Raw genomic sequence first — 144179 nt, 5'->3', positions numbered from 1 at the left:
TAACCTATGGTTAATAACAAATATATTTGGTTTCCACATATGATTATTAACTAATGCACCTGATACTTTTAGTTTTGATTTTACATCAGTCGTTAGTTAGTTTTTAATATATGAGTTCCAAATATTCAATCGTCAGTTTAAAGAAAAAAAAAGCCCAATTTCAATATCTAGAGTCAAGTTTTTTTATGCCAAAAAAAATATATCATGCCTGATTAGCAAAACCGAAAAAACCACATCCAAAACCAAACCGAACCCAGAAACCGAAAAAACCAAAATCGAACGGTTTTAAAAAATCATAAAACCGAAAGTTTGGTTTTCGGTTCGGTTTTGGTCAAAAACCGCACCGAAGCGCACCACGCACACCCCTAGCTTAAAGCCTTAAACTGAAGAAACAATATATTTACTTGAAATAGATATTGGATCAAACTTGGTTATATTTTGTTAAGAATAATACGGTATTCTTACAACTGTCTTGCTGTTTTTCATTCTTGCACGTAGAGGGCGTACGAATAAAGTGGCAAACGGGTCAGACTTTCCTATAATGTCTTTATTTGTCAATTCTTTTGCTTCTATAAGCTTTACTTCTAATATTCCAGCAGGCTTCAACTCCAAGTCACTGAATCAAACATATTAAAATAAATATTTCCCATGAATAATTATAATGAGCTAGTTTTAGTATTTTTCGCAGAGACGTGTAATGTACCTATAGTCCCCTGCTAATATGGGTATGACGATTCGAACGGGCCATGTGATTGAATCCTCAACTGCATCCTTGATTGTTTCCTATATAAAGTGAATTATATTAGTATTATTTTCAGTAACAATCCACAAATAATTTTTAAAATGACAAAGTAGTACATTAGTGCAAACGAGCCAAGTTGAGCTTTTTCGAGCTTAAGCCGAGCCCGAGCCTCAAATAAAGCCCGTTTAACTATCGAGCCCGAGCTTGAGCCTTGTATGAGAGCCTCATTTAACTATCGAGCCTTCTGTATATTTTAAGGTTTTTTTTCTTTTGGACTTGTATGTATTAATTTACATTGCACAACCGAGCTCGAGCTGAGTTTTGGCTCGTTTAAGGTACTACATAAGTGTTAGGTATTAAATAGTAGATGGACTAAAGTGTAATTGTCTAATAGTTTAGGGTTATAACATGTAATAGGTTAATATACATATACGGTATCTGTGAATGTAAATGGTATCGATGATTTGAGACTAAAGTCTTCTTCTTTTCTGTACTTCTTCCTCATTATCGATCATACACTTGATTACCAAATTGATACGTAACAATAAGCTTGAGCCGAGCTAAGGCTTATTTAAGGTTTTTCTCAAAATACATAAAAACAATTAAATACGTATATAAATTAATTAATAAATAATAAACGAGACGAGCCGGAGCTAGAAGAAAGTCAGAATCAACTCACGAGCCGAGCTCGATCTTTAGAAAAGGAGATCAAACCGAGCTGAGCTCAATCTCAAGCTCTCCTAAGTCAAAACGAGTTGAGTATGGACCTAGTCGAGCTCGGGTTGGGCTTGTTTACACCCTACAAAGTAGGGGACAGTCTTAGGCTATGTGTAGTGGAGGGGCTACAAAATGGGGCGTTTTGCGCCATGTGGCGCCCAGTCAGCAAATGGTAGGTTTTTGTTTTTGGGGTGTAATGGTGTTGTAACCCCTATATATATGTGTGTATATATATAACACATTTGAATATAATAATAATAATAATAATAATAATAAAAGAAAAGGAAGAAAGGGTGACATCTGCTTCCCTAAAACGAGTTGAGTATGGACCTAGTCGAGCTCGGGTTGGGCTTGTTTACACCCTACAAAGTAGGGGACAGTCTTAGGCTATGTGTAGTGGAGGGGCTACAAAATGGGGCGTTTTGCGCCATGTGGCGCCCAGTCAGCAAATGGTAGGTTTTTGTTTTTGGGGTGTAATGGTATTGTAACCCCTATATATATGTGTGTATATATATAACACATTTGAATATAATAATAATAATAAAAGAAAAGGAAGAAAGGGTGACATCTGCTTCCCTAAAACGAGTTGAGTATGGACCTAGTCGAGCTCGGGTTGGGCTTGTTTACACCCTACAAAGTAGGGGACAGTCTTAGGCTATGTGTAGTGGAGGGGCTACAAAATGGGGCGTTTTGCGCCATGTGGCGCCCAGTCAGCAAATGGTAGGTTTTTGTTTTTGGGGTGTAATGGTGTTGTAACCCCTATATATATGTGTGTATATATATAACACATTTGAATATAATAATAATAAAAGAAAAGGAAGAAAGGGTGACATCTGCTTCCCCCCCCCCCCACCACCACCACCACCACCACCACCACAAATCGCCCATTTGTAACCCAGGGGGTGGTGTTGTCGCCCCTTTATCGCCCCTAAACCATCAAATTTGTCGCCCATTACATATTGCCTTATAGACTAAGATAAATATCATCAACATTATGTAAAGATGTCCATGGGTAAATTGGTAATTTAGTATGAAAATTACCACATGTTAGGTATCAGGTCAAAACGGGCTCAGGCCAAAGCACAAGAATTTGCAGGGGAAAAGAGGAAAAAGAAAATAGATCAAACCTCTATGGCTTCAGATACTCCAGGAAGTGCTGATAAATCTCCACCGATAACTTTTAGCGTAAAATCCAGTTGTTTCTGTGCATGAAAAACATACAAAATAGTTGAACCAAAACTATAGTTACAAAACTTGTAATATATTTAAGTGACAAAAATAAGAATGAAAGTCATGTCACACCTTTTCTCTCAATGAAAATAAAACTGCACCAAAACAAGGAAACTCATCAACTAATGGTTTGAAAATGAGTCTGAAAAGGCCGGTAAACGCGATATTTTTTACCTGTTGCAAGAATCATAAGTAAAAAAAATATACCAACAAACATTTTCTGTTATATCAAATATTATAACAAAATTAATATTTTTTACCTGTATAGGTAAAGCCACACCAACTTTGGTGACTATATCCAAAATAACATTAGGATTTCCATCCCATTGCACCTCTAATTCCATCGTAATTTCTCCAGGATCGCCTTTATCTACTGATATTCCTACATCACAAAAAAAACACACAAAATAAAATATATCGTTAACAACAGTATTTCCGTAACCTTTATAATATTCAAACTTAACATTAATCTCGTAATTTAAATAATATTAAATTAATAAATCGTTAATATTCCGTTAAAATATAATATTCCATTCAAAAGGGGATGGCGGAGCAGCTTGTTGCCCGCCTACCTGCCTCTCTATTGTAATCGGTTCCTTTTATTTTAGCTTAAGCTGTTGTTAAGTAAAAAAAAAAACTTAAGTTTTCAAAATATAATATTATAATATCAAACTTCATAAAATATAATATCACATTAATATAAAAAGTTTATATAAAAGTATTGAAGTAACATATGAGTAAAGAATATTAGAATAAATCAAATTGATTAACAGTTGCACCGCTATATTTTATCTGTTACTACTATAGTTTTCTCACTATTTTGTGTATTAGTAGTTTACTCTTATCTGGATACTATACTATATGTTACATGTTACGTGTGGGATCTTACTGGGTACGTTTGTTTGTCAGTGATTAACAACAGGACAAACCTGTAAATTGTGGAGCCACGGTACCAAGGGTTAACTTTGAAAAGTTCATAGAAGACAAAACCATCGGTTTGTATTGCTCGAGTATCGGCTCCACAGTGCTTCGTATTAGATCCGATGCTGCCTATGCTAGCATCCAAACAAAACTATAAAAGTTTAAAAATTTTAATAAAAAAAAAATATTTTTATAAACAAAGTGATCAAGTACCTCATCAACATATGGCCAAATCTTGTTCATTATGTGATTAAGCCAATTTAACTGCAGTTCATAACGTAAACTTGTTAGTCATCAAAACCGATTATTATACATTTATACGAAACATGTTTACTAATTAATAAACAAAATGTAACTTAACTTTTGCCTCTTTGAAAAAACAACCCACGGCGGGTAATACTCTCCGGGAAGAAGCTTTCTTGAATCCGCCACCGTCATCCTTGCAAACGCTGCGATCGTTGCAGCCTATAATAAACAATAAACATTTTAAAACAAAATATAAAATGAAACACACATACCTCATTGCATGCAACATTAATACATGCAACATTACATGCAAGATTCCATGCAAACTATTTAAAAAATAAAATCTTTTACGTGACGCGTTAACGTGTAAATACCAGATCAATACGAATAGCTGTTCGGAGGATCTGGTAACGCGCTAGAGACACCATGAAACCGATGCCGAATGCGACACCGAACAAGAGACCACCAAGGAATCCCATTTGTAATTGTATTTTAACACAACCCAAATGAAAATGATTATTACTCTTTTATCCGTCATTGAATATAATAGTTTTTATTGGTTCAGGCATTTCGTCGAACAGGTTGCAGCATGGAATCAAATTTGTTTCTTTTCGTGTAGGGAATGAAAGACAAAGATGATTACTTGAAATAGATATTATTGGAATCAAATTTGTTCTTCTTTTTATAAATAATATTATAGGTCCGTAAACGAATCAAACGAAGCCATGCTCGTGTCGTTTATTTAACTTTAACTTTAACTGAACACGAACACGAACACGAGCACATGAAACCTAGATGAACAGTTAATAAACGTAAACGAACATAACCGTACAAACGTAAATGAACATAATTGACCAAACATAAACGAGCATACGTAAGTCCAGCTATTACCAATTTTTTTAACTCTATAAAACATTGAATCAAGCTGAGCTTAAATGAGCCCAAACTCGAGACTAAAGTAAACCTATTTAATAACACGTGTTCGAGGTTCGTTTATTAAGCTCGAGCCAGCTCGCAAGTTAAACGAACCTCTTATTTATATATGTTTTTTTTTTAATTTATGTAATACATTTTTACAATATGTAAATAATAATTTATATTGTGTTATATATAAAAAATATATATTAGAATGCATATAAACTAATTAATAAATAATAAATGAGTCAAGCTCTAGCTTGAAAAAGCTACTCATGAGCCGAGCTTTGGAAAAACAACTCGAAAAAGCCGAGCGAAGCCTAACTGTATCAGGCTAGTCTCTACTTGTTTACACGTCTTTTAGTAAATATGTATATGGAGTTACTTAGTACAATGTAAAAATGGCAAAGCATTTTGTTTTAATATTAGTATTTACAATTAATGGCTGTACACTTCTTTGGTGATTGTAATTTAAAAAAAATATATATATACTAATCTTTAGTTATAGGTCTACAAAAAAAATGTAGTTTTGCACTCTTTTAATTTTAATTTAACCTAGCGGTGCACAAATCAGGTTTTTCAAATACCCGGGTTGGAGTATGACACCGGGTTCAGGCTTGACCGAGTATTGGAAAATCGGGTATTTGCAAAACCCGGGTTGGGTTCGGGTTCGGGTCCAGGTATTGTCTCTAAAAACCACCCTATGTATCGGGTTCGGGTCAGTTATAGAACCAGGTATTCTAAAATTGGGTATTTGAATACCCTATTTTCGGGTATTGAAATCACCTTATTTTCGGGTTTTTGGGGCTTTTTTCCAGGTTTTTTCCGGGTATATATTGGATTTTTTTAAAAAGTTGCACTTTTGGGTATTTTAAGGTATTTTCGGGTATACATCGGGTATTTGAAATACACGGTTTCGAGTATTGGAAAACCTGGTTCCAGGTCGAACAGGTTCGGGTTTTCAGTTATTACCGGGTACAAATCGAGTCTGATTCGGGTTCGGGTTTTAGTACCGAAATGCATACCCTCTCTGTACCCTACGGGTAGGGTCAGGTATGGGTTCAGATATTAAAAACCCGGATATATAAAATACCAGTTCCGGGTTTTTATTCGGGTTCGTTTCTGGATTCGGGTTTTTTTTCACCTCTAAGTTATACGATAATTTGGGCTACAAGCCTACAACTTAGTACATTTGTTTGGACTTTGCATTGGTCAAAAGCAACTTGTTCTTGTTGGGCATTTATATACAACTTACAAGTACTCTTCGGAATTGGGCCAGACAAATGGATCAAATTTGGTCTTGTGTTTATTTATGGGCCTAACGTGTTGATGTTGATTGTTTTGTTATCATTTAATCCTTTTAGTACAAACGAGTGTGACAATCGCATGATAGTTGAGGTAACACTTATGTTGGTCGAGAGTTCCTTTCTAACTTAATGCATAGAGTAATATGACGGTGATCTCCCGATGGTTGAAACCGAACCCCGTACGAGTAACAGGACCATGACAATGAGCCCATTGGACGACGAGCGGTTTTTAAGATGATGGGACACAAGATCTTGTACGATAGAATGAACTGTTTTTGTCATTCTAAAACAAGCGTCAAACTCAGAGTGGAAAGAATGCAACTTTTAACTTTATGTATTTAGTATTTTCCAGAAAATGTCAATGAGTTAGAGACCTAAGCGATTGTCGCTAAAGTTGCTATAACCTGAAAGATTGGACCACGAAGCAACATGACTATACATTTGTTTGGGTCAGTAAAGTAAGGACCATGTTTATTCTTCTATGGCGGAGTTCCGACAACAGGCAACGTGTACGATATGATGTACAGGAAACATAAGCAAAGTAAGTCGTGTATTTTTTAAAAAGACGTATCGTTAGGCGAACGTAACATCTTAACATCACGCAGATTTTAATCTTCAAACAATACGCAAAAACCAAATTTAATTGAATTGGCGATTAAACTCCGAAAGTTAACAATGAACAAACAACAAATTAATGATAAGTATATCTTAAGATTGCCAAGTGAGATCTAAAAGCATAAAATTAAATTATTAACATATGTTGTTACCCCTCATATATGTCGTTTTTCTTAATAAAAAAATCAATCCATATTTATTTTGTGACAAATGGTGTACTTATGGATACGAACAAGAAGATAGACATATTTGTAACAAGACAATCAATGTGAGTACATGTCAAAAACATGTGAGTACATGTCAAAAACATGAGACAGTGTTTTTTGTCTTATGATATTAATTTGTATACTAAGATTATCTACTAATCATCCTAGATTTGATAGGGATTAATTATAGGATTGGTGAATATAAAAAAGACAAATCAATGAAATTGGCTTTGTTGAAATGGACCGGCCTCTCCATTTATTGAAAACTAGACACTAACACAGACTGTTGATAATGGTTTGGTTTCAGTTTTTAGCGGTTTTATTTCGGTTGTCGATGATAAAAACCCGTTACTAATGGTTTAATTTAAAACCATCGAAACCAGATCGCAAACATTGCTACGTAAAATGATAATTTTTTAACTACAAAAACTATAGTAATATCATACTCAAACCAAAGAGAATAAAATTTTTGTTTTTATAGTAACATTTAGAAAAAAATATATATATTAACGTATGAAAGAATTATTACCGCTTAAATGTCATGGGTGAAAATTGGGTTAAGTATGAAACTAAAAAGAATATATGATTAAAAGTTAAAAACCAATGTTGTAAGTATTATTTAAATATACAAAAGTTATTAAAATTGATGTGGGCAAGATTGTAACTATGTTTAAAAAATTCGTTGGATATGTTTGTTAATCTGTAAAGGGAGAACTTTAAAGAATAATAACAAAGTTTCAAGTTTTTTCAGTTAAGTCACTCATATATTATTTTGTCTCAGTTAAGTAATTAAACTTTCAATTTCGTCTCAATTAGGTTACTAAACTTTCAATGCGTCTAAATTTGGTCACAATTTCCAGTTTTGTCTTAATTTGGTCACTCCATCTTCAATGATCATTTTTACCTTCATATTATAGGTTCATAAATAACTAAAACGTCATTAAAACCAACATTTTGTTACATTTTTCATTAGTAAATATGTCATTTGAGTTATATAATAGTGGTTCCCTTCGTTTTAGAACACACTGAAAGTTGAGTGACATAATTGAGACAAATTAAAAGTTGAGCAATCTAATTGAGACAAAAGAAAATATGAGTAACTTAATTGAAACAAATTATAGTGTATTCCCATTTGAAAATTATACTTAATCTCAAGGTATATTGATTTGCCCTTATTTCATGTATTATATATAATATAGATATAAATAAATAATAAAATTAATCAATAAAAAACGTATGTACAACTTTATATCGAAGTTTGATACGTCATCGTGGAAAGAAAATATAAATAGCTTGTTGAAAGATAATGAGTTGCAGACATTAAAAAAACGTTGTGATGATGTGTCAATGTTTTTTTTTATTCGGTAAGTTTACAGTGTTTTGGAGGCGTTCCACCACAGAGGCAATACACCTTCTAAGAAGATTAATGGAAAAGTATAGGGAGAAGAAGCGTGATCTACACATGGTGTTTATTGACCTAGAAAAGGCCTACGACAGTGTGCCACGACAGGTGCTCTGGGAGTGCTTGGAGGGTAGAAGAGTGCCCAAGAAATACATAGAGATAATTATGGATATGTATACCAGGAGTGAAACAAGTGTCCATGCGCCAGTGGGGGATACTGATTTCTTTCCTGTAGAGGTAGGTCTTCACCAGGGTCAGCGTTGAGCCCGTTTCTTTTTGCAGTAGTCTTGGATGAGTTGTCAAAGTCGATTCAGGGGACTCTCCCGTGGTGCATGATGTTCGCAGACGATATTGTGTTACTTGCTGAGAAAAAACAAGATCTAAACATGAGGCTTGAGGAGTGGCGAACAACCTTAGAGACAAAAGGTTTAAAGATTAGCCGATCTAAGACGGAGTACCTCCACTGTGATTTTGGTGGGATAAACGACAATGAAGACGCACAGATCACAATTGAAGGGCAGGTGGTCCCGCAGGTAACGAAATTCAAGTATTTAGGATCATTTGTACAGAGCGATGGGGAATTAGACAGTGATGTCACCCACCGAGTTCAGGTAGGATGGTGTACATGGAAAGTAGCCACAGGTATATTGTGCGACAAGAGTTTCCCGGCTAAACTAAAGGGAAAATTCTATAGGGTGGCAGTTAGACCTGCAATGCTATATGGAACAGAGTGTTGGGCCATCAAGAAGGCACAAGTGCGGAAGATGGAGGTAGCAGAAATGAGAATGCTACGTTGGATGTGTGGGCACACAAGGCTAGACCGAATAAGAAACGTTGTGTTTCGCGAGAGATTAGGGGTGGCGAACATAGCAGACAAGATAAGAGAGTGGAGATTGAGATGGTTTGGACATGTAAAGAGAAGACAGACGACGAATCCTGTTAGATCCGTAGAAAACATTACTATAGAGGGGAGGAGGGGTAGAAGACGACCGAAATTGACTTGGGATGAGAGGATTAGGCATGATTTGATAGACCTAAACCTCTCCGAGGACATGGTTGAGGATAGGAATTCGTGGAGAAGTAGAATTAAAGTTAAGGATTTTTAGAGAGAATTGAATACCTTAGGGCTTAGACTTAACTTATTTAGGTCCCATACCATAATGGTATTTCCCTTAAATATATTATTATTATTATTATTATTATTATTATTATTATTATTATTATTATTATAATTATTATTAGCTTTTATATAGCTGTTAAACTGTGATCTTATTATTAATATTATTATAATTAGTAGTAGTTTGTATATAACTGTTAAACTTTGATTTCCTTTATTTTGCTTCATACACATGTACTTAGAGCCGAGGGTCTCTCTGGAAGCCACCTCTTCATTCCTTTGGATGGAGGTACGGTGTGCCTACATCCCACCCTCCCCAGACCCTACTTATAGCTTTGCTGTCGGTGGAATTTACTGGGTATGATTGATTGATTGATTGATTGATTGATTTACAGTGTTTCGGAATCTCTTTATTATCATAGATACTCTTATAATCCATCATACCTAAATTAGATTATATACGAATCTAATAGAGAAGTTAACGTACAAGCTAAAGCTATAAGAGCACAAACCAAGAAAAACCGTATTGACAATTGTTACCTACTAAACCTATAAACATACGATAACTTGATGGCTAGAGTTTCAATTTTAGAAGGAAATAAAACATCCATTTCAACCTTCTTTTTTATTTTTATTTTTTATAGATACATCTCAACTTAAAAAAAAAAAACTATTGTGACAAAACAGATTCTCAAATTTCATTAAAATAACTTTTATTTAGCGTGCTTGTCAACTTACCTATCAGTTCACAACAAAACCGTTAGACCAGTTGTTGTAGATTAATGTCAGGGGCGTTAACCACCTCCAGGTCAAGCACCCACCATAACGTTACTCCATCAACTCCTATCATTGTTAACCTTTTACCGGCAACTCTGGCGCAGTGTTTAAGCGTTTATTCTCCTTCACATCGGACCAGCTAACGTCGGTGGCGTTATACCACAAAGTTTAGCCTTACAAAACTTAAAGAGGGAGCGTTAAAAGAGGGGAGAGGAGTGTGAGCCTCAAAGGGCGCTACCATGTTAACGGGCTCAAGGTCTCCTTTTGTGAGGCCAACCTATTTTCCAACCAATCAATTTTTAATATGTAAAAACTAATAACAATTGTGTTGTTACTTAAACAATTACATGCTTAGTGAGAGTTCACATGTTTACGTGAAGTGACATGGGTGTTTTCATTTTTAGTTAAACGGCTACAGATCTTAAATATATATAAACGAAACCTCGCTATATTCTCTCAAGTCAACAAATTGTTTTATTTGTAAATGGAGACTTCTCATGCATTTGACCCGAATTCACGGTATGAGTCATACCAAACCCAGATAGCCTTTAAACGAGTTATAACATCTCATTAAAATAAAACTTAATCTCACCAAATATTTGAAATGAAAATTTCATAAAATAGGAATGCACTAAAAATTAGTATCCGATTTTTTTATAAAAAAATATCATTTATAATTAAGAAATAATTTTATAGTAAAAAAATAAGCGGGTCATGGGTCTCACCAAATCCAAATAGTTTTTAAATCGAGTTATAATATCTCATTTATTTGTGAAACCTTTATTATCAAACCGTAAGTATACTATTAACTTCCTTACAATAAATAAAATTAAATTTGTAAAAATATATATACATATATTAGAAACAAATAATGTAAAACAACCTCTGTAATACGAGAGATAAAAACTAGTCTTCTTGTATCGTAACAAAATGAAATTTAAAAAAAAGATCTATATAAAAATCTGTTAAAAAAACATACAAAATCAATTTTATTTTATTATCGTGAATTTGTGATACGTCTAAGGTATGACACATGCCACCACTAAATTATATACGTCTATTATTGACTCATTCTATAAAAGGTGTTATAGAGGAGAAACACTATTTTTGTTTGTACAATATTTGTCGTGTAGATACTAGATAGTTGAATGTTTGTGTGCACAAAGATTTTGTCTTTGAGTTGAACACCAAAACCGTTGCTTCATGTGGACCAATGATTCTTTGGATTCAGACCCAACAATTCATATATAGATATAGGCCGGTGTGTTCCCATAACATCATAACTAATATAAATGATTAAATTCAATTCTTGATTCTAAAAGACAATATATAGATCATTGATCTAGTCTTTTTGTAAGATCATTTAAGACTTTAACTATTAGACGTTTTATGTTTGACGTTACGTATCATGTTCATCTAGAAGTTATGTTTAATTACGCGATTACGTCTTACATATGTTTTTTTACTGACTACGTGTGATGAACTTTTACGTAACCTGTGAAAGTTTTATAACCAAACTAAAATCATCGGGTTTTTTTAATATACAAATCATTCGGTTCTTCAGTTTTCAGTTTTAGTTAGGTTATAGTTGGTTTTTTTTTCCAATTCTACGTAGAGTGTAGACATTACAAAAATAATTTAAAAAATGAAAATAGTAATTTTAGGCTTGTAACAAACATATTAAAGTACCACATATATATTGAATTAAAAAAACAAAAATAGGCGCTTATTACGTGGAATAATACGAATACAACATTGCTATATTAGTAGAGCTAAAAATTCAACAAAATTTTTAATAAAAAAGGATAAAAGTTTAGTTCAAATCTTCATTTATCATCTTATTTATTTTCAAAGTTTAGTCCCAGTTTTCATCATCTTCATAATCTTCATCACCATTAATCGGTTTGGTTTGGTTTTTCCGGTTTTTTAAAATGGATAACCGAACCGAGACCGAAAATTTCTGGTTTTCAAAAAAACAAAACATTAACCATCGGTTAATGCTTCGGTTCGGTTTTTTTGGTTAATTCGGTTTCTGCTCGCCCCTAAATCAAACTACAATTTTTTTTCTTTTTAATTTAATTTAATTTCCAAGTTTTTTACTTATTAGAAAATACATATTAGCAAATAAACCAATAATTCACAAAAAAAAACAGCAAATATCAACTAATATTGGACATTTACCCAATATAACTCATTTTAAGCCCATTATACATCACCTAAAACCTATACTCTTAAGATCTAAAGCCTCTACCCATGCAAAATCATTAGTCGTTCACAAACAACCTCTTAATCCCTATTTCACATCTTCTACCCTTCGACTTTAACTCTAACAACCGTTGCCACTCCCTTCTTCCCATGACATCCGCTCGGCCGATGACATCCTAGCTTTTGTTAACCACTTCCAAATAGCTCTCTCGAAGTCCTGATCAGTCCTAAAAGCCTCGATTGGATGTCAGTTATTTAGATATGAAGTATGAATTAACTTCTATCAAAAATGCATTTTATTTTCTAATTCCTATTATGTGACCTGACTCAACTTAGACCCAACTTGGACAAGACTAAAAAATATTGAAAGATGCATTTACATCCTAAATATTTCTGGCATTCACGTATTTTTTTTCTTGATTTATGGTGATATAATTTACCTTTTTTTTTAATTTTTTTTCACATACTTCAAATCTTGAAATTGGTACAATGTGAATAGCATGCCGCCATGCCGTGTAAGTGTAAGAGTATTTAACATAAGGTAAATTTCATGCCATTACAAATTTGCATATTTCATGCCATTATTATTATTATTATTTTTTGTCATATGCACATCATGAGTCATGACACCATCCTCATGTCATTTATACGTATCTTATCACAAACGTGTGTTTATTAAGATTTGTTCGAATTCGTGACAACTTTCAACCTTTCATATCATAAAATAAACCCCTTTTAATTGAACAAATTGCCATTCAAATTGTATTCCTTAGCTAAGCATTTTATTAATAAAAAATCTTACCCTGTTTCTTAACTAGTCATTTAAATTTAAAGACTTCATATGTGTTATAACGGGTTATGACAAAAGAAGATATGAACATGCGATTCTTGATATTCTCAACGTATTATTATCAACAAACTAACCTTTTGATAACAACTGGCGTTGAACTCACACCCGTGCGAGCTTTGAGGCAAGGCGGGGTTTTGGCCGCCATTTAGGGCCCGCTATCGTGTCACAAAATTTTCAATTTTTTTTACGCAACACAGCACGCACAGCGCGCGCACACACATATAATACAATGTAAAACAATAACTAAAAACACTTTTTATAGTTTTTAAGCCCATACATTTTTATTAACCCAATAATAACAAACAAGGTGGACATATTTTGTTATTCATTCCAATGTGATGTAGTGGTAAACAATTTGGGTTTCTTAATGGAGACCCAAATTCAAACCCCGCTAACTACATTTTGGAGGGGATACGGGTGGCTCAATGAAGGAAAACTGAGATCTTTGTGATCTCCAGTTCGATCTTGAGGGCGTCCGCGTTTTACCACCAGTAGGCCGTCGGGTAGGTGAGTTTTCTCCGGAACAAGAGATAACATGGAGGCGCTTAAGGGCTCCGTGCGGCTGGTTGGGCCAGCTGGCGGTGGCTTTTTGCCAATGAGCCATCTCGTACGGAGTACCTAGACAATTCAGTTTGTTGGCCGTTCTAAAAAAAATACCAATTTTGTTTAACCCACAATACACATTTATAGATCGAACCTGACCCGTTTGTGTTTGAGAACTAGGAGAGTCTCTCGATTTTGTAGCTATGCTTTGTAAACTGTTTAACTTTGATTTGCATTCGTTTTTGCTACAATAACTTTGTTTAGTTTAGTGTTATCATAATTATCATCGATCTTTGGGGAAGAAAATTATATATAATGGTCCGTTTTTTAGTACTCACTTGAGACATCCGAAAGAAAAAGTCTTATCCAACACTCTAATACCGCTAAACTAAAGGCTCTTTGGTCAAACATAATGACGTTTAACATAAAACTAGCCTTATGTATTATTACAATTTTTGTCATTTATATTTATGTTACCGAAAACTACGATAAAATTATTAAGAATATACGTGATAAAGGTTCAATAGACAATGGTTAGGACTTAGGATAGTAATGCATTTCATTGTATGCAATACGAAACAGCATACATTCCACTTCTAGAATGTGCAACATACCCAACCCATTTATTAGCAAATATAGTTGACATTTTTAATCAGTCAAACATAATTAATTTAAACGTTACATTTAACAATTCTTTTAGTTGACACATTCTTAGTTTATTGTTTAGTGAATATTTAGAGGATTTGATTTCACACGTACCCTATAAACCTTCTAACCATCGTATAAACCCAATAAAATTCTAACATTGCACATATATACACTCTTCTTTAATAAATTTTAGTTATATATTTATTTTAAGAATGTTTAGAGGGTGATATATGAAAAATAAAAAATTTAAAGGAGACATAAATCATTTACTTTGTCTCTGGAGTACATGTATGACCCAAATGCTATATGGTGAGACTTTAACGTAATATCACGACTTTAAACTACAACACAAAACAAAGTTGAAAGAGAAAAATTTTAACATGATCTGACCCTCTAACTTAAGGTTTAAAGCCTAGCACCCCCCCACCCCCACCCCGCGGTTACAACGAGTCTACAAATGTGTATAAATTTTCTACAAGAGATAATGTTATGTGTAGTGGAAGGACTACAAAATGAAGTGTTTTGTGTCATATGACGTCCAGTCAGCAAAGATAGGGTTTTTGTTTTAGGGGTGTAATGGTGTTGTAACCTAATACATATATATATATCACACACACATAATAATATAATAATAATATTTCCAACAAACAAGCCGGCGACAAAAAGAAGTCGCCCAGCCCAATTTCGCCCATTTTGTCACCCCGGGGCGGTGTTCTCTCCCTAATCGTCCAATTTCAATTTCGCTCATGTTTATAGCCCTCTACACATTTATGACTTGGTTTGGTTCATGTATAACATGCACGTGACATTTATATGACTTTTTCTTACTATGATGCCGGTCAAAATAATTTTTCATTTACCTTTAGAAAAGAATCTTAATTGTTATTTTCAGTTACATTAGTTTTTTTTCCTACCCGTAGAATATTCATCTAGTTTATTTTAGTCATAAACAGATAAACATTTGTTACTGTTATATTTTAATATTCTATTTATGTTGTGAAAAAGAATAATCTGTATATTTAATTTTTAAAAAGTTGAGTTTTGTTTATCAGGGCACTATCACAATTCAAAGTCATCATTCATCACTCACAACTCACAACCTCTTTCATTTTTTACAATACAATTATACGGTCTTCACAGTTAGCAGCACCATCAAAGTGACGCCGCCACAACCATTGCCACGTCAATTGTGGCCCACCCCGAACAATTATTATAATTAGAGTTTATATTTTACTATGATCAAACTGACATTTATTTCAAATAAAACGTATTGTGTCGAAACTGTTTTTACCAACTTCAACTGATATGTCACGTTTTACCAAATTAAAAAACAAATTGATATCCTTGCGTAGTTGTGTTGTCACCTTCAAGAAACAATCTACGTATATTTATTAGCTCGAGCATGAATCTTTTCTACAAGATACATGAAAATGTTAAAATGTAAAAAATAATTTTATTTCTCAAAATATAAAAAGAAGTATATATACTATAGACATGTATATAGAAATAACTAAATCGGTTAGTTTGACTGATTGTTTTTCCACTTTGACTAATATCTTACAGCCGTATAACTTTGTAATTAAAGTGTTCCCAAAATAAAAAGGAATAAACATACCTGGTGACCTTGACACGTCTTTATGGTTCATCCAAATTTTAATTAAAATATTAAATAATCCGTTCATTCTTCTTTTCCTTTTCACATTCACACCAACTTTTAACACTTATTAAATAAAAACAGTAAGATATAAATAAAACAAAGACCTAAAACTTATATACACATATTGTTTTCTATAAAAATATATATAATTTTCTTTAAAAAAAAATCCAAACTTAGTAGTGTGTCGGGCCTGGGCCCTCGATCACCCGGCTCTCCCTTAGAGCCGGCCCTGGACCTACACAAAGTTAAAGGGTCCACAGTGCATACGGACCAGTGAATCTAGACCGCCCATGGAACTGTCATATCATCCTTCATGACTCCACTATATAAACCACCCTTACGCCGCTTGCAGGTGCTCCAAGTGACCATGGAGGACAAAAACTTTCATAAATATAAGCGATACTGTCATTTGTGATAATAAGGTACTTAAAAAATAATAACATAAAAGCATCTGTAGTGGACGAGAAGAGAGGGAGAATGGGGAGGAACAACCCCCAACCCCCTCACCCACCCCTTTGAGAAGTGATCGAGAAGAGGAGAATCTAGATATATTTATCGGCCAAACATGTGGGCCCATCTCATTATTATTAATTTTATATCTATCCCTCTCAATTACACCCATAAAATGCTATCCATCTTCTCACCTCAATCTCTCACACTATTACACCCTAAAATACAATTTATTTTCTTGCTTAATAGCGCCACGTGACACACTTCTCCCCCAGTTTTCCCCTACCATTACGCATGTTCTAAGCGATGTCTTATACTAGTAAATTACCTAAGCTGAAATTCATTATATTAAGAAAAAAAAACATTTTTTATTTATTCCAAAATTACCTAAGCTGAAATTCATCATTTGTTTTATGGATATATGACTTAATTCATATATCAACCTCTAGATATGACATTGAACTATAGATTGTGATTAAGACCCCCCATATGTTTGTGATTTGACTCTTCAAACCCTTTGACCAAAAAGCAAAAAACCCACTAACGGTACGCGTCTAAAACAGTTAGCAGAAGAAATAAGGCAAACTTAAGTCGGCCATTATTTTTCCATCCTCATTGACTCTAAATATCTATTTGCTTCCGGAATTTTTAGGTGGATTTGAGTGTTTACGTCGAGTTTTTCTTCTACTTTTTCATAACTTAACTAAAAACAAACTTTATATTTACATTTTAATGATATTTTAAAATAATAATTCGTCCCATCCATTATCTTTTTCTTCCACTTACAACGATACAAGGAAAGAATATTATTAAGTCATGCGAGAAATGAGAAGTAAACCCTAAATTTAATCATTATTTTAAGGAATGCAGCGGACAATCAAATTCTGTTGGAGCGACGATTTGGAAAGAAATTAGGTTTTGACTGATTAAGCGGTTGATACTTACCATGTGAAACTGGAATTTTCTATTAATTTGTTAACTGACCAATTACATGGATATATACAAGTCTTGTATAACTATTGAGCTAAAACCAGAAGATATAAAATATAACTTAAAATACAAAATTAACACAACATTATTCTCCAACAATATGAAACCTCTAAACTTCTTAAATTACAGTGACAAAGAGTCTCGGTATGAAAGTTTAGAAATAAAAGAGAACACATGTGTTAATCAAATAAGGTGAACGAAAACGGGGGACAAGAAGGATGGACTACAACTTCTCCTATCATATGCAACCTTGTCGAATAATGTTATATTACAATTATCTTTTGGTTTTAGCTCAATAATTACAATTCGGTGCTACGGTGTGTCATGGTCCTTGGATATAGGGTTCTCCATAAGACCGTTGTTAAGAAAATAAACCAATAAAGTTATATTACAATTTTGATCCTAGCTTTCCATAAGTTATATCTGAAGTCCCCAATGTTATATTGAATCTTCGTCTTGCCTTTTGTGTTAAGGTTTCATCAAATGAACATTATATCACTTTACTTAGAAGTTAGAACACAAATGAACTTATCATGTCAATGTGATTAACTCTCTTTCATTTTTAACAATCAAAACACTCATGGAACGATTAAGGAACCATCGATTAGTGGTTTGGTCACCTAGAATCGCGTAATAAGTTTTGTCTTGGTCTAATTTGCATTCGGACTAAGTTAACGAATTTAGTGAAAACCAGTCTAACATATTTTTGCTTTCAATTTGTAATTAAGTTGGAAAATTCTTGTTAAGTTGGAATATTCAAGGTGGAAGTTTCTATTCATATTATTCATATGTGGATGACTTTTCATTGATAATAGTTTCTATGCATTAGTCTTACCCTTTCTCATTGAGGAAGGTCTTTTTCCACATAAATCAAATATGGTAATTGGTTATACTAAATCAGTAACTAATAAGATATTGACCGTTTCTTTCACATGAAATGGTTAAGGAACCAATGATTAGTGGTTTGGTCACCTAGAAACGCGTATTAACAAATAACTATTCGGTTAAGTTGTAGCTAGTTCGAAGAAGTAAATTTGAGATTTACGAGTGTTTGTTTCAGTATATCTGGTCATGAGCTCCGGGTATAGCCTTGTGGTTATGTCTCTAAGGGTTCATTGATTGGTCGATAACTCGATATTATGAGTTCCATCAAATATGGATTCTATTGTTGTTTATTGGCTTCAAGTATTAGTTTGAGATACATCATCAATGAACAAATATTAATATCCTTTGTTTCCACTTTATCCTCATGGCTACACTTTGAGACACATTAATAGTTTAAATCCTTCGTAACTTAAAAAAAGTCAATGTTTAGAAGTTGAATGCTTCTTAGTTCAATGAAAACAGGAAATATATGATATCATCAATCATGATAAGTTAATAAACAAAATAATTAGTTATAAGCTTCACTTAGAGATCACAAAAGGCCATCGTTACCTTTAAACAAAAATAGAATAATGCATCCAAATTACAAGGTGTTCATTATTCAATCATTCAATGTTTTTTTTCCCTAAAACCCGTTAAATTATTCAAATGATTTTCAATGTATTAAAATTTGTTTATATCAAATTGATCCAGTTCCAATGGGGTCGCGTACGGAGTACCAGCGTTACTTAGTTGGTCGTTCAAAACAAATTGATCTAGTTGCAAAAGAACATGTAAGAACTATAGTTGTTTTCAAAATGAATCACCGAAAACCTTAAGAATACGACCGTTTTTGAGAGGTGTGCGAATGAACTTTTCGAAACAAACAACTTCCGCACGATTAAGAGTTAACCAATCCATCCCTACGATTACATCGAAACTACCCATTTGCATCGGAATGAGGTCAATTAAAAACTCGACTTTGTTAAGGACTATTACGCAATCCCTGACTACCGAGTCAATCATAATAGAATTTCCGTCGGCTACTTCTACGGAAAAAGGTCTAGACAACTTATCCCGAGGCTTATCAATAATATACGCAAAATCCAAAGATATGAAACTCTTATCGGCACCCGTATCGAACAAAACCGAAGCATGATGATTAACAATAAGAAACGTACCATTCACCACATCGCTAGAACTCTGAGCTTGATTCACATTCATCATAAATGCATGACCATTGGACCCTTGAGGGGTTTGAGCAACTTGGTTCAAAGGAGGAGCTTGAATAGCGGGAGCTTGAGTTGATGTCGATGGAGGAGCCATGAGCTAAGGCACAGGAGGTGCATGGGTTTGGGGTGCATAGGCTTGAGGTTGGTAGGTTTGCACTTGGTAGGCTTGTGCAGTGTAGTATGGTGCATGGTATACTTGGGCTTGTGGTGGATGGGTAACATAAGAAGGTACAGGCATGACATGGGCTTGGTTAGCATGGGTGAGTAATGAGCAGGCATTAAGGAAATGATTAGGGTCTCCGCAGTGGTAGCAAGCTCGGGTATTGGGAACACCGGGTTGTGCAGGGTTAGCAGCAGGTCTAGCAGTAGGGGGTGCAGACCGGGTTTGGACAACTTAAGAACCAGGCGGTGCACGACAAGTATCGGCAAGGTGGCCGTAACGGTTGCATCGAGTGCACAACCGACAACGGGATTGAACCGGGTGATGGCAGTTACACCTGGCACAAAGGGGATGTGGGCCAAAGTAAGCTTTCTTGTTTGGGCATTAGTGTAACACCCCGACCAAAGGCGGATTATACATCGGGGCGCCACATATTGTTTCATTACTCGTGACACTATTGGGTGTCAATATTTAATAAATATATTCATTCACGCACGCGCAACGTAAACACGAGATAACATAAATCATTATATTATAAGGCAAAATATTCGAACAACAATAACTTGTCTTGATACATTTTAATCTAGGTCCAAAAGTAAAAACGTCCTACGTGTCCACAAGCTCCAAATGTAGCTACAGCAAACCTGAACATGTGTTAAAATAAAACGTCAAACACTTGCGTGTTGGTGAGAAATCAAGTTTAATACAATACATAGATAACAATAAATCTGCGCGCAACATGTGTATGTCTGGTTTTCAACAAGGGTGTAATCCGATCGGGACCAACTCTAAGATTCATACTCATAGACTGCCAGTGCTCACAATTGAGCTCACAAACAAGAAAGACTGTGCAAGTGTAAACAAAAGAGAAAACCATAAACGATAGTTCTCCCGTGTTCATCTAATGGTACCATGAGAACTGCGGAATAGACCGACAAGACGGTTAATGATCCACACATACAAATAAACAGCCAAGTCTACGTCCTCAACACATGGGATACTGCGCGACTAAAGTTCATAAATAAGTTTAAGACTCTAAGTTTGTATGAACACATGAACATCCCAAAACATTAAAAATAAAAAGGGATTAGGTACGAGATTACTCACTTGATAAACGGTGCGGTGTAAGATAAAGCAAGAACCAACTCTAAACAAGCACAAGTTAACCTATAAATAAAATTATTGTTTTAATGATTTGATTTAAGTCTTGATTATAAGTTAGCATAATTAATAAGTAAATTATTATATATAATATATATATTACCGGAAAAGCAGGGCAGAACAGGATAGAAGACGAAGGCAAAGAGAGAGGAGACGGCAGAGGAAGAACAACGGCAAGGAGCAAAGGAAGAGAAAGATAATAAGTATTTGTGTGTGTAGTGTTAAGAAAATGGCATTATTATTTATAGGGAAACCCTAGGGAACACAATCCCTAGAAAAGGGGAAAAGATCTCCAAAAAGCAAAAGATTCCAAAAGCAAAAGATATCAAAAGATATGGCAGCTGCAGGGGGCAAAGGAAAAGCTGACAGGTAACAGTAAACAGGCATGGGAGGGTCAGATAAAGGTACAGGTCAAGCATGGAAAAAGCAGATCTCAAAAGATAATGTCAGTCACTTTTCCTGCCAACCAATGGGGTTGGTGCGCATGCTACGCCAAAAGTGGCTTTTCAGACATAAGACAGGTCAGGTCAACAACACAGGAGATAAGACATCACAAAAGTAAACGGCTGGATTAAACAGAAGAAGACTCAAAGGGTTTAGCGCGAGAAGGCTCGAGCGCACGCGCGAGGGCGAAGGCAGACAGAGAACCGTCCACAGCGCGCCGCGGGAAGAACTAAAATCCTTAGCGCGTCGCGGGAAGAACTACCATTCTTAGCGCGTTGCGAGAAGAACTACAATTCTTAGCGCGTCGCGGGAAGAACTTCCGTTCTTAGCGCGCTGCGAGAAGAACTACAATTCTTAGCGCGCTGCGAGAACAGTTCGCCTCGCGTATCGCAGGAACAACTGGTCTTCGCGCAGGCTTCCTTGTAAGGAGTCTGGCGCGTGGAGCTGCGCAGACAACCTTAGGCGGGAAGGAACAAAGGACAGTTAGGGGTTCAAGGCTTAAGGGCGGAACAACGACAAGAGAGAGAAAGAGGCGGGATGGCAACAAGAGGGAAAAGAAAGCGGAAAGAGAGAAGAAGAGGGACGGGACGGCGGGAAGGAAAAGAGAGGAAGAGGCGGGAAGGAAAATATATTATTATTATTAAAAGTAAAGTATAAGTATAAATATTAAATCATAAAAGAAAGAGATCGGATCGGAGAAACGGGTACCTGGGTCGGGTCGGATCGGGGCAGAAGTCACAGTCTCCCCTACTTTAAGAAATTTCGTCCCGAAATTTATCTCGAAGTAGGTTGCACAGAGAACAGGTGCGGGTACTTGATCTTCATTTGATCTTCCCTTTCCCATGTAAACTCGGCTCCGCGCTTGGACTCCCAGCGAACTTTCACGATAGGGATGCGACTGCGCTTGGTTTGCTTAACCTCGCGATCCATAATCTCAACACGCTTCTCAACGAAATGCATAGATTCATCAACTTGAACTTCATCAAGTGGAATGTGAAGGTTCTCGTCAGCTAAACACTTCTTGAGATTGGATACATGGAACGTTGGATGCACATTACTGAGCGCGGGCGGCAGGTCAAGTCTGTAGGCAACTTTTCCTATACGCGCGAGAATCTTGAATGGACCAACATAACGAGGAGCAAGCTTACCTTTCTTCCCAAAGCGGACAACACCTTTCCAAGGCGACACTTTGAGGAGAACAAGATCACCAACTTGAAATTCGAGAGGCTTTCGCCTGCGATCTGCGTAACTCTTCTGTCGGCTTCTGGCAGTCAGCAGATGATCACGGATCTTGGCGATTTTATCGGTTGTCTCTTGAACAAGTTCGGGTCCTGTGATTTGAGCTTCACCCACTTCGCTCCAACAAATCGGGGAGCGGCACTTACGACCGTAAAGTGCTTCAAATGGGGCCATACCAATACTGGAATGATAGCTGTTATTATAAGAGAACTCGATCAAAGGCAGGTGCGAATCCCAATTACCTCCAAAATCAAGAACACAAGATCGGAGCATATCCTCAAGAGTTTGAATAGTTCGCTCAGACTGACCGTCAGTCTGAGGATGATATGCCGTACTCATGTCCAAGCGAGTTCCTAGCGCATATTGGAGAGATTTCCAAAAGCGAGATATAAAACGGCCATCGCGATCGGATATGATGCTCAAAGGAGTACCATGGCGGCAGACAATTTCCTTGACATAAAGCTGCGCGAGTTGCTCAACACGGTAGTTTTCACGAATGGGCAGAAAGTGAGCAGACTTAGTCAAACGATCCACTATTACCCAAATGCTATCATGTTTGCTTGCTGTCAAAGGTAACTTGGTAATAAAGTCCATCGCTATACCTTCCCATTTCCACGTAGGAATTTCTGGTTGTTCGAGCAAACCAGATGGGCGTTGATGTTCAGCTTTTACCTTGGAACAAGTCAGGCATTTAGCTACGAACACAGCAATATCCTTTTTCATACCGGGCCACCAATAAGTGATGCGCAAATCTTTGTACATTTTATCAGCGCCGGGATGAATAGAATACCGAGATTTATGCGCTTCACTCAGGATATCAGCGCGAAGATTCTCATCAAAGGGAATCCAGATGCGATTGAGATAGCAGAGAATTCTACTCAGATTAGGGACAAAGTGCGCTTCCGCGCCACACGCTAACTCGGCGCGAAGGTTATCATTACTGATGGATGCGCGCTGCGCGTCGCGAATGCGTGATTCAAGATTGCTCTGAATCGGCGCAAAGTGAAGCTGCGTGCGCGGCAAGATACAGTTAAGCTGGCAGGGTTTGCGGCTGAGCGCATCGGCTACCACATTAGCCTTACCAGGATGATACCGGATCTCACAATCATAATCGCTGATGAGTTCGTTCCATCGGCGTTGCCTCATGTTGAGTTCCTTTTGATCAAAGATGTGCTGAAGGCTTTTATGGTCAGTGTAGAGGATACACTTAGTACCATAAAGGTAGTGTCTCCAGATCTTCAAGGCAAAAACCACTGCGCCTAGTTCGAGGTCGTGAGTTGTATAATTCTTTTCATGAACCTTGAGTTGCCTTGATGCGTAAGCGATAACCTTGCCTCGTTGCATAAGAACACAACCGAGACCTTGGTTGGATGCATCGCAATACACGACAAAATCATCATTACCCTCAGGTAACGCAAGGACAGGAGCTTCACACAACAAACGCTTGAGCGTTAGAAAGGCTTCTTCTTGCTTCGAGCCCCAAATATACGGTTTACCTTTGTGCGTTAGCGCTGTTAAAGGCAATGCGATCTTTGAGAAGTTCGAAATAAATCGCCGGTAGTAACCAGCTAAGCCCAAGAAGGAACGGATTTCGGTAGGAGTGGATGGCGTAATCCAGTTCTTGATTGCTTCAATTTTTGATGGGTCGACATGAATACCCATCTTGTTAACAACATGGCCAAGAAACTGTACTTCATCCGACCAAAATTCACACTTGGAGAGCTTGGCAAAGAGCTGCTCGGCTCTAAGCTTTTGCAAAACCAACCGAAGATGTTGCTCATGCTCGGCCTTGGTCTTATAATAAATCAGAACGTCATCGATAAACACAATCACGAATTTATCCAAGAAAGGCCTACACACCCGATTCATTAGATCCATGAAAACGGCGGGTGCGTTGGTTAAACCGAAGGACATGACCAAGAATTCAAAATGGCCATAACGAGTTCGAAAAGCAGTCTTCGGAACATCCTCATCGTGGATGCGCAACTGGTGATAGCCAGAGCGGAGATCAATCTTGGAGAAACAAGAGGCACCTTGGAGTTGATCAAAGAGGTCGTCAATACGCGGTAAGGGATACCGGTTCTTAATGGTGAGTTTGTTCAACTCGCGGTAATCGATACACATACGAAACGTACCATCTTTCTTTTTAACGAACAACACCGGAGCACCCCAGGGCGAAGAGCTAGGGCGAATGAATCCTTTAGCGGTCAACTCTTGAAGTTGGCTTGCCAATTCTTGCATCTCAGCGGGCGCAAGACGGTAAGGAGATTTAGCTACGGGGGAAGCACCAGGGACAAGATCAATACGGAACTCGACTTCACGAATGGGAGGGATACCAGGAAGATCATCAGGAAAAACTTCAGGGAAATCACGCACAACAGGGATATCGCGAAGCTTCTTTTCTTCAGCAGGTTTAACCACATGGGCTAAGAATGCAATACACCTTTTCCGCATGAGCCTTCGGGCTTCGGCGCAAGTCATAAGCTTAAGACCACTGGAGGGTTTCTCGCCGTAGATATGAAGATCACCATTTTCTCGAGGAATGCGAATCAACTTCTTGGCGCAAATAACTTCGGCGCGATTCTTCGAGAGCCAGTCCATACCAATAATAACATCAAAGCTTCCAAGAGGCATGGGGATGAGGTCGATCAGAAAATCGTTTTCGTTAAGGTTAAGCGTGCAATCCTTAATCACGGAGTTAATTAAAACAGTTTCGCCATTAGCCAATTCAACTGAAAAATTTTCTTTTAAATCGTTGCGCGGTCGCGCAAGCTTCTGCTCAAACGCGCGAGAAATAAAACTTCGATCGGCGCCAGTATCAAAAAGTACAGAAGCATAAAATCCGTTAAGCAAAAATGTACCATTAACTACGTCATTATTCGCTTGCGCTTGGTGCGCGGTTATGTTAAAAGCTCGTCCACGCATCACTTGGTTCGAAATCTGGTTCACCGGATTCGCTTGCGTAATCTGAACTTGTAGTCTCGGGCACGCGTTCCGGAAATGACTGGGATCACCGCAGTTAAAGCACGATCTGGGTCGGGGGTTTGGTAGATTGGTTGTGGGTTTTGCGGGTAGACTGGTGGTGTTGGCGCAATTGGATTGGCGGGAAGGACTCTACAGTTTTCTGCAAGGTGACCAGCGCGGCCACATCGGTTACAAAGTCGACATGGGACTTGAGGTGGGTGGTGGAGTCTACAGGTTGGGCAAAAGGGGTGGTTTCCTGTGTAGGGTTTCTTAGTTGGCGGGGCAGGGAGTGCGGGATTGGTTAGGGCATAGTTGTGGACTACAGGGGGAGTTGGGTAGGCTGACAGTGGGTTAGGCGCGTATACTAGAGGTTGGTAGGCGGGTTGCTGGACTATGGGCGGGCTGGTAAGCGCGTAGACTTGTCTGCGCCTACGTTTCTGGTTATGGTTTGAGGGTTCTGGTTTGGTTTCTGCGGGTTCAGGGACAGTTTTGGTGGGTTTGGTCTTCTCAGTTCCCCGCAGGAACAGGGTTTCTGCTCTGACATGGTTGTCGCTGAGCACAGCGGCCAATTCGATGGCGTCAGAGAGGGTAACTGGGTTTCTGGCCCATACAGAATCTTGAATTTCCATGGGGAGACCCCCAAGGAATTTCTCTATGGCTCGGCGGGAAGGGGTAACAAGGTGAGGGACAAGCAGGCTTAGTTCATGGAAGCGCGTCGCGTACTCGCGCGCTTCACCGCTGTATTGCTTAAGATTCCAAAATTCCTCCTCCAGGCGCTTAACTTCGTTGGGAGGGTAGAATTCTCGCGTCAGAATTTCCTTGAATTCCTCCCATGTCATGCTAGAAGCAGCTTCTGCGCCACGCGCATGAGCTACTCCATTCCACCATGTAAGCGCTCTAGATTCCAGGACACTGGAAGCATATAGGGTTAGTCTGTCTGAGGGGCATTGGGTGTGGAGGAAAGTGTTTTCTATTTTCTCAAGCCACTGGAGCATCACGGTGGCTCCTTCAAGACCTGTGAATTTCGGAGGGTTACCCGCATTAAAGGACTTAATGTTGTAACCGGAGGTATTGTTTTGGCTCAAAGCTTGGGCTATTGCGGCGGCCATTTCCTGGGAACGTTGCTGTCTACGCCTACGCGAGGCTTCTCTCCTCTGATGACGGCGAGATAGCGGAGGCATTCTATAAAAGTTTTAGTTTTGTTAATATCTTAGCGCAAAGTATAATCTTATAAAGCTTGGTTTCGCGGGGTTAGATACCATCAACAGTTAAAGTAAAACATGAATTTGAATGCAAACTTAATACAGATAACAAGTTCGAATCGAGAATCGACAATTCATGTATCACCATGACTTTCCGAATTCTCAATTTAAAATGACTAGTAAACGAGTATTGGAGATTGACGATTCATGTATCACCATGACTTTTCAATCTTCAATATAAAATATACAAGAAAATGAGTATTGGAGGTTGACAATTCATGTATCACCATGACTTTTCAAGTCTCCAACCTCAGAACATAATCGTAAATGGAATTTAAAAATCAACTATTCATGTATCACCATGACTTTTCGGATTTTCAATCCCAACAAACGAATATGTAAGTAAAATCAATAAAAATCGAAATTCAGCAAAAATCGAAATATCGCGAAATAAAATATAAAACCATACGCTGCGTCTGCGCAAGCATATTTATAAATAACGAGTAATTAACAATAAGCGCGCAAACATGAGATTTCTCTCATGCGCGAGAAGGGACTCTTAGGTATTCTAGGCCGTTACGTCTAACCACCTATCCTAAAGTCAACGAGCTCTGATACCAATCTGTAACACCCCGACCAAAGGCGGATTATACATCGGGGCGCCACATATTGTTTCATTACTCGTGACACTATTGGGTGTCAATATTTAATAAATATATTCATTCACGCACGCGCAACGTAAACACGAGATAACATAAATAATTATATTATAAGGCAAAATATTCGAACAACAATAACTTGTCTTGATACATTTTAATCTAGGTCCAAAAGTAAAAACGTCCTACGTGTCCACAAGCTCCAAATGTAGCTACAGCAAACCTGAACATGTGTTAAAATAAAACGTCAAACACTTGCGTGTTGGTGAGAAATCAAGTTTAATACAATACATAGATAACAATAAATCTGCGCGCAACATGTGTATGTCTGGTTTTCAACAAGGGTGTAATCCGATCGGGACCAACTCTAAGATTCATACTCATAGACTGCCAGTGCTCACAATTGAGCTCACAAACAAGAAAGACTGTGCAAGTGTAAACAAAAGAGAAAACCATAAACGATAGTTCTCCCGTGTTCATCTAATGGTACCATGAGAACTGCGGAATAGACCGACAAGACGGTTAATGATCCACACATACAAATAAACAGCCAAGTCTACGTCCTCAACACATGGGATACTGCGCGACTAAAGTTCATAAATAAGTTTAAGACTCTAAGTTTGTATGAACACATGAACATCCCAAAACATTAAAAATAAAAAGGGATTAGGTACGAGATTACTCACTTGATAAACGGTGCGGTGTAAGATAAAGCAAGAACCAACTCTAAACAAGCACAAGTTAACCTATAAATAAAATTATTGTTTTAATGATTTGATTTAAGTCTTGATTATAAGTTAGCATAATTAATAAGTAAATTATTATATATAATATATATATTACCGGAAAAGCAGGGCAGAACAGGATAGAAGACGAAGGCAAAGAGAGAGGAGACGGCAGAGGAAGAACAACGGCAAGGAGCAAAGGAAGAGAAAGATAATAAGTATTTGTGTGTGTAGTGTTAAGAAAATGGCATTATTATTTATAGGGAAACCCTAGGGAACACAATCCCTAGAAAAGGGGAAAAGATCTCCAAAAAGCAAAAGATTCCAAAAGCAAAAGATATCAAAAGATATGGCAGCTGCAGGGGGCAAAGGAAAAGCTGACAGGTAACAGTAAACAGGCATGGGAGGGTCAGATAAAGGTACAGGTCAAGCATGGAAAAAGCAGATCTCAAAAGATAATGTCAGTCACTTTTCCTGCCAACCAATGGGGTTGGTGCGCATGCTACGCCAAAAGTGGCTTTTCAGACATAAGACAGGTCAGGTCAACAACACAGGAGATAAGACATCACAAAAGTAAACGGCTGGATTAAACAGAAGAAGACTCAAAGGGTTTAGCGCGAGAAGGCTCGAGCGCACGCGCGAGGGCGAAGGCAGACAGAGAACCGTCCACAGCGCGCCGCGGGAAGAACTAAAATCCTTAGCGCGTCGCGGGAAGAACTACCATTCTTAGCGCGCTGCGAGAAGAACTACAATTCTTAGCGCTTCGCGGGAAGAACTTCCGTTCTTAGCGCGCTGCAAGAAGAACTACAATTCTTAGCGCGCTGCGAGAACAGTTCGCCTCGCGAATCGCAGGAACAACTGGTCTTCGCGCAGGCTTCCTTGTAAGGAGTCTGGCGCGTGGAGCTGCGCAGACAACCTTAGGCGGGAAGGAACAAAGGACAGTTAGGGGTTCAAGGCTTAAGGGCGGAACAACGACAAGAGAGAGAAAGAGGCGGGATGGCAACAAGAGGGAAAAGAAGGCGGAAAGAGAGAAGAAGAGGGACGGGACGGCGGGAAGGAAAAGAGAGGAAGAGGCGGGAAGGAAAATATATTATTATTATTATTAAAAGTAAAGTATAAGTATAAATATTAAATCATAAAAGAAAGAGATCGGATCGGAGAAACGGGTACCTGGGTCGGGTCGGATCGGGGCAGAAGTCACAATTAGGGTCATTTGGGGCTTGGTTGTTGGATTGGTTAACGGAGTAGTTTTGGTAGTTGGGCTTACGTTTTTGGTGGTTCTTGTTGAAGCGGTTGTTGTTGTTGGATGGTTTGGCCTCAGCTTTGGCATCGGTAGAGGAGTCGGTTTTTGTATTGTCGGGTGTGGGCTTGGAATCCTTGTGGGACAAGGCTCTATCCCGTACGTGACTATCAATGAGGGAGACAGCTAGGTCCATTGCCACACCGATGGTTAATGGGTTACGACTCATTACGGCATCACGGAAAGCGAGTGGGAGGCCGCGAATGTATTTCTGAATTCCGCGGGTCTCGGGAGTTACCAGATGCGGCACAATACGGCTTAATTCGCGAAATCAGCTAGAATAAGTGGAGTTATCGCCACCGATTTGCTTAAGATCCCAAAACTCCGCTTCCAACTTCTACAATTCATGTTCTGGGCAAAATTCTTTTTTCATCGCCTCCTTCAGTTCTTCCCAAGGCATAGCCACGGCCAAATCCGACCCCTGGTCGTTTCTCACGGTATTCCACCATACAACAGCTCGATCCATAAAGCAGCTTGAAGCAAATTTTGTCCGTTTGACATCCGGACATTCACAGTGGATAAATTTGTTCTCCATTTCTTCAAACCATGGAGCAAGGTGGTAGCATTTTCCTCCCCACGGAAGGACGGAGGTTGTTTGGTGGCTAAGAAGTTACGAAAATCATAGTTGTTGGGTGTTGCCGAAATGGCTGAACCATTAGAATTGAGGCTTTGGATTTGGGCGACAATTTCAGGCATAGCAGCAGCAAACTCTTTCGTGATTCTAGTAGCCAAACGGCGATCGCGCGAGCTAGATGAACGTTGATGGCGACGGTGATTTCTGAGTGACGACATTCTACGGAAAATAAGAGTAAAGATTTATGAGTTGGGGGATCATATGTGTAAATATTTATGGGGAAAAACAAAGTTAGTTGAAAACATTAAGTTTCTGTTAGGTTAATTTCACAAAAATATAACGAAATGCATCTCGGGACGTTGGCCTCCCATGAGCTTTCCATGGCAATTTGAATGGCCCAACAATAATTAACGAAAACACATGTGAGTTGGACAGCATGTGCGTTACTTGGCAATTTGGTTGTCCCAACTAATTAACGAATTATCGATGCAATATAGTTTTTCGGCCTGATGAGCGTCTTTGACCGACCAAACTAAATAACGAACTATCGAAATAAAATATGGGTAGTCGGAGTATCCGACAAAATACGAAACAAGTTAACAGATGGATAGTCGGGATTCCCGACTAACCACTTGAAATAACATAAAAACCATAATCGGAAGGCTACCAAATTTAAGCCACGAAATCACCGTGAATTCGGTTTAAAATATGTATATGGGAGTGCAACCTCTAGTGTGGTTACGGTTGATAGCTTAGGGTGTCGGTCATATGGCATTCATGGGTCTCGCTCGGGTCCATAGGGTTGAGTACTGTGGTCAGGTTATCACCCAGGTAAGGATTAGCGTCTTACCTTTGGTTCTCGGAACCGTTTTGTCAGTGCCCAACTCACAGTTTCTCTCCCATTTTCTTATGATAGGGACATGCCATATAACCTAACCCTAAGGAGAACGAGTGAAAACAACAGGTGGGAATTCTTAAGGAATTTCTCGCAATTAAAAAGCAATCTAATATTGATTTTAAATTTAAATAAAAATTTAAAGTTTTGAGGCATAGCCTCGGAGCAGTGCGTGTGTGCATGACAATAATATAATAAGAAGACTTATCAACTACGGGAAAGCAGTAACAATCAAATATAACACGTAAGGTAAGCAGATAAGCACGTATAGGGCTCCTAAACATGTGTCTAAGGCAATCTCTAACGACCTATCTTAAACCTTCGGCTCTGATACCAATCTGTCACACCCCAACCTACGGCGGAAATGCCGGGGCGTGGACTGATTGTCACAGCTCGTAAGGTTACTATCACGCAATTATTAAAATTCAAAAATCTATTTATTTAATTTAAATAACACCATGATTCGTTACAAAAAGAAATTCAAAGTAAAACAAAACATCAAATAATTCAAATGAAATTTTAAAGTCTCAAATAAACTCTTCTAGCATTAAGTCCTTAAACAATTCTTCTAAGTCCACACTTTACATCAAACGGTAGCCTGCATATGCGTGAAAATAATATAGTTTGTCAACACGAGATTGAGTGAGCAACACACCAGTTCAGTTTACATATATAATAAAATATGTAGCTGCAACGAGTCAAATGAGATTAACAAATCAACCAATGAGCAAATAAAATGAGATGTCGAAAAGCACAAAGCTAAATCGACTAGCGTATGATCATACTATTTTCTGAGATTATGCTGGACCTCTCCGAATACGGTTCACATTGAGCACATAAAAATATAGCAAGTATGGCATGAGATTAGTTAACACATAAGACAACAATTGCAGTTTTGTGCATAGATAAAGTGTGAAAATATAATAAGTTACGCATATGTCCCCAAAAGTGATAAAACAAGTAAAAAGGGGGAATGTGAAACTCACCTCAAAGATGAACGAGGATGGTTAAAGTAGCGAGAATGAAATAAGAGGATCACACGCGAACGTTAACGCCTAAGAGAGTAAATTATGTGATTAAAAATAAGGGTCTTAATTACGACGCTAGTTAAACGATAACCAATATTATATTTATTTAGGGATTTAATATTTAAACTATTACTTTGATTTAAGAAAATATAAAATACTATTTTTTTAGTTTTATAACTTAATTACTTGATTTATATATTTAATAGCACGTTAGTTTTTAAGTAAAAATCTTCTTTATATATTTATGTATCTTTATATAAGAAAACGTATCTTTATTTATATCCATACATATATATGAATATATATATATATGCATGAAAACGACTCTTAGAAATTATATGTGAACGAAAATGAATATTAAAAGGTCGGTTTTTAGTTAAACAACTTTGTTTAATCATTATTATTAATATTAAAATGGTTATTAATTAAAAAGCATGAAACAATTATTTTCCAAAAAAATCGGGGTGTGAAAGGATCGAACCCGCGACCTCCCACCCCTAATGTTCAAGTGTTGACCAGCTAGGCTACCCAGCCATATGCATCATATCTCGATTTCAAAACAATAAGAACATGATCTGGTTCTGGTTTCCCCCATTTGCCAAGAACCCTAGAAAATCGATTAACCCCAAAACGTTAACAATCGATCAAAACAGGTTTAGGGTTATTGATCCTTATGAAAACGCGATCTAAACCCAGTGTTTAATTACCTTATATCGAAATCAGAGGAGGGAGAACGAGGGTGAGTAGAGTCGGCCTAAAGAATACGCGATGAACGAGTTCAAGTCAAATTAATCCAATTATTTATAGGGGTATTGTCGGTCATCTCATAAGGAATGTATCTATGAAATTAATTGCAATTATATCAATGTTTACGCGGTCATTGCTGTCAAAAAGTGTCGGTTAGGTCTAAAAAGGAAAAACGAGTCAATTTAGGTGTAATTCACGTAATAATTCCGTTGGTGAGGCCGCGCCTAACAAACATAAACAAATTCCAAAATCATAGATTGATTACAAACGGATTTGGACAGCCAATTTGATTGATTGATTGATCTCGGGTGAATATGGGTCGGGTTTAGGAGGGTTGGTTGAACCATATAGTTATAATATAATTAATAATAATCAAATTAAACTCGATAAGTGCGGATATTATTAAAGAACGAACCCGAACCCGTAAATGGGTCGGGTAACGGTTACAAAGTAAAAATCGAAAAGAAACCGAAATGTTACAGTATCCCCTACTTTTGGGAATTTCGTCCCGAAATTAGAAAATCCGCAACAACGAAAAGATGAGGATATTTGAGTTTCATCTGGTCCTCACGCTCCCACGTAAACTCGGCGCCTTTCTTGGAATTCCAACGAACTTTAACCAAAGGAATGCGGCTTCGCTTAGTAACTTTATCCATATGATCCATAATCTCAACTGGTTGCTCAACGAAATGCATAGTCTCATCAATACTAACTTCATCGAGAGGGATGTGGAGATTACCCTAGGCAAGACACTTCTTGAGGTTAGAAACATGAAACACCGGGTGAATATTAGAGAGTTCAACAGGAAGTTTGAGACGATACGCAAAAGGACCAAAGAAACGAGGAGCTAGTTTTCCCTTCTTTCCAAAACGAACAACTCCCTTCCAAGGGGAAGCTTTGAGTAAAACAAAATCGCCAACACTGAACTCAAGGGGTTTACGTCTCTTATCGGCATAAATCTTCTGACGACTACGAGCAGCAAGGAGATTTGGATGGATTTGAGCAATACGATCAATCGTTTCTTGGTCTAGTTCAGGACCAGTGATTTGAGATTCACCAACTACGTTCCAACAGATCGGAGATCGAAATTTACGACCATAGAGCGCTTTAAAAGGTGCCATACCAATACTAGAGTGAAAACTATTATTATAAGAGAACTCGATAAGCGGTAGATGAATATCCCAATTTCCTCCAAAATCGAGGACACAAGAACGGAGCATATCCTCTAAGGTTTGAATCGTTCGCTCAGATTGACCGTCAGATTGCAGGTGATAAGCAGTACTAAGATCCAATCGAGTACCCAAAGCGGATTGAAGCGACTTCCAAAAATGAGAAGTAAAACGACCATCACGATCAGATTTAATGGATAACGGAGTTCCATGATGACAAACAATTTTCTCAACGTAGATCCGCGCCAACTGATCAACAGAATAAGTCTCTTTGATGGGGATGAAATGTGCAGACTTGGTCAGACGATCAACAATTACCCAAATACTGTCATGTTGCTTGCGGGTAGAAGGAAGCTTAGTGATAAAGTCCATAGCAATACCTTCCTATTTCCACTCGGGGACGGGAGGTTTCTCGAGCAAACCAAAAGGTCGATGATGCTCGGCTTTCACTTTGGAACAAGTGAGGCATTTAGAAACATACAAAGCGATATCTTTCTTCATACCAGGCCACCAATAGACATAACGAAGGTCGGCGTACATCTTATCCGCACCGGGATGTATGGAATATCGTGACTTGTGAGATTCGTCCATAATAAATGTGCGAAGATCATCACGATTAGGGATCCATAAGCGGTTCAGAAAGTAAAGCAGACCATTGGGTTTAGTTTCAAGTTGGGTTTCGGCACCACACGACATCTCGTCATACATATTGCCTTCGGTGACGAATTCGTGTTGAGCATCGAGAACACGCTTTTCGAGATCATTTTAAACAAGAACACAAGTAAGAAGTATTGATTTGAATAACTTATTACGACTGAGAGCGTCGGCCACGACATTCGCTTTTCCAGGATGATAGCGAATTTCACATTCATAGTCGCTAAGCAACTCGGCCCATCGACGTTGTCTCATATTGAGTTCTTTTTGGTCAAAAATGTGTTGGAGACTCTTGTGATCGATAAACACCACACACTTCGTACCATAGAGGTAATTTCTCCAAATCTTCAAGGCAAATACGACAGCACCAAGTTCGAGATTATGCGTCGTATAATTTTTCTCGTGAACCTTGAGTTGTCTCGAAGCGTAAGCGATAACCTTGCCTCGTTGCATAAGAACGCAACCAAGACCTAGGTTAGAAGCGTCGCAGAAAACGGTAAAATCTTCATTTCCTTCCGGAAGAGCAAGAATAGGAGCATTGCAAAGCATGTCCTTAAGAGTTTCAAAGGCTTCTTCTTGCTTTGACCCCACACAAAGGTTTCACCTTTGTGTGTTAAAGCGGTGAGGGGCAATGCGATCTTGGAAAAGTTATGAATGAAACGACGGTAATAACCCGCCAAACCGAGAAAAGAACGCACTTCGGTGGGAGTCGTAGGCGCCTTCCAATTCTTAACAGCTTCGATCTTTGCAGGATCAACATGAATACCCTTTTCGTTAACAATGTGGCCCAAAAACTGAACTTCTTTCAACCAAAACTCGCACTTAGAAAACTTGGCATACAATTGCTCCTTTCGAAGCAGATCAAGAATGGTATGAAGATGATTCTTGTGGTCGCTCTCGGATTTCGAATAGATTATAATATCATCTATGAAAACAATGACGAACTTGTCCAGATAAGGTTTACAAACACGGTTCATGAGGTCCATAAACACCGCGGGTGCGTTTGTCAACCCAAAAGGCATAACATAGAACTCGTAATGACCATAACGAGTATGAAAGGCGGTCTTGGGAATGTCATCATCACTAACTCGGAGTTGATGATAACCCGAACGAAGATCGATCTTCGAGAAGCATGCGGCTCCTTGAAGTTGATCGAAAAGATCATCGATTCGAGGGAGCGGATAACTATTCTTGACGGTAAGCTTGTTGAGTTCACGGTAGTCAATGCACGGAATGAACCATCTTTCTTCTTGACAAATAGCACAGGTGCGCCCCACGGAGAAGAACTCGAGCGAATGAAACCCTTGTCCGAAAGTTATTGGAGTTGGCTCGAGAGTTCTTGCATCTCGGAGGGTGCAAGACGGTAAGGGGCTTTAGCTATGGGGTTAGCTCCGGGTATGAGATCAATTCTGAATTCGACTTGAAGAACCGGAGGAAGACGAGTGACATCATCGGGAAAAACGTCGGGAAAATTGCGAACAACCGGGATATCGGATATTTTCTTCTCTTTTCGCTCTTTCTTTACCACGAGTGCTAGGATGGCGACACATTTCTTGCGCAAATAACGTTGAGCTTGAAAGCACGACATGAGATTAATCTTGGATGTTGGAGTATCACCGAAAACCTTAAGAATACGACCGTTTTTGAGAGGTATGCGAATGAACTTTTCGAAACAAACAACTTCCGCACGATTAAGAGTTAACCAATCCATCCCTACGATTACATCGAAACTACCCATTTGCATCGGAATGAGGTCAATTAAAAACTCGACTTTGTTAAGGACTATGACGCAATCCCTGACTACCGAGTCAATCATAATAGAATTTCCATCGGCTACTTCTACGGAAAAAGGTCTAGACAACTTATCCCGAGGCTTATCAATAATATACGCAAAATTCAAACATATGAAACTCTTATCGGCACACGTATCAAACAAAACCGAAGCATGATGATTATCAATAAGAAACGTACCATTCACCACATCGCTAGAACTCTGAGCTTGATTCACATTCATCATAAATGCACGACCATTGGACCCTTGAGGGGTTTGAGCAACTTGATTCAAAGGAGGAGCTTGAATAACAAAAGCTTGAGTTGATGCCGATGGAGGAGCCATGAGATGGGCACAGGAGGTGCATGGGTTTGGGGTGCATAGGCTTGAGGTCGGTAGGTTTGCACTTGGTAGGCTTGAGCAGTGTAGTATGGTGCATGGTATACTTGGGCTTGTGGTGGATGGGTAGCATAAGGAGGTACAGGCATGACATGGGCTTGGTTAGCATGGGTGAGTAATGGGCAGGCATTACGGAAATGATTAGGGTCTCCGCAGTGGTAGCAAGCTCGGGTATTGGGAACACCGGGCTGTGCAGGGTTAGCAGCAGGTCTAGCAGTAGGGGTGCAGACCAGGTTTGGACAACTTGAGAACCAGGCGGTGCACGACAAGTATTGGCAAGGTGGCCGTAACGGTTGCATCAAGTGCACAACCGACAACGGGATTGAACCGGGTGATGGCGGTTACATCTGGCACAAAGGGGATGTGGGCCAAAGTAAGCTTTCTTGTTTGGGGCATTAGGGTCATTTGGGGCTTGGTTGACGGAGTAGTTTTGGTAGTTGGGCTTACGGTTTTGGTGGTTCTTGTTGAAGCGGTTGTTGTTGTTGGATGGTTTGGCCTCAGCTTTGGCATCGGTAGAGGAGTTGGTTTTTGTCTTGTCGGGTGTGGGCTTGGAATCCTTGTGGGACAAGGCTCCATCCCGTACGTGACTATCAGTGAGGGAGGCAGCTAGGTCCATTGCCTCACCGATGGTTAATGGGTTACGACTCATTACGGCATCACGAAAACCGTGTGTGGTGGTGGTGGTGGTGGTGGTGGGTGAGGGGGGGACCCACCTTCTTCTCCATTTGATGAATCAAGAAGTTGGGCCCCCTCCCTGAAAACGAACGTTGTATATACAACGAGATGGGCCGGCTACGTGTTCTAGACTCCTAAACGAGCCCATTACATGTGATCTTATACATTGACATTTTAACTAGACAATACTTTAATCAACAAATAATATTCAAATATTATTAAAATTGTTTTAGAATAAACCAAAAGCAAGAAAGAAACATAAACAACACAAGGGCGGTGTCGGTTTTGAGACAAGAAACGATGTTGTTTAGTGGCAGCCGGCCTGGTCAAAACGTATGAATAAACATTAGTAGTGTCGGCCAAAATAAGTTAAATAACATGATCTTGGTTTTGTTATGTAATGAAGAAACATGCGATTGGGCCGCCAAGCATTTAAGTTATTCATATAACAACTCCACGTAATATGTTAACATATATAAGTGTCCTCACATGGTTATCACTTACCTACTACTACCTTTAGGCTCCAAACATTATTTTTGTCTTTTTTTTGAAGATATTATATATTAAGTGACAAGGCCGAACTTAAGGATAATATAAATGTGTTTAGAATGCATTTAGAAATAAGAAGTCAATGATTTGTGGTTGTTTGGCTCTATGAGGAGTTTAAAGCTTAATTTCGATTCGAATAAAAACCGACTAAGGTACCATTCGGGTGTATTCGAATAAACCGATTTACAAAAAGTATCAAAACCATTCATGAACGAGGGCAAGAAGAATCGATGATTAACAATCATAAAATATACAATGATTACTCGGGTTATTCAAATTCAATTAGGTTTTGGATTCCTAATTCGAATTGAATTAAGGAATCGACTCAAAATAAACAAAATTCGAATTGAATTTTAAGTTATTCAAATCTTATTCGAATAATGAGCCGTATCATTTCCACAATATGCTCAATTCAAAATACCGAGAATTGCGGACTAGAGTGTCCAATTTACGGTATTTACAATAATAAATACAACTACAAAAGTTGATAGATGCATTAATATTAATGATAATGGTGTATTTAAGCGTTTGTAATTTGATCAAAACCTATTAAGTAGTTTTATTAACGGTTTTAAACATTATTTTACATTTTGTATAAACCACACTACTTTATATTTATATAATAAGTATACCTAGCATCTATAATTGAATTAAGGAATCGACTCAAAATAAACAAAATTCGAATTGAATTTTAGGTTATTCAAATCTTATTCGAATAATGAACCGTATCATTCCCACGATACGCTCAATTTAAAATACAGAGAAATGCGGACTAGAGTGTCCAATTTATGGTGTGTACAGTTATAAATATAACTACAAAAGGTGACAGATGCATTAATATTAATGATAATGGTGTATTTAAGTGTTCATAATTTGATCAAAACCTATTAATTCGGTCATGTATAAGCAATTTGCGTACGTTTGGTCGTTCGGGTTTTCTTAGTTAGTGAGTTCAAGAAAGTATTATACACGGTTAAGTAGTTTTATTAACGGTTTTAAACATTATTTTACATTTTGTATAAACCACACTACTTGTATTTATATAATAAGTATACCTGGCATCCATAATTTGATACGTTTGTAATACAAACATGTCACATTAAGATGTATAAATTTTTTATATACTTTAAGTAGGTTAAGTCGGGCCATGAACTACATTTAATTTGTTCACTAGTTACATTCAAGGAAAAGAAAAATCCAAACATAAAGACGGCTTAACATTAATCACCACTTCTTAATCATAGTTTCTATTAATTCATTTAGGTTCATTTATTCACTTAAAAGGGTTAAATCTTTAAACACCATACATTTTAAGCAAAAGTTCCATATATCAAAAACCGACAAAACTGAATCGAATCTAACCAAAAATAAAATTAACCGGAAAATCAGTTATCATTTTTTTTGGTACCTTACCCTACCGAACCGGTATATTTCATATATTTATACTTCCCCTTCATTTAACATCCATTTCATCTTAACTCGGCATTGGAGGGGCAGGGAGGGTGATTGTCCCTAGCCAGATATCCTAGGTTGTCCCGAAAATTTTTAAAAGATTTGTGTACATATATAAAAAAAATAATGTATAAACTCAATTACCCAATTTATTTAAGCACATTTCTATTAAAAAAAATATGCACAACCTAAACTATAATCCAATAAGCCTATTAAAAATTTAATTCTTTAAACGCAATTAAAAAAACTTTTTATTTAAGGCCCAAAGCTCTCACACTCGGACCAAAATTTTTAAAGATTCTAGGAAGTGGCCCTATATTTTATGTATACATAATGAAACTTTTAGCCCGAGTTTTATTTTAATTACTAACTAAAACTAACTGAACTGTGCCTAAAAACTGATAAACTAGCTGAATAAACCAACGACAGACTTGTTAATAAAATAGATTAACCGATGCCTTCCGTTTTGGTGTACGCTAAGATTCTACACCTCTACTAAAAATATAACCCTCTTCATGAAAAGCGTGGGTTCTTTTATCTTTAAAAAATATATTTCATATATTTTGAATAAAAAACACATGATAATAATAGTAGAGGACGAAAAAGGAAATACGTAAAAAACAGGTGTTGATAGGACTTGGCAGAGTACTGTTGAAACTTGGTCAAAAAAGGAAACTTTCTTGTCAAAACTGCAATCTCTCGACTGCCTAATTACAATAATAATAATATTAATAATAATAATTTATTTTTTTAATTCTTATTTTATTTCTTCAAAATAAATATAAATAAATAGGACCAATAGCGGCTGGTAGAGCGATAAGGAATAAATTTGGTGTTTCATGTAACCCAAGTTTGATTCTTGCTCCTCAAACATTTAGTTTTCAGAGACATTAGGATCATGATATGAGATTAGGCAAATAGGTGTATTCACTACTTAAATCCTTGAATTGAACGAGTTTTATCTTACTGCAATATCATACCTTCGGGCTAGTGTTCACGTGCGTTAGCTTTAGGTGAAGGTTTTTCCCGTTTTAAAAGACGAGTATCCAGATATGGTGACTTTAGCAGTAGATCATTTGAAAGCTTTGTTTACGATTAGAGCATTCTCAACTCGTTCCTCATCCCCATCTTTATAATTACACAACAAAACATTACATTTCTTTTTTCTGTTTAGTTAAATAATATTATTTTATATCTTTATAATTACAGTTTTCTCTCCCCTCTACTCACAACCAATTCAACAAATATTAAAAAATACATAGGGACAAAAAAAGTTTCCCCAAATTTACAAAAAAAAACATTATATTTTCTCTCTTAATCTTATAATTTACACTCACAACCAATATCACCCTATAATTTAAAATTTCTTTTCACAAAAATATAAGAGATGAATTGAGAATGCCCTTAAAAATATAAAAAATAAATAGATTATAAAAAGTTGAAAAAATAAATATAAATAAATAGATCATAAAAAGTCAGCCGGCTTTCAGATTCTTTAAATACCCACATACACTCTCTTAACCCCCCCAAAACTCTCCTACACATACACTCTCTCTCTCTCTACATTTTCTCTCTCTAAAAACTTACCATAAAAATATTATTATTATTATTTCATTCAAAATGTGCAAGCAACCTTCATCTCCTATTTTAGACCCCCTTTTAATCCATGAAAACACCAAACCATCCCCAGAAACACTTGTTAATAATAATAATAATATCAACAACAATATTATTATTATTAATCAAGAATCCAAAAAACCCAACAAGACCCATCTTTCCTTAGCCATAAATGAAGCCATTTCGCTAGCGAAAATCGCCATCCCAATGATCCTCACGGGCCTCTTATTATACTCCCGGTCCATGATCTCCATGTTATTTTTGGGCCACCTCGGCGAGCTAGCGCTCGCTGGTGGCTCGTTGGCGATTGGGTTCGCCAACATTACTGGATACTCAGTGTTATCCGGTTTAGCTATGGGAATGGAACCCATTTGTGGTCAAGCCTTTGGTGCCAAAAGACTTACTCGTCTTGGTCTTTGTCTACAACGTACCATTCTTTTGTTACTTCTTGTCTCGTTACCGATATCGATTTTATGGATGAACATGAAAACAATATTATTAGTTTGCGGACAAGATGAAGAAATCGCGACACAAGCGCAAACTTATTTATTATATTCGTTACCTGACCTGTTAATGCAATCTTTATTACACCCGTTACGAATTTACCTAAGGTCGCAGTCTATAACGTTACCCCTGACATTTTGCGCGACGTATTCTATTATTCTCCACATACCAATAAATTATTATCTAGTGAAATGTCTAAATTTGGGTATCGAAGGCGTCGCGATTAGTAGCGTGGTAACGAATTTTAATCTAGTCGCGTCGTTAATTATTTACATATTAATTTCGGGTGTTTATAAAAAGACATGGGGTGGTGTCACGAAAGAATGTCTTAGCGGGTGGAAGTCGTTATTAAGTCTAGCGGTACCAAGTTGTGTATCGGTTTGTTTGGAATGGTGGTGGTACGAAATAATGATTATGTTATGTGGGTTGTTGGTGAACCCGAGGGCAACCGTCGCGTCAATGGGGATATTAATTCAAACGACGGCGTTGATCTATATATTCCCGTCGTCGTTGAGTTTTAGCGTGTCGACTCGGGTGGGGAATGCGTTGGGTGCTGGTCGGCCCGAGAAGGCGAAATGGGCCGCCATTGTTGGGCTTGGTTGTAGTTTTGTTTTGGGGTTTTCGGCGCTTTTTTTTGCGGCGAGTGTTAGGAATTTGTGGGCGACGATGTTTACGCAAGATAAGGAAATTATTGCGTTGACGTCGATGGTTTTGCCAATTATTGGTCTCTGCGAGCTGGGTAACTGCCCGCAGACGACTGGGTGCGGTGTCCTAAGAGGCACCGCGCGCCCGAAAATCGGGGCGAATATTAATTTAGGGTGTTTTTATTTAGTGGGTATGCCAGTGGCAGTTGTGTTGGGGTTTTATATGGGGTTTGATTTTAAAGGTTTGTGGTTGGGTATGTTCGCGGCACAGATGTCGTGTGTTGGGACGATGTTGGTGGTGTTGGGGCGGACCGATTGGCGGTTGGAGGCGGAGAGAGCGGCGGTTTTGACACGTGGTGATAGCGAAGGTGGTGGTGAGGGTGGTGGTGTTGACAATAAAGAAGTTAAGGAAGAGAAGTACAAGTTAATAATAAAACCTCAAAACAAGGTGGAAGAATCTATGGGTTTTGGGCCTGATTTAGTTTAATGATGATTTTATAATTCTTTTAGAAAGATTTTTATTTTTTTATTTTTGTAATTTGGAAAATGTTGTTGTACAGTATATAGGATAGGAAAAAATTTAACCGTTTTGTTAAAAGTTTAAAGGTTAATCAAAACTACCAATTTTTGGATTTTTTTTGTGTTGGTATTTTTCACCATTTTGTTAGGCTGGCCGGTATACTCTAAAAGTCTAACTCCCCTCACCATATCTGATGTGGCGTTCTACATGGAAAGGGTCACGTGCGTGACACCTCTGGAACCCCGCCTCTCCCCTTTGTTGGTCACGTGTGACGTGAGGATAGTGACCGTGGTCACTCCCATCACGCACTCTCCCTTTCCTTCTTTTGTATCAAATAATAAAATAGAAAATGAAGAATTGATAGAGAATGAGGAAATGATGTATATCCTCGTGTTGAAGGGTAATGTTAAATGACGTGGGGAAAGCTGAAATGGTGTTGATGTGACGACTGACGAGTGAGGAGAAGAGTGTTGAGAGGTGTATACCGCAGCCTTATTGACTTTAAAGTTAGAGAACAAAATTGATATAAATGATATAAAGTTCAATTTACATATTTACACGCCATGAACGAAATATGATAAAGTAGGTTGACAAGTTAACCACCATGAAGATATTGTTACTCAATTAGCAGCATATAGGAAAATACATAAAACCAAATTGAACTTTAATTTAGGTTTTGTTTTCAGTTTTTAGGGTATATCTGACTTTGATATTTTTATGATGAGAAATTATATGTAGTGATGGCAACTAGGATGTTACATGTTGTTAGACGTTGGTTTCAAATTTGGCTGATTTTCAAAAGTGATATAATTTGTATGATAAGAAATTATATGCGGTGTTAATTATACTATGTTATATATGTGATGTCATAAGTTAGATCATGTCTTGTAATATGTGACCATAATAATTTTTACAACACCTACAATATTGCATGAGGTTAACATAACAGTGAAGTGTCAAACATTGAATAACTAGATGCATTTTATTCATTAAAAATGTATATTATTATGTACTATTTCTGCCTACCCAATCACTTGAGTTTTATTTATTTTGAATAATAATTGCAATTATACAACATAAACAAGGGTTGACATTTGGCTGAAAGTCAGTATCTAAACTTATACTTTTATTAATATTTAAATCAATAAGCAATCCTCAAAAATGATTTTCTAACGTTATTCTATTTGTTTTAAAACTAAAATACTCTTAAAAGTATATAACCCATGTTACAATAGTGGTACTTTACTGTTAACACCAACCTATCATTTGCTTTGCTTACAATTATTTAGGTGGTTTTATATAAGTATTAGTAGTACATTATTTGGTATAACTCATCATAAATATAGTAATGTAATAATAATAAATAAATAAAAACAGAAAATGTACATGTTATATGAAATTAGTGTGTTCATTCTAAATATCATTTTGGTGATTATCCTATGGCCAAGCATAACATTCGCTAAATATTATTATTGAGGCCTTCAATATTGATAGCATAATATTAAAACTAAAGCAATTATAGTAGTTTATATTAATAAAATTAAATAACATAAAAATATGTTTAAAGCTCATGCTATCAAGCTTAAAACAACTCTAAAAGGCTAATTTCTAAAAGCACTCACAAGAGATTAACACATTAATATGTAAAACATGTGTCGGTTTCCTTTTAGTTATATCCTGATTTTATTCATAAGTTTCTATGGTTTTCAGTCGTTGAGATCGGGTCCATATAGTCTTTTAGATATATCAATACAATATTTTTTTGTTTTTTTTTTTCGTTCAATTACTAGACTGAGTACCAGTACCATACGGTTGGGTGCTATAAAGTATAAACAACTGAACATGATACTGCTTGAAACTGAATTATCACCGAAAGCACAAACTTGCGGTTTTACCGAATATACTGCTACAAGGTAATATATATATATATATTGACTAGGGCATATATATATATATATATGTTAATTTATTTAGAAATGTACAAGTCAAAGTCAAAGGTATGACTGTATTCTCCAATTATGCATTAGAGGTAGCCGCATGTTTGCATATGGAAATGGAATGCGGCCACGAAGAAGATAAGAGGGCCGGCATTTTTTTTAATTTGACTTTTTGTTATCAATTTCCACTATATACAAGAAATTCATGCTGTTTTTTTAAAAAAATATTTTTTAGACCGTCTGCTGTATTATTGTAATAAAATAATAACAACAATAATTATTATAATAGTATACACCTTTTAAGATAACATTACCACTACAAAATGAGAAGTACGATGTCCTAACACATAAGAAAGTCGCAGTTCTGAAAAATATATTTTTTAAAAATTGATAAATTTTTAGATGCTTTTACTGCATTCCATTTATACTTTGTTGAAATTAATCTTGTAAAAAAGGATTAAAAAATATATAGAGTAACATTTTATTATTTGGTTTTATATATAAAGTATCTAAAGTAGTGTTTGGTGATCTAGTTGAAAATTTTTTATTTCGGATGTGCGGTTAAATTAAACACTTGCAGTAAGAATAATGGTGAGAGACTGACAGTGAATGAATCACAAACCTATTAAATGCAAGTTTCCGTTAAGTCTAGGGATTAAATGGGTCAAGTTAAAGTTATTTTTATTTTTTTTGAAAAATGACTTTCATTAAAAACAAACACAACCAACGACTATCACCAAGACAGAGAAAGACGCCGAAATCCAAAAATCAAAAACAACAATCACGTTACATCAAATAAACACCATCTTTTCCAATCCACTACCCCTATCTTAGATCTATTTGTGTACCAAAGAAAACCCAAAGATTTTATATCCGCAACCATTTCTACCACCTTAGTGTTCTTGCCCGAAAAAATCTTTTCATTCCTAGCCCGCCAAATCCTCCAACAAGTAATGATGACAATGCTATGAATAATCAATCTCTTGTTCCCCGTCGCACCACTAACCTTATGCACTTCCACCAAATCATTGACATGGAAAACAAAAGATCTAGGGATGTTGCACCATGAACCAATCGCATTCCAAACGGCCATAGAAATGAAACACCCGGTTAACAAGTGCTCGAGCGATTCCTCATTACTCTCACATAAAGCGCAACTATGATCATCACAATGCAAATGACGTCTAGCTAAAGCCTCCTTGGTTGGAAGACTATCTAGAACGGCCCTCCACATAAAAATATTACATTTTTTCGGGACCCAATCGCTCCATTGAAAACCGAAACTCCCAGCATCCACAACGGACCGCACCATCCATCTTTTAATCGATGAAACCTCGAACTCTTTGCAGCTACCAACCGCCCAAGACCATGAATCTTCACGGTCAACCATCACCACCCCTTGAAGGAGATCTTCCAACTCTTGCTTCTCGATCACCTCCTGTTGGGAGCAAGGAGCTCTAAGCCAATCCCACACAATGCGACGAGAGGATCCAGTGACCACCAACCGATCTGCTAACAAGACATTTTTATGTTTTTCTACCGCATATAAGGACGGATACTTGTCCATAATCGGCGCCGAACCCAACCACAAATCCATCCAAAACCGAACTTGGCGACCATTCCCAACTGTGGCCCGGATCACTCTATTAAAACCCACACCATCAACCTTAAATTTGTTCCAAAACATAACACAATTCTTCCAAACCCCTGGAACCCCATTATTAACCGGAGCAAGCCCCCAACAGCGCGAGGACCCGTGAATAGACAACACTACTCTTCTCCACATCGCGTGATGATCATTTAGAAATCTCCCAAGCCATTTAGTAATCAGCGCTTGATTATTAACCTCTAAACGAGCGATACCTAAACCCCCTTCTTTTATAGGTTTGGTGACTACCTCCCAAGCCACCCATGACATCTTCCTCACTTCATCCGAACCACCCCATAAGAACCTTCTCATCAAAGCTTCTAAGTCATTGATAACCTTCTTGGGTGCCTTAAAAAGCGAAAAATAATAAGTGGGAAGACTATCCAGCACAGATTTAATAAGGGTTAACCGACCGGCAATAGATAACGAATTAACTTTCCACTCAGAAAGCCTCTTCTTGAACTTGGACACAACCGGTTCCCAATTAACCACCCTATTCATGTTAGCGCCAACCATAATCCCTAGTTAAGAAAACGGGATTCTACCCGGCTTACAACCCATGAAACCAGCTTGGATATCGATCTCGCCATCTTCTACACCTACTCCAAATAACACTGATTTATGGAGATTAATCTTTAGCCCCGAACACAAGTAAAATATGCGAAGAATACGTTTCAAGTTATCAAAATTAAAAGAAGACCACTCTCCCATAATCATAGCATCATCCGCATAAAAAAGATGAGATAAAGTAGGACCTTCATTAGGAAGAGTAATACCATGAAACGCACCTATATCACAGGCTTGTTTCAACATACCTGAAAAAGCCTCCATCAGAATAATAAAAAGAAAAGGCAATAGCGGGTCACCTTGACGAATGCCTTTATGACACCCAAATTCGAATGTAGGAGATCCATTAACAAGAACAGATGATCTGGTCGCCAACAAAATACCACTAATCCAATCACACCAGACCGAAGGAAAACCCATCTGAGAAAGAACCGACAACAAGAACTCCCAATTCACATTATCATAGGCTTTATTCGAAGTCAATCTTGAACATAAAAATTCTTCTCTCCCTCTTCTTAGCCCAAGCAATAACCTCATTAGCCACCAAAGGGCCATCAAGAATATATCTCCCGGATAAGAAAGCCGACTGATGCTCTGAGACAATCTTATTCATAACCGTTTTGAGTCGATTCACTAACACCTTCGACACAGTCTTTAAAATACAACCAATGAGACTTATCGGTCTAAAATCCCCCAAAGATGACGGATTGTTTACCTTAGGAATTAAGGTGATAAAAGACGATCCAACCCCAGAGCAAAAACTTTTAACACTATGAAAATGATCAAGAATATCCGTAAAATCCTTCTCGAACAACTCCCAAAAAAACCGAATGAACCTAAAATTAAAACCATCCGGCCCAGGAGCTTTGTCACTACCGCATTCAAAAACCGCCTTCTTGATCTCATGCATGGAAAAATCACTGATCAAAAAATCCGCCTCCCCCGAAGACAAGACCGAAAACCCATATCCAATCAACCGAGGCCGATGTGTAATAGATTCTTTAAACTTACCAGCAAAGAAACGCAAAACTTCCTTTTTAATGAGAACCGGGTTTGTTTCCCACGCCCCATTCACTTCCAAACCCGGAAAATAATTTGAAGCTTTACGTTTATTAATAAAACCGTGAAAAAATCGAGAATTTTCGTCTCCATGAATCGCCCAATTACACCGAGCCTTTTGCTTCAAATCCCGGTAATAATGATTATCCAACTCGCCTAGCCGTCTTTTAATTTCGCTTAAAGACCATGTCTCTTCTTCCAACAAATCCCGAACCTCCATGGTTTGGTCCAAATCACGCAACTCTTGCTCCAATAAAACCCTTTCCTCCTTTTCTTTGGCTTTACAATCGATTGCCCATTTAGAGATAGCATCACGCAAAGCTTTAAATTTATACAACAATCTCGCGTCCGGAGAACCATGAAACGAGCATCAACAAGCGTCTTCTTAACCAACGTCCCAAAATCCTCTCTACCAAGCCATGAATTGAAAAACCTAAACGGTTTGGGACCATAGTTCTTGGAAGAACCAATTTTCAAAACCAACGGACTATGATCCGGCTTATTCCTTTCGAGAGCAATATACTCCGCACACGGCCATTCCATAAAGAAATCCCAATTAACGAAGATTCAGTCAATACGGCTTAATTTATTTCCTGCAACAAAAGTAAAACGCCTCCCTTTCAAGGAGTACTCGTGAAGATTCGAATCATCAATGAAATCGTTAAACTCATTGGCCTCACCCACATTAAACAAAGAATTCCGCCTATCCTCGGCACACCGAACCGAGTTAAAATCTCCTGCCATAATCCACCTCCCATTACCCTCCCCGATCAAATCACGAATTTCCTCCCAAAGTGCTCGTTTAGTAACTAGATTTTGAGGAGAATAAACATTGAGAATATGAAACAAGCTACTCTTTCCTTTCACAGTGCCCGAAACTAGAAGCCAATTATTATTCTTGACCACCCTTTCCATACGAAAGACTTGGGAATCCCAGATCGATAATAACCCACCCGACCTTCCAGACGAAGGAACCCAATCAAATGAATACTCACCATAACCCCAAAACCGTCCCACATCCACAGAATCCAAGGAAACAAATTGCGACTCTTGTAAAACAATAAAACTAACCTCATGATGGACTCGAAGACCTCGAATCCAATCGGCTTTGCTAGAACTCCCTAACCCACGAATGTTCAGAGAAAAAACATTCATTGAACACCTTCTTGATAGCCTTCGGAAACAAGAACCTCTTTAACATTAGAAGCAAAATCTTGCAAATTCTTAACACCTAACGCCTTACTCAACTCAATGGTCTTCTCCAACTCCACCTCAATCGGACCTTGGTGTTGCACCGGATCAATACCTCTACCAATCATCGAGGGCTCCGCAGTCTCTCCCTCGATGTCTCGAACCACCTCCGTATTAGTAGACATCCCTTTGTTAAGATCCGGTGTTAAGAACACTCCTTCAACACCTGTCTCGATACCCCTAGTAACATCCGAAGGCACGTGCATAATACCGATAAACCTATCAAGATCAAACATATCTTTATCCTCCCTTGGTCTCTTCTTAGGACGCTCTCTAGAACCACTACCCCCACTCCGATTAGAAACTAAAGACTTCCGTCTGAACTTCTTATGTCCCTTGCCTTTCAACACAGAAACATTTGTACTATCAACGTTACCATTCTCGACCGCCTCCTCATTAGAATGATCATAAGAGTTCGAAAACTCACCGACCATCACGTTTGAATTATCGTTCACACAACCATCCAACCCATTAACAACATGTTCCCTGACAGAAAACTCATTAGCTTGAGAACATTCACCCTCTTCACGATGCACATTATGAAACTCATCCTGCACAATATTATCATCACACTTATCCTCCTCCGGTAAAACGGAACCATCATCCTCTTCATACTCTACTACACATTCCGGTATCCATTCCCCAACATCTTCATCCACCCACACTTTAAAAATTTTTCCCCTCCAATTACTGTCCACCCGATCCACAATCCGTTTGCACTCTTTACTCAACACACCGATGAGAGTATACAATAAGTTGTTCTCTTCACCTGATAAGGAAGCCGATTGAACCACCTTACCAAATCTGCTTCCAATCAAATCGAATACCTCGTCTAACACCAACTGAGCCGGAACCCCATGAACTTGGAGCCAGGCGATCCGACCCTCCTCCACACTAGTTCTATCAGACCAAGGTTCTAAAAACTCAAACCAGTCTGACCATTTGTCTTTGTTATTCAGGAAGGCATCCCTATCCCCACTAACGTAGAATACCAACACCACTGAAAGCCCTCCCAGATACTTAATATCTAATGATTTCCAACCATGCTTCCGAACCAACTTTTTCAAAGAAGTTAACGTGTGAAGTTTCACCACCCTCCCCGTAAGAGCACATCCCTTCCAATGAGAAAACCGTTCCACCGAATCATCCACCTTAATCTCATCTACTTTGTTCCGATTTAACAAAGAATCAACAAAGGAACGCCCATTACCAACTGATGCATAAGGAACCCCATTCCTATCGGATCCTTCGGAACTAGGGTTTGCTTGACCACTAGGTTTTGCATGGCTATTAACAGGAACCGAAGCCGTCTTCCTCCTATTACCAGAATCGGGTCTATCTAGATTCTCACCATCCACAAACCGAGCAATCGCAATAAACAACTTATACGAACCGATCCATACATCTGATAACTCGTCTCCCAACCGTTTGACATCTTTAGTCTCGGAAAACGATACGAAAGCAAACCTCTTGCCCCATTTATCCAGCTTCCTAGCTATATAGGAACCTTCGTAATGACCAAAGCTACCCATAACATCTTTTAAGTCTTGCGAAGAACACTTTGGGGGAAGATTTGAGAAAAAAAAACTTCGATAAAACCTTGTTATTACCTTGAGCCTGATGATCCTTCCGTTTCCCTTTCTGATTACGTGGTTGTTCCCATTCTTCTGAATCCATTAAGTCAATACATAATAGGCTCGTACTGTGGTGGTGGCTGGAAGAGGCAAGATTTGACGGTGGTCGGAGCCGGGAGAAGCGGTGGTGGTGGCTGGGAGAGGCGGGTGGCGGTAGGGGTTGGGAGAGACGATGGTGGTGGCTGGAGAAGCGGTGGTGGAGGTGCCGACGGAACTGTGGTGGTGGCTGGAAGGAGAGGTTACGTTAATGGACAAAGAATCTTACCTTGTTGATATATAATGGGCAAGATATGGTTTAAGATACTTGATTTCCGGCGAAAGAAGCAGGCGGCGAAGGAGGCAGGGGTGAAGGGCATTGGCTGGCCGGAGAGGCGGAGAATGCGGTTGGCCGGAGGGGAGAGGTGGCGACAGCGACAAAGGAACCAGAGGTGGAGGGGGCAGGGGGTGACGGGAATGGAGAGAAAGGGGGCTAGGGTTTAGAGGCGGAGAATGCGGTTGGCTGGAGGGGAGAGGTGGCGGCAGCGACAAAGGAATCATCAAGTTAAAGTTATTTGATGATAAGTTTTAAACATATAACTATATAAAAAAACCAAATAATAATAAAGTTTCATAGTTATTACGGAAGAAAAATTCACACGAATTTTGAAATCTCATCTAAGACAAAAAGGGGGGGGGGGGGGGTTGTTTAAGTTGTACAAACAAGTTTTTTCACCAATAATGAGTTTTCTTCTAATTGTGTAAAGGAGATGATCGTGTGGCGGATCAAACATTTTTGAAGTTTAGGCAACCATATTGAAATCAATTAGGTTACCATGTAATGATTTTCTTCCTATGTTAATTGTGTTAAGGGATACGATCTAATTTAAAAAGTAATGATGGTTTTTTGTAAATGCTTTACAAACTTGTACAGTTAGTTAGAGTTGGTAGGGTAAGCGTTGGAAGGCTTTAAACACATGTTAAAGTGTCACGTAATCACCACGTAGGTCATGGGTCTTTAACCTTAAAGTATGGTTGTGATTTGAAACCCCCGTTACCACTTACCCTTTACCAATTACTGAAGTCAGCCCCACCACTTACCCCCGTACTGCCCGTTAAGACATTGCCAGACCCCGCCCTACTGCCCCTTCCTTACCGGTATGTCACGGTGTGTGAGGCTTTAAAGCCATGTCGTGTCATTTTATCACCCCAGATACTGTTCACGACATGGAGCCTTAACCTAGCTAGTCTTCTCCTATAGTACTATACAAAGACAACTTTATTTGTATTGTATTCATAAAACAAATATACATAAAATTCAATAAACGAATACCTATTTTAATAAGCACCTTCAATAACATCAAGACTTCTGAGTTGTTTATTTAATATATTATACTTAACCATTAGATAAGGATCATGATAGTTATTAATATAGGTTTGCTTATGTAAGATATAACCAAACACAAATGAATGTGAGTGGGTCGGTTATGAAAATAATTCTTAAAATTTTTATAAACGTGACTCTAAGCACAAATATTGTTGAAATACTGATTTCTAGCTATTTTCCGGGGTGTTTGCTTTTCAGAAAAGACGATACACATTTGAAAAATTTTAGAATAACGACTTAGCTAGTAAAAACAAAAAAGAATATCATAGCTAGATAGAAAAGAAATTACTAGACAACCGTAATTATGGTGTTTACAGAAGTCATTAGACGTTGTGAACTCGCTCGGCTGAGGAATTGTGAGTACTCGACCTTGGTCGGGGAGTATACTGGGATGATTCGTCGAGTACTCAGTTACAACCATAATAAAACTCACCTTTGATCAACCCTAATTTCTTGATTGATGTATTGGAATATATATATATATATCTTGCTAAACAATGAGATCAAATAAATCGTACATTGGGATTAACATATAAAACTAGGAGATGCGAATACACCAATGAAAACAAAATTCAAACTTAAGACATATGCTAGAGCGAAATCATGTACTTACCGTTGTTTAACTTACCTTTTACGAACATATAGACCTAGAGGTGCACAGACCGGTTTAAAATTAAAACCAGTTTGGGTTGTAAACGGATCGGTTTGGTCAACAAAAGTCAAACCGGTTTATAATCGGTTTCGGTTCGGGTTGAAACTGGTTTCTCAACCAAATTGCGGCCGGTGTGGTTCAGGTTTTGATCGCTTTCGGTTCGGGTTTTGACCAGTTTTTGCTCTGTTTTGGTAACCGGTTCTGGAGGAGAAAATTACAAACCGGTTCAAAACCGGTTTATACATAATCGATTTCAAACCGGTTCGGTTTCGGTTCGATTTTCGGGTCGGTTCGGTTAACCGGTTTATTTTCCCACCTATAGACCTATCTTACTTGGTTTCATAGATGATGCAATGAATAAACAACTTAATTAAATGCTCCTAATATTGTAATAATACATGTTTTTTTAAATTTACATATATATCAATGTATCTTCAATGGATCGGGTTATGTTCAATTAATATAATTATTGTTAATAGCATGCACTTCCATGAATTATTCAAATGTTAAGGGTCGTGTTTAACTATTGTTTCCTCTTAAACAACAGCTTAATTAAATGCTTCTTATGTTGTCATAATACATGTTTTTTAAACTATATATGTTAATGTATCTTCAAAGGATCAGGTTATGTTCAATTAATATAATTCATTATTTGTTAATAGCATGCACATTTATGAATTATTCAAATTGTTAGGGGTCATGTTTAATAATTGTTTACTCTAATTAGTATCCAATTACGTCCCTTGGAACACCTTAAGTTTGTGCCCTTCACTTGCTACAAGGGGTCATACATCTTTTTAAGGTTGATCCCGGTCATTAAGGAACAATTAATAATATAAACAAAGTTTGAATCCAATTGTATAAAAGATTCCAACACATCCTATGATTTTCTTTTCAAGGTAAAATATACTTAGTAATATTAATAATCCCAATGATACTTGTACTATAAACATTGATAATGTACCTTAAAGTGATCTTAAAAGGTTAAGAGTCAGATATATGTTTAAACAATGTGTTTTAAACACGTGTTAACGTTATTTGGTGTTTTCGAAAGAGATCTGACGTTAAAATCAAGTATTTCTTTATGTAACTAGAGATTCCATACGTGACACTTCAGTGGCTAAAAGGATATATCTAACGTACATATAAATAACCATCAAAAGATATCTAACGTATAGAAGATTCCACTAAGAGTCGTTTGAAAAAAATATATATATATATATATATATATATATATATATCGATTGTCAATTATAGTTGTTGCCATGATATGTCGTAGCAAACTATATAGAAATCCATGAAAAGCCATAATAACTATTAAATTAGGAAAAAAAACATGTCACAATGTTTATGTGCATGATTTATAAGATGATGTTAACTTGATATGTATGAGACATATAATGTTTAATGCTACGGTTAACATGAATATAATAGGCTAACATGAACAACAAAAACAAAAAGATAATAAAAATAAATAAATAAAAAATAAACTAGAGCATCATGGTTTAAAACCAAAATGATTTGCAAAGACTAATACACCTAGTTGTGAACATATTTTCTCCTTCACATGTAGATATAGATAGTTATCGGTAGTGATATATGTAGCTACTAATGAGACGTATAAAAGAGAGAAAAAATGTGAATAATATGTTAAAATATGGAGTCATATCAAGTTCTAAACATGAAATGTGTGAATAATACCCAAGAATAAAGATGAAATATCAATTAGACACTTTTATAAAGCCTTTTTAATATTTTGTAATTATAATTTTTACATAATTATCTTCTAGGCAACCTATGAAGGTTCAAGGAAGATTCTCGGGACGTTAAATTAGTTAATTATTCAAATTTTTATTTAATAGCAAGATATTACTTTTAGGTATTAAGAAATTACTCAAATGAGTAAATACCTAAGTGTAAAAGATGGCAATCAAACAAATATAAGGATGTAGTGTAAATCTATATCTATCGGCCAATCACCAGTTTAATCAAGTAACCGAACCAAATAAATTGGTTCAATCAGTTTTGGTTAAACATATTCTTAATTAATTCAGATCAACTTGGTTTTCAGCTATATGCCTATATCCAGAAAAAAAAATAAAAAAAAAATCAAAACTTGATAGAGTGAATAGAATAAACCAATAAATGGCAACACCTGTATAAAAGTTGATATAGGGGTGAAAAGGATGAAATGTTAAGTAGATTACAAGAAACCACGGGGGTGTTTGTGATCCCAAACACTTTTTATAACTTTTTCATAAGTTATAAGTTGGCTAAAATAAGTTAATCCCAAACACCATCTATGTACCTAAACATATTTAATTTAGGACAACTGGATTGGAACTTAAGGAATATAAGACAAGAAACATATATGAAGTGAAAATTACGTACATTAAACATGTGTACGAGAGCATGGAAGTTGCCTTTGGATCCGTGGCTGTGGGGATATGTTGACTCTTTATGCAAGTTGTTGGACTATAATATCATTGTAACTTGGTAGAATCAATCTTTTGATCAACATTTAAGATTGGTTGTGTTACTTTCCATATATCACGTGTAAAAGGTGCTTAATTAGAGTCATGTTTATTAGTATGATGCATTAGAAATAGGTGTGCTTGTATAATGTAGGAAACATAAGTCCTTTTATGTTTATGGTTATACTAGTGTGTGGTGTGGGTTTTAGCTACACATCATTTAACAAGCTCGTTGTGAACTTGTGATTAAATAAAATATATAATAAATAAATAAAAGAATAAAAAACGTGGGATTGGTTGGTTTGGGTGGTCCCCATCACCTTTCTCTCTGTCATGCGTTAAGGGACTACCGCCAATCACTTGGCGTGCTCGTTACTTTGCACGGCATGGCGTTGAGGGTTTTAACAAGCCCTTGTGGTAGCTTGGGCACTCCCTTGTTAGCCACACAACGAGTGCTCTAAGCAGCTATTCAAATGGTATTTTTTATCATTTATTTTTTAAAAATTAGAGTTTAGAAAGGAGTCACTCTGTTAACAATAAAATTATGATAGGTTGCTACATTGGTTAAAATATGGATGATAATGGGTCGGGTTTTAAAATAGTTTTTATTTTCAGTGTTGTCCATAATAGTAACCTAAACATGGCCCATCATGTAGTTATAACTTTTTAACCGTTAGATGTTCTGTTCCCCTTAACGTTGATTTCACGAAGCATGGTCAAAGATCACCTAATATCGTCACAACCCTACAAAGTTGTATTTCGAACGCCAATCTAATATACTCCTAATAATACTCTACACCAACATCCACCACGGAAGTCGAACCCTCAACCTTCAACAGAGAAAGCGCCTTAGAAGTTATACTACATCAAATGTCCTTTGATACAAATGTCCCATAAAGTTAAATAACATACTCAGTTGATATATTATGTCAACATGTTTTTTCCCCTACACTACTCTAGTTGGTTAAAATATAGGTCACATATGGTACATACGTGTAAAATTACGTTGATGGTCAAAAAAAGAGTGTTATCATCGTGTGTTAACTAAGATATATTTTTATTTTTGTGTTTATTTATAGCCGGTTGCATAAGACGATAAGTATATTTTTTTTGTAAAGGATAAACCACGTAAAAACACTAACAGTTAATAATTTTTTTAAAACAGCGTAACTCAATAAAAGAAAACAAAATCTAATATTCTATATAGCAATGGTACTTAGGATCTCCTTAGAACCAATTTTCCTATCATATGAGATAAATGTGTGATTTACTAATAAAACACTCATCATATCATACATGTAGCTTTACAGATGATAAAATTTTACTAAGTATGATTGCTGACGTTATAGAATTGCACTAACACGTAATAACATTTGGGAGTTCAGAGTTCTATTTTAAAAGGAAAAGAATATACTAAAGCACATCAAAGATTGGAGATTATTGTAGCATTGCACTTTGCAGTTTGCACACGTAACATATCTTTCTGATTTTATGGTTGTTGATTGGCCAAGCTAAACTTTCTACTTTTAGAAATTCTGAGAATTTACACTTTATACCCCTGGAACAATTTGATGTTCGATACCAATTTCCAATTACTCAAGCTAATTATATAAGTTTATTATCATTTCCATATGTATATTGCAGGATAACAATAACATACATATATACAAACAAAATTGGAGTCATCAAATCTTATGGCGTGTTCCAGATTCTCATTTAACAAGGGAAAAAGAAGGAAATGAAGAGAAAATATAATACTTTTTGTTAAGCGTTTCCATTTTAAAATAAAAACAAAAAGAAATAAGTTTTTTTCATAGAAGCTGGCCCCGCCACTCATCAAATGCACTAGATGTCTCTAGAGTCTATACGTGCATGACCCGCAATTGCAGGGCACATCATTGACACATCTAGAGTGTTCACGTCAAAGTCAGCCAAAATGCATCGCAAATGCTTGTGACGCATTCACAGTGGTCTTGTTAGTTTAAAATGCTTATTTTGTTTTAGTGTAATTTTGTTTGCAAATCCAGTCATTATTTTGATTGGGCATTCAAGTAGAGCTCAGCGCACGATTATAAATTCTAGTACGATACGTTTGTAGTTTTTCAAGGTTTGGAACCAACTCATTTTTTTTATTTATATAGTTATCTATATTTATAATTATTTTTATACACATTTATGTTTATAAAATTTGTATAAAACATCGTATATAGTATTTTGTTATTTTTATCATACTTTTGAATATAATATTTCTATATGTTAAATATATTAAATAGAAATTATAAATAATATGCTTGTTTAAGCTTGTGAGCCTAGCCAAGCTTGAGCTCGTTAATTAAAAGAACTTCAATATAAGCTCGAGCCCGAGTTCATTTAAGCTCAGCTCAGCCCGAGCTCGTTTAAACACACATCGATTCGAACTTTAGACCTTGAGCAGCTCATTAACAGTTCAGCTCTTTTTTTCCACTAATTTGGAGCCCAAAACATTCTCTCATATGCAAGTGCATGCCAAACTTGAAGTTACAAAATGATTGAATGCTAATTGGGAAAATGGTAGCATGTTGAAAAGTTATGTGATGAAAAGTCCAAAAGCACATATAAGCATATAGCAAGTGTGAAAAAAAAAAGAACCAATGAAATAGAACAAAAGATTTTAATAGCCCATGGATAAGGCCTAAGGGGACCCTTTAGTGAACCCTAGCCCTAAACTTTATGCATTGAAGATAAGATATATCCCCTTCATGAGGACTTATCAACTACACAAATGAGTGACTGACCATATATGCACAATGTAAAAGAGATAAGGGCCATATATATGTCTTCTAGTTTTGTTGTCAAGTGCAAATTTGGCTCAAAATGTCAACACTACAACAGTATTGCAATAAAAAAGATTCCTATGGGTGCATGCGTCTCTGACACACGATTTTCGTGCTATCGATATCTTTGTTCTTGGCACCGGTTAAATTTAGTCCGTTTCCTTTTCATATTTTCTTACCATTTTTTTAAATACATGTATAAACTGACAGCCCGTATTGAATAGTGAGAATAAATAAATAAATATGAAAGAATTGAAAGAAAATAGTCATCCCACATTGAAATATCAATAAAATGTAATTAAAAGAGACTCATAAACCCAAGGCTTAAAAAAAACGGTTATAAAGTCATTGTCTATAGAAGATACATAAAGCTAAACGTTTATGACTTATGTGGCTTATTCAAACGTTGAGAATGATTTCTCCACGTTAATAAAAAAAATTAGCCGCATTTGAAACGGTCCTCAATATTCAGGTATTATTCTTGAGACATGACAATTAGGGGTGAGCATATTAACCGTCATAACCGCATAATCGAACCGATTTTAACCGATAACCGACATAACCGGCTGGTCGGTTTAATGAATTTTCGAAAACCGTCAAATGTGGTAGGTTTTGGTTAAAGATAATTCCAAACCCGCTATAACTGAACCGCCCCATTTATATAATTGTTAATCAAGAAATAGGGGTTTGAAAATTGGAATTAGTGCATGAACGGGACACTTTTAACTCTTTGGCTTCAATAGGCGTTTTTTAGTACGTGGTCCGTAGCCTATATCTCTACACTTACGCCTATTAGGATTTATGCCAATAATATTAGTGATTATGATTAGTAGTTACCATGTTCATTCAATCTTCCAAAATTAATTATCTATTCGGAATTGCCAATTACCGGCCATTTCACCTTTTCAAATATCAATTGGCTTATATTACATAATTGCATGAAAAAATGATATATTCTAATTCCACAATTCAGTTTAGCGACTATTCACTATTCAGTCATAGCATTTTTTTAAAAAATATTTGGTACAAAGGTTTTACGCCCAACTATATTTATTTTGGTCACGGTTAACGTTATAACATTCAAAACCGATTAAACAAAACTGTCACAATTAACCAAAAAATTGGTTATGGTTATGGGTTTGACAAAAAAACCATCCCAAACCGTCCCGTGCACACCCCTAATATCAACCGTCCATACCGATTTTGACTATTCAGAGTATTCAGACCTGACTCGCTATCAAGGATGAAACCCATTATCGTGGAAAAATCTCTAAGTAAGGTTTCATTTCTGAAAGCATAAATTTTTAAGTGTTAAACCATCAACCTATACAATTAAACAAGAAAACCAACTGCACCATATTAAAAAATCTAAGAAATTCCTTAAAAGATACATATTTTTAACTTTTAAACTCTTTTACTATATTATAGTCAACAATTAAGAATTAAGATATGTTTTTTTTTTCACAATTTGGTTGTAAAATAGTAAGAATTGTAACGAATTCCACAAGTTTATAGTTTATGAAATATTTCAATCAAATTATAATCTCATCTCGTTGTACCAAAAACACCATACGACACTTACCAAACAACTGATAAACACACCAGCGAAAGAAAAAGAACCAAAACTAACCAAACTATACCTAGGCCACTAACCAAATAAAATTTGCAAAAATCCGCGCACAAGACGAGCTCTCCCTAACTACCAACGAAACCAACGACTACCCAAACAAACTCATTATTTCCCCAAAATTTTGTCGTACGTTTTTTAGAAATTATAGCTCGTTGAGATTCTTTATTTCGCAAACCACCAAGGACATGAACCGTCTTTTTGTTGAAAATGTATTCGCTAATAATATTTAATATACAAAAATATAATTATAAAATCTGAGCGAGAAAATTGACCAACATATATAGATTTGCAGAATATGTTCATATGCCACAACGTAGTAAAAAACTTGACTTGGACTAATTAACACAACGTAACCTATACTTCAACCATAAAATTATATTTATATATTTTTTGTCTCTTCGTTTTTGAAAAAACGTACGTAAAAAATGCCAAAAACATCAACTCATATTTTGATTCAAACTTGAACCAATAACTCTAGATGCATGTATGAAGAATTTTATTTTTTTAACAATTCAAAGGCAGCTAGTGTTTAAGTTCACATGCAAGAAATTTTAAAAATCAAACTCGTGACTTTTGATTAAAACCCTTAACAAGCTTTATTTAGTAGAAGACAATGTTTTAAGGGTGCATTCGAGTTCGGAATGATAAAACGCTCAAAACAAGCTGAGGTTATTCAATCTCGAACCGAGCCAGAGCCTCAAATGAAATTCGTTTAGTTTTCGAGCCCGGGCTTGATCCTTGTATGGGAAACTTGTTGAGGCTCATCGAGCCTTAAGACACCTTACGTATTATTTGTTTTATATGTTTTTACTTCTATGTATTAATTTCACATTGCATAGCTAAGCTTGAGCTGAATTTGAACTGACACGTTTAAAAAATGTCATTTTCCTAATATTTGAACCATTTCCATATGAACACTTTTTATATTAAAATAATACATTGCAAGTTTTTTGTTTTAAAATGTTATATATATAGTTTATTTTACAATATACGCGTCCGAGGAGAGCGGGCTTGAGCGATCAGCTACCTTGCCCATCCTCCCTGCTATATGAGTTTGAGTCGAGCTTAGGCTCGTTGTAAGTTTTTTTTCCTCAAAATATATAACTAAATTAAAAGTATACATATATAAATTAATTAATAAATCATAGACGAGTCGAACCTGGGCTTGAAAAAACAACTCAAGAACTGAGCTCTAGAAAAAAAAACACTAAACGATTCCAGCTCGAGCTCTTGTAAGTCAAAACGAGCCAAGCTCGAACTAAGCCGGCTCGGCTTCATAGATTTTTACATAATTAATGTAGGAAACCCGTTCACAAAAGAAATAAAACTAAAATTTTATTAATAGTAATCCATATTACAATACAAGAATAAAAAATGAAAATTACAGTATAGAAACCAAATTACTAACATATTAGAAAAAGTGACAAAACGAGAAACAAGGTGACTGAGGCACGTGTAAAACACGCTTCCCTTAAAACAGATTTTCGGGCCACCCAGGTGAACCCGTCTGTTTCCCAGGGTACAACAGCCTAAGCAGATTGTACTACCGGGATTTGCCTAGCACCTGAACTATACTTGAAACAAGAGCGCGTAAGATCGAAAAGTCGGGAAATACTTTTGGTTGTGTGTGAGATTGCATGAACAATATTTTTTTCTATCTCAACCATGGACATCCATGCTAGTATATGTAGAGGAGCCATGTGTTAACCAAAAGACTTGAGTTAATTCACAATTAACTATAAGAGTTAAGATGAATTTGAATGCACCACTTATGAGACTTAAATAAATGAATTAACTCTTAAAACTTATCGATTTCTCATTCAAATAGACTTGAATAAATCAATTAACTCTTGCAACTTACGGATTTCCCATTCAAATATAATTATATTTAGTAACAATAATTATATTACAATAATTATTATACTAAAGTTTCCAACAATCCCCCACATGAATGGAAATCGATCCGTACGCCCAAGTGTCTAATATAGTTACAGCGGTTGAGTGTTGCAGGAGAAGTAGGTGTTCCCTTTGAACCTTCCTTTGTGAAATATATGTTGTCTCCTAGCGGTTAGTAGACGCGGTGTCCTTGAACCAACCCCTTTTTTTACGTAGACATTATTACATTTCACACAACACTCTTCCTAGTCTGGCTAACCCCTCAATGTCGTGTTCGTTATGGTCATGGAACACTAGCCTGGTTCTGCAAGAGCTCTAGGATTTGCGCGCCCCACAAATCCATTCGAAGCGACCCCACTTCTCTCTCACATAGGTGATTTTTTTTCCAAATCAATAAAGCGTTATGCTTAACCTCCTTTGACATCACTGATTTATTATCGGAATGGACTCGGAAGTATATAACTCCCTTTATATGTTGAGGTACTCTCCCACAGTGACCTCAGTCTATACAGTTAGGTTGTCCTATTAAACCTAGATCATGGGATCTCCAGTCTTCTAGTATAGGTTTTCCTTTGTAGAAACTTACTCCATGGGCTTTAGTCCCATTCCTCTCGAAGACTTACATACGACCTCTCTACTTAAGCCTTTTGTAAGCGGATCCGCAATGTTATCCCTTGACTTCACGTAGTCAATGGTGATAACTCCCGTTGAGAGAAGTTGTCGTATAGTATTGTGTCTACGGTGTATGTGTCTAGATTTGCCATTATACATTGCACTTTGAGCTCTTCCAATCACCGACTGGCAGTCACAATGTATGCAAATAGCCGTAACAGGTTTTGGCCATCTTGGAATATATTCCAAAAATTGGCGTAATCATTCAACCTCTTCACCAGCTTTGTCTAACGCAATGAACTCAGATTCCATCGTAGATCTAGCTATAAGCGTTTGCTTGGAGGATTTCCAAGAGATAGCAGCTCCTCCAAGGGTAAACACATAACCACTTATGGATTTGAAATCTTTCATGTCGGATATCCAGTTAACATCACTGTATCCTTCTACAACAGCTGGGTCTTAGCCATAATGCAATTCATAACTCCTTGTGTATCTCAAATATCTTAATAGTCTTTTCATACTCTTCCAATGTTCAGAGCTACGATTACTAGTATATATACTTAACCTGCTCACAGCATATGCTAAGTTCGACCGGGTACAAGACATAAGATACATAAGACTGCCAATTATCCTTGAATACTCCAACTGAGCAACACCCTCACCTCTATTCTTTGACAAATGTTGGCTAGTATCAATCGGAGTTTGAGCAACACTCGTGTCTCCCGCGTTGAATTTTTCAAGGATTTTATCTACATAATGAGATTGACTTAACACAAGACCATTTTGGGTTCTAGTGATCTTAACTCCAAGAATCACATCGGCTAAACCCATGTCTTTCATGTCAAATCTCGCCTTTAACATATCTTTAGTAGATTTGATCATTTTATCATCACTCCCTATGATAAGCATATCATCCACATACAGGCATAAAATCACATACTCTAGCTGTGTCTTTCACATAGACACACTTGTCGCACTCATTTATCTTGAAACCATTTTCCAGCATGGCTTGATCAAACTTTTGGTGCCATTGTTTTGGAGCTTGCTTCAAACCATATAGGGACTTGACGAGTTTGCAAACTTTACCCTCCTGGCCAGGAGCTGAAAAGCCCTCAGGTTGTTCCATATATATATTTCTTCTTCTAACTCCCCATTTAGAAATGCAGTTTTTACATCCATTTGATATATTTCCAAATTTCTCAAAGCAGCAATCGCAAGCACCAACCTTATAGAGATTATTCGAGTCACAGGTGAGTATGTATCAAAATAGTCTAGACATTCCTTCTGTCTAAACCCTTTGATTACTAACATTGCCTTGTACTTATCAATGGAACCATCTGTTTTAAGCTGTAGGAAACCCGTTCACAAAAGAAATAAAACTAAAATTTTATTAATAGTAATCCATATTACAATACAAGAATAAAAAATGAAAATTACAATATAGAAACCAAATTACAAACATATTAGAAAAGGTGACAAAACGAGAAACAAGGTGACTGAGGCACGTGTAAAACACGCTTCCCTTAAAACAGATTTTCGGGCCACCCAGGTGAACCCGTCTGTTTCCCAGGGTACGACAGCCTAAGCAGATTGTACTGCCAGGATTTGCCTAGCACCTGAACTATACCTGAAACAAGAGCGCGTAAGATCGAAAAGTCGGGAAATACTTTTGGTTGTGTGTGAGATTGCATGAACAATATTTTTTTCTATCTCAACCATGGACATCCATGCTAGTATATATAGAGGAGCCATGTGTTAACCAAAAGACTTGAGTTAATTCACAATTAACTATATGAGTTAAGATGAATTTGAATGCACCACTTATGAGACTTAAATAAATGAATTAACTCTTACAACTTATTGATTTCTCATTCAAATAGACTTGAATAAATCAATTAACTCTTGCAACTTATGGATTTCCCATTCAAATATAATTATATTTAGTAACAATAATTATATTACAATAGTTATTATACTAAAGTTTCCAACAATTAATGTACAAGTGTTAATGCATAAGTTACTAGCTAACATATGTGGACAGATAGATAATAAGCCGGTCGTTGTCAAAGGTTGAAGTACGGGAAAAAGGCAACCAGAACCCTTTGTGGAGGCAGTCACGCGCACGGATGGATGAGCTCATTTAATATATAATATTTTGTATTAAATTAATAATATTTAATTCATAAGAATAGAAAGAAAAGAAAAATATGCATATTCGATTTTTTTTACTTGGGCCAGTTTAAAGCATATCTGGATGGATGGACGAATTAAGTCTTTAATCCTGAGTTCGAATCCGACATGGGGCAGAGATTTATGGATTCCATCCGGTTCATGCGCATCAGAGGTATGGTATCACGGCGGTCGAGAAGTCGACCTTGAACATAGCTCGAAATAGTATGTTTACACTGAGATTCTTTGGACGTTAAAAATATATAATTAAATAGATTTTTCCAAAACCATATTTATAGAAAAATAAAAGTTTTTATGGCTTCATATACATAGGACAAAATAAATCATTTATCTTAGAAAAAATCCCAAAATAAGCGTTTATGAAAACGTTTTTCAGGTTTTAGGTGTCATTTGCAAGAAATTCTCAAAATAGGTATTGTAATCTAGTCGTGACGAGTAGTTTGTATAACCAATTAAAACTTGACACGTGTCTTTAAACTAACCATAACGAACAAATTTACTACTAATTTACTCGTCACGACTAAATAAGTTTTATGCCTCGTAATCAACGCCCACGAGTAATCCATAAGTTCTTTAGTCGAGACGAGTAGATTGTAAGGTTAAACTAGTCGAAACGAGTTAATTACTAATAAACTACTCGTGTAGGGAATGTAAACCAGGTAAACTAGTCGTCGCGACTAAAGAACTTATGAATTACTCGTGGGCGTTGATTACGAGGCATGAAACTTATTTAGTCGTGACGAGTAAATGATTAGTGAACCTGCTCGTTACGGTTAGTTTAAGGGCACATGCCAAGTTTTAAATGGTTCTACAAACTACTCATGCGTAATTATAAACTACTCATCACGACTAGTTTATAATACCTATTTTGGGAATTTCTTGAAAATGACACTTAAAACCTGAAAAACGTTTTCATAAACGCTTATTTTGGGAATTTTCCCATTATCTTATCAGTTTAGTTATATATATGTGTGTGTTTACGTATACATACTACACATGTGTAACTCATTTGTCTAATATATTATATACAATATTCATGTGTGCAGGTAAATAGTAAAAATATTTTAAAAAAATTATGAAAATCTTGCTTTGTAGTTTTTATATACATAATATACACACTTTTATTAAATAAGTATTTTTTTTTTTAAAATATATAAGTCATTATCCAAAATTAGTCAACATAGGTATTGTTATATATTTACTCTTGTGAGAATTTAGTATTCTTTAACCTTTTTATATAAGCTATTAATCTTTTTATTTCCTTTGGGCCTTTCACATTTTTGGTCAATGGTCACTTTTTTATTTCTAACAATATAAAAACGTTTTGTATCTTAAATAAAAAATAAAAAATAAAAAAAGTTCGGTCTCTCTTTTGTGTAATTTGGTCATATTATTATTGGTATGTTTTTGACGTGGTAAGCAAGACCAATTTTATTTGGACACAGCCCACTTGTGCATGTGTCGAACTTCAATTCATTCTCTCAAAAGCAAGACCAATTTCATAGGTACTTTTTAATTTTTATTATTTACTCCGGTGTGAATCTTGTTTAGTTATCAAAAGAAGCACGACTTGCTATCATGACTAGATCTCTTGAAAAGCAAGATTAAAATTATATATATATAAATTAAGGATTCCTATAATGAAAGTGTATGTTCTGGTGAATGGTGATCAACCACCTTTTTGTTGGATATTATCAAGCACTCGAAATAGAGTTTATGGGAATTGTGACATTTTGTTGTATCTAATGTTTTAAAAATCGGTATTTTACTTGTATCAGATTGGGCTAAAAAATGGTACAACCGTATGCTGGAAGGTTAAACCGGTTGAATAGTTTACCTTATAATTTTCTATAAATGCAACTTCAACTCCAAAAATAACCCAAAAGTAAATGATTTCATAACAAAAATAATCAAAAAGTTAATCTAAATTAAAAAATAATAATATAAAAATACGCAATTTTAAAAAAATTGTCTTAAAGTTTACACGTTTGAATGTTAATTGTTGGGTTAAAAGTAATTTTGGAAAAATATGTGCCACAAATATCAAAAAAGTCTTGCACTTAAAACCGGTTTGTAGGTAAAAACCGGTATTTTAGAAAAACCCGCCGGTACGATGTTCTAGCAAACTGGCCAAAAATACCAGGCTCAAAATACCAGCATGCTGTGTGAAATCCGGTTTAACCGGTTCAACTTACCGGTTTGAAATCCCAATGCCATACCCTAAATTATCATGAAACTCAAATAGAATCCCGTATTACAGGGTTTATTATTCATTCATCATCTTGTATTTTAGATTGACTACGAGTGAAAAAAGTATATATATAACCTAATTGGCAATGAATATTGAGCAATCGAATGTGGAGTGTTTAAAAGGTGAACACATTTTAAGATGAATGTATATTTCGTTAAATTATACTGATGAAGATAGAAATTACTTTGTTAATCTAGCGTCAGAAGAAAGCAAGATAAACATGCATGCATGGTATGAACATTGTCATCAAGCATTACCTAGCTATGTGGCTAGTTAGAAATTCATGTCACATGACCTAACTTATAATTAATGAATAATAATGGTCCATGATGTAAAAGAAAAATAAGTTAGATGATTCTTGTGATTATATTAATTAATTGATATTGTTCTTTTGGACGTTTGGTATTTACTTGTAGGAGTTACATATCCAAATTACAAACGTCAAATTATATTACAAATTAAATTTTTCTAGTTAAGTGTATATGAAATAACCAAGATAGCATAGAATTTGAAATCTATTAGACATAAACGAATGTAGATGACAGATGCATATCGAAATTTATTGGACATCAAATGAACATGGAAGTTACCAAACGCCAATTGGTACAATTGTAGCCCCCTGGCTTTCCTTAAGTGGAGTACTATGTTGTATGCTCGAGTCTTGTTTGTGACAAAATGTCATGAGTGAGTAAGAGCTTTTACTACAGTGGGCTTTCGGGCGACATGTTTCCTGTGAAATTGATGGTGGACTAGGCCACCAACACTGTTTACGATCGTGGGCATAGGTGGCCTTTTACCAATTGGTGTACCTGAGTAATCATGCTTTATTGGTCATTCAAAAACAAAAACCAGGTTAGGGATACAATCACACAAAATTTGAAATTTATTAATAAAATACAAAGTGCTTAATTCAATTCATTAATTATAAAGTTTAATTTCCAGATCATGGTCTACTTAATTAAACAAAAGGTTGTTCCAATTGTTTCATATCTTCTTTGGCATTTGCAATTATTGTCATCCAACTTATAAGCATTCTCAACTTAACCCACACGATACCTATTCAACATCAATATAAGGTTTCCCATGTCTTCAAATCACATTGTATCATTTGTGTATAAAACAACTTACATGACAAATATAATATTACAAATCTTTTACTATTCGGCTATTAACATATTCACAAGTTATCAGTTACATCTTGTAACATTTCGGATACTTTACCTTTGAGTCGAACGGTCAATGCACGTCTCGTTAAACTAAATTAAAACAAAGTTGGAACTCAAATTGAGCTTTCATTTGTTAAATTAAAGTGTAATTAAGGTGTGCTTTTACAGTTGCAAGTTGGTCACGAGAGCTAAAGCCAATTGAGGGTCATATTTGTACACTAATATTTTTTTTTTCTTAATTAAATTATTAAGCTTTTAGTTGTTTTTATGGACTCACTCAATTCAACTTTACGTGACCTTGACTTGAATTTTATATCTTTTTGGATTGACACTGACTCATTTGGTAGTCTTTTATATAGCGAAGACCCATTTTATATTAACAAGTCCATTTTAATGTATTATAAATACATAATGTGTTAAATTGTTATATTATATTTTACTTTCTTAAACGAACATTACTATATTGAAAAATTTTCTGAAACAATAATAGATAGAAGAGAATGAGATTTTGAGAGGTTATAAACGAGACGAAAATGATGATTATTGACTTGTTTGACTCGTTTTGTTTATGGTTTAACTTACCTTTTCCGGTTAAGCATACTAGAATCATAATAAGTTTATGTCTCTAAGATTACCAAATGCCCACCAGTGGCGTAGCCAGGAATTTTTTTCTTCCGACGGACGACTGATAGTCTATTACTTAAGTTTGGGTTTTCTACAGGTTCCATGTCGAAATTTCAACGGATGTGATGTCAAAATAATGAATATATAAAACAAAACGAAGAATTTTTACAGGTTCGGCCAAACTCGTTCTCCAAAACCTGCCTACGCCCCTTATGCCCACATCTAACTACGTTGTCAAAATAACCTAATACCAATTTATGAAAAATTGAAAATATCCCATTTCGATTAACAAACTAACTGGATGGGCCAAAAGACCAGTTATAAGGTTCGGGGTTTTATAATGCACAATAAAGCCCATAATAATTTCATAAATTGGGTTGGACTATTAACAAAAATTGGTTACAAAAACAATAATACTTTTTCAGCCAATACATAGAATCGAAATACAAGAAACACTCCACTAATTTATGACTAAACTTGGCAGGTAAATAATGCACTTGGGAATCTAGGAAATTTTCTTATGTGGGTCGGAAAATTTTGTATCCGTACACAGTTGACCATCGCTATATAATATTTTTTTGGGTCCGGTTCGACCATCCGGTCGGGTCGAATTGCATGTATAGAAAATAATAATAATCAAACAAAGCATTATATAACCAAAAAAAGTATGAGAAACTTCATTATAAAAGAATAATTATTGTACAATATATCTAGCTTTGTTCTATACGTGTGTTTATTTTTTGAAATCTAACCAAAACATCATCTAGTTTGACATTTATAAGCAAGTTTTTTCTCAATGAAACAAATAAAACCATCGTTTAAACTCTAATCACCCATCTGATTACGCAAATCGGACTTCACGTACTCCATTGCCGAAAAGCAAATTTCAGCACTTACGGTTGCAATGGCTAATAATGATACGAGAGCTAACTTCAATTAACGAATAAACAATACACCAATGAAAATGAAGTGAGCAAAATAATGTTTAACCGAAACATTTTTTTTTAAATTAAACAACTTAATTCATTAAATTCATCTGACATATTACTTCCGTCATCGTACTCCTTTTTTTTAATTAGCTTAAATGTAGATTAGGTTAGGAGTTTGAGACTTGTGCTTAAAAATTGAGCATAGATTAATTGACCATTTGAGTTTAAACTTGTATTTAAATTGTTTCATATTAAATTCAATTTTAGTTGGTATATTATTTATATACATTTATATAATTATAGTTGTAAAAATGTAAAAAAAAATTATTAGGGCCGGTCTCAAATTTCATGAGATTGTTCTTGAAATTCCAACAGGGTCGTTGTGTCGTTCTTGGAATCACACAGGGATCGGAGTCAAAATTATACAAGGATCGGTCGGGATTTTAACATATATATACTAGTAAAAAAATTTCGCAGGGGTCGGCTAACCCCCCTACCCAAAGGGTGCGTACGCCACTGACATAATGGAGATAATATGGAAGCCGAAAAAAATGCAATAATTTAGTGGTATTTTAACAGGTTTATCAATGATCGATCTCCTTAATCCTCTTTCTTTTTTCCCCCCCAGTCTCCTTATTCCTGTAGCCTCTTTTTTTTTTTTTAGCTTCCAATATTATTTGGTCGGATGGTGATAAGTGACTAAAGTCTTTGGCTAGAAAAACCAAACTCTTGAACCGGTTTTATACACTCCAGATATGAGATAATAATAGTTTATTTAAATAAGGATAGATAAAAAGATATTGCTGATATAAGTTGTTCTTCTGGATTTGTTCTGATGTACATGTCAACGACCCAGTAACTTGTTGCTTTCCGTTATACCTTCTTACTGTTTTGTTTAAGCGATTTAAAACCAGGCTACACCAGTCAAACGACTTTGTATCCACGCCATTTGTTAACCTTGGAAGGAATTTCATATAAAGTGTTCCACCTTGAGTGTTTAGACTTTATAGTGGCGCAACTTCTAAGTATCAAAGTAAAAAGTCCCGAGAACAGATGATCATATTTGACCGCAAATAGAGCCACTCTGATGCTCATCAAATCAAACTATCAAAGGGGTCGTTTCCTATTATATTTTTCCATTGAGGTCGAACCTAAACCTGTGTTTGAGAGATATGTAACACCCGCCAAAATTTTGTGCCGAAGAGTCAACTTTTTTAAGTTAAATGGGCCAAATTGTAGATATAGGATATGGTCATAACGAAATATAAAGTATAAATATTTCGGTTTATATTAAACGATCGTTTGGAAGAAGAAATGATTATTTGAAGTTACGAAATATTTAAACGATCGATTAAGTTTTATCATCTAAATAATGTTATTTATGTGATATTTGAATAAAGAAAAATCATGAGTGTTATAATTTATATTTATATATTTTAGTAGTAATTAATATTATTAAATAACTTTAAGAAAGAAAAACTATTACATACGAAATATGTAACATATGAGTATATGTATAATTAACCGAATCACATCAAAAATTTAGAATGTATCGGGTTTGAAAATTAACGAATGTTACGCCGAGCATACACCACCTAAAATATATTCCTAAATCCACATGTTGTGCACTTTGTGTTTGACTAAGCCAAGAGAACATTCTTATATAAAATTAATTAAAAATCAAGTAACAGTTATGTCTTCATGTTATTTTTTGTAAAATTAAAAAAATGTGTAATATTCAAGAGACAAAAGTTAATGAAGTTACATAAAAATTACAAATACAATTATTCTTGAATGTGTGTAATATGAGATGCTAAAAAAAGATACTTTTTTGTCATGCATACTTAATGTTATGATTATGTGCACATAAATACGGTTGAGTATTATATCAAGGTGTGCACGTACGTTAGTGTTTGTTGTATCATGCAAAAGAGGTTCACTCATATTATCCATATAAATAAGACGATACCATTCATAACTTAATATACACCATCTTTACTCACCTTGACATTTCATTAGACTTGCATAATCTCAATGGCACATAGCACAATAATCAGGCGTGTAGAATCAAATGTGATAACATTTTGTATATGCATCCTACTGTTACTAGTATCTCATGCTTGTAAGTTTTTAAAATGCAACCATTTTATCATGTCCTAGTTTAAGATATATAAGCATCCTAATATTTGTTATCGCTAGGTGAAAAAAAAATGTCATCAGGGCATATCCAAACCCCCCCCCCCCCACCCCCTCCCCATGACTGTAAAAAAATAAAAAAAAAATTGTACTACTAACGAAAATATCACAATGTTGTGGTGGTGTTGTGAAGATTGGGGTGTTGTTCAGTGGTGTAGTGAGGAATGTGCGAAAGAAAGTGTAGTAATAGGAAAGATTTGATAACAAGAGGGTTAATGAATTGGCTACGATACATTAGCAGTTGTGGAGACGGGTCAAAGTCTTCTTTATGTTGACAAGCCCATGGGATATGCCATCTGCCACCACCCTAAGGCTGAGGGTAGTGGGGCGCGGACGACGTGGCAGTTGCGCACACCACTACCACCCTTGCGTGAACGGGGTGCGGATGGCCGGAGCGAGCCGGTCCACGGGGCTCCAAAGAGCCGTTTGTGATGTGGGAAGGCTGTTGGAGGGGAAGATTAAAAAAAAAAATTAATTACAAACCCTACCACTTACACTATAAATAACAACCACATTTTATAAAAATAACACATCAATCTCACTCCGTTTCTCTCTATTAATTTAAAAAACCTCTCTAAATTTCTCAAATTTAAAACCATGTCGGGCTCGGGTTTCGGTAATATCAACACACAACCGGAGCCGGGTAAACCCGCAGAACGATCCCACAAAGGTAAGGGGAAGAAAACCGGAGAAGCGAGATTGATGAAGCTCGAGATACAAGTTAAGGAATTGTCAAGTGACCTCTTCTCGATTAATGAAGCTCAACATACAAAAAAACCGGTTCAAGAGTTTGGCTTTTCTGGCCAAAGACTTTAGCCACTTATCACCATCCGACCAAGCGATAATGGAGGAAGAAAAAGATCGTATTCGGAAGGAATTGACGAAAAAATATAAAAACGCTATAATAACACAAAACAGCAAAATATAGATAAGCAGCATAATTCAAACCAAAACCAGTATAATATAGAAAACATCATAAATGAATATTATATAGACCACTCGAATCAGCATAAAATTACACACAATGACATCTGTTAGTTACATCATTAGAAACCAATAACCCCTGGAATATTCAGCATGCATGAAATCTATAGCTATCGATTACTCAATAACAAAAACATGTATGAGAAAGCTAGTCACGTCTAAATGGAGAAAATCAGCACAAATTCACTACATAATAATAATAATAATAATAATAATAATAATAATAATAAATAATAATAATAATAATAATGCAATCTGGATGATTAACTATGGTACACTTAGCATCGCGTGAGTTGTGTAGCAAGTAAGCCTTCACACATGGAACAAGTTTAAACATTTCACTAAAAAACAACCTGCTTATAATGTACATATATAGGGTGTACTCCAACATCCAGCTTCAAACACTTCAAATCCCGAAAAGGTGAACATCCATTCACCGGAAACGATTCGAGCAGATGAACAACATGCACGGAAAGCGTAAGCGATTTGGCATTGGAAAAATCCGGTTTTGGTTTTCGGGTAGTACTGGGTACAAATCAGGCCCGTTTCCGAGTGCGGGTTTTGGTACTGAAATGCATACCTTATCCGTACCATATGGGAAGGGTTAGGTACGGGTTCGGGTAGCAAAAACCGGGTATAAAAAACCATGTTTCTGATTTTTTTGGGTTCGGTTCCGGGTTCGGGTTTTTGTGCACCTCTATTTTGGGTTATAAATGTTCTGTCAAAACAAGCCGAATCGAGTTGGGCACTGGTTCGCAGACAAGAATGTTCAGTCCTATCCTATCTGGACCGGTAGGCCTATAAAAGAAATGAACGTTCAGTGGCAGAGAGTTCATTTATGTCCTTTCATTTAACAAAGTATTGAACATGAACAAAATGTTTGTGTTCATTTGATTAAACGAACAAACATAAACATGTGTTTTGTTTGTATATTTTACTTTATGAAACTTTGAATGAATCATTTACTTAATGTTTTGTTTGTTTGTGTTCATTTATCTTGTTAGTGTACAATCTTAATCTTAAATATATATAAACGAAACATTTTTAAATTCTCTCAAACTACTAGATTGTTTTATTTGTAAATTAAGGTTTTCTCATGCATTTGACCCGAATTCACGGGTATGCGTCTCACCAAACTCAAATAGCTGTTAAACCGGGTTATAACATCTTATTTAAGTAAAAAATAATCTCACCAAATATTTATATGAAAATCCTATAAATTATGAATATACTAAAAATTAATATCCGATTTTTTTTTAAAAAAAATATATTATTTATAATTAAGAAAAAATTTTATAGTAAAAACAAAAATAAACGGATCATGGGTCTCACCAAACCCAAATAGCTTTTAAACCAGGTTATAATATTTAATTTATTTGTGAAACTCTTTCATTATCAAATCATAAGTATAATATTAATATCCTTATAATAAATAAAATTTTAATCCAAAACAATATATAAATATTTGAAACCAATAACGTAAAACAACCCTGTAATATTAGGGATAAAAAATAGTGATTATATAATACATATGGTATGACTGTGTTGATACTTGATAGTAACAAACTAACAAACTACCAATCTTTATTAATATGTCATTTTACCATTTTACTCTTATCCCAAAAAAAGCATCCGGCCCAAATACTCAAAATAGTCTGATTTTCTGAAATGGGCTACCTTATTAACAAGGGTTTATATTATTCCGTTGATTATTGGGCCTAATGTTCCTTTTTAACAGTGACTTAATGGGCTAACTTTTTAATATACCCGGTTATTGGGGTTTCTACTTAAGGGGTTTTCGAGTCAAAATTGAAGCATCACATAACTGGGTATGGTTGAAATCTCGTTATAGATACACTCGAAAAAAATGTTACAAAAAAACAATGTTAGCCCATTTAAGTTTTAAAGTTATATAAAAAGAAAGACATGTGACCTTAAAATGTCATGTCTTGTTTTGGACCTTGCATATATTTAATTTGATGGTACGTTCGATTATGGCTGCATTCATGTTAAGGACAAAATAATCCAGGAAAGCAGGACATAAGTCACAATCTCTCATTGTCACTTTGGTTCATGTTTGTATGTTTATGCGAATGTGTATTTTAGAATACGAGGTAAGTTTATGTTTTCTGGTAATGTTACTTTCACATATATGTTTATTTTGTATCATTATTGATGATTTTAGTATCATTATTTTGATTTAATAAAGTATTATTTACTTATAAGCTTTCGAGAGTACACACGGGTTTAGAAGTATTTTTATTTCATGCATCAATGAAACCAATGTTTCAAAGGGATCCCTCGGGCGAGAGAAACCCTGGTGGGTGTTTCACCAATTGATGGGCAATTGCGTGAAATTGATTATTAGTGTCATAGTTGCTATCAATTATCTAAAGCAACTTGGTCTGTTAATGGCAAACGTAGACAACAACAACGTAGTTTATCTGCGGCAAGTGAGATTTCTTGTAATCTATCAACAACGACTGCAAAAAATGGTAATAGATGGTTAGTGGTATAAGTGGATCACCGCCTCACCGGGTTACTAATGGTGTCTTCTCCCAATGAAGTCATTGTTTACGTAACTGAATAATTGACGTGTGATAGTTTTCACTTTTCATCGTTAATTGACATACTCTTTCAAGAAATTTATTTCAATTTATCTTAAACATTATAATTATTCCTCAACTATATATATGATAGCTCATCTGGATTTTTAGATGTGAATTTGCATATTCGCTCTTGTTTTCTTTTTCAATTATTTGATTGAATTTTTATAAGTCCAATCAAAATCTTTTAAGTAAACATCTCTACACAATTACTTTTGATTATCTAAACAAGAACTTATACTTGCTAAATAAATTATTTCAAGTTTCTAATCTTCATATCTTATTCAAAATGTTGTTCAAAATCTTTTAGGCCCACATGATCTTGAAGATCCTTTGGTGAAGATTGTGGACACGTACGTTATATTTACCAAATTCCTTACATGTGCAAAGGCTCTAGTAACTTCATGAAAAGGCCAGTTATGACTTATGAGTTAACTTCATTTTTTAAAATAAATAACAATAAAAATTAACTTATGAAAGTAGCAAGGCATTAATGTTATTCTGACTAATTGGACCACCACATCCTGCAAAAGATTTATCATCATCATCAAATATGCTAGTAATTAAATTACCCTGAGTTTGAAGTGAGCAAAAACCGAACTATTAACTAAAAAGTGAACTATTAACCGAAATTAATCATAACCAAACAAACCTGACGTTATGGTTTAGTGACAAGAAGAGGAAAGGAATACATGACATTCCACTTTCCGCGTGTCGGATCATTTGGTGTGAAATGAAATGTTTTTTCAGTGATGATAGAAGAAAAGACCTCATTTTTTACTATTTACTTAATTATTTAAAGGTGCACATAATACCTGGTTCCGGATCCGACCCAGGGATCAGTTTCTACCTTCACCCGACCCACAAGTAAGACATGGTATGGGATAACTCCACGAAGCCGTACCCGAAACTGGAACCACCTGGACCCGCCGGAACCGAAACCAGAAATACAAGATCAAAACCCGACCCTCCCGGAACCGGTTCCTACCCGGTCCCGGTTTCCGAAAATACCCGGTTTGTGCATCTCTATAATTACTCTTTTTCGTAGATAGCAAATAGAGACTACAAAAGTAGTGTTTGTTGGACCGAGTGGATTAAGTATCTTTTACTTGTTATGTAACTGTACGTTGTTTATTTCCTAGCTTTTAGTCGTTTCATTATTTTTAAAGTTGTTAGAAAAAAGAATGATTCACTAACCATTTGGTATGGCTACGGTTAATGTGTCTCAGCTAACTGACTTTATTCGAAACCGAATCAAACCTCATGTGTTTCTGCTTTTCCAAATTTAATCTCTTTTTCTAGTTTTAAATGTTTAAAATTATGTTGTACACTTGTAATTGTAACTTCTCTATAACATAGTCTGAAATATCATAACAAAACTTAAAACCGATATATTTAAGTTTCGAAACTTCATATAGTTTGAAACACAATAACCTAACCATTTTCGACTAGAACAAAGAAAGAAAAAATATAAAAAAATTACATTGGGCATTTATTCGACCCATAACTAATGGTTAACCGCATTCGATTAAAGTTATAATTAAGCAGTTTTCATAACCAAATCAACCTGACTTAACACGACCCTAATTAATTTATGAAAGTAGTATGTAAATAAATAGATGTAAACGTCATACTGAATGTGGGCCAACACGGCATTTGGTGTTATGAGTTATGACCCATTGCCAGCTTCTAAAGTTCGTAACAAAATATTTTTTTATAAAGTGATACCAACATATAATGATAATGACATTTAATATATATATTTTTTATTTGTATTTGTAAAAGCAACACAAAAACTCTAGATACAGCAAAGAATAGATCATAGATACCAATCCAAAAGCAATACTTTTACACACTACACCAAATATTATTTATTCATGTATCTAAGTATTTGATAATTTGATATTATTAAGTTTTTAAAGGAAATCCCAAGGGAATTTGGGATGTGTTGTATTGGTGCTACTTGATGGTGGTACCGGTAAAGGCGTCGGCATCGAATTGAAAGTCTCCCATTGAGTCGTTACCACGACATCCCCTGACGTCGAGTTCCTTGACGGTTGTTGTTTAGGCGGGGTAGGAATAGGTGCATGACTCCCAACTGACCGTCTCGAATTAGGAAATGTTGGCAGCTGGTGGTGGTGCTGGTGGTTATGATGATTTGGTGATGCGACGCTGACGTACCCATTTGAGTATCTTGGTTCTTGATTTCGTGAAGCTGGTGGCTCCTTGACTTGTCTCTCATTCACATTCTCATTGGTCTCTACGGTCGAGTTTTTAATCTTTAACACGTCGAGAGTTTCCACGTATTTTTGAACCCTTTTCACCTAGAAATCGATTAAATAGCGTTAACAAAGTCGTTACGGTAACACAATCCTTGTTACAATGTTATTTGAAAGAATTCAAAACAATTGAAAATTTTATATTGGTGAATCAATAACCGAAAATTAGATCTTTTAATAGTGATTACAACAAAAAAAAAACAATAAAATGTCAATAACTAACGTCTAACATAATATACAAACTAGAGACATAACAAACAAACTTATATCAAAATATAAAAATGATGAATCAAATAAATAACAATAATTATTATTATATGTATGTAACATCCTAAAATATTATAATATTAAATAAAGGAAGATTTTGTTAAGTTGTCGAGCGTTAAATATTATTAGCTAGTGTTTAATAAGAAAAGGGTCTTGGACTTGGAGTAATTAAGATGGATAAAAAAAGAGTAATGGGCCTTATGTCCATGGGCTTTAAAGGATATAAATACCCCTTAAACCATCATAAAACCCTAAATCCTCATTCTTACCATCTTATTCTCTAACACACTCATAACACACACACACACCCTACACCACCTTACGGCCGAGAGAGAAAAAGGGAAAGCGAGGTCGAGCGAACATTCATTTTGGTGGATCTTGACTATTCGAGCCATACACGAGATTTATAGTTCATAAACAAGCTAGCCTAGGCCAAACGAAACGTAAAGGTATGATTTCGATCTTAAAGTTTAAATGTTTTTATAGACGGTTAGCCTTGAAACTTGAGTCTAGAATAGATCGGGTATGAATGAAACGTAAAGTTGTAAACTTGATGTTAGAGATGAACTTAACGAACTTACGGCTGCTATGGCTCGTTAGAAATAAACCTTTAAACCTAGTATTGAACGTTTTAATCTAAAGGTCCAAGCTTTACGCACTTTCGGGTCGTGTTTTACCCAAAAACGGCTAAAGGAATGTTTGCGAGAATTATTATCTTATCGATATATTACACCTTGAAAACCGACTGATTACAGAGGTTTTGGGACGAGCCGTAGCTGCTGCTGGGTAACTTCGCCCACAGCAAGTTCGCCCAGCAAGTTCGCCAAGCATACAAGTTCGCCTACTGTGAACTTCGTCTGGTATAAGTTCGCTAAGCATGCAAGTTTGCCTACTGTGAACTTCGCCTAGTATAAGTTCGCTTGTATAATTCGCCAAAGCCAAGTTCGCCGAACACTAACCTCGCCGAATATTAAGTTCGCCAAAAGTTAAGTTCGTTTAGAAAATAAATTAAAATCCTAGCTCGACCCCAGCCAGGGGCTCTGCCCCTTGGACCCTGCTAGGGGCTGCCGCCCCTAGAACCCCACTGCCAGGGGCGCTACCCCCGGACCCTTGTTCGTTGTGGGATTACAATAGACTAGAAACACGATATGGGTAGTGATAGTTAATTAATACATGTAATTATTATACAGTTAGTCGTGCACAGCTCAGGAAAGGGATAACGATTAACGGTGAACGCAACAGGATCCAGGTGAGTTCTAGCCCCATTTATGTGTTATATTTTCGGGGCTGTGTGCATACTCAATATGTTTGTTAATACGCTTATCCTAAGAGATAAGTGTATGCCTTATGTGATAAAGTTAATAAAAGAAGGAAAGGATGGTTGTATGGTTGTATGGTTATGAAAAGGGTACCGAGCCCTAATAATACTCGAGGTATGATGTATGGTTGTATTGTAACGAAGAGGGAATCAAACCCTACTAATATTCGAGAACTAGGGAACCAAGCCCTAATAATACTCGAGGAAGGAGGGTACCGAGCCCTAATAATACTCGAGGAAGGAGGGTACCAAGCTCTAATAATACTCGAGGAATGTAGGGCGTAATGCTCTTTATAACGTAAGATATGAAAGTAAGTTAGTGTAAAAGAAAGTATGAAAGTATGAATGAAAGAATATAAGTTTGTGTGTATTGTATAATGTATGATTAACTAGAACTCACTCAGCGTGACTGACTTTTAGTATGCACGCAGATGAGTAGGATGAGGCAGCTCGCTTGAGGAGACACGTGGCATTGAATAAGAGGCTGGCATCAGAAGGCTCAAGACGTGATATGTTTTAATTACTTTGTTTTTGAAAGACAAGTTGTTTGTTTAAGACAAGTTTTTGGATTGTTACGAAATGTTTCATGAAAGTTTTTAATGTTCCGCGAATGTTTTAATTAACTCTGATATTTAGAACTGCATTTATGAGTAAATCCAACACGAAAGTAGGGCTACCGGTAACGGGGCCTTACAATGTAACAATTTAGATCTTTGGTGCCGCTAAGTCCCTATCGGGCCACTTGGCGGCACCATATTTGTCCACATCAATTTTTTTTTTATTTTATACACCATAACGAAAATCGACCGAATATTGGTTTTTTAATTTAAGTATTGGTATCGTAACAAACGTGACAGAAACCAACATAATTCACGTAGATAATAAACTCCGTAAACTATTGAGAAAGCAACAAATGTACCTGCATTTTCCTCTGTAATTTTACATCACCCTCTGCCGTAACTCCATCCAGTTTAAGCAGTTCATTCATCAATAACTCGATCAAATTTAACAATGTCTTCTCCGCCACTTTCCCGCCTTTTGAAATAACCGACTCAAGCGCAGACACCTGTCCCACATTCAAAACCACCAATATTAGAATTTTAAATTAAAACAATTATAACCTAGGCAAAAAAAACAAAAAACTAAATAGTAACCAACTTTTTAAAATGTTTCAATAACTAATTAACTATACCTGGCAAGCAAGTCTATCGACTTCCAAGCTAATCTCGGATATCGATTTAGCAGCCTTCTCCATCTTGGACTTATTTTGCATCTCGATATATCTCTTTTCTACGCTAATCGGGTCCTCAACCAACACCATTTTCGACTTGTCCTTCACTCCGACGACATCCAAAAACGTTTTCGAGCTCCTCTCTTTATCTTTATACATAATTTTTTGATCTTCATGATGTAATCCGGTTGGACCCGATAACATTTTCTTCAATTCCCCTATATATAAAAAAAATAATAATAATAATAATTCATAATTACGTAATTAAAATTTAAATATTTAATTACCAAATGTAGCTTGTGAACCAATATTGACTTCATGATATACCGACCCGTATTTGACCCGAACTCGAATAGTTGGTGGCGGGACCCGGTTTTGTTCTTCATTCGGATCTCGTCTTTGTACTAGCATTACACCGGGTCGGACCTCCCATTCATTATCACCACCGTTGACCGGCTCCGTTGACCTAGTTCTCATGTGCATCATCTTTTCTATAATATCAAATCAAATGTCTCATATAATATATATAACGACTGCAATAAAGTGACAGGTTAACAGACAACAAATTGCTGTAACTTTTTTTGAATAGTATAACCGATCCTACTAAAAACAAAGCAACACCCTGGTGTCGGAAAACAATAAGTTTGAAATTATGAGTGAGAGGTGAGATCTAGGAACAAAAGTAGGAAAATAATATTAAGCCTGCAAATATTTAGTTTATGATATGACGGAAAGAATCATATCATGCAATTAGAAAAATAAGAAAGTGATAAAATCATAAAATAAATATAAATGAATTTTCTAGAGAGAGAAAGAAGAGGAGAGCGAGAGTTTAATATGTTTGGTCGGCAAACAGAACATGAGAAGTGAGAGACAAGAGCTAAAGGATAGTATATAAATATCCTAATGTTTCATATATGATGATTTATTTATAATATTTATAACATGGAAATTTGGAATAAAATTATGTGTGCATTTACCACGGTTTGACTATTATTTAGCTTTCCCACTATAAATTATAAAGGATACTATAAATAGACTTGTAAATGAAATTAATGTTTTTAATGTTATAAAAAAATATTAGTTATTTTCCCAAATAGGTATTGTTAGAAAAAAAATTGTTATTTAATGGGAGATCTGAAAAATATTTATTAAAAATGGGTAATGGGTATTTGTTATTGTTATGGAGGTGTAGATATTGCCATTGGAGGATGAGCCAACTGGGTTTTACCGAGAACGTCAAGCCAAACTCGGATGCCAGCGTGGATCACGATCATGTCAACATAGTTGGCCTGAGTTGGGTGGCGGGGTGTGACGTGTTCGCGCAGTGAGATAGTTTAACTGTGAAAGTAACTGTTCGAAAAAAAAATAGACGGTGTAGATATTGCCATTGGAGGGATTATTTCTAGAGATTTACTCAAGGGTGGCTCGGTTGGCTCGGTTGATCGTGACAAGGTTTGTATTTGTCAACTCATTTAGGTTGATGATGCTCTCATTATAGGGTAGTGTTCAAAAAAATAATATAAGTGTTTTCAACTGTTTTTATTTCGCCTCAGTATATAAATTTACACAAATCAAGTAACTATGGAGTAAGGGTAGATTATATGGAAGTTGGAGATTTTGTAAGGTTGCATTGTATGGTTGGAAACCCGAAAAACTCTATTTTGTTTATTTGAGTATTCGGAGGGTTGAGCATGAATAAAGTCATATAGAAAAAAGCTGAGAAAAAAAGCTGCGGGTTACGCACAAATAGTTGGTTCATATATAATTATTTAATAACTCATTAACGCCGACGAACCATAAGTTTGTATTAGTAGGAATGTAGGATCGTTTTCTCAATCAAAAGGGAGTGACAATAAAACTTGTTGACCACTTAGATACGTCTTTATTGTAGTTAAAACCTTTTTAAAACATGATTTTAATTTTACCTGTTAAAAGAAATTATATATTTATAAGGCTGAGGGTAATGGGGGGTGACCCCTCAGGTGAGCCGGGGCGCGGTTGGCCCCCGTGGTTGGAACCGCAGGGCGCAAAAAAGGAATGATATGTGAGATTGGGTTTTTTATTCAAACTTGTGTGTGTGTGAGAGAGAGAGTGTCACACCCCGACCAAAGGCGGCGGAACATGCCGGGGTGCAACATGATTGGACAAATACACAAGACACTATTTAAAGTGACAATATTTATTCAACTCAATTTATTTCAACAAATCAATAACAACACATCTCGTTCATATAAACAAATAGCATTCATATTGTTCGTTTTACTAATACCCTAATAGTCTTGGTAACGTTTTCCATCAAGCACTCGAGTCAACAAAAGTCAAACATGTAACATTTCATAAAATAAAGTTTGTCAACACAAAAGTTGGTGAGCAATTAATAAGTTTGAGCATATAAGTATATAGTAATAAAAAGCCACAAAACTTGTATACAAAACAATAAATAAAAGCTATAAACTGGAATAAATAGTTATCGCTAAACCAGTTAGCGACACCTAGCTATTGGCAATTAGTCTAGGATTTTATGACAGTTGCTAATAAGCTTACATTAGCACCACCTAGCTACAAGGGGATGCCGAGTAGTCTAGGATTTATAGTTATCGTTAATAGCATACGTTAAAGACACCTTGCCATTGCCAAATGGTATAGGATTTATAGTTTCACCACCCAAAAGCTGTACACACATAGTCAAATAAGCATACAATACCAAATCGAGCAATTATTCAAGTAAGGTATACAATCACGTTTGTGGGTTTAAGATGCAAGTAATTAAAGCACTTAGTTTGATAAGTATGAAATGTCACCCCAAAACGAAAGATGGAAAAAGGGGTATGAAAGTACTCACCTCGACTGATGAACCGAGAAATAAATAGATAAATAAATGAAGCTCGAACGGTAAATGAAAGATCCGACTTGAAACAATAAACACCTTAGCTAAAATAAATAACGTAATATATATTAATGAACTTGAAACCATAATGAAATTATATTGTAAACATTGGACGAGAAGGTTCGGTTGTAAATCGGATTATCGGTTAATTTGTTAATGGTTAGGGACTCGTACTTAAATGACAATTAAAATAAAATAATATTATTTTATTGAGCTTTTAAATAATTAACCAATATTAAATATAAGCAAGACGGGTTTAAAACAAGGGTTCGGTTTTTATAAAAAGAAAGAATTGATAATAAAGTTTATAATAATATTATTAATGATAATAATAATTCTAAAAAGATATGATAGATATATATATGTATATATAAGATAAAGATGTTAATAATAAAAACAATAATTATTTTTAATAATACTAATATAATATAATAATTATAACAATAATTATTATTATTAATACTAATAATGATAGTAAAGAATAAAATCTTGATATTAATTTTAAGGTGTTGTCGATAAAAATAGTAATAATAATAATAAGTAATGATATTGATAGTAAATAATGATACTATACTCGATGTCAGTTCGATTTCGAAACGAGTTCACAAAATAACTATATTAATATTATTGCTAGTAATTAATGATAAAATATGATTTTTAATAGATAATAATAATATGACATTTAATAATATTAATAACAATTTTAATATTTATAATAATAATAATAATAATCTTGTTAATAATGGTTTTAACTTCAATAATTATAATAATAATGGTAATAATAATATTAATAATAAATACCTATAATAGTAAACTCAACATATTAATACTAATAATAGTTTTTATGTAGTAATGAAGTATTAATAGTAATACAATTTTGTTAAATAAAAAAATAACACCGAAACCGGACTAGGATTAGACTCGAACCCGAGACCTCTAGTTCAACAACTTTTGTACAAACCAACTGAACCAAAATAATTAAACCCATAAGAACATAATATATCCATTACCCGGTTGTTCGTCATTTACCCAAATCAAAACAATCTATACACATCCATACTCGTTTCAAATAATATAACCGATAACAAAAACCATTATTAATAATTTAGATCCGAACAATTTATAAGCGAAACCGAAAGCACCAATGCCCAAAATTAGTTTACCTATTAGTCGTACACGAGTCGTGGCTCTATACCGAGGAATGAAACGAGTCGCACCTGCCGGAGACAGAAACCGCAACCGGAGGGAGAGAGGTAGAGAAAGAGAGAGAGAGACGACGAGGGAGAAAGAGAGACGTGAGAAGTAGAGAGAGGCGAGAGAGATAACAAATTCCGGCCACCAGAAGGCGCGCCGGAAAAAACGGGGAGAGAAAGAGAGGGAGCTGCGAGTGGCCACGGCAGTACACCGGTGGTTGCTGCGGGTGTCGGAGAAAGACGAAGAAGGTGGCCGGAATCTTGGGCTCGCCGGAAAAACGTCCACAAGGGGGTGGCGGCTGTGGGTTGTGTGTGTGGCTGGAGTGATGGCTGCGGTGGAGTTGGTGTTGGTGGGTGTGCTCGCCGGAGGTCGTGGTCGGCCAGGGGCGGCGGCGGGTGGCGGCTGCCGGAAGTAGGGAGGAAGAAGAAGAGGGTGATGGGTGATAATAATAATGTCAGGGTCAGGTTATATTTTTCTTTTTATATGCATAACATATTTTCAAAGCCGGCCCCTCAAGTTTTAATCACTGTTTAACATGAGTTTAAAGGTTTCCAAAGTTTACAACGAGTTTACAAAAATCCGTTTGAACCTCTTATGTTTTTTCTTAACCACACTATATTATGAAAAACATCGGTTTATTTAAGATTGAGGTCTATAATAATATTATATAATAATTTAATAAAGTTCTAAAAAAAAGTTGAGTCGGTTTTACAAAATAAAAGTTTACAAAACGAAAACAACTCGAGACTCGAATTTGACGAATGTCACAGAGAGAGAGAGAGAGAGAGAGAGAAGTGTGTGTATGTTTTGAGAGAGAGGAGTGTGTGTATGTTGGGTTTTTGAGAGAGAGGAGTGTGTGTATGTTTTGGGAGGAAGAAGCCCCGGATCGTGGTGGTGGTGGTGGTGGTCCGGTGATCGATGAAGGTGAAGAAGAAGCTATTTGGTGTGATCTATGAAGAAGAATATTAATATTAATAGTAAAATTAATATTTAAAATAGATAAATAACTGGATCAAGTCATAAATCACCTGTACCACTACACCCTCTGGGGCTTGGTTGAGGGGCTTGATCCAGTACCATGTTATCGCCTACGTGTCGGGTTTTGATTGGATCACTTGGGGCTCAACGAAGCCCCATTACCCTTAGCATAACATTATAAGTATGGAAATGAAGACTAAGATTATGTGTATTTAGTCATTTATTTGGGTTTCCCATTTGCGATATTGATCACCTCGTACAAAAATATAATGAATTACTATAAACAGAATGATAATTAAATGAATGTTTTTAATGTTAATAATATTGGCTTTAGAAATAAAAATTTTTCAGTAAATTATTTAGTTATTTGGAATATTTTAGTTGTATTTCTTTCAGATTGATGTTATCGTACACGAGTGTAATAGAATAAGTTAATTTGGTGATATATTTTGCGTTAGGTAATATATATTGTTTTTAAGTTTTATAAGCAATAACTTGAATTAACATTTTTAACAGCGTTTTAGAACCCACCGAATTAACATTCTTTTATATATAGCACTAGTTGTTATCTCATGTATTACGGGGGTTGTGTTTCTTTTTTGTGTTTAATATTTATATTTTTTGGATTTTATTTATATATTTTTTAAAATTTAATTTTATTTATTGTAAAAAAGTAATAATATACTTAGGATTTAATAATAAAAGAGTTTCACATATAAATGAGTTTTATTTATTGTAAAAAGTTAATGATATACTTATGATTTAATTATAAAATGGTTTCACAAATAAATGAGATGTTATACCCGGTTTAAAAGTTATATGAGTTTAATAAGACTCTTGACTCACTTGTTTTTTTTTACCATAAAATTGTTTCTTAATTATAAATATATTTTTTTAAATGAATATTGGTTTTTAGTTTTTTATTTTATAGGATTTTTTATATCAAATATAGATAAGAACTCTTTGATTTTATGCAATCTAAAAGACATATTCAATACCTTTTTAATCTATTGACCATTTGTATTGAATTAATGTGTGTTTTTATAGAGGAAATATTATATTTTATCCTTTGCAAATAATAAAGTATAAATGTACATGGAAGGCTACTAGATTAGCGAAAGAGTAGTTATAAGATCATTCTTTGTGGGTGGTATGGGGGCAATTTAGAAGGGATTTTAAAGCACCAAACACCGAAGAGGATATCTTTGAGGGAGACGACATAGGGGTGGGGCAGTAGCGTGAAGAAGGGCGACTTGGATATTTTGTAGGGCCACCCTACTTTTCTCTCTCTCTCTCTCTCTATATATATATGGTAGGGTTAATGTAAAAAAACAATATTTTTGTGAGAAGAATAAGAATAGATCTAGGCCCTTGGATCTATGATCTAGTAGTTGAGATTGGTAGTTTCTAAATAATTGTATTGTTTCATATTTACATTGTATTGTGTCATATTTAGGTGGTTTATTTTATTTTAAAGCTCTTCTCACACTTCTCATAAAACACTTGTTTTTTATTTGAACTCTTATATATGTATATATATATATATATATGATTGATTTCTTTTGAGAACCGCTTTGAGTTTAAGAACTCAACGTAACAATTTTTTTTTTGAATTTTTTTACACATGTGTAATACGTAAGTGTAAGTGATATACAAAAAATTACGGTATTTTTTACACACCGAATCGACTTATTACACATGTGTAACTAACAGTTAAACTTGTGTAATCATCAAAAATACTTAGTCTCTCTCCTGCCTCATTTTTTAATTACATTTAATCTCAACCACATATTTCATGTCATTTAATTAAATGTATGATCCAAATTTAAATTCTTAAAGTTCTTACAACTCAACATGGTTCTCAAAATATCCTTCATATATATATATATATATATATATATGTATATATAGGGCCACCCTACTTCTCTCTCTCACATTCTCATGCACACACATATAATGGGTGGTTAAGGGTTTAAAACTACAATAGAGAGGGGTTTCAATACCCCGTTTCTTACATAACGATGACGTTGAGGGACAACAAAGCCCCTCCACAGAGGATGGTCTAATAGCATTTGATAATCTATCCAATCCCGAAAAAATGAATGGTGTTTTCGCTCTCCTTCCTCTCACTCTCGTACTTTAACTTTTCTTTTATTTTAAACATAAATTGAAATAACCGCCCTGATTCGATGTGAAAATTATTGCACCATACCTGTCGCGGTTGATTTCTTACTTTCGATATTAGGAACATAAATAAACAAAATGCCTAAATTAGGTGTGGTAGCTAACTATGCCTCTCCAACTCTTCTCTTTACTCCAAATTATTGGTCTTTTATTAACTACAACATACCTGCCTACCTACTCAATCCAATTTCTCAACTTTTTTATATTATCTTGTAATTATTATTTTTCAATCAATAAAACATCAATTACTTTTTTTATGGACTTAAATAAATATTATTATTAGGCTAATTGGATTTTAAAAAAGATACATGATTATTTATAGAAGCATCAAAGAAAGAACACTTTTTTATAGTTAATTAGAAACATAACCTACTACACATAATGGGATATTATTAGGCAAATTAGATGTTAATAATCACAGCTTAATGCAGTTGGCTGATAATAATCTCAACTTTGAAAATATATGTCATTGGTCCCAACTTCACATTATTTGTTTTCATTGGACCTTCGTTAAAAAATACTTAACGACGTTAAGTTTTTTCCAAATTTTAAACTGATATTTATGGTTTTTGATCGGAATGAGGATACGAGTAAATTATTATTATTATAACCAGTAAATAATAATAATAATAATAATAATAATAGCTTAATTGTTAGTTTGCTACCTCAGTTCATCTTATGTGTTACTATTGTGAAAGTGACATTATCTATTTTCACTTCTTCAGTAAACATAAAATGATTGAAATTTGGTATTTGTTTGATTATATGTCATAGTAGTTCAAGAAATGCATTTGAAATTGTCACATTTGTTGGTAATCAATAATCATCTATTGACATTGTCATTAAATATTTATTTGAATTAGTAAAACCCAAGTGCTTGAAATTTAAGTTTTTTCTTAACGTTACAACCTATGTCTTGACTTCATTAGACTTTTCATTTTGTACAATATTCCAACCCTTCATTTCGTAGAACTCGACTCGGTCTAACAACCCTAGGACCCGCACATTTGGAAGACTTCTGCAATGAATTTGCCCTTTAAGTAAAGTTAGATGCTCGTTGTTTCAAGAACAAGAAACGTCTAATCATTATAGTGTAATGTGATGACCCGTGTAAGGTTGGTTGCAACATTGTCTTCCCATCGAAGGCAAGAGTTTGTAACTTTTTGGTATGACATATATAGGCATATGTAAAGCTCCTAGATATATAGAAATAAATAATATTAAGTAAATGGGAATATATGTAACTAAATACGTTAATGTAAACTTTAACTATTAAAAGAACTAATCTAAAATCCAAAATAAAAATGGTTGAATTCAAATCAATAAAATTTGTTTTATATATTTTATATCTTTTTTTAATGCATTTTTTGTTGTTTTATTTTTTTATTGTACTTCATCTAAATGTGCCACCGACAGTATTGCGTAACGGAAAGGCAAAAACTTGTAACAAACCGACCGACTTTTTCATGTTTTTGTTAAAAAGATGATGTACCGACACTTCAAACTTCAATGCTAAACTTTAATAACCAAATTCTAGTCCTTTTATTATTATTATTTGTAATATTTAATTAATTTGTAGCCAATCATATTTTACTGATGTGTTATCCAAACTATTAAACCTATTGTTCTTATTTCCGATAACATTTGAAATCACCTCACAAGATCATCTCCAATGCAAGAGAAAAATATGGCTCTTACTTGCTCTTGATGATGTGGCTTCATGACATGGATGAGAGAGAGTGGAATAAGCTCTTAGCTAAGGGCATGAAAAAGAAGAAGAAAAGTGTGTTTTGTGAGAGAAGATGGAAGACCTACATGTTAGATATTTGTTGTAAAAGAATAAGAAAAATGTTAGGCATATGAGATGTCATAGTGAATGTAAGAAGGGCTTAAAGAAAGGCCATTTGCAATGTGGATGGTCTAATATTTGAGTAAGACTTTCTGAGAAATGATGTCAACTGTCTATATTGATTTTGACGCTTCCTACCTGACTCGTTTACGTACACCATCAATGAGGAAACTCATCACTATTAGAAAACCCTTGCAAGCCATATCTCAAGTCTTAACCATCACCCCAATGTTATATGACCGGAATATCACTTACTACATCCCTAATTTCATTTTCATATATGATTTTTTATTTTTATAACAAATAGATACGGTTGCATAGGTCGCAAATCGCTGTCAGGTTAGTTGACTATGGAGTTGCGAATACTTGGCCTAGATGCAAAGTAATCAGACATGGTAATTATAAATAGATTAATTTTTGGAAAATTGTGTACATATCAAACTAACTTTTGAACCCGTGTATTACACGGAATTTGTTAAATTATCAAAATTTAGGTATTTAATCATATGTAATTTATGGATTTTCTTTTTAATTTATAGATTAATTTTAATATTATCACACACACGTACTTAAAATGCTATATATTTAAATTTTTCATTTTTCTAAAATGAAATAATTTTAAAGGTGGCATAAAATAAAATATTGGTGATTACCTAAATATATTAAAGATGTTTTATTTGATCAATACAAATGTAAGTTAAATAATGTGTTACAAATTGTAAGATTATAATTATAAATATTGTATTTATTCAACGGAATTTGAAGTACACACATAATTAAATAACTATGATAAACACAGGTCACCAATTATTATACGATAATAGTTCGTAAATTATTACTTAACTAATTTAATATTACTCAACTAATTTAATAATTCACTGTTTGATTTTAAACTTACTATAGATATTCAATGGTTTATATGTTTTTTTTAAATCATGTCAAACTTTATATATTTAATAGTAAAATTAGATGAAATCGGATGGATAGTAAAAGTTAGTGTGACATACCAATTAGACCCATGGATATTTTAATTAAAACATGTAATGTGATAGAAAAAGTTGGTAAAGTTAGATGAAATGGTATTAAATGACATTAAATACTTTTTTTTCATATGGATTACAACTAATTGTCATATCAAGTGGACTCATGGATTAAGGAGAGTTAAGATTAGAAAATATGATTAAAATTAAAGTTATGATTAAATGTGGTTAGAACACACCATCATTATTATTTTTGTTTATTAGTATAGATAGATATCATAAATTCACTAATATTTATAACAAAATATGTAAATATCAATATAAATTCAAATGGTATATTTTCAAATACAGAATAACTAAAATGATATTCATTCCTTATAATTTTTGACCGACTAACTCCGAGTTAACCGAATAGGTCTGAGTATTCGCTTAGTAGCTCTAAATTGTAAATAAAAATATAAACATACAAACAAGCTTTGTTATATATTATTCGGTTTGTTTATGGTAGTTAAAAACGCTTATTAATTTGTAATAGTTAGACTCTAAGCCAATAATATTCTTTGAAAGTTGTTTAGGTCAAAATAGGTGAGAGGTCGTGTGACTATGAAAACAATTGCTGACCGTCGGATCCAAATACATAGAATTTGTCTAGAAGTTGAACCACTTAGATTTAGATTTTAAATGTTTCAATTTCACCTGCCCTTTGTGGGACCCACAACTAATTTAATATTTACCAAAAGTTGGTATTATGAAAAAAAAAATCTTTAAATAAGATAAATCAACCATAAATATATAAATCATAAAAAGATAGTGTAAGAACAGTTAAAATTTGTCTTTTGTTTATAGATTCATTTGAATGTACTACAATCATACAATGCACCAAATTGTTTACATGTTTCTTTTAGCAATTATTCTCATTAAATAACATAGACAACAAGCTTTAATGGTTTGTTAGTGTGTACGAAAATATACTTATGCAATTATTTTTTTTAACAGTCCGATATATGAATGTTGATGCGAAAGTATGATGGTGTGCAAAGTACAAAACCCGACCCGACCCGAGGACCGATATACCTGAAATTAAGAGACCGTTGACTGAACCGATGTGGATGATCGGTTATCGGTCTTCAACCTAGTCGGTCTCTCGGTTTGCTCATAGACCGAAACTGTAAACAGAGCTTCGGTCAAGTTTGTAATTGTATCTAATTGTTGTTCATTGCCTAATTAAACTAATATGTATATAGGGATGTTATCTATAATGTTAATTGCACTCTTTTGTAGGCAATGAGATTGTTGGATGTAAAACATGGTTTACTTCATGTAGCAGAATCTTTAGATTTCCTTCATAATAATGCTCACCTCATTCATCGCGGCTACCCCTCGAGGTATAAACATGCTTATTTGTTCTTACTTATTGATCATAAGTTCATAATTATCAATGCTAGCAATTCATTTGACCATTATATTCATTGTCTATTTGAGGTTGTGCTAATTAAACTCAAGTGGAGCTCTAGCTTGAAAGACTGGTGGATTCAGTTTTGCAATATCTGCATATCCGTCTACTGTGAAGCCCTTTCATTATTCTTTGAGTGGTGACCGTTGTAGAGATTATATATTTTTTAGACTTATGTTTTTCATGATTATGTTTTATCAGGAATATGATGTCGAAGATTCGCTGCTGCCACTTCAACTTACACTGAACTACACTGCACCAGAGCTAGTTAGGGCCAAAGCCCCTTCATTTGGGTGCTTGTCTAATATTTTTTTTAGCTTCGTGTGCCTCGCGCATCACCTTAATTGCTAAAAAGTCTTTGTTTGACTTTGCAGTTTGTAGTTACTTTTTCACTCTGTTGAATCGAACAAGTATGTTAATAAAATACATGATATACATGCAGTTGTGTTCACTTAATTGCTATAAAGTCTTGGTTTGAGTTTGTAGTTTATAGTTTTTCACTTTGTAAACTCCAACCCACCTGTTAATAAAATACATGATATACTCATACACATGCAGTTGTTGTGTGACTGCAATTCACCACAATAATCCGTTTATAAAATACATGCTGATCACCACAATACTCTTTAATACAATACATGGAGTTGCAGAATCCAATCCTCCAAAATCACCTAAGCTTTTTGTCAAAAACACAAAATAGAAAAACTATAGAATCCCAAAAACATTAGTATCTATTTTATAACTAAAACCAAATAATATTAATTAGACATGGGCATCCAAATTAAACATAATCACACACCAAAAAACCCAACCCAGATGTTTTCCATATTATCTTCAACCACTGATTATTCGACCTAGGATTTGATGTGACACACAAATTTCAACAAAAAAGAAAAGTTAATAAACAATAATAACAATAAATACAACATAAACGTATATAAGCAAGGGCATGTATAATGTATGTGAACTTACCTTTTCCAATATCATCAAATATTATCGGCCTTTGGGTGTCGCTTATCTTTTTACTTGAAAAACCAATACAATCCCCCCGGAGGGGCCAAAGAACTTCTTTATGGTTCCACAATTCTTCTGTCCTTACTGAAAGCAGACTCCGAAGTAAAACTAGAAATCGGGATAGCCAATACGTCTAAAAAATTAATTATAGTGGATGATAAGTTTATTTTATAGGAAAAAAAGAATTATTTGTAAAATAAGTTGTCTTCGGGAAAGTGTTGCGTTGGCCTTAAGTGAAAATTTCCTCGGATAAGAAGATGAGTTTATCCCCGCATGGTGAGTTTAATCCGTAGCTCATTTGAAGGATTCTTTAGCCATTCAAATAAAGTAGTTAATGTAAACACCACTGTTAAAGAACTATAAAGTGTTATGTTACTTATGTATCTATATAACAATATATGTAAACATTATTAATAGGGATACACACACATATATATTGATTTGATTGATTAAAATGTTTTCAGTCATTGTGATTTGATCGTCCATAGTATTCAAATCATTGATGAAATTTGATCGATGATGAAACAAAAGTATCGAAGAAGCAACTGGTGATTGATTACTCAATTAAAATGGAGAATCAATATCAGATCGACGCTATTGAAGGCTGAGTTTGAATTGTAATTTTGGATAAGCATTAAACAGGAAACAACGGTATTTTCTTAGGTTTGGGGAGTAGTGCCCACTTATGATGTTTTTTAGCTTGAAATCAATCGGTCCTTCGGTTTTGGCTCGGTCTTCACGGGTTAAAACCCGAACCTGACCTGAGACCGAATTGCAGGGAAACTAGGGACCGAAGCATACATATACAATATAGGGTCGGTCCGAAATCGGGTAAAATCGGTCCGGTTCTTCGGGTTTTTTCGGGTCGACCCTAATTCTGCACACCCCTATGATGCACTAAAAAAAGTTAGTATATGTATTGAGATTTCACATCATAACAAAAGTAGAATTATAGATAAAAGTATAAGTTAAAAAAAAAACAAAATCTGAAATCGGACTTGGAAAAAAACCTGGAACCAAAAACCGTTCCCTGCCCTACAAGTAGGGTATTTACTACTCGAACATGTACCCTGCCCTACCGGTAGGGTAGGGATTCATTATAGTACCAACACCCGTATCCGGAATTGGACCTGATTTATACCCAGTAATACCTGAAAACCGGAACAAGTTCCATACCAAGAACTCTTTCTAGTACCCGAAACCCTGTTTTGAAATACCCAATATATACCCGAAATTGCTCAAAAAATACACGGGAAATTCACCAAAAAAATGTAGCCGTTTAAAAACTCAATCTATGCGTGATAAACACCCGAAAATAGAGTTTTTTCAATAACCGAAAATAGGGTATTCAAATATCTAGTTTTAGAATACATGAACCGAACCAGAACACATAGGGTATAGTTTTTAGAGACAATACTTAAACCCGAACCCAACCCGGTATGGCTAATATCCAATTTTTCAATACTCAGTCGTACCTAGAAAAACCCGATTTGTGCACCTTTAGTTTACAATTTATCCATCATTGATTTGCTTGGGTGACTTTGAAGCGCTTGATAATGGGCCAGTTGATGATCAAGACACCCAGTATAATAAAGGAGGTCTGGGCCGGAATAGTATGGGCTATTATAATTCAAGATTTTGGGGTTGTTATGGGCGGAAGTAACTTTGTACGGGCCCAAACAAGCTTAAAAATAGCTAACACTTGGAAGTTTGAACTAGGGCCATCCAAACCGCTCGACGCTCGAACTCGCTCGCCGCTCGCTCGAAAATTGCTCGGAAAATGCTCGCTCGTTTTTTCGCTCGATTGAAAACGAGCCGCTCTGCTCGGTTCGGTTTGTAAACGAGCCTAACAACGAGCAAGGGTATGCTAGGTTCGGCTCGGCTCGGCTCGAATATTTTAAATTTATTTTATATATAATTATATATGAACAAATATATAAATATATAGACAAAACACATAAATATAAGTTTACAATTATTTTTACCCCTTAAAATTTTTCATATTCCGTTAATTTTATAGTTTTATTTGTTCAATTCAAGTTTTTAGAAAACTAAAAGTTTGTTTACATGATCATTATATCTCACTCTAAACTTATATATAATAAAAAATACAATATATTATATGTTTGTCTAAAAACTACTAATTTATTTATAAAATACATTATTTACAACATTTAAATTTGTTTCTTATTGAATTTTTTAAAGTGAAAAATAAATAAATAATGCTCGAAATCCCTCAATGTTCGATCGAAAAATGCTCGATTCGATTTTGGCTCGTTTCGGTTTTCGCTCGGTTCGAATTTCAGCCGCTCGGTTCGGTTCGGTTCGGTTGTAAACGAGCCAAGCAACGAGCAACCCTTCGCTCAGTTCGGCTCGGCTCGTGAACAACCCTAGTTGGAACAAGTCACACATGCCCATTAGATGGTGAAGAAGGTGTGACGATTGCTTGTTCTATTACCATTCTAGTCAAACATAGAAAGAAAGTAAGGACACTTCATTTCATTCAATGGCGTAGGCAGAAATTTTCCTATAGGCTCGAAAAATTTCGAGGGACGGACAACCGATTGTTTATTATTTAGATTTGGGTTTTATACGGGTTTGATATAGAAATTTTTACGGGTTAAATGTCAAAATACACTAATATATATCACTAAAATAAAATCTTGTACGGGTTCGACCGAACTCGTTCCCTTAAAGCTGCCTACACCCCTGATTTCATTTATACTAATTTTATTTGTTTTCGTTTGGAATAGACTAGATGCCTGAATCATTGCTGAATTTAAAGAATGTTGATGGTACCGTAGGACTGTAGAAACATATAATCGGATAATTCAAAGAGAACATGAACGAATATGTAATTTTTCATGTTGTGAAAGTGTGCATCAAAATTAAACAAAACACTTCCGAAATTTATAATATAATATAAGTGGATATAGAGGACATTTAAGTACTCACTTTGATGTTAAGGTATGGGTTTGTATTATCTATTATATAAATGGACCAAACATGTGATAAAAGGTATGATCGTAAATAGTGAGTTTTTGTGTTATGTAGATGACCAAAAATGATTTTATACGTTAAAATTTTCGAAACATGACTGTATTTGCCATTTGTGGAGTAAGTGTAGAAAAGGGCAACGATAAATAAGAAACAAAGGGAATTCTAACAAAAATCAGAGTTCAATCAAGCATTATAATCATCATGCATAGCTCCAATGTAAGAAGATTCATAGGTTAGTCTTCAACACCAATAGATTTTACTTTGGCTCGTGAACACGTAAATTAATTTATTGAAAATGTCAATGAAATTGAAGTGGGAGGATTAGAAACATCTCATTGTGATTTGAACTTGTTATGAATCATTAAACTCAAAAGATGGGAGAAAAATATTGGGTTCATAGGTGATTATGAAACACAAACACCACATTTGAGGTTTATAAATAATTGGAATTCACTAGTCTTAAATACTTACCGGATGTTTGGTTCTCTTAATAATAATTTCATTAAAAGAATATATCTGAATCAATATGCATTAATTGTGTTTGGTTTACTAGAATTACATCACTGAAAAGGGATAGGCAAATGGTACATGTACTGGTGTCGAATCGGGTACCATCGATATCAACTTTTTGATGTTTCGGGATCGGTACAGTACCAGTATTTTTTTCAAACTTTTGCATTCGGTACCAGTACCGATACCGGTACGGAACTCGTCCCCATCTTTGAATTTTTGAATTGATCAGCAAACCCCTTCCCTATTAAGTTTCAAAATGATGCTTTAAGAAAAGTTTGCACATTTTTCATTCACATGTTTTCATAACCCTTAGTTTGTCACTCATACACCACGTCCTTGGCCCACCACCACATCAACATACTCAACACCTATTGGCATTGAATCTCTTAACCATTCAACACTTGCTAAAATTGATGTTGCCAAACAACCTATTAGTCAAATTCATGTTTTAATGTAACATTTATCTTAAAAGAAATTGAAGTTTAAGTTGACTTCGTACCACCCAATGATTGTTTTTTTCTGAACGGCTACCACCCAGTGATTGTTAATCCTCCTATCATTAGTCCTAATGATTTCTAGCTTAACGTGTTATTAGTTCTACATATGATAATTTGTTGTATTTTGACATTGAAGGATTTATTTCTTTTGTTTAGTTTCAATGTCATAACTTGATACAGACTGACTTCGCGTTAACATGTAGCATGTTTATCGTTTAACATGTTTACTTATGTTTTTTATTGTTTAGTTTAACAATCCAGTCGCGAAGCGTCAGATCATAAATCCTAATTTTAATTAAAAAAGCGAGACGCTTTTACAGTAAAAAAAACTATTTAACAACACCGGGCAACCTCCTATAGGCAATCCCATAAAGTTACAAACCGCCACTAGCCGGTTACTCATCCCGCCAGGTATATATAGTAATAATAATAATAGTAGTAATAATAATAATAATAATAATAATAATAATAATAAACCCACCGAAACCTTCCTTCCGATATTTTCAGTTTCAATTTCAATTTCAGTTCAATTTCACCGGTGAATGTCTTCACTCAACGTAAGCTTATTATCAACTGCTGCTTCAATTAATAATATTAATAATAATAATAATAATAATCACTTATTTAACCTAACCTTCTAATTATCAACCACTAATTCAATCTGTTTCAGTTTTAGGGTTTTTACTTCTTTAATTTAATTAATTCTCATTTATGATTCAATTGTACGGACTTCTTCTTCTTTTTTTTTTAATAATAATAATAATAATAATAAAATGTGATGAAATCGGTTGTTGAAATTATGAGTTATGATGATGAGTATCGTGTTTTGTTTTTTGATTACGTGTAATTAGGCGGTTATATAGGGTATTAAATATTAACATTATAGCTTACTTACTTTCATGTCTGTGTTTTCTTTGTCAGCACGTTACCAATAAATTAGGGTTTTTAATTTGGTTTTGAATTAGGGGTTTTGTCGTAATTGCTGCTCTGATTATGTTCGTTCGATTAAGGCTGTGGGTAATGGGGGGTGAAGGAAGGGGCGCGGTCCAGGTGGCGGGTGAGGTGGCTCGCGAACACCACTACACCCATCAAGTGGTCAGGGGCGCGGACGAGTCCCGTGGCTGGGACTGCGGGGCTTGAACGGCTGGTTGGGCATGGGTTGGATAAATAATTGGGGGTGGATCAATCAAGCCCCACTACACCCTATGGGGCTTGATCCAGGGACTTGATCACGTGCCACGTCATCGCCGACGTATCGTAAATGTATTGGTTCACTTGGGGCTTGATCAAGCCCCACTACCCTTAGCCTAATAATTAAACGAACATGAACATGGAATTTCGTTCGATTAGCTTAATGAACGAACACGAACAAAGGCGATAAGGTGTTCGTTAACAACTTTGTGTTTGCTAATGTTTGTTTGTTCATTACAGGTTTTTTGTTTTTCCGTATATATTGTTAATGACTTTTTTAATCTTATCATATAGATTTAAGCAAAATTATTAGTTATAAAACAAAAATATGTATGAGTATTATGTGATTAATTTATATGAAAATACACGAACATGAACAAGGAATTTCATTCGATTAGCTAAATGAACGGACATGAACATAGGCTGTGTCTGTTCAGTTGTGTTCGTGAGTGTTCACTGTTCAATAAGGTGTTCGTTAATGTCGGCTTTTGTTAGCTAATGTTCGTTTGTTTTTAGATATTTTTAAATGACTGATCTAATCTTATCATATAGATTTAACTTTTAAGCAAAATTATTCATTATAATATATATTTGAGTATTGTGTGTTTAATTTTATGTAAATTAACTTATAGATATGTATGTTTGAAAACACCAACACAAACTTGGTAGATGGATTGAACTGTTGACATAGATCATTGTCGGTTACCAAAATCAGATAAAACACTGTTTATGCTCGTTTTTGTTAGTGAACCGTTCACAAACAAGTTCATTTTCTATATGAACGAACACGAACAAGAAGTTTTTTCCGGTTAGGTGTTTGTGAACCGTTCATTTGTCCAATAAAAGCATACTGAAAGAACATGAACAAGGATTTGTCTTGTTCGGTTCAGTTCGTTTACAGCTTTAAATATAAGCAAAATTAGTGATATTGGAAAGTTTTTGGGTGTGTCTTGTTTGGATTATAATCTGTCATTTAAAGTTACAGAATTATTATCTGTCATTATAAAGAAATTAATTTTTGGGAAATTATATATATCATAAGTTTACTAAACGCCTAACAAAATCTGTAAAAATCAATATAAATCGAAATGATACATTTTAAAATACTAAAATAATTAAAACAAAATAAAACGATATGCATTCCTTAGTATTTTTGGTCGACTATCTTCGTGTTGAAAAGTTTTTGTGTGTGTCTTGTTTTTATAATATTCTGTCATTTAAAATTACAATTTTATTATCCTAATTGTTTGTGTTATAATATGTGGATAAGTGAAAAGAAGGATGGTGCATTCGTCACCAAGTTCTGGAATCTTTTTCGAAGAAGATGAACAATCTCAAGCTTTAAGAAACTCACAGTTAAGCCCTTATGTGAATTCAAATGTAGTTCCTCAAAACATGTACCCGAACATGCTTCCTGTTTCTGGTGACCTGACCAATGGTAGTTCTGGGCCGGGTTCGTTGGTTACAAATGCTAACTCAGGCTCGTTTAAACAAAGTGCAAGTATCAACACAGAATCTTATGTACGGTTTCCAGGATCACCACTCTCGTTTAATTCTAATAATATCAGCATCTCCGGGTCAACTGTCATAGATGGGCCATCCAGTCAACAGGGTGGACTTCATCAAGGAGATTCAACTGCCACATCATTACCTAACCCAAGGCTCGGGCCAAGTTCAATGTTTCACGGACCTTTCGTTCCTGATCATGATATTGCAAATGCATACCATTTGCAAAAGAAACCTCGAGTTGATACCAAACAACAGGATATCATGCAGCAACAAACTTTAAGACAGTTGCAGTTACAAAGCCCTAACAACCAGCTTCAAGCTTTGTATCAGTCTTTACCGCCCGCGCAGCAGGTCCGTTTGCTTCAACAACTGAAACCTAGGCAAAATAGTCAACAACCTGCACTGGCAGTCAACCGACCTTTTGATGGTGGCGTGTGTTCACGACGACTGATGCAATACTTATATCATCAGAGTCAACGTCCAGCTGTGAGTCAATAATCAAGGAATTAACTCGTCATTTCATTATTTTTTTTGTTAATTATGTTTTTGAATGCAGTGTAACCTTTGGTTTTAGGATATTACTTATTGGCGGAAGTTTGTGGCGGAATATTATTCTCCACGTGCTAAACAAAGATGGTGCTTGTCTGTACATAACAATGTCGGGCATCACCCGTTAGGTGCATTTCCTCCTGCAACTACAGTAAGTGCTTTCTGAATACAACAATATTATAACCTTCAAATGGTTAATAAAATCATGTTGTGAGTTTTTCTTTGTTACCTCTTTAGGATTTATGGCAGTGTAGCATCTGTGGGTCAAAATCTGGAAGAGGATTCGGTATGTAGTTTATACTTATACCAAGTTTTATTCAAAGTTTTTGTATTATAGATGTGGTTATGACATGTAATAATTAATATTCTCTTTTGTTATTTTGGTGTATTTTGATAGAGGCGGCATTTGAAGTACTACCTAGGCTTAATGAAATTAAGTTTAGTAGTGGTGTGATTGATGAGCTATGGTTTCTGGATTTACCTTGGGAATATAGATTTTCTTCTGGAATCATGATGTTAGAGTATGGTAAAGCGGTTCAAGAAAGTGTTTATGAGCAACTTCGTGTGGTTCATGAGGGTCGGCTTAAAGTTGTTTTCGCTCCTGATTTAAAGGTTGATCATCGTATATCTTAATCTGATATAATAACTGATTTGGAAATTGAAAGTTTGAAACTAACACTTTGTAACAATTTTAGATACTAAGTTGGGAATTCTGTTCACGCCTCCACGAGGAGCTTCTTCCTCGTAGACTCATGGCTCCTCAGGTAGATATTATATTGTTTAAATACAAGTACATATTAAAACGACTACTTCCTGCATGTTAACAAAGCAGGTTTTTGTATATTTCAGGTGAATCAATTCTTAGAAGTTGCGCAGAAGTTGCAGTCTACTATTGCTGAAAGTGGACCTGGTGGCGTTTCCCAGCAAGATTTGCAGACAAGCAGTAATATGTGAGTGTTAGCTGTTAATTCAAAGCTGTCGGTTTGGTGACACTTTAATATTAATTTCATGAATGTTTGTTTCTTGGTATTCAGGCTAGTGACAGCTGGCAGGCAGCTTTCCAGGAGCTTGGATTTGCAGTCGATAAACGACTTGGGATTTACTAAAAGATACGTGAGGTCGTTACAGGTAAAAAATATTAAATATCAGTCAGTTACTTAAATAGTTTGTGACCAAAAGTTGGGTGTATTTCGATATTTCATATTGTTTTCTTTTATCTAATTACTTGTGCTAGATTGCTGAAGTTGTTAATAGCATGAAAGACTTGATGGATTTCACTCAAGAAACGAAAATTGGACCCATTGGTAATGAATGATTCATAACTTTATATCTTGTATTCAAAGTTACAATTTCCAAACCATTATTTCGTATTTGAAGTTGAACCGTTTCATTATGTTTATAGAGGCTTTGAAAAGGTTTCCCAGACAGACGAGTGTAGGCAAATTGCAAATGCAAAGGATGCAGGGGATGGAACAGATGTCATCGGCTAGTCGGGGCGTACCAAATGACAGAAGTACCTTCAGTGGTAGTGTTGGATTACAGCCAGGAACTAACAGCTCGATGAACAATAGTTTTCAACTGGGCAGCAGCCGAGGAGCTATGGCACATTCAAATTACCAGAATCCACTTACGAGACAAAACTCGATGAATTCAAACTCTTTTAATCTCTCTGTTCAGAACCGATCTCCAATTCAAGGTCAGCCTTTGCAGATTAACAGCAACAATATCCCGATCGGATATCAGCGGTTCCCGAGTGTTATATTTCAACAGTCATCCTCTCAAGGCGGTGGTCAGTTAGCTCATAACCACATCATTCAGCAAGCACTCAAGGGTATCAGCGATGGAGGGGCAGAACCGTCTTTCTCAGGGCAAAGTGGTGTCGGCCGCAGCGGAGGTGGAGGCGGAGGTGGTCCCACAAGAAGCAACAGTTTTAAAGCGGGCTCGGGTTCACACAGCGACTCTTGTGCAGACGATCTGCCTCATGTATCGGACGTTTTTCAGGATATAGCCAGTGAGTTTTTTAACAATGAATCTGAAGACGGGTTCGGCTTTGGGTGGAAAGCTTGACCCGGCCTGACTTGACCTGACCGACTGAGTACTGACCCATGAATATGAGAACTTGGTTATGAGAATATTTGGTTTGTATAGCTGGATTTTTTTGGTTTGTTTTTAAATGTTGAGATATGGATGGACTTGATGCTATATGGTTATGTGGTTTATGACTTTATCTTATGCAATTATGAGTTTTAAAATCCATACAGTAATGAAAAATCATAACAGAGAAATACATAATCAAAAAACCGAGCTCGATTATTAAAAAGTCGATACGAAACAAAAGAGAATTTTGTTATTTGCTACTACATGTATGTTTATACTTGATACTTTAAAGATTATACCATACCAACAATGTCATCTTCTTCTGAATCCTCTTCATGACCAACCACCACTCCACCACCAAGTAATGTATTGAGAATCATTTGCTCCCATCCTCTTATACTCGCGGTAAACGAACGGAAACGAGACGGGCTGCCACTTGATTCACCTTCAGATTTTGTTGGTGAACAATACTCTGCATCAGTGTCGTGTTTTAAGGTACACTTTCCACTAGGGTCAGTAATATCCACATCAAATGCAGGCGAAAGCGGTCGTCCCACAGCTCGCACATGACACACACTGCATTAAATCACACGAAACTTATCGAATCACCAAATTTTTAAAAAAAATTAAAATCATAAAAGACCTACCATATGTAGTATTTTTCATCCATTTCTTGTTTTTGAACTCTACCCAATAACTCTATCTGCAAGTACCCTCCGATACACAGAGCCGGTTCTGGCAGTTTAAACTTTTGCAAACGGCTTTCCTGTAATGATTGGAGGTTGTTAAAATGGGCGATTTTTTAATACGTGTCAATTTAGGGGTGGCAATTGTGACCCGTTGGGTTGTATCAAAATGTATATGATGGGTCAGAATGGGTTAAACAGAAAAAAGAAAATGATTGAAACAGGTTGACATTTATCGTTTTTTTTTGTGAAACGAGAAAAACGGAGGGAACTTTTTAGTAATTTTACTTTTTAAGTTTTTTATTTATATTTCGAGTTATAAGTTTTTAACTATTTTTTTTTTATTTTTTTGGTGAGGGGTTTCTGAAATCTCAACCCATTTTGACCCATTTCAAAACCCTCACCAAAATATTCAAAAATAATAATTAAAAAATTATAACTCGAAATATATATCAAAAACTTTAAAAGTAAAAATACTAAAAAGTTTCCTCCATTTTTCTCGTTCCATAAAAAAAAAAAGAACACCCCGAGAAATGTCAACCCGTGTTGACCCGTTTCAATCATTTTCTTTTTTTTGTTTGACTCATTCTGACCCATCATATACATTTTGATACAGCCCATTCAACCCAAAGGGTCACAATTGTCACCCCTACGTGTCATATACTCATATTAAACTCACCTGTGCCATTGGAAATGATGGAGACGTATACGTCCACACAACGCTCTCATTAATAAACCTCAAAGCAGACGAAGGCTTGTCTTTAATATTGATTTCAAATTCATAATTCGGCTTCAGATGGCCCAACCGAAACCGCACTGCTTTCGCAGAGTAAATCGGAAAACCAAATTGAAAATATGCTGCCAGACAACAAATCTTTTGTCAGTACAATGACTATAGATATTTGCCATTTTGACTACTAACAAATTACGATTTTAACCTTGGAACGGATGAATGTGGATTTCAGTAATCACACACAGATTTGAAGTCAGCTTATACACTAGTACTTCAGGAACCGTCGGGTCAACTGCACCTTGACTTGACCAGTACGAAGCCCTCTGGTCAACCCGGTCACCCGGTTCTAACGTGTTATGGATGCCTTCTTGAGGGTAATTATCAGTGCTAGACGCAACAACCGCCTCTAACATGCAATCTTTTCTCATAAATGACGTTAACCCCCTCGCTAAAAACGCAAATACGCGGTTTTCTCGTTCCGCGGGAGTTTCATACCTGTTTTGCAGCGGCTCGATTCCGTCATTAAGTTCTATAACGTTAGCAATATTTGATACTTCTGGAAACATTCTTATGCAAAGCTGTTTCGAAAGCCCATTCGCGATGACTGCATCATAAACATCACCATGTTACAATCAACGACATATAAGTAACATTAACATGTACTTAAATAATAGCTGTAAACTACTGACCAAACTGACGCCACGAGCTTGAGACCGCACTAGCGCGAACAAGATCGGTTGGATTGTCCAAGCACATTAATATCTTTATCGACATATCAGCTCCAAGCCATTGTATAAAGTCACAACAATCTTCCATTAATTACAACTCTAGTGTTAATTCTGCACAAAGCTTTTAGTTAATGTTAGGGATTTCCATATATACGAAGAGTTATGCAAAAGTCAAATAGAGGTGCAAATGAGTCGAGCCGCTCGCGAGCTACTTGAGCTCATATCAATAAAAAGCTTGTGACCGAGCTTTTTTGAGTCTAAAGGGCTGTTCAAAAAGCTCGCGGCTTGTGGCTTGCTTGATAAAAGCCCAAATAAAACTAGCTGAAAAATCTTGATTTGAAACAACCTGAGCTGAGTTGGCTCATTTTTGTACACAAGCCAAACTAGACCCAAGCATGACTCGAACTTAGGCTCGTTCAACTTCAAAATCGAGTTCGAGCCTAACTGAGCTGCCTCGTTTAGTTTTGAACTCGTGAACAACCCTCGAGCCTTGTATGGGAAGCTCATTTAGGCTCGTTGTGTATTCTTAAGTTTAACCTCTTTTGAACTTCTATCTATTAATTTCATAATGCACAGCCGAGGTTTGGCTCGTTTAAGATACTACACTAGCTTGATCTGAGCTTATATAAATAATATAAAAATGTATATAAATTAAAAGTATTAAATAATAAACGAGCAAAGCCCGAGCTTGAGAAAACAACTCACTAGTCGAGCTCGAGCTTTAGAAAAGGAGCCCGTAAGTCAAAAACGGCGAGCTCAAGATTTAGAAAACTAATTCAAAATGAGCCGAGCTATCGTAGGTCAAAAGAAGCCGAGCTCAAGGCCTAACAAGCTCGTTTACACATCTAGATGTATGGGAAGCTCAAGCCCTAACCCTCGAGCCTTGTATGGGAAGCTCATTTAAGATACTACACGAGCCTTGTATGAGATTAAGTTCCATCTATTAATTTCATAATGCACAGCCGAGGTTTGGCTCATTTAAGATACTACACAAGCTTGAGCTGAGCTTATATAAATAATATTAAAGCGTATATAAATTAAAAGTATTAAATAATAAACGAGCAAAGCCCGAGCTTGAGAAAACAACTCACTAGCCGAGCTCGAGCTTTAGAAAAGGAGCTCGTAGGTCAAAAGAAGCCCTAAGAAGCTCGGTCTCGACTCGTTTACACATTTAAAATGTATGTAACCTAAATTGGTTGCATCTAACAGAATTCCAAATCACAAATCTATCTGGAATATATATATGTATATATATATATATATACAATAAAACAAAAGAAGATGGGATTTGAATGAATGAATTAATAATAAGCATCGCTAAGGAAAATTAAATGAAATCGTGGATAACGTAATAATGAAATGAAAGCATACGAGAGTGCGTATCGGATCGAAAGATGAAAGCGTGAATGGATGATGATGATGATTGTAACACCCCGACCAAAGGCGGATTATACATCGGGGCGCCACATATTGCTTCATTACTCGCGACACTATTGGTGTCAATATTTATTAATACACATTTTATCGCGCACGCGCAGCGGGGAAAATATAGAACATAAATCAAACATAAATCAATATATTTTAAATTATAACATTCAAACAACATTAACTTGTCTTGATACATTTTAATCTAGGTCCAAAAGTAAAAACGTCCTATGTGTCCACAAGCTCCAAAACAGCTACTGCAAACCTGAACATGTGTTAAAATAAACGTCAAACACTTGCGTGTTGGTGAGAAATCAAGTTTAATACAATACATAGATAACAATAAATCTGCGCGCAACATGTGTATGTCTGGTTTTCAACAAGGGTGTAATCTGATCGGGACCAACTCTAAGAGACAAGACTGCCAGTGCTCACAATTGAGCTCACAAACAAGACTAACTGTGCAAGTGTAACAAAAGAGAAAATCATAAACGAATGTTCTCCCGTGTTCATCTAATGGTACCATGAAAACTGCGGAATAGACCGTCCATACGGTTAATGATCCACACATACAAATAAACAGCCAAGTCTACGTCCTCAACACATGGGATACTGCGCGACTAAAGTTCATAAACAGTTTAAGACTCAAGTTTTGTATGAACACATGAACATCCCAAAGCATTTAAAATAAAAAGGGATTAGATACGAGATAACTCACATGATAAACGATGCGGTGATAGATAAAGCAAGAACCAACTTTTAAACAAGCAAGGTTAACCTATAATTAAAGATTATTGTTTTAATGATTTGTTTTAAGCCTTGATTATAAGTTAGCATAATTAATAAGTAAATTATAATATATATTACCGGAAAAGCAGGAAGAACAAGGAGGAAGACGGAGGCAGAGAGGAAGACGGCAGAGAGAGCAAGGGGCAAGAGAACAGGAGAGATTAAGTGTTTTGTGTGTGATGTGTTAGGAAAAATAATACTATTATTTATAGAGAAACCCTAGGAGACATAATCCCTAGAAAAGGGAAAAAGATCTCAAAAAGCAAAAGATATCAAAAAGCATAAGAATCCAAAAGCAAAAGATATCAAAAGATATGGCAGCTGCAGGGAGCAAGATAAAAGCTGACAGGGAACAGTAAAAAGCATGGGCGGATCAGATAAAGGTACTGGTCAAGCATGGCAAAAGCAGATCTCAAAAGATTATGTCAGTCACTTTCTGTCAACCAATGGGGTTGGTGCGCATGCTGCGCCGAAAGTAACTATTCAGACATTAGATGGGTTAGGTCAACGGCTCAAAAGATAAGACAACACAAAAGCAAACGGCTAGATTTAAACAGAAGATACAAGGGTTAAGCGCGGGAAGGCTGAGTGCGCGAGCGCGAAGGCTGGCACAACAATCCTTAGCGCACTGCGGGAAGAATCACATCCTTAGCGTGCTGCGTGAACTAGAATTCTAAGCGCATCGCGGGAAGAACATACATTCTTAGCGCATTGCGGGAAGAACATGCATTCTTAGCGCGCTGCGAGAAGAGTTCTCTTCACGCATCGCAGGAACAAGATGTCTTCACGCAGGCTTCCATGTAAGGAGTCTGGCGCGTGGAGCTGCAGACATCCTTAGGCGGAAAGAACCAAAGGACAAGCATAGAGTTGAGGGAAACAAGGCTTAAGGGCGGGACGGCGACAAGAGGGAAAAGAAGGCGGAATGAGAGAAGGAAGAGGGAGGGGACGGCGGAAAGAAAGAGGGAGAAAGAGGCGGGAAGGAAATATATATTTTTATTATTAAAAGTAAAATATAAGTATAAATAAATATTAAATCATAAAAGAAAGAGATCGGGTCAGAGAACGGGTACCTGGGTCGGGTCGGATCGGGGCAGATGTCACAGTCTCCCCTACTTTAAAAAATTTCGTCCCGAAATTTATCTCGAAGTAGGTTGCGCAGAGAACAGGTGCGGGTACTTGATCTTCATTTGATCTTCCCTTTCCCATGTAAACTCGGCTCCGCGCTTGGACTCCCAGCGAACTTTCACGATAGGGATACGACTGCGCTTGGTTTGCTTAACCTCGCGATCCATAATCTCAACAGGCTTCTCAACGAAATGCATAGATTCATCAACTTGAACTTCATCGAGTGAAATGTGAAGGTTCTCGTCAGCTAAACACTTCTTGAGATTGGATACATGGAACGTTGGATGCACATTACTGAGCGCGGGCGGCAGGTCAAGTCTGTAGGCAACTTTTCCCACACGCGCGAGAATCTTGAATGGACCAACATAACGAGGAGCAAGCTTACCCTTCTTCCCAAAGCGGACAACACCTTTCCAGGGCGACACTTTGAGGAGAACAAGATCACCAACTTGAAATTCGAGAGGCTTTCGCCTACGATCTGCGTAACTCTTCTGTCGGCTTCTGGCAGTCAGCAGATGATCACGGATCTTGGCGATTTTATCGGTTGTCTCTTGAACAAGTTCGGGTCCTGTGATTTGAGCTTCACCCACTTCGCTCCAACAAATCGGGGAGCGGCACTTACGACCGTAAAGTGCTTCAAATGGGGCCATACCGATACTGGAATGATAGCTGTTATTATAAGAGAACTCAATCAAAGGCAGGTGCGAATCCCAATTACCTCCAAAATCAAGAACACAAGATCGGAGCATGTCCTCAAGAGTTTGAATAGTTCGCTCAGACTGACCGTCAGTCTGAGGATGATATGCCGTACTCATGTCCAAGCGAGTTCCTAGCGCAGATTGGAGAGATTTCCAAAAGCGAGATATAAAACGGCCATCGCGATCGGATATGATGCTCAAAGGAGTACCATGGCGGCAGACAATTTCCTTGACATAAAGCTGCGCGAGTTGCTCAACACGGTAGTTTTCACGAATGGGCAGAAAGTGAGCAGATTTAGTCAATCGATCCACTATTACCCAAATGCTATCATGTTTGCTTGCTGTCAAAGGTAACTTGGTAATAAAGTCCATCGCTATACCTTCCCATTTCCACGTAGGAATTTCTGGTTGTTCGAGCAAACCAGATGGGCGTTGGTGTTCAGCTTTCACTTTAGAACAAGTCAGGCATTTAGCTACGAACACAGCAATATCCTTTTTCATACCGGGCCACCAATAAGTTATGCGCAAATCCTTGTACATCTTATCAGCGCCAGGATGAATAGAATACCGAGATTTGTGCGCTTCACTCAGGATATCAGCGCGAAGATTCTCATCAAAGGGAATCCAGATGCGATTGAGATAGCAGAGAATTCCACTCAGATTAGGGACAAAGTGCGCTTCCGCGCCACACGCTAACTCGGCGCGAAGGTTGCCATTGCTGATGGATGCGCGCTGCGCGTCACGAATACGCGATTCAAGGTTGCTTTGAATCGGCGCGAAGTGAAGCTGGGTGCGCGGCAAGATACAGTTAAGTTGGCAGGGTTTTCGGCTGAGCGCGTCGGCTACCACATTAGCCTTACCAGGATGATACCGGATCTCACAATCGTAATCGCTGATGAGTTCGTTCCATCGGCGTTGCCTCATGTTAAGTTCCTTTTGATCAAAGATATGCTGAAGGCTTTTATGGTCAGTGTAGAGGATACACTTAGTACCATAAAGGTAGTGTCTCCAGATCTTCAAGGCAAAAACAACTGCACCAAGCTCGAGGTCGTGAGTTGTATAATTCCTTTCATGAACCTTGAGTTGCCTTGATGCGTAAGCGATAACCTTGCCTCGTTGCATAAGAACACAACCGAGACCTTGGTTGGATGCATCGCAATACACGACAAAATCATCATTACCCTCAGGTAGCGCAAGAACAGGAGCTTCACACAACAAACGCTTGAGCGTTAGAAAGGCTTCTTCTTGCTTCGAGCCCCAAATATACGGTTTGCCTTTGTGCGTCAGAGCTGTTAAAGGCAAAGCGATCTTCGAGAAGTTCGAAATAAAGCGCCGGTAATAACCAGCTAAGCCTAGAAAGGAACGGATCTCAGAAGGAGAGGATGGCGTAATCCAGTTCTTGATTGCTTCAATCTTGGATGGGTCGACATGAATACCCATCTTGTTTACAACATGACCAAGAAACTGTACTTCATCAGACCAGAATTCACACTTGGAAAGCTTAGCATAGAGCTGCTCGGTTCGAAGCTTCTGCAACACCAACCGAAGATGTTGCTCATGCTCGGCCTTGGTCTTAGAATACACCAGAACATCATCGATAAACACGATCACGAATTTATCCAAGAAAGGCCTACACACCCGATTCATTAGATCCATGAAAACGGCGGGTGCGTTGGTTAGACCGAAGGACATGACCAAGAATTCAAAATGGCCATAACGAGTTCGAAAAGCAGTCTTCGGAACATCTTCATCGCGGATGCGCAACTGGTGATAGCCAGAGCGGAGATCAATCTTCGAGAAACAAGAGGCACCTTGGAGTTGATCAAAGAGGTCGTCAATACGCGGTAAGGGATACCGGTTTTTAATGGTGAGTTTGTTCAACTCGCGGTAATCAATACACATGCGAAACGATCCATCTTTCTTTTTAACGAACAACACCGGAGCACCCCAGGGCGAAGAGCTAGGGCGAATGAATCCTTTAGCAGTCAACTCTTGAAGTTGGCTGGCCAATTCTTGCATCTCAGCGGGTGCAAGACGGTAAGGAGATTTAGCCACGGGGGAAGCACCAGGGACAAGATCAATACGGAACTCGACTTCACGAGCGGGAGGGATACCAGGAAGATCATCAGGAAAAACTTCAGGGAAATCACGCACAACAGGGATATCGCGAAGCTTCTTCTCTTCAGCAGGCTTAACCACATGGGCTAGGAATGCAATATACTTCTTCCGCATGAGCCTTTGGGCTTCGGCGCAAGACATAAGTTTAAGACCACTGGAGGGTTTTTCGCCGTAAATGTAAAGATCACCATTTTCTCGAGGTAGGCGAATCAATTTCTTGGCGCAAATAACTTCGGCGCGATTATGCGAGAGCCAGTCCATACCAATAATAACATCAAAGCTTCCAAGAGGCATAGGGATGAGGTCGATCAGAAAATCGTTTTCGTTAAGATTAAGCGTACAATCTTTAATCACTGAGTTAATTAAAATAATTTCACCATTAGCCAATTCAACTGAAAAATCTTCTTTTAAATCGTTGCGCGGTCGCGCAAGCTTCTGCTCGAAGGCGCGAGAGATAAAGCTTCGATCGGCGCCAGTATCAAAAAGTACAGAAGCATAAAATCCGTTAAGTAAAAATGTACCATTAACTACGTCATTATTCGCTTGCGCTTGGTGCGCGGTTATGTTAAAAGCTCGGCCACGCGTCACTTGGTTCGAAATTTGGTTCACCGGATTCGCTTGAGTAATCTGAACTTGTAGTCTTGGGCACGCGTTCCGGAAATGACTGGGATCACCGCAGTTAAAGCACGATCTGGGTCGTGGGTTTTGGTAGATTGATTGTGGGTTCTGCGGGTAGACTGGTGGTGTTGGCGCAATTGGATTGGCGGGAAGGACTCTACAGTTTTCAGCAGTGTGACCAGTACGGCCACATCGGTTACAAAGTCGACACGGGGTTTGGGTTGGGTGGTGAAATCTACAGGTTGGGCAAAAGGGATGGTTTCCTGTGTAAGGTTTCTTAGTTGGCGGGGCAGGGAGTGCTGGATTGGTTAAGGCATAGTTATGGACTGCAGGAGGTGCTGGGTAGGTTGACAGTGGGTTAGGCGCGTAAACTGGGGGTTGGTAAACGGGTTGCTGGACAATGGGCGGGTTGGTAAGCGCATAGGCCTTGCGCCTGCGCTTGAGGTTACGGTTTGAGGGTTCTGGTTTGGTTTCTGCGGGTTCAGGCACAGTTTTGGTGGTTTTGGTCTTCTCAGTTCCCCGCAGGAACAGAGTTCCTGCTCTGACATGGTTGTCGCTGAGCACAGCGGCCAACTCAATAGCGTCAGGGAGGGTTACTGGGTTTCTGGCCCATACAGAATCTTGAATTTCCATGGGGAGACCCCCAAGGAATTTCTCTATGGCTCGGCGGGAAGGGGTAACAAGGTGAGGGACAAGCAGGCTTAGTTCATGGAAGCGCGTCGCGTACTCGCGCGCTTCGCCGCTGTATTGCTTCAAGTTCCAGAATTCTTCCTCCAGGCGCTTAACTTCGTTGGGAGGGCAGAATTCTCGCGTAAGAATTTCCTTGAATTCCTCCCATGTCATGCTAGAAGCAGCCTCTGCGCCACGCGCATGAGTTACTCCATTCCACCATGTAAGCGCTCTGGATTCCAGGACACTGGAAGCATATAGGGTTCGTCTTTCCGAGGGGCATTGGGTATGGAGGAAAGTGTTTTCAATCTTTTCGAGCCATTGGAGCATCACGGTGGCTCCTTCAAGACCTGTGAACTTCGGAGGGTTACCCGCATTAAAGGACTTAATGTTATAACTCGAGGTGTTGGTATTGTTTTGGCTCAAAGCTTGGGCTATTGCGGCGGCCATTTCCTGGGAACGTTGCTGTCTACGCATGCGCGAGGCTTCTCTTCTCTGAAATCGGCGAGATAGCGGAGGCATTCTATAAAAGTTTTAATTTTAGTTAATATCTTGGTTTTATCGCAAAGTATAACTTTATAAAGCTTGGTTTCGCAGAGTTAGATACTATCAAAAGTTAAAGTAAAATAAATGACCCAAAATGCAGACTTAATAAAGGTAACAAATTCGAATCAGAAATCGACAATTCATGCATCACCATGACTTTCCGAATTCCCAATTTAAAATATACGAGTAAACGAGTATTGGAGATTGACGATTCATGTATCACCATGACTTTCCAATCTTCAATATAAAATATACAAGAAAATGAGTATTGGAGGTTGACAATTCATGTATCACCATGACTTTTCAAGTCTCCAACCTCAGAACATAATCGTAAATGGAAATTGAAAATCAACTATTCATGTATCACCATGACTTTTCGGATTTTCAAATCCCACAAACGAATATGTAAGTAAAATCAATAAAAATCGAAATTCAACAAAAATCGAAATATCGCGAAATAAAACATAAAATCATATACTGCGCAACCGCGAGCATATTCATAAATAACGAGTAATTAACAATAAGCGCGCAAACATGAGATTTCTCTCATGCGCGAGAAGGGACTCTTAGGTATTCTAGGCCGTTACGTCTAACCACCTATCCTAAAGTCAACGAGCTCTGATACCAATCTGTAACACCCCGACCAAAGGCGGATTATACATCGGGGCGCCACATATTGCTTCATTACTCGCGACACTATTGGTGTCAATATTTATTAATACACATTTTATCGCGCACGCGCAGCGGGGAAAATATAGAACATAAATCAAACATAAATCAATATATTTTAAATTATAACATTCAAACAACATTAACTTGTCTTGATACATTTTAATCTAGGTCCAAAAGTAAAAACGTCCTATGTGTCCACAAGCTCCAAAACAGCTACTGCAAACCTGAACATGTGTTAAAATAAACGTCAAACACTTGCGTGTTGGTGAGAAATCAAGTTTAATACAATACATAGATAACAATAAATCTGCGCGCAACATGTGTATGTCTGGTTTTCAACAAGGGTGTAATCTGATCGGGACCAACTCTAAGAGACAAGACTGCCAGTGCTCACAATTGAGCTCACAAACAAGACTAACTGTGCAAGTGTAACAAAAGAGAAAATCATAAACGAATGTTCTCCCGTGTTCATCTAATGGTACCATGAAAACTGCGGAATAGACCGTCCATACGGTTAATGATCCACACATACAAATAAACAGCCAAGTCTACGTCCTCAACACATGGGATACTGCGCGACTAAAGTTCATAAACAGTTTAAGACTCAAGTTTTGTATGAACACATGAACATCCCAAAGCATTTAAAATAAAAAGGGATTAGATACGAGATAACTCACATGATAAACGATGCGGTGATAGATAAAGCAAGAACCAACTTTTAAACAAGCAAGGTTAACCTATAATTAAAGATTATTGTTTTAATGATTTGTTTTAAGCCTTGATTATAAGTTAGCATAATTAATAAGTAAATTATAATATATATTACCGGAAAAGCAGGAAGAACAAGGAGGAAGACGGAGGCAGAGAGGAAGACGGCAGAGAGAGCAAGGGGCAAGAGAACAGGAGAGATTAAGTGTTTTGTGTGTGATGTGTTAGGAAAAATAATACTATTATTTATAGAGAAACCCTAGGAGACATAATCCCTAGAAAAGGGAAAAAGATCTCAAAAAGCAAAAGATATCAAAAAGCATAAGAATCCAAAAGCAAAAGATATCAAAAGATATGGCAGCTGCAGGGAGCAAGATAAAAGCTGACAGGGAACAGTAAAAAGCATGGGCGGATCAGATAAAGGTACTGGTCAAGCATGGCAAAAGCAGATCTCAAAAGATTATGTCAGTCACTTTCTGTCAACCAATGGGGTTGGTGCGCATGCTGCGCCGAAAGTAACTATTCAGACATTAGATGGGTTAGGTCAACGGCTCAAAAGATAAGACAACACAAAAGCAAACGGCTAGATTTAAACAGAAGATACAAGGGTTAAGCGCGGGAAGGCTGAGTGCGCGAGCGCGAAGGCTGGCACAACAATCCTTAGCGCACTGCGGGAAGAATCACATCCTTAGCGTGCTGCGTGAACTAGAATTCTAAGCGCATCGCGGGAAGAACATACATTCTTAGCGCATTGCGGGAAGAACATGCATTCTTAGCGCGCTGCGAGAAGAGTTCTCTTCACGCATCGCAGGAACAAGATGTCTTCACGCAGGCTTCCATGTAAGGAGTCTGGCGCGTGGAGCTGCAGACATCCTTAGGCGGAAAGAACCAAAGGACAAGCATAGAGTTGAGGGAAACAAGGCTTAAGGGCGGGACGGCGACAAGAGGGAAAAGAAGGCGGAATGAGAGAAGGAAGAGGGAGGGGACGGCGGAAAGAAAGAGGGAGAAAGAGGCGGGAAGGAAATATATATTTTTATTATTAAAAGTAAAATATAAGTATAAATAAATATTAAATCATAAAAGAAAGAGATCGGGTCAGAGAACGGGTACCTGGGTCGGGTCGGATCGGGGCAGATGTCACAATGATGATGATGATGATGATGGAGGATAAATAATAATTCCACAGCGTTTGTTTTGTTTGTGATGGTGATGATGATTGATTGATGTTGATCGGAGGAGGAGTGAAGCCAAATTTACCAATTTATTTCAATCTCATCCTAACTTTCTTCTTTTATCTCTATCTATCATAACTTTATAATAATTTTATAAATCTTTGTTTCGATTTGGGTTAAAACTGGTTCGGTTTGGTTAATATAAGTTGAAGCTGGTTTGTGATCAGTTACGGTTTGGGGTGAAACCGGTTTTTTTGATTAGGTTACAATCAGTTTCGGTTCGGGTTTTCATCAGTTTTTGCTGGTGTCGGTTCGGATAACCGGTTTGGGTGGAGAAAAAATTACAACCTGGTTCCAAACCGGTTTCTACATAATCAGTTTCTAACTGGTTCGGTTTTGACTCGGGTTTTGACAAGTTTTTGCCGATTTTGGTTCGGTTAACCGGTTTTCGTGGAGAAATTACAAACGGCTTCCGAACATACGGTTTCATTCGGTTCATTTTCTGTTCGAATTTCGGGTTGGTTTGGTTAACCGGTTTATTTGCCCACCTCTAGTTTCGGTAATAAAATGAAAAAGTAATTAAACTTATAACAAAATGAAACAATTTGTTCAAGGTTGAGCTATAGGTGGTTTTTAATGGAGATAATTACAAGCTGGTTCTGAACCTACAATTTCAATCGGTTCTAAACGGGTTTTTATATAATCAGTTTTGAACCAGTTCAAGTTTTGACAAGTTTTGACAAGTTTTTGCCAGTTTCGATTCGGTTAACTGGTTTTGATGGAGAAATTACAATTCGGTTCAAAACCGGTTTCTACATAATCAGTTTCAAACCGGTTCGGTTTCGACTCGGGTTTTGACAAGTTTTTACCGGTTTCGGTGGAGAAAATTACAAACGGCTTCCGAACTTACAGTTTCAATCGGTTCCAAATCAGTTCAGTTTCCGTTTAATTTTTTGGTTGGTTCGGTTAACTAGTTTAGTTGCTCACCTCTAGTTTCGATAATAAAATGAAAAATTAATTAAACTAATAACACCAAGTTATGACTAAAGGTCGTTGATCCAATGGTAGTTCAATAACTTTTATAATGAAAAGTTGTGGGTTTTGAGTCTCATATGAAACAATTTGTTCAAAGTTGAGCTATAGATGGTTTTTCGAGTTACTTTCATTGTGGGTGGACAGATCAAATTATTACATTTTGGTCTTTGGGCGGAAGGTTGATTCATGGTGTTCGGGCTTGTGTTGTTAAAATAGTCAGTTATTTATAGGTTAATTTTTATCACTCACTAGTCACTACTTCAGTTAAATGTTGAAAACTATAACTAACCAGTAAACAATATTTAGGGTTTCATATACGTTCCGTTTAAATTAATTATCTTGTTATTTAAACAAATAACATTTATGATCATATTTTACAAGATTGAAACCACTAATTGAAAGGTTGAATGACTTTAATAAGATATTTAAAGAAACTTTGTTATTAACTGACGTGATATAGAAATATAATAAGATGATTTTTTTAACGTCTAAATCTAATTAGATATACACATAACTTGTCAAATTCAGGTTTTGAACTCTTGATCTTTGAAGAGCGTGAGCCTCATTGGTTTAAATACCCGCTGGTTTAAAATATGATGATTTAGACAATAATATATATTTTTACCAATCTACATACATCTAAGGATAAATTTACTGCTCTATCATCTATCTTAACTTCTAACCCAGTTCAAATTTTCTTTCGGGGACTTTGCCTCCACCCTGAAAACAGAGAGACGCAGCAAACAGTAATTTTCTCAACTATTTATTATGCCTATACCAATTTCATAATATTCCATTTCATTAATGTCCATTTTGTTTCTCACTTTTAAATGTCAACAAAAGTAGTTGAATACATTCATTTAAAAACGTTTAAATAATACGTGACAAAACGTTATCTTCTTTTTTTTTTCAACATGTTTAGGTGATAATTCTTTATTATGCATCCTTTTGTTATTGTTATGGTTTTTACTGTAATTTACTAATTTTACTTCTTTCTTGATGTAGTTTAGTGTGGATATTATTAAAACAAATTTATGTAACGAAAATCATGTTGAAATTTTGATGAAGCATCATACTGTATATATCAAAATTGTTGTAAAAAATCCTATATATAAGATAGGAAAAAAATGCTTATTTAATTTAACAAAGTAGTTTTCTAATTTACCTATAAACAACGAAATAATTTAAAGTTCAAAAAAAAAAAAAAAAGAACAAACAAACACAAGTGGAGAACCTTGCTGTATTTTGGGTTTTAATGTACTCATTGGCCCATATTTATTGCCTCTGTTTTATTGGGCCTTTCTTAGTAAACCTTGTGTTCAGGAACAAATTTCAACTAGGGGTGTTAAATGTTAATCATGTCGGATTGATGGATTTCGGGTTGACGTGTTAAGACTTTTCAACCCTAACCTAACCCATATATATATTTGTGTCATCTCGTGTCGACCAATATAAATTTGTGTCGTTATCTTGGGTCAACCTATTTTACGTTCATTTACGAATATGAGTAATGTCTGGTGAGTAAGTAACAATTTAAACAATTACTCTTATTCATATAAACATTTTAGTAATTTGTGATCAATTTAATTGTCATTGTGTATTTATCTTTCATTCAAAAGTAATAAACTTGGTTTACATATTTATCTCAAGGTAAAAATAAGCCAATGGAAATAATCAAAGAATATACAACTAGAACTAATAAAAATTTTTTTTAATATATTTAACAACTTACAAAATCAATCCTTAAGTACAAGCATACTGACATTTCATAATCATCTTTTATGGCTACATATAAACACCGAATCTAACGCCAATCCACCTTTCTGATGAGTACAATCGATTTGTGTCATCGAGAAGTTGATTTTTGTCGGTTTACACGAGTCTTGGATGACAAAATCACCAACATGATACCGCAACCATTTCCCTTGCTCATTTAGAAAATGTTGAGACGTTGCATGCTCACCGTTGGATACTGAAAACTGAAACCGAACGGGTTTAATGTTCCACCCATGGACTTGCTGAGACGTTGTAGTCAAATACTGGTTGTCGGATGGCCTCCCGAGTTTAAGTCGAAAGTAAAGGCTATATTTTCCAGCTGGAAATTCAAACTCCAAGTCTCCTTCAACTTCTAACCACCATATCTGACTGAGATACGCAATCGTGTGAAATCTACAATTTGATCATGAAATACTTTAGTCAAATGTTGACAACGTTGTAAAAGAATCTAGTTTTGTTTAATAACACATAGGTATAAATTAAGAATCTAGTTTTGTTTAATAACACATAGGTATAAATTAATAGAAAAAAAGTGGTATATAAATTAAATTTAAAAGATTCATTTTTGACTTCTTAACTTCTAAGAAGATTCATTCAGATATTATTGGGTAATTTAAATCGCAAAGTAATAAACAAATAACTTTTCAAATTAAATGAAACAATATTAATAATTTTATTATTAATATTGATGTTGAATGTACATTAGATGGCTATTGATTAAAGTAATTTGCAAAGTAATGGGTAATTACAAATTGTTGGTAATTAAGCATAATTAAGATAGCTATTGATGTTGTATGTACATTAGATAAGTACAAATGCCATAAATATTTGATTAAATACACACGTTGTTCCTACAAATTTATGTTTTGACTAATGATGAAGTGATGATCATGGACATTACATCAAAAATATAAACCACAATTAATCTCACAAATATCCTAACATCATCATCATCATCATCGTACTCAGTATATCCCACCAATAGCAAAGTTATGATAGGGTCTAAGGAGGTTAAGACGTAGACAGCCTTACCTCTACCCCGTAAAAATAGAGAGGCTGCTTCCGGTGAGACCCCGGCTCGATAGTAGTTTTGCATCAAGCCTTGGACATAAGGCACATAACATTCAACCATCAGGACACCACCGATTGGTGCATGTACCATTGTCTTTCGGCTATCAACGACACCACAAATATCCTAATATCATATCCTTTATTCATGATAATCGACTGTACACATAGATAATTTCTTAAGCTAGAAAATAATATGAGCACCTTTAAAACTTTTAGTCTTTTATATTATAGAAAACCATGCAACTATGTTTTGAACAATTATTATCATGTAGATTTGAATCCCTCACAAACACTAGGTTTTTCATAATCTTTGTGACATAAATTGTATTCATAAGATATAATGAATTTAAATAATAACCTTGATTGAAGGGTGGGAATGTAAGTCCAATATCTACGATCATCAATGCCTGTTATCTTCATCCCCTTCCAAGAAACCAACATGCAAATCCCTCCTACTTCTTTATCCATCCATACTTCCTGCAACATAATAATATCGTTTCGGTCTCTTTATGTTTTTATCAAATTTTGCATGTGTCGGTGATATACACTACAACATTTTTTATCTGATACGTCGACCCTCAAAGGGTCGACAAGTTGCCAAATGTCATTGGTATAGGCTTTCGTGTCATTTTTCACCCTGACTAAGCTATGCCAACAGCATGTTGTCATTAAGGTTAAAAAGTTTAAAATGGGGCAAGTTATAGTTACGACACCCCCATTTGATTAATTCACATCATCAAACAACAGTTCACAAAACACTTAGACGGTTGTGTTTGACCACTTTGAAAATCATTGGTTAGAATGGCCGTTTGAACAATATCCAGACGGTCGTTCTAACCATAAAGGGGTTAAACTTTGAAATATTATTTGTCAGAACGTAAGTTTGGTCAATATCCATACAACCTTTTTACCCTTTTTTTTGGGTGTGTGTGGAGTGGGGGGTGTTGTCAAACTTTGAAAATTATTACTCATAACGGCCGTTTGGCCAATCCCTGACGGTTGTTATGACCATGACAGTCAAACTTTAAAAACCTTTTATCAAAACGGCCGTCCCACCTTCATCTAGGTGGCCGTTTGAAACGGTGTGGGAGATGTCAGACTTTGTGTGTATAGCTGGTCAACTGAAAATTTGCGAACATGCCATGCCAGCGACATGTCATCGCTAAAGCTTCATTTTAAAGACGATAAAAAGATCTTACCTTTCGGCCACTAGAGAACCGAACCGGATGACACAATCCAGCATAAACATCTTTCTTTCCTAAACACTCATCACTCCCTTTATAAGACAACAGTTTCTCAACAAGCATCCGATAATTTTCGGGCAGTTTCGGTTCCCATATAAAATCAGCTGACGACGCGCGGTGAAAAGCTCGATTGGTACTTGCCAAGTTACATATGTCGGGTGGGTCTAAGTAAGCGAGAACCATAGCTAGACAGTTCTCGGGTATGTCCCCGAGACCGAGCTGTCGTTCGTTGCTCGGGGACATGTCGTTGTTGGCTGTGGAAAACTTAGATCCCATTGAAATAAACACATAGAATTAATGATGAGATTGTTGGGATGATTTTGTAGGTAAAGAGTAGTGTGTGAAAGGTTAAGGAAAGGTATAGTGCGAGGTCGAAGACGTTTAGTGGTTAAGGAAAGGTATACGGGACAATTGTTATTTTATTATTATTATTTTTTTAAAACGACGATTTTGTTATGAATTATTAGACTATCGTATTCTCTAAATTTGAATAATAATAATAATTATTATTATTATTTGAACAAATTTGAATAAATTTATATTTACACACACCTTAGATTGTGTGTAGTGGATGGAGGAGCTCTTATGTGGGCGTTTTACACCATGTGGTGCCACGCCACCATAAAGATTTTGGGGCGAGATAGATAAAGAGTGATAACGAGTAACATGGGTGTTTAGATTTTGATTCGTATTCGAAAGATTCAATATTCGATTCGATTCGAATTCGGTTTTAAAAAATTCTAATTCGATTTGATTCGTATTCGAGTATAGGAATTTTATGATTTACTATTTGATTCGATTCGAAATTCAAATTATATATACATATACATTAAAAAGGAAAAAGATGAATTAGCATTAACCGCTAACTTTTTTTGGCTTGATTATACTCCATCCCGTCTTATTAAAAATGTCATGGTTTGAAATACACAAACACAAATAATATATGCACAAAGAATCTGGACCAAAAATATAAATTTATTAATGGTCACCGTGACAAAATTTTAAATAATAGGGAGTTACAAATGTCTAAAAAGATTAAAAAAGAAAAAAAAATGAATTAACACTAATTTGCTTTTTTTTTTTGCTTGATTATACTTCCTTTGTCTTATTAAAATTGTCACGGTTTAAAAAACACAAAGTTTAAGATATATGTATATATAATTATTTTTATAAATTTGGGTCAAATCCAGAAATAATAAATGTCCATTACAAATTAGTTAAACCCAATAGGTCTATTGTTGTTTCTTAGCCCATACTATTATTGACTTCTCGTTTTGAATATACGGAGTATTGAATTTTAGACTATTTGTACTTGTAAATTTATATGTGTGATATTGTAGTTACTTTAAATTTATATGTTTGGTTTGCAATTATGATTATGGTTTTTGAAGTTTTTGGCATAGGTAAACTTGAACCAGATTGAATTTATTCGTATTCAAATCGAACATATTCGAATTCGAGTTTCAAATACGAATTCGAATCGAATTTCGAATTGGGCATATAATACGAATATCCGAATCAAATAGTTCAACTTTTAATCGAATGCGTATTGAATGCGAATACTGGCAAAAAAATAATTATTCGCGTTATTCGATTAGATTTAACTTGATAATTCGTTATTCGATTCGATGAACACCCCTAACAAGTAACTAAACAAGACCGTAAGAAACTTAGATATCCGTCATGTATAAATCTTTCTAACAAAAAACACACGAAAAAAAATTGTAACAAGATTTAATCAACATAGAGTACCGAGTCATCCTTAACAATCTATTTTTGGTCAAACCCTTTCATAAGTTTTGGCTTCAAGGTTGAGATCTTAAACAACCTCCTTTTGACACATAGGGCAGTTCTGAAAAAAAAAAGATTAATAACGTTAAAATAACCATAGATGAATTAACAAACATGTCAAATGTTAAAGACACACAAACATGTTACCTTTTTAAGGTTTAACCATTTAATGATGCATTTCTTATGATACAAATGAACACAAGGCAATCTGATAATTTGTTCCCCAATTTTGAAACTCTCTTGACATATCGCGCACCTAAATTTAATCCACATATATATCCGTGAAAATAACTAATATGAGATCAAGAGATTGAAATATTTTTCTACCTTTCGTCATCGTTAATTAAAAACATTCTGGATGTGTAGATGAAGACCGGTAACTGAGAAATTTGCACTGCTGATAATCATGTGGTTTCCACACTTACTTGAGTACTTAGGTTTAACACTTCCAACACAAGATGAAATAATATTTAGGTTTAACACTTCCTACACAAGAAAAAATAATATTTTCTGTAGCTAACCCATTAATAATAATAATAATAATAACAATAATAATAATAATAAAACGTCAACAAATATCATAATATACAAACTAGAATGGCTCGTTGGCTCATTTAGATTAAACCTTAAATTTAAAAACAAAAAGAAAAACTAAAAACAATTTATATAATATGCCAGTCAATATTTAAAACATTATAAATAATGATAAAAAAATATAACGTATAAATTTTATAAAATATCTAGTTTATAAACTTTAAATATAAAACGTATCTTAAAAATTATATTTTTGTCTTTCATATATCAATTTATGTAAACAAAATTAATAAAAAGTTAATATAGACCAACTTTTCTTTTAAATTTTTTTTTGGCTTGATTCGATTACAACCCCACCACCAGTAGATATAGAATAATGACCGATAAGTCAAATAACAGTAGTTATACCAGATAATAAACTTGGCTAATAATAAGATTCATTGGTACCTCAAAACGCAAATTATCAGGACCAACATCATGTACGAGTTCTTCCAAGGATCTAGCAAAAGCTTCATTCGTAACTACTGGTGACATTATTCTTACGTTGCTTGACGATTCACCCTCGTGGTTATGGAAGCGAAAGTGATCATCATCATCACTTGAGTCATTGATGTGAATGTGATCATGATCATGATAATGATCATGAACAACAGCCGCAACCCTATTTGTTCGGTTTTCTCTATACAATGACGATTCACCCTCGTCTTCTGAAGAAGTTTGATGATGATGATGACAATGATGACAACGATGACGATGATGATCATTAGAATGATCAACATCTAGAACCCTGCTTCTTCTATTTTTTTTGCATTCAAACAACCCTACTTGTATCATACAACTTCCTATTTTAATTGTAAATCGAACCATATTTTATGGCGTAGGGTAATAATAGTATGTCTAATTAAACCAAAGGATATTTATATACGATAAATTAACCTAAGTATTTTAGGATAATATTACACAATAATGACATTACTCAAAATACAAATCTTCTATTATTATAGAATATTGAGAGATTACAAATCTAGGTTAATGTTTTAAGAATACTTGGGCAGGAATTTATTGCTTATTGACTTATTGTATCGGGCCCAAGTTGGGAATCTTTGGGCTGGATCTTAGATGCCCTAATATAGTTTTCCTTCTTGGTATAAACTACTCGTTAAAAGCTTGAATCTAGCTGAGTTTAATCGAGCAAAAACTTAAAAATAAGTTTGTTTAATAAATGAGCTTAATCCGGAGCTTCACTTTTCAGGCTTGAGCCGGTTCATAAGCGTAAACTAGCCTATTATTTATATAATTGTTATTTAATTACTTAATATATATTTATATAATAATACTATTATTTATAATATTATGACAATTATAACAAAATAGTATTTGTTATGGTATATATATAAATTTAATTAACAAAATTTAAAGATATCATAGATAATAACTAAACCGAGCTCGAGCTTAAAATACAAATTTCAAACTAAACCGAACTCGAGCTCTCGTAAATCAAACGAGCTCGGGTTCGTCTAGTTTACACCCCATACTTTTCTTAGTCTGCTTTTGGAGTAATGTCCAGGCCTCCAGGGTGCCTTTAATTTTGTTTATATATATGTTTATGTTTATATTTATACAAAAATAACTATTTACGTATATATTTAAATGTAAACAAATTACACACATGAACAAACATAAACGAGTGTAATTATACAAATTAGCATATATGAACATAAATGAATGATCAAAACGTGTGTTCATGCTCATCCGTTTATTGAATAGAAGAACTTCATGTCGAACAGTTCGTGAATGTTCGGTTCGTTTACAGGCCTAACAAAAAGCTTTATGCTTATTTACACGCAAAACATAAAGTGTAATTTCAAGATTAAATACCACATGTACATTACTTTCTTTGGCACGAGATAGATAAAGAGCGATAACGAGTAACTAAACACAACCAAATCCATCGGAAACTTAGATCTCCGTCATATATATATATTTATATCCAAAAACACAAGAAAAAATGTAACAAGATTTAATCAAAATAGAGTGTTAAGTCAACCTTAACACTCTGTTTTTGGTCAAATCCATTTCATAAATTTTGGCTTAAACTCTTCAAAGGTTGGAATCTTAAACCACCTCCTCTTGACACATAGGACAGTTCTGAAAAAAAGATTAATAACCTTAAATTAATAAAAAAAAAATGAACTAACAAAACATGTTAAACGTTAAAGATATACAAACATGTTACTTTTTTAAGCTTTAGCCATTTAATGATGCATTTCTTATGATACAAATGAACACAAGGCAATGTGATAATTTGTTTCTCAAATTTGAAATTCTCTTAGTTTAATCCATAAATTTATCAATGAATATAAAAAAATATGAGATCAAAAGATTTAAAGATCATTTTCTTTGAATGGAAACAATTCTTACATTTCTTCGTCGTTACTTGAAAACATTCTGGATGTGTAGGTGGAGACCGGTAGCTGGGAAATTTGCACTGCTGATAATCCTACGGCCTCCACACCAACTGCTTCGGTTAGGTCTACCAATTCCTACACAAGATGAAATAATGTTTTTTAGCATATTGAATAACTGAAAACTGGATATCTTTAATAATAAAACTAACCAAGTAACGATAATAATAATATAATAATAATAACAAAACGCCAATAACTATTATAATATTCAAACTACGGCTTGGCGGCTTCTAAGCGAGCCGAGCTCGAGCCATGGTCGGCTCGGCTCGTGGCTCGGTCTTGGCTCCGCTTATTAGCCCGGCTCGTTGACTCGTTTATATTGAATTCTAAATTTTATGAAAAATTACAAATAATACATATATTATGCTGCACGATCTTTAAAATATTATATAAAAATGAACAAAAATAAAAATGAAATGTTATAAAATCTCTAGTTTATAAAGTTTATATAAAATCTATGTGAAAATATATTTTTGTCTTTTATATATCATTATCTGTAAAAAAATTAATAAAAACTAACAAAGAATAATTAAAAAACAAAAGCGCTCCCGGCTCGAGCTTTATTTTTCGGCTCGTTTACAGCGCTACTGTAATAATGACTGATAGGTCAAGTAATAGTAACTATACTAGATAATAAACTCGGCTAACAATAAGATTCGTTAGTACCTAATAACGCATATTATCAGTATCAACGTCCTCTCGGTTCAAGCCCGGGCCAGCATTGAATTCCGCTATGAAAAACTCATCAAACTCTTCTCCCAGTTCTTGCAATGATCTAGCAAAAGCCTCATCCATAGCTTCCTGTGAATTTACGCTTCCGTCCCTAAACGATTCACCATCGTCTTCTGAAGAACTTGAGTCATGGATGTGAATGTGATCATCATCATCATCATGATCATGAACTACAACCACAACCCTGTTTGTTTCGTTTTCTTGATACGATGACATTCGGATTCAGCCTCGTCTTCCGAAGAAGTTGAGTCACATATGTGAATTAAAAAAAAAAGTACAATATAACCGAGTTTTCTTCCATTTTACTAAATTTACTAGAATTTACTTTCTGTTTTAATCTTTACTTGATTGTCAGGTTAACAGGTTGCATTTTTTCTAAATAGCAAATGTACATTTCTTTCTTTGGGGCAAGATAGATAAAGAGTGATAACGAGTAATAGGTGTGTTTAGATTTCGATTCGCATTCGAAACATTCGATATTCGATTCGATTCGAATTCGGTTTTAAAAAATCTGAATTCGATTTGTATTCGAGTATATTAATCGAAGACGAATTTATGATTTATTATTCGATTCAATTCGAAATTCAAATTATATATACATATACATATACATATATGTACATATTTATTATTTAAAATTTGTATCAATCCAGAAATAATAGGTCATATTATTTCTCATTTTGAATATTTTGAATTTTAGACTATTTGTACTTTAAATTTATACGTGGTATTGTAGCTACTTTAAATTTATATGTTTGGTTTGCAATTATGATTATGGTTTTCGAAGTTTTTGGCATAGGTAAACTTGAACCAGATTGAATTTATTCGTATTCAAATCGATATTCGAATTCGAGTTTCAAATACGAATTCGAATCGAATTTCGAATTGGGCATATGATACGAATACGAATCAAATAGTTCAACTTTTAATCGAATGCATATTGAATGCGAATACTGGCAAAAAATAATTATTCGCATTATTCGATTAGATTTAACTTTATAATTCGTTATTCGATTCAATGAACACCCCTAACGAGTAACTAAACAAGACCGTAAGAAACTTAGATATCCATCATGTATAAATCTTTCTAACAAAAAAGCACACGAAAAAAAATTGTAACAAGATTTAATCAACATAGAGTACTGAGTCAACATCAACAATCTATTTTTGGTTAAACCCTTTCATAAGTTTTGGCTTCAAGGTTGAAATCTTAAACCACCTCCTTTTGGCACATAGGGCAGTTCTGAAAAAAAAAAGATTAATAACCTTAAAATAACCATAGATGAACTAACAAACATGTCAAATGTTAAAGATTCACAAACATGTTACCTTTTTAAGGTTTAACCATTTATTGATGCATTGCTTATAATACAAATGAACACAAGGCAATGTGATAATTTGTTCCCCAATTTTGAAACTCTCTTGACATATCGCGCACCTAAACTTAATCAACATATTTATCCGTGAAAATAACGAATATGAATTCAAGAGATTAAAACATTTTTCTTTGGCGGGAAACAATTCTTACCTTTCGTCATCGTTATTTGAAAGCATTCTGGATGTGTAGATAAAGACCGGTAACTGAGAAATTTGCGCTGCTGATAATCCTGTGGTTTCCAACCAACTGAAGTAGTTAGGTTTAACCGTTCCTACACAAGATGAAATAATAAATTATTTAGCTAACCCCGTAATAATAAATTGTAGAATAATAATAATAATAATGATAAACTTCAATAAATATCATAATATACAAACTAGAATGGCTCGTTGGCTCATTTAGAATTTAGATTAAACCTTAAATTTAAAAACAAAAGAAAAAACTAAAAACAATTTATATAATGTTACTCAGATCTTTAAAACATTATAAATAATGATACAAAAACATAACGTATAAATTTCATAAAATATCTAGTTTATAAACTTTAAATATAAAATGTATCTTAAAAATTATAATTTTGTCTTTCATATATCAATATATGTAACCAAAATTAATAAAAGGTTAATACAGAACAACTTTTCTTTTAAAAAAATTATCGCGCATGGCTTGACTCGATTACAACCCTACCACCAGTAGATATAGAACAATGACCGATAAGTCAAATAATAGTAGTTATACTCGATAATAAACTCGACTAATAATAAGATTCATCGGTACCTCAAAACGCAAATAATCAGGACCAAAAACCTCTCCGAGTTCTTGCAAGGATCTAGCAAAAGCTTCATCCGTAGCTACTTGTGACATTAGTCTTTCGTCGCTTGACGATTCACCCTCGTGGTTATGGAAGTGAAAGTGATCATCATCATCATCACTTGAGTCATCACTTGAGTCATTGATGTGAATGTGATCATGATCATGATCACGAACAACGGCTGCAACCCTATTTGTTCAGTTTTCTCTATACGATGACGATTCACCCTCGTTTTCTGAAGAAGTTTGATGATGATGATGATGACAGTGATGACAACGATGACGATGATGATCATCAGAATGATCAATATCCAGAACCCTGCTTCTTCTATTTTTTTTGCATTCAAACAACCCTACTTGTATGATACAACTTCCTATTTTAATTGTAAATCGAACCATATTTTATGGCTTAGATGGATCTTAGTGTAATAGATAATAATATGTCTAGTTAAACCAAAGGATATGTATATACGATGAATTAACCTAAGTATTTTAGGATAATATTACACAATAATGACATTATTCAATATACAAATCTTCTATTATTATTGAGACTGAATAAAATCTCGGTTATTGTTTAGGAATACTATTACTTGGGCAGGAATTTATTGCTTATTGTATCCGGCCCAAGTTGGGAATCTTTGGGCTGGATCTTTGATGACCATATATAGTTTTCTTTATTGATACCGTATAAACGACTCATTAAAAACTTGAATCTAGCTGAGTTTAATCGAGCACAAACTTAAGATATAAGTTTGTTTAATAAATGAGCCTAATCTGGATCTTCACTTTTCAGGCTCGAGCCGGCCCATGAGCGTTAACTGGCCTATTATTTATATAATTGTTATTTAATTTACTTAATATATACAAAAATAACTACTTACGTATATATTAAAATGTAAACAACTTACAGACATGAACAAACATAAACGAGTGTAATTATACAAATTAGCATATATGAACATAAATGAACGAACAAAACGTGTGTTCATGCTCATTCGTTTATTGAATAAACGAAATTCTTGTCGAACAGTTCGTGAATGTTCGGTTCGTTTACAAACCTAACAAAAAGTTTTATGCTTATTTACACGCATAACAGAAAGTGTAATTTCAAGAACAAATACCACATGTACATCTCTTTCTTTGGCACGAGATAGATAAAGAGTGATAACGAGTAACTAAACACGACCAAATCTATCGGAAACTTAGATCTCCGTCATATATATATATATATATATTATAACCAAAAACACAAGAAAAAATGTAACAAGATTTAATCAAAATAGAATGTTAAGTCAACCTTAACACTCTGTTTTTGGTCAAACTTATTTCATAAATTTTGGCTTCAACTCTTCAAAGGTTGGAATCTTAAACCACCTCCTTTTGACACATTGGACAGTTCTGAAAAAAAGATTAATAACCTTAAATTAATGAAATATGAACTAGCAAAACATGTTATATGTTAAATATATACAATCATGTTACCTTTTTAAGCTTTAGCCATTTAATGATGCATTTCTTATGATACAAATGAACACAAGGCAATGTGATTATTTGTTTCCCAAATTTGAAATTCTCTTGACATATTGCGCACCTAAGTTTAATCCATAAATTTATCCGTAAATATAAAAAATATGAGATCAAAAGATTTAAAGATCATTTTCTTTGAATGGAAACAATTCTTACGTTTCTTCGTCGTTACTTGAAAACATTCTGGATGTGTAGGTGGAGACCGGTAGCTGGGAAATTTGCACTGCTGATAATCCTACGGTCTCCACACCAACTGCTTCGGTTAGGTCTACCAATTCCTACACAGCGTATTGAATAACTGAAAACCGGATATCTTTAATAATAAAGCTAACCAAGTAATGATAATAATAATAATATAATAATAACAAAACGTCAATAACTATTATAATATACAAACTACGGTGTGGCTTCTAAACGAGCCGAGCTCGAGCCATGGTCGGCTCGGCTCGACTTATTAGCGCGGCTCCTTGGCTTGTCTAGATTGAACCCTGAATATTATAAAAAATTAAAAATAATACATATATTATGCTGCTCGATTTTAAAACATTATAAAAAATGAACAAAAATAAAAAATGTAATGTTATCAAATCTCTAGTTTATAAAGTTTATATAAAATCTATGTGAAAAATATAATTAGGTCTTATATATATCATTATATTTAAAAACATTAATAAAAATTAACAAAGAATAATTAAAAAAAAAGCGCTCTCGCCTCGAGCTTTATTTTTTGGCTCGATTACAGCACTACTGTAATAATGACTGATAGGTCAAAATGTTGAATTATAGTAACTATACTAGATAATAAACTCGGCTAACAATAAGATTCATTAGTACCTCATAACGCATATTATCAGTATCAACGTCCTCTCGGTTCAACCTCGGACCAGCATTGAATTCCGCTATGAAAAACTCATCAAACTCTTCTCCCAGTTCTTGCAATGATCTAGCAAAAGCTTCATCCATAGCTTCCTGTGAATTTACGCTTCCGTCCCTAGACGATTCACCCTCGTCTTCTGAAGAACTTGAGTCATGGATGTGAATGCGATCATCATCATCATCATGATCATGAACTACAACCACAACCCTGTTTGTATCGTTTTCTTGATACGATGACGATTCACCCTCGTCTTCAGAAGAAGTTGAGTCACATAAGTAAATGTGATCATCATCATCATCGGAATCATTAACATTCATAACCCTGTTTGTTCCGTTTTCTTGGTACGATTCAAACACGCATGCCTGTAGCATCCAATTTACTAATATTAATTTTGAATCGAACCAAATTTATTTCTTAGATCGGCTTGTTAAAAGCTTGAATCAAGCACCAACTTAAAAATAAGTTTGTTTACTAAATGAGCCCGATCCCGAGCTTCACTTTTCGGGCTCGAGCTGGCTCATGAGCGTAAACGAGCCCATTATTTATATAACTTTTATTCAGTTAATTTAACATATATTTACATAATAATATTTTTATGTAGAATTATGACAAAAATAACAAAATAATACTCCATATTATGTTATATATAAAATTTATAATTAAAAAAAATACAAAAGATATTATAAACGTATTTAGATTAATTAACAAATAATAACTAAACCGAGCTCCAACTTGAAAAGTTACTCACAAGTCGAGCTCGAGCTTAAATAACTGAGTTCAAACTGAGCTAAGCTCGAGTTTTAAAAACAGAGTTGATCGAGTTCAAACCAAGCCGAGCTCAAGCTTGAAAATAATACACATGAACAGCGATCGAGCTTTAAAAACAGGTGTTCAAACCGAACCAAGCTCGAGCTCGCGGCTTTAAAAACGGTGTGTTGATGCCTCTTAAATTTTAATTATTTATTCATTAAAACAAAAATTTACTTAAATTTAGTTAATAATAACCTGCTGCAAGACAACTTCTTCATAAGTAAGACCTTCTTCATCTTCAACCAAAAACTCTTTCAAATTATCCGGTATATCGGCCGGCAAATCGCCGTTTAAATGATAATGATCATCAGCATCTGTCTCTCTACTCATGGATGTTATGCTCAATTTTAACTACAAAACAATATAATGTTTTGAACATAATATAGGGTTTTAACCAAAATAAATAAATAAATAAAATAAAAAGCTAAACAAAATGATTCACAAAGAATAACATCAATTCTTGTCACAACATTAAAGTTTAACAATGAATAATGATCCCTAAGGCCTAAACAATAAAAATTACAAATATTTTACAATAATGAACAAATTCCTGTTATGGGTTTGTAGATTTGAATCATTTGATGAGTTTAATTACATGTTGTTGTAGAATTAAAACAAGAAAACAATAAAAGTATGAAGTAAAAGAGTTAGTTATTAAGTTAATAAGTTACAAAATTGTAATTTACGGAACTTTTCATCTAACAATATAAGCAATCCCAAACCTCTTATTATTTTTCAAAAAGTTTATAAGTTATAAGTTAGTAAAAATAAGCAATCCCAAACACCCCCTTAGTTTGTTTACCTTTGATCTGTGAAGATGAACAAGAGAAGAGAAGAGGAAAGTGCGAAGCAGACAATAACATAACATTAATATGAGAAGCCACAGTTGACTATTGTGTACATGCTGGGTCCAACTTACTTTTGTCTTTTAAACTATATGGTTTTCTATTTTATTTTTTAATTATAAAAAATCTGTATCACACAATCAATCAAGTTTATATGACGATAAATAAATATATGGTGTTCAAAGTTTAACTCATTTTTTTAAAATTTCAAATTTGTTATGAAATTTAATAATTTTATTTAAGGATTAATTTAATATATACCTTTACAAATATTTCGAAATATGGGATGATTCATTAACAAAAGCCCATCGTCAGCTGGCTAAAACCAGTCGTACGGAGCCTAATTAAGCGCCTACAAGTTATCTTCAACTCCGGGGAAAACTCACCCGCTCAAGCCCTGCTAGTGGTAAATCCCAGGCGCCCTCGGGATTGAAATGTTGATCGTCTTCCTTCGTTGAGTCACCTATGCCCTCCCCAAAGTGTTACATGTGAAGATCGTACCTAAGTCTCCACTAAACAACTTAAGCTTCCTATCACTACACCACATTGGAAAGAAAGACATCCTTTATATTAATTGGGTGGTCATTGGCATGAAATGAAATAAAACAATTCCATCCAATTTATATTAATATGTTTTTGGCAACTAAGTATAACAAATAAATAGTCCCATGTTGTATTGTTCCTTCATATTGTAACCTGAAAGCTAAGAACATCATGAAAGTTGAAATACATACTAAGAGAAGTATACAAATATCTATTTTAGCTTCCATTCGAGTAATCAAGTTGATTTCACCATTTGGGATTTTGACAATTAACAAGATGTCCGATTTCAAGTGTTAAGAGAACATCTCAAATAATAAGAAAAATAGAACTGAAACTTCATAATTACTCTGCAACTTTGGTTTACCTTTCATAACGAAACTAGAGGTGTCATGAGACGGCTAACGGCTTCCATAACTAAATAGTTTCCGCGATAAATTTCACTGTTTTAGTTTATGTATTATGGGTTAAAAATATATAAAATATTTTATAAAGGTGGAAGAAAGTAAGATTAGTTAAAAATGTTGGTGAATGAACAATATAAAATTTTGACAACATTAAAAATCAATTAGGTAGTACTTATGTCTTATAGTCAAGGGACAAGTATTTTTTATTATGTATTTTTAGTTAGCTGTTCGGTCTTGCCTTTAAAAATATGTCTTTTGCCCAAATTATTATAATATTCATAATTAGGGTTGTTCACGAGCTAAGCCAAACCGAGCGAAGGCTTGTTTGTTGCTTGGCTCGTTTACAGCCGAACCGAACAGCTGAAATTCGAACCGAGCGAAAAGCGAAACGAGCCAAAATCGAACCGGACATTTTTCAATTGAACATCGAGCGATTTTGAGCATTATTTATTTCTTTTTTCATTTTTAAAATTTTCAATAAGAAACAAGTTTGAAGGCTGTAAATAATATATTTTGTAAATAAGTTAGTAGTTTTTAGACAAAGAGTATAATATGTTGTAAATTTTTAAGAGAAAAAAGTTTGAAGTGAGATATATGAACATTTAAACAAACTTTAGTATTTTGAAAACTTGAATCAAACTAATAAAACTATAAAATTAACGGAATCAGAAAAAATTTAAAGAGTTTAAAAAATTGTATACTTATATTTTATGTGTGTTATCTATGCATTTATATATTTGTTCATATATAATTATATGTAAAATAAATTAAAATATTCGAGCCGAACCGAACCGAGTAGACCTTTGCTCGTTGTTTGGCTCGTTTACAAATCGAACCGAGCAGAGCGGATCGTTTACAATCGAGCAAAAAATCGAGCAAACATTTTCTGACCAGTTTCCGAGCGAGCGGTTTGGGCGACTCTATTCATAATAGATTAATCCAAATTGGGCGCAGCATGCAAATAGCCCAGCCCAATAAGTTCTCATATTTAAATCAAAAGATAAGTTGCAATAAGTCCAATAGCTTCTACTAGAATGGCCGGTCAAGATGAATGAGTCAACTAGAGGTGTACAAAGCGTTTTTCCTCCAAACCAAACTGGTTTGGTCAAAACCGGTTTGACCTAAACCGGTTCGGTTTACAAACCGGTTTAGGAGCAAGAGAGGTCGACCTGGTAGGTCTGTTCGATTCGGTTTAGAACCGGTTTAACCGGTTTGGTTATTCAAAACCGGCGGATTAGGTTGGTTTGCCATGAACCTGTCTCAAACTGGCTTCGTTTAACACCTCTTGAGCCAACTAGAGATCAAATGCAATCAGAAATTCATACACATGAAAACTACATGTTAACAACTTTCTGACTCTTGTCTTACAGTCAAATTCTTATTTATTTACCAATTTGTTTTCTAATCTCTTGGTGGATCGTCTTCTTATTTTAATTGTAGGACAATCTAATCTAGCTATACTAATAAAAGAAAATAATGAGGATGGTGTGGCAATCCCACATTCATTCTAGGCCTAATCTCTCTTCTCATTCATCTTACCTATCTATGGGTTATGGAGCAAAACCATATTGACAAATGGGTTATAATTTCCTTTCTAATTCTCTAATTTATCATCTCATTCATCTCAACTATCCATTGGTCATGGGCCAAAATAATTTTGGCAAACGGGTTATAATTTCATTTCCAATTCTTTAATTTCTCATCTTATTTATTTAACATATCCATAGGTCATGAGACAAAATAGTTTTGAGAAATGAGTTATAATTTCTCTTTTAATTCACTAATCTCTCATCTCATTTATCATAATTATCAACGGGTAATTGGTCAAAACAATTTTTGCAAATGTTGTATATATAAAAAAATCAAATTTGTAAATTTGAGATTTTAGACTTATTATTGTTTATACTATATATTTTATCTTCTTTTTATCTATAGTTCTGTTCATTTCTTTTTTATAATGAATCTTTTTATTTTTATTACTTGACAAATCCCGTGTAATACACGGGTTCAAAAGCTAGTTGGTTATAAAACAAAAGAAAAATATTGAAAAATGGATTTGTTGTTAACCTAGATATATTTGTTGTTAACTTATATATTGTTTTTTCATGCACCACACGTTATACCCAAAATGTTATGTTAGTATATCAACTACATGTTCTGACCTATCCTTAGAACCATATTAAAATTTTCAAATTTCCTCTCGTTTTTCCAACAACTTATGTATTAAAATTTAATAAATAGTAAACATGATGAAAAATAAAGAAATATATATATATATATATATATATATATATGACGGTTCAAGAGAGAAATGATATTATTGCAAGAAATGTGAGAAATGAATATGAGCCACTAGTTTTGTTTTAAGTTTTAAATGCTTAAAGCTAAATAAAGAAAATCTTAATTATTCTCTTTCTTCAATTAATATAACTAATAAACCATAATACTTATTTATTTAATTAATATAACTAATTAAATTATTATAATTAGAAAATATTAAGAACTCATTTATTTTTATAACTTATATTTTGTGTCTTGAATTTTTATCCTACACAAGTATAATTTATTCATACATTAAAATTTATTTCTATCTAAAACTAATTTCTTCCAACTCAATATATTAATATCCATCAAAACATACTTACATTATAATGAATAATACCAAAAAACTATTTTACATGTGTTTGCATTAAAAATCAACAAAAAAACATAACCTACACAAAAACGTATAATCTACACTTGTCAACATATAACCTACACACGAAAAACATATAACCTACACACAAAAAACATATAACCTACACACAAAATTTATCATCAATGAAATACACACGCACACGGAAACATATAACATACACACGAATTTTTTATCTTACACAAATACAATTTATTCATACATTAATTTCTTTTTATTCAAAACCAATTTATTCAAACTTAACATATCAATATCCATTAACACGTAGTTACATTGTGATGAATAATAAAAAAAAACTATCTTACACTTGTTCTAAGAATAAAAACATATAACCTACATACGAAAAACATATAACCTACGCATGTGTAGGATATGTGTACTTTGTGTATTTTATAGAACTGTTGATGTCGAATTACATATGTAAGTTGTATGCTTTTTGTATGTTGTACGTTTTTATCGCTCAAAACAAGTGTAGGTTATATAACTTTGTGTAGGTTGTATATTTATTGTTTACATTTAATGGGCACATTTGTATGATATTTTTTTATTATTATTTATGACAAAAATTTTTATAGACATACCAATTGAAAATATATATATATATATATATATATATATATATATATATATATTATGTTTTGATATTTAGTGTTAAAAAATATGCTAATAAATTGAGTGAAAATTATTTTTTTAATATAAAGAACATTATTATATGAATAAATTGTATTTATGTTGAATAAAATGAAGAATGTGTAAATAAAAAATAGACTTAAAGTAGTGTTTTTATGTTTTTAATTATTATAGTTAAATTAGTTAGATATATATTAATTAGAGGGAGATTTATTATGGTTATATTAGTTGTATTAATTGGAGAGAGATTGTGCATTTATTGTTGCATTTACATCTTTTTTATTTGTTTTTAAATATTTAAAACCTAAAATAAAACTAGTGACTCATATTCATTTCTTGCAATAATTTGATTTCTTTCGTGAACTTAAACCTATATATATATATATATAGGTATATATATATAGGATCCTTAGAGAACCATTTGCAAATTGAGAACTTTGAAAACCATTTTGGACACTAAAAACACATTTAAAAAAATCATAAAACAAAAAATAACAAAAATTTTATAAAAGTAAAAAAGTCAAAATTCTTATATTTCATTCCGGTTTCATTTAAAAAAAACGTCGTATTATACACATATGTATAATTTTATATAATCTTTAGTTACGTAATATACGCATATGTACAATATCATTTATCTTAAAATATACATATGTGTATATAATTTAGCTAAACCGAGTTTTTTTATGAAACCGAGATGATAAAATAAGAATTTTGGTTTTTTTACTTTTTTATTTTATGATTTTTTTATTTTTGGGTTTTTTTGTTATCCAAAATGATTCTTATAGTTCTCAATTTCAAAAAAGTTCTCTCATGATCCTGATGATATATATATATATATCTATAATATATATAAACGAAGACATAAAAATCCTATGTGTCGCGATGTGGTCTCGCCCCCTTTTTTTGGAGTCACCAGATTTGCTTGATTTTTAAATGGAGGCTTTTCATGCATTTGACCCGAATTCATGGGTATGGGTCTTACCAAACCCAGATATTCCTTAAACGGGTTATAACATCTCATTAAATTTAAAAATTATTCTAACCAAATTATTTATGTAAAAATCCTATAAAATAGGATATAATAAAAAATAATATTTTATTTATTTTAGAAAAGATATATATATTATTTAAATTAAAAAACCAATTTGATAGTAAAAAAATAAACGGGTCTTGGGTCTCATCAAACGATAAGTATATTATTAACTTTCATAAATATTATTTATAATTAAAAAACCAATTTCATACTAAAAAAATAAACGGGTACTCTTGGGTCTCATCAAAACCAGATAACTTTTAAACCGGGTTATAACATCTCATATATTTGTGAAACAATTTATCATCAAACCATAAGTATATTATTAACTTTTATACAATAAAAAATATAAATTAAAAAATAAATAAATATTAGAAAAAACAATATAAAACAACCCCCGTAATACGGGGGATAAAAACTAGTATATATATAATATATATATATATATATAAACGAAAACCCAAAAATCCTAGGTGTCGCGATGTGGTCGCTCCCCCCTTTTTTAGGAGTCACCAGATTTGCTTGATTTTTAAATGAAGGCTTCTAATGCATTTGACCCGAATTCATGGGTATGGGTCTTACCAAACCCAGATATTCCTTAAACGGGTTATAACATCTCATTAAATTAAAAATTATTCTCACCAAATTATTGATGTAAAAATCCTATAAAATAGGATATACTAAAAATAATATCTTATTTATTTTAAAAAAGGTATATATATTATTTAAATTAGAAAACTAATTTTATAGTAAAAAAACGGGCACATCAGTGTTCCATATATTGTAGTACTGTAACATATAGGCGTATAATTTGCTGCTCAAATGAATCTTGTGATGGCATTGCATACTTTTTGAAGCTTCCTTTTGATGATCATCTCCTTTTCTGCATAAAACATATGATAGTTAAAAATGTTTTGTAAGTTGTCCGTCCTTTTTTTTCTTCTTCTATGTAAATTGGCCTTTAAAAAAATGTTTTAAAATTAGACAAATAGTATACTATTGGGTAAAGGGGTGGAAACGAGCCGAGCCAAGCCCGAGCTCGACCAGGCTCGAGCTCGGCTCGTTTAACTTATACGGAGCTCGAGCTCGAGCTCGGCTTGTTTTGATCTTTATTTGTAAAGCTCGAGCTTGGCTCGTTTCGTAGTTTTCAAGCTCGGCTCGGCTCGTTTAATATTTATTAATTATTTTTTTATATATTTGTAATTATATTTGTATATTGATTTTCATAATAACTTTATATAAAAATAATATGTTATTTAGTTATTTTTTTTTCATAAAATTATATATATCAATTAATAATTATTAAATATATATAGTTATAAAAAATATATAAATGACAGGCTCGTTTAGGCTCGCGAGCCGGCTCGATCTCGATAAGTGAAGCTCGGGCTTGGGCTCGTTTATTAAACGAACTTTCTTCACGAGCCGATCTCTAGTAGCTCGCGAGCAGCTCGGCTCGTTTGCTCCCCTAAATTGGGTTATGCTGACCTTGTGACTTTATATTCATAGACCTTAAAGTAAAACATCAAATGAACAAACCTTATTATATGCAACTTCTTTTGATTCGTGCTTCTTAGAAAGATTAACATGAGTAGAACCCTCGATAACCGCCTTCTCGTTACCCTTAATAGCAGCAGCAGCAGCCGCCTTTGTTTTGGTTATGGTTTTCACAAGTGTTTGTCTTGTACTACAAGTCATATGATTCTCATCACCAACCCAATGACCTATGCAATGCAAACAAACAAACAATTTACTTATTATCACAGTAATCCATAGATGAAACAATCAATCAGTCAACCAATCATGATTCATTCATTCACTGATTCACATAGGGGTGTTAAACGGGTGATGTTCACGGGTTGGCTGAGTGTGTGTGCGCCCATGGGGGATACTGAGTTCTTCCCCGTAGAGGTAGGACTTCACCAGGGATCAGCGTTGAGTCCGTTTCTTTTTGCAGTAGTCTTGGTTGAGTTGTCAAAGTTGATTCAGGGCACGCTCCCGTGGTGCATGATGTTCGCAAACGATATTGTGTTACTTGCGGAGACAAAACAAGATCTAAACATGAGGTTAGAGGCGTGGCGAGCAACCTTAGAGACAAAAGGTTTAAGGATTAGTCGCTCGAAGACGGAGTACCTCCACTGTGATTTTGGGGAGGTAAATGACAATGATGACACATAGATCACCATTGAAGGGCAGGTGGTACCGCAGGTAACAAAGTTCAAGTATCTAGGATCTTTTGTGCAGAGCGATGAGGAATTAGACAGTGATGTAACCCATCGAGTCCAGGTAGGATGGTGTGGATGGAAAGCAGCCACATGTATATTGTGCGACAAGAGTTTCCCAACTAAACTAAAGGGAAAATTTTATAGGGTCGCAGTTAGACCTGCAATGCTATATGGAACAGATTGCTGGGCCATCAAGAAGGCACAAGTGCGGAAGATGGAGGTAACAGAAATGAGAATGCTACGATGGATGTGTGGGCACACAAGGATAGACCGAATAAGAAATGTGGTGTTTCGGGAGAGATTAGGGGTAGCGAACATATCAGACAAGATAAGAGAGATAAGAGAGTGGAGAATGAGATGGTTTGGACATGTGAAGAGAAGACATTCGACGAATCCTGTTAGATTCGTAGAAAACATGACTATAGAGGGGAGGAGGGGTAGAGGACGACCTGAATTGACTTGGGATGAGAGGATTATGCGTGATTTGATAGACCTAAACCTCTCCGAGGACATGGTTGGAGATATGAATTATTGGAGAAGTATGATTAAAGTTATAGATTTTTAGGGACAAATGAACACTTAAAGGCTTATATTTACCTTATTTTGCTCACACACCATATAGTACTATTATTATTTTATTATTACTATTATTGTTTTTAGTATTATTATTATTATTACTATTTCATTTACTATATTTTGCCTCATACTTATGTATTACAGAGCTGAGGGTCTCTCTGAAAGCCACCTCTCTATCCGTTGGATGGAGGTACGGTGTGCATACATCCTACCCTTTCCAGACCCTACTTATAGCTTTGCTGTTGATGGAACTTAACTGGGTATGATTGATTGATATGATTGATTGAATGGTTAGGCGTTAGCAATTCCATTCAATTTTTTTTAATATGTTACATTATTTTATAAGATATTGAAGTTGCTGAGTAAATCAATTAACTATTGTCTGGTTAAAATTATACGGACGGCCCTCCAAATCTCCGGTATGAAAAATGTAGAGAAAATAATGCTTTTTAGGTTAGTAAATCCACTCAAAGCAATGGTGGAAAGTAATAACACGTGGGCATTGAGATAATTTAAAAGTTTTTAGTTTCGCTAATTAGCATGCATTGGTAATGATATTTGACGTATATTCGAACATTATATGAAATTTAGTTTAATTATCTTTTCTTAAATGATACGAACTGAACCTAACCGGAAAAAAATGACAAAAAATTTCCGTCACCCATTGAAAAATTTATTTGGTCCGCCACTGTATGTAACTTATAATCGGACTGAATAATCAAATGAGAATTTTGTTAGGTTTTTTTTGTTACGCTTCAGTTTGGTTTTCAGTTTCATTGGTTTGTGACCGAACATTGAGCACCCTTAAGTCTTAACAAAAGGGGCTGAGGAAGAAAAACAAGATTCTAACCTTAATTTTATTTTTTTTAGTGTGAAAATCCCGATCATCCCCTTAAATTTAGTGTTAAGACCTCTATCACTCAATAAAAAAAATAATCCGTCATTGTTGTTTTTAGGTGTACATTATATGAGTAATTAAAATTTGTGATACATAATACTTTTTTTAACACTAAAAATGATCATGTGTGAAAAACAACTTCGATCAAGAATAAGGATTAAATGACCTCCAAAATTGATTAGGTGATTCATGCAAATACGTTCCTTAATTTCTTCCAAGATTTTTTCCTATAAGTTAATGGAGGAAAACCTTTCAATATATCAATTACATCCATTCAAGTTAAATGCAATTAAATTACTAAGTGTTAGACTAGAGAGCAATACATAGTGTAGTTAATTAGCCATGGGTGTATCTCAAACCACTCAAGTGACATTGGTTTTGTTGATCGTAGCTCTTGTGGCTCGAACACATGGCCAAACGGTCCAAACATGTCCCAGCCAACTTGGTAATTTAAACGTGTGTGCACCCTTTGTGGTGCCTGGATCCTCCACAGATGTAGTGCCTAGCTCAGACTGTTGTGTGGCTCTTCAATCAGTTGATCGTGATTGCCTTTGTAACACCATTCGCATCGCGTCTAGTCTCCCTACACAATGCAACTTTCCCGTTTCTTGTGGTAATAATCTCTTGCTTAAAAAAACATTATGTATGCATGTAACTTGTATCATTTTTATAGGAAAATTGGTTTTTATTGGTCACAGCTATCGTCTTTTGATCACTGCCGGTCCCAACTAACGAATTGGCGGTCCCAACTTTTAACGTATTTGTTCCTAACTATTCACGACTAACAGAATTCTAACGTCGTTAGTTTCAGGTCACTGGAAAAACGTTTTTGGCCGGAAAACATATTTTTTCCGGAAAAAACTCAACAATTTTGTCCCAAACATCATGATAACTTTGTATCGTATCTTTAGGAATCTTTTTTTTAGTAAAAGCCCCAATTATTGAGGACGACGGAACCCTAGAACAATCGTTGGAATCAGTTGATGGTGCTTAAGTGATGGTGGTTGGTTGACGGTGAGTCAATTGGTGGTGGTGGCGTTTTTCAGGTGGTGTTTCTGGCAAAAAAATTGATTTTCCCGACCAAAATCGTTTTTCCGGTGACCTGAAACTAACGACGTTGGGATTCTTTTAGCCGCGGAGCGTTAGGAACATATATATTAAAAGTCGGAACCATCAGACTCATCAGTGACCAATTCTTGAGTTGAGACCGGCAATGACCAAAAAACAATAGTTGAGACCAATAAAAACCAATTTTTTTTTTATATATTTTTTTTATGATTATAGGAAGTTGAAGTGGACATGAATGAAAGAAAGAGATCAAGGGGCAAGAGTTGGTTACTAGATATTATTAACTTCACTTGTGTTTTTAATTTATTTTTTTGGTTTGTTGTTTGTAAGTCTAAAATAGGAGAATTAAACAAATAATGGAGGAAATCAAGTGTGTCACCCAATACCAACTATGAATAAAATTATGTTATGGTTTAGTTTTTATTCTTTCTAAAAGAAACTCAACAAACCTTGTATGTATACCATCACCTTAATTATTTGTTTAGACTTTAAACCAGTTTTTGAACTTTTTAAAAAGGTTGTATAGAGTCAGTAGTTCAATGGTGTTGTGACCCACATTATTAGTTGAGTAGTAGTTCATAATTGTATTTTCAAATTTCAAGTTGCTATATTTTCTAAGAGTGACTCGCTTTGACCTAGTAGTGTATAACTTGAATACATCTATATATACTCGTTGTATAATTTGAGTTGACTCAACCATGTTAAACACTTGTTTACCCAAAATAATTCATTCTATATGCTCATGTTTGACACCCCTAATTCCGAGTTTAAACCAATAACACAAGAAATTGCATGAATGACACTCACTTTGATGCATCATCTAACACATATGGTCCTTGGATTTGACATATATTAAGTTTGGTGTTAAATTTTAGAAATTATAATAAGAATAAGTATACCTCGTTTATGTTATAAAAAAGATAAAAAGAAAAGAAAACTTAAGTTCCTATGGCCCATTTTTTTTCTTTTATTTACTATTATATTAAACAAATAATTACATTAAAAAGATATTAAGGGGGTGTTTGGGATTCCTTATTTTACCTCCTTATAACTTTTCATTAAGTTAATAAATTACAAAAGTGTAACTTATGAAACTTTTATTCTCATATCAAAAACAATCCCAAACACCTTATTTCTTTTTAAAAAGTTAATAAGTTATAAGTTGGTGCAAATAAACAATCCCAAACACCCCCCTAAAAATCAAAAGTTCAAAACCCTACGTTTTCTCTAATATGACAATTAAGACTATCATTAGTTGTCCCTCTCCACACCATTAGCACCACCAACGATAAGGTGAAGGAAAAGATGTAGTATGGTTTTGTTCAGAAGCGTGCATGCGCTAACGGCATTGCACAACCAATGTTGTTGCGCTCAAGAGAGAGAGAGAGAGGCATTGAAACATAAAGGGGTGAGAACGTGTTAAGTTCGAGTAGGCTTAAATGCTGATTTTGAAAGTGCTTTCAAAAAACTAATTCAAGATACGTACATACTATTGGTGGCAAAATCACAAAACGATAGTTGATAAGGTTAGTGGTGACACCGGTTTTAATTTTGGAGCGATAAAAATAGGACTATTGGTAGCCCTTTTTTTATTTTTGGAAGAGAGGGGAGGGGGCGTTAGTTAACTTAACGTCCATCTACTTTACAGATCATCCGTATTACCCATCAGCAATATGTAATTTATGTATTTCTAATACTTAGGAACCAAACATAAAATAAGACTAAAGTATGTCATTATACGTGTAATAACTTATCAAATTTAAACTCGGTTTTACGTAAGAATAGAATTAATAAAGATCTTAATTGAACCGCTACTTGTTTATTTATTCCACTAAAATTACATTCCGTAAACACATCATCTTAACTAGAGGTGGGAAAAAGAACTGGTTAACCGAACTGACTTGAAAATCAAACCAAAATCGAATCTGTTTGAAACCGATTATGTATAAATCGGTTGAAACCGTAGGTTCAAAACTGATTTGCAGTTTTCTTGACCAAAACTGATTCCAAACCGTTTAATCAAACCAAAACCGGCCAAAACTAACCAAAAACCAGTCAAAACCCAAGCCGAAACCGATCATAACCTGGTCAAGAAACTAATTTGAACCCGAATCAAAACCGAACCGGTTTCAACCCAAATTGTATTAATGTAAAATTTTGAGAAGATAGTATGTTTAGTAAAAATGAAGGGGAGATCGTATGTTTAGCAACACACATAAAATATGAATAAAGTATGTCATTATACGTGTAATAAATTAACAAATTTAAAACCAATAGTTCGGTATGACGTGAGAATTAATAAAGATCTTAATTGAGCCCCTACTTATTTGTTTATTCCACTAAAATGACATTTCGTAA

The 144179-nt window shown here is 35.3% G+C and overlaps 7 protein-coding genes and 1 pseudogene across 11 annotated transcripts in view; 2 read left to right on the top strand and 6 right to left on the bottom strand.

The window, feature by feature from the left end:
• Positions 1–4528, bottom strand: part of LOC143627024 (synaptotagmin-4-like) — a 7095-nt gene extending 2567 nt beyond the window's left edge. The window contains exons 1-9 of the mRNA XM_077096931.1: positions 4231–4528; positions 3966–4075; positions 3824–3869; positions 3619–3739; positions 2950–3071; positions 2762–2863; positions 2587–2661; positions 704–783; positions 466–616 (exon numbers count right to left, since the gene is read on the bottom strand). Coding sequence (XP_076953046.1) covers positions 466–616; positions 704–783; positions 2587–2661; positions 2762–2863; positions 2950–3071; positions 3619–3739; positions 3824–3869; positions 3966–4075; positions 4231–4335 — 912 coding nt within the window. The 5' untranslated portion in view covers positions 4336–4528. The remainder of the gene's footprint in view (positions 1–465; positions 617–703; positions 784–2586; positions 2662–2761; positions 2864–2949; positions 3072–3618; positions 3740–3823; positions 3870–3965; positions 4076–4230) is intronic.
• A 36389-nt stretch (positions 4529–40917) lies between these two features.
• LOC143627023 (protein DETOXIFICATION 49 pseudogene) lies at positions 40918–42802 on the top strand (annotated as a pseudogene).
• Positions 42803–77011: 34209 nt separating this feature from the next.
• Positions 77012–80837, bottom strand: LOC143627082 (BAG family molecular chaperone regulator 3-like). Its single transcript, XM_077096982.1, has 4 exons — positions 80548–80837; positions 80222–80478; positions 79949–80095; positions 77012–77489 (listed from the first exon to the last, which is right to left on the bottom strand). The coding sequence occupies exons 1-4, from the start codon at positions 80744–80746 to the stop codon at positions 77082–77084; spliced, it is 1011 nt and encodes a 336-aa protein (XP_076953097.1). The 5' UTR covers positions 80747–80837; the 3' UTR covers positions 77012–77081.
• Positions 80838–99113: 18276 nt separating this feature from the next.
• On the top strand, positions 99114–102278 carry LOC143627079 (putative transcriptional regulator SLK2). Of its 2 annotated transcripts, XM_077096979.1 has the most exons (10): positions 99114–99998; positions 100087–100212; positions 100299–100347; positions 100459–100673; positions 100757–100825; positions 100911–101011; positions 101096–101189; positions 101296–101365; positions 101464–101934; positions 101968–102277. In XM_077096979.1, exons 1-10 carry the CDS (start codon positions 99285–99287, stop codon positions 102126–102128), a joined length of 2070 nt encoding a protein of 689 aa, XP_076953094.1. In that variant the 5' UTR covers positions 99114–99284; the 3' UTR covers positions 102129–102277. The 2 variants fall into 2 exon arrangements, with proteins under 2 accessions (XP_076953094.1, XP_076953093.1); XM_077096978.1 differs by having other exon boundaries at positions 101464–102278.
• Positions 102279–102284: 6 nt separating this feature from the next.
• On the bottom strand, positions 102285–105724 carry LOC143627081 (F-box protein At4g00755-like). Of its 2 annotated transcripts, XM_077096981.1 has the most exons (6): positions 105680–105724; positions 104267–104409; positions 103783–104181; positions 103524–103702; positions 102806–102924; positions 102285–102734 (listed from the first exon to the last, which is right to left on the bottom strand). In XM_077096981.1, exons 2-6 carry the CDS (start codon positions 104391–104393, stop codon positions 102452–102454), a joined length of 1107 nt encoding a protein of 368 aa, XP_076953096.1. In that variant the 5' UTR covers positions 104394–104409; positions 105680–105724; the 3' UTR covers positions 102285–102451. The 2 variants fall into 2 exon arrangements, with proteins under 2 accessions (XP_076953096.1, XP_076953095.1); XM_077096980.1 differs by lacking the exon at positions 105680–105724 and having other exon boundaries at positions 104267–104501.
• Positions 105725–117624: 11900 nt separating this feature from the next.
• LOC143627022 (F-box protein PP2-A11-like) lies at positions 117625–120344 on the bottom strand. The gene is made up of 3 exons (XM_077096928.1): positions 119927–120344; positions 119086–119204; positions 117625–118049 (listed from the first exon to the last, which is right to left on the bottom strand). Exons 1-3 carry the CDS (start codon positions 120245–120247, stop codon positions 117653–117655), a joined length of 837 nt encoding a protein of 278 aa, XP_076953043.1. The 5' UTR covers positions 120248–120344; the 3' UTR covers positions 117625–117652.
• A 1446-nt stretch (positions 120345–121790) lies between these two features.
• LOC143627051 (E3 ubiquitin-protein ligase BIG BROTHER-like) lies at positions 121791–125726 on the bottom strand. Its single transcript, XM_077096951.1, has 4 exons — positions 125434–125726; positions 124718–124839; positions 121910–122018; positions 121791–121823 (listed from the first exon to the last, which is right to left on the bottom strand). The coding sequence occupies exons 1-4, from the start codon at positions 125710–125712 to the stop codon at positions 121791–121793; spliced, it is 543 nt and encodes a 180-aa protein (XP_076953066.1). The 5' UTR covers positions 125713–125726.
• Positions 125727–126648: 922 nt separating this feature from the next.
• On the bottom strand, positions 126649–131310 carry LOC143627078 (E3 ubiquitin ligase BIG BROTHER-related-like). 3 transcript variants are annotated; one of them, XM_077096977.1, is made up of 6 exons: positions 131097–131310; positions 130049–130453; positions 129371–129492; positions 129170–129278; positions 129062–129085; positions 126691–126715 (listed from the first exon to the last, which is right to left on the bottom strand). In XM_077096977.1, the coding sequence occupies exons 1-6, from the start codon at positions 131229–131231 to the stop codon at positions 126707–126709; spliced, it is 804 nt and encodes a 267-aa protein (XP_076953092.1). In that variant the 5' UTR covers positions 131232–131310; the 3' UTR covers positions 126691–126706. The 3 variants fall into 3 exon arrangements, with proteins under 3 accessions (XP_076953090.1, XP_076953092.1, XP_076953091.1); XM_077096975.1 differs by lacking the exons at positions 129062–129085; positions 129170–129278 and adding an exon at positions 126826–126934 and having other exon boundaries at positions 126649–126739; positions 131097–131307; XM_077096976.1 differs by lacking the exon at positions 126691–126715 and having other exon boundaries at positions 128860–129085; positions 131097–131309.
• Between the last annotated feature and the right edge of the window lie 12869 nt (positions 131311–144179).

The sequence above is a fragment of the Bidens hawaiensis genome, unplaced genomic scaffold (assembly GCF_021521415.1).
Source record: "Bidens hawaiensis isolate Kalapana, Puna unplaced genomic scaffold, B.hawaiensis_p1.1 tig00004595_1, whole genome shotgun sequence".
Classification (NCBI taxonomy): domain Eukaryota; kingdom Viridiplantae; phylum Streptophyta; class Magnoliopsida; order Asterales; family Asteraceae; genus Bidens; species Bidens hawaiensis.
This window is presented reverse-complemented; position numbering and strand designations above follow the sequence as displayed.

Coding starts and splice junctions, on each gene's coding strand:
- LOC143627051 (XM_077096951.1), bottom strand. CDS start 125,712: ATGTCATCGTATCAAGAAAACGAAACAAACAGGGTTGTGGTTGTAGTT. Junction 124,840..125,433: donor ATACTGATAATATGCGTTAT/TAGGTACTAACG, acceptor CATCTTGTGTAG/GAATTGGTAGACCTAACCGA. Junction 122,019..124,717: donor TCAAGTAACGACGAAGAAAT/GTAAGAATTGTT, acceptor GATTAAATTTAG/GTGCGCGATATGTCAAGAGA.
- LOC143627082 (XM_077096982.1), bottom strand. CDS start 80,746: ATGATGCACATGAGAACTAGGTCAACGGAGCCGGTCAACGGTGGTGAT. Junction 80,479..80,547: donor TGGTTCACAAGCTACATTTG/GTAATTAAATAT, acceptor TTTTATATATAG/GGGAATTGAAGAAAATGTTA. Junction 77,490..79,948: donor AATTACAGAGGAAAATGCAG/GTACATTTGTTG, acceptor ATCGATTTCTAG/GTGAAAAGGGTTCAAAAATA.
- LOC143627079 (XM_077096978.1), top strand. CDS start 99,285: ATGGTGCATTCGTCACCAAGTTCTGGAATCTTTTTCGAAGAAGATGAA. Junction 100,348..100,458: donor AAAATCTGGAAGAGGATTCG/GTATGTAGTTTA, acceptor GTATTTTGATAG/AGGCGGCATTTGAAGTACTA. Junction 100,674..100,756: donor TTTTCGCTCCTGATTTAAAG/GTTGATCATCGT, acceptor TAACAATTTTAG/ATACTAAGTTGGGAATTCTG.
- LOC143627081 (XM_077096981.1), bottom strand. CDS start 104,393: ATGGAAGATTGTTGTGACTTTATACAATGGCTTGGAGCTGATATGTCG. Junction 103,703..103,782: donor CCACATTCATCCGTTCCAAG/GTTAAAATCGTA, acceptor GTTGTCTGGCAG/CATATTTTCAATTTGGTTTT. Junction 102,735..102,805: donor GATGAAAAATACTACATATG/GTAGGTCTTTTA, acceptor GATTTAATGCAG/TGTGTGTCATGTGCGAGCTG.
- LOC143627078 (XM_077096977.1), bottom strand. CDS start 131,231: ATGAGTAGAGAGACAGATGCTGATGATCATTATCATTTAAACGGCGAT. Junction 129,493..130,048: donor CTGATAATATGCGTTATGAG/GTACTAATGAAT, acceptor TACGCTGTGTAG/GAATTGGTAGACCTAACCGA. Junction 129,279..129,370: donor TCAAGTAACGACGAAGAAAC/GTAAGAATTGTT, acceptor GATTAAACTTAG/GTGCGCAATATGTCAAGAGA.
- LOC143627022 (XM_077096928.1), bottom strand. CDS start 120,247: ATGGGATCTAAGTTTTCCACAGCCAACAACGACATGTCCCCGAGCAAC. Junction 119,205..119,926: donor GGTTCTCTAGTGGCCGAAAG/GTAAGATCTTTT, acceptor ATTATGTTGCAG/GAAGTATGGATGGATAAAGA. Junction 118,050..119,085: donor ATTCCCACCCTTCAATCAAG/GTTATTATTTAA, acceptor ATCAAATTGTAG/ATTTCACACGATTGCGTATC.